Source organism: Ctenopharyngodon idella, chromosome 24, assembly GCF_019924925.1.
Source record: "Ctenopharyngodon idella isolate HZGC_01 chromosome 24, HZGC01, whole genome shotgun sequence".
NCBI lineage: Eukaryota > Metazoa > Chordata > Actinopteri > Cypriniformes > Xenocyprididae > Ctenopharyngodon > Ctenopharyngodon idella.
Window position 1 is genome coordinate 7,432,535 of NC_067243.1, and position 106,512 is coordinate 7,539,046.

Sequence of the window (106,512 nt, forward strand, 5' to 3'; positions counted from 1 at the left end):
ACATGGACTGTTTTAAATATGTCTTTAGTAGCTTTCTGGGCATTGAAAGTGTTAATTATCTTGCCGTCAATGCAGGCCTCACTGAGCCATCGGATTTTATCAAAAATATCTTAATTTGTGTTGCGAAGATGAACGAAGGTCTTAAGGGTGTGGAACGACATGAGGTTGAGTAATTAACAATTGACAGAATTTTAATTTTTGGGTGAACTATCACTTTAAGTTAGTGTAGCTACTTATATCAGTTCAGTTTTATTCATCCCTTCAGCCACACATCACATTAACACACATATACTACTCCATTACATTTTAAGACAATGCCATTATAAGAATAAGATTAATATATATGTGTGTATATATATAATAAAAGTAGTGTCAGTAAAGAACATGTTTGAGAATAAATACGAGACATTTTTATGAAAACATTTTAAAAATCGAGGAAAATATCGCCTAAACAGAATAGTTTAATTGTATGTCATTTCCAATCAAACGGTCAAATTAATTTTTGTCAAATAATGAAAAAAAGGATAGGCTGCGTTAACCACATATTCTTTAAAAAATAAGCTATTTGCGTTTAACTTTACGCGCTTATCTTGATAGCTATATATTGTCGGAATGCATACATGCATTATAATTACTTTTTAATTTCTTAAGTTTCATTAATTCTCGTAAAACACTAATTTTATTCAGGTGGTGCAATGTGAGCGGGCGGAGAAAACGCTAAATATTCAGAAGAATAGCGAAAGGCAGCGGGGTACAACCAATCAGAGCCATCTCTATGGCTCTGCAACCAATTACATGTGAATGTGTGCAGGTCTAGCCAATCACAGCCGAACAGAGGCGGGTCTAACAACAAAGCCAAAGGGGGTAGCGGATTTTGACCAATAGGAGCGGAGCATGTGGATTTACACTGCCGAGGCGCAGGACTTTAAATCTGACGAGATTAAATCACGGCCAGATCAGAAGGTTTATGATTTATAACGACGTGTGGTGTAATTCACACTGACTTTTCTTGTTCTTAGGGATTTTCCACATCCATTTGGCTATTATCAACGATGTCTACCTGTCTACCGTCCGCCATCGCCGGGGAAAGACTGGCCTCAAGGAAAGCGGTCCCTTTCCAGAGGAGCACAGAGATTCTCCCTCTCCTGAAGCTCACGGGAACATGCAGAAATCTGTTCGGACCTGTGGATCACGACGAGCTGAGGCGAGAGTTGACATCCAAGCTTCGCGAAATATCTCAACGAGATCAGCTGAGATGGAACTTCGATTTCAGTGAAGGACAGCCGCTGAATGGGGATTTAAAGTGGGAGGAAAGTCCAGCTGAGGACTGTCCGGAATTTTACAGAGAGAAGACTGCCGTGTCAAAGAGACCATTTGTGGACTTCCCCACGACAGAAAGAATTGTCCAAGTTGCCCCAAAATGTGGGAGCCGTACAATGAAAGATTTGAACCAAAAGAACAAGACAGCCATGTGTAACCGAAGAAAATTATCTCGCAAAACAGTCGCGCGCACCCAGACGAAGAGACTCACAGACCTGCGCATTACAGGTAAACAATACGCGACCGTTACTACAATGTCATTAATACAATGTCAACACATTTTAAAAACGATGTCAATACATTTTAAAAACAAAGTGTTCACGTTTTTAATCGTATGAATTTGTTTTCTTGTAGACTTTTATGGGAAGCGAAAGAAAACGGACAGCGTCCATAAGGAAAGCAGAAACATCCTCTGAAGGAAAAAACGCAGCGCGTCCGTGAGTCACGGTGGCGGGAAAAGGCCGGAAGTAATGACGTATCAGAGACTGACTCAAGTTATTACTTGATAATGTGATTCTGAAATCTTATTTATGTACTGATGTATGTGCCTTTAGTGCGGTTTATTAATAGGAGCAGTACAGGTTGTTTACAGTGTACAACTGATAAGTAACTTTAAATTAAAGTCAGGACAAGTAAGCCTATTTATTGTTGACTAATATATACCGGTATGTATATATTTTGTAATGGCTTAAGTTATTTATTTATTTTTATTCACTTTTACATTTTTGTGGTTGAAAATGTATCTTTTCATCTTGATCCTGAGCCATATTTGTCACTATTGTAAATATGTTGTTTTAATAAATGTGTTTATATAAACGTATGTTGCGTCCCATCCAGTTTATTGTGTTCTTTCCAGCATGTTAAAGTTGTAATGGATCAAATAACAGGCTACAGTTATCTAAACCTTTAGAAAAAGCAAATACATTCAATACACTTTTGAATCAGGTCTTTACAGTAGGAACATAACGAGGATTACAGTATTATTTGGGTCATTTTTATTATGTACCATTTGAGCTTTGTAATTAAAAAATTAATGATATTCTCTGGTTAAGCTCAGGGACGGATACTTAACACAATAGTAAGAAAATTAAATGGAAATAGAGCCAAAGACAGTCATTGCTCAGTTTATACCTTAAATAATAGTCCTAATTTGAAAATTTTGATATATTGATTTCTGTAATTTTACATAATATGATCGCTTAGCTTATGTATGTGTGAGTTTTTCACCACTAAAATTACATTTAAAATTTTCACCTCTTCCCCAAAGATGATGTCATTTATAAACCGACTTTTGTTATTTTTTTTATAAGACTAAAACGATGGAAAGTGAAATTGAGGTCACAGATTATCAATTAAAACAATGTTTAAAATCAAAATTGACGTTTATATATAAAAAAAAAATCTAAACATTTCTATTATAAAATTAAAAAAATTATTTTAAAAATAAAAAACAATCGAAATTGGAATATTAATCGGATTCATTAATAATACATTGCCTATTTTTCATGTTACAATTCGGCAAAAAAAAAAAAAAAAAAAGGGGCAACATCGTTTCAAACTAAACGGGTAGCACACGCCTCACGATTTAAGGTATCATTAACGCCTGCATCCCGTCAACATTTAGCCTAATACTAGGAGGATTAAGGGTTTGTTCAATTTGCCTTTGCAAGCACAACTGATAGAAAGAAAGAAAGAAAGCGCAGTGGGGGAGGGGAGGGGACGGGGGTTGGACGTTTTCAAGACCACATAGGCAGAACAAAAGCGGGTCGAAAACGAGCGGGAGAGATGAAGGAGAGCGATAGAGATGAAAAGAAAGGATGAGAGTGTGCCGTCTCTCTTTGACCTGCAAATTAGGCCGAATTAAAGCTCTGTGACCCGCGCGCTCCTCCCACAACTCAGCTAATTCCTCTCAGCGCGCGCGACTCCCCGCGAAAACACCTGCTGGAACGCGCGCATAGGAATGGCGCGTGTCTGCATACAAAAACAAGAGCCTCGCCGGTGATCTGCTTATTATTCATGCGTGTTTAACATCTGTATGACTAGAGCTCATATTCACTGTCAGACAGCAAACAGCTGCGTTCAAACTGCTCCTCTTCACAGTCTATTATTACTTGTTGCCTACAAATCTCGGCTGTTTTCAAAGTTTCTGATTGTATTTGCTTGACTTCAAATTTCAAAGCTTTCTTCAAATTGACAAAGTACTTAAACTACAAAAGACTTACCTGTATAAACAAGATAAAAGAACCAACATATATGACTTGAATGGAACAGGAAGGACCATCTGAGTCCAATTACTTTTAACTGATGTGGTTTTCTATAGGCACATAATGAATCAGGATTGGGGGGGCCAAATGTATACCAGACTGAGATGAAACCATTGAAAAGTCCACATCAATCATGCACTGTTATGAATATGGGGGTGGGGGAAATGCACATCAATCAAACGTCATTGTATTTTAACAAAATTAAATACAATTTACCAAAAATAAAAAAAAATGTAAGTAAAATTTAGCCTAAACTAAACTAATATTTAGCAGGGGTTACTTTGAAAAAGTTGGTGTGTAGCTACTGATAAACCTATATTTGCCATAAATTGAAGAAATATATATATTGTGTTTTCTTAGAATAACTTGTTGAATGTTTTTTCATAAAGAATGCAGTCAATACTACAATATTTGTAAAAATTGAGAAAATTGAATGAAATTATTCATTTGTTTTCTTGGGCAGTGCAAACAATGCATTCTGGGTAATATTATTAGTTGTTTTTTTTCGAGAAAGTAACCTATAGGCTACTTACTCGAAAATGACAAATATTACCCAGAATGCATTGCTTTTACAGTATATAGGCTTGTTCGAGATGCATCGGCACTGCGCAGACCGATCGGCGAATGACATCAAAATACCGCGAGAGCGATTCAAAAGCATAAGGAATCGTTTGCTCTCTAAATGCTCTTGCGGTACTTTGATGTCATACGCCGATCGGTCTGCGCAGCGCCGATGCATCTCGAACAAGCCTTATTACTTCGGTATATTACAATGCATTCTGTGTATTACAATGCATTCTGGGTAATATTATTTGTCGTTTTCGAGAAAGTATAGGCATCTTTTCTTAAAACAACAAATATTACCCAGAATGCATTTTACTTTGTAAATTTGTTTTTTTTTTTTAGTTATTTTTTAGAGTGGGTGTCACAATTTTAGGAATTGTTACATTTCATGTAACAAAAAAATGCAGTAACAGGGTTGCATATAGGCTAAAAATTTGGGAGTAATTAAAAAAGTATTTAATGATTAAAATATTGTTACAATGAATTTAATATTAGTTCAACAGATTGTCAAAAGAAAGCATATTTACATGTAGTTAATAATTCAAAACAGATTTTTACTGCAATATACTGAATATTAATTCTACAGATTATTTCAAAATTTTGACATCGATATGATAAAGTTGAGAAAGTCCGACTTCTATACATGAGACTGGCCAAAATCAACATTTAAAATGGGATACGGATGCTTGATACTTTAACTTTTCATCTTATATGTTAATTTTATGTTACATAATAGTTTTACATGAATTGTGTATTAAAATATTAAAAACTAAAAACTCATAGAACACTAAAATGTATGATATTCGTGAAAAGTCCCATAAACCATAACTGGATCATTGTGAAATTACAGGGCAGATGTCGTCCCTCATGAGTGCTGAGGTCTCCAGTCTTTCTCACCCACTCCACAGCTGCGTCTCCATGGACACCAGCTGGCCAACCACATCCAGCAGGGGGAGGGGTCAGCCGAGGGTGCAGATCACCAGCTGACACACTCGTTCAAGCACGTCAAATCGAGCGGATCTGTGTGTCAGAATGTTGACACACGTGATCAAACAGCATTTATGAATTAGTAACTGACCAGCTGACTGAATGATCTTTCTTGGGAAAACTCTTGTCCGTGTAATTAACGATTTGCTCTTGGGTGAGTTGTGGAGTTAAATAAAGGTGAACAGACATTCAAACAACATTATGCATAAGTAGTTACTGTTTAAATGTGAAAAATGTGTCTAAAAAAACTCAATCAAACATAATTATAGATTATCTATAATCATTTATCATCACACAAAAAACAAAAAAACAGTAGTTTTGCTATATTAAAGACTATAGATATAGAAAGATGGTTAACTCCTATTAGTTATGAATAGTTTCAGTTATTATGGGAGAAACTGCAACGCGCAATATGGCGGAATAAGTCCCGCCTTCTAAGTAAAAGAGCCAATCGCTGATTGATAAAGTCATTGCGTCACTGCAGCTGCCGTTAGAAGCTCCGGTTCCCATAGAAACCTGAAAGTCTAGCATAGGACTGCACATGCGCATTGTCTCGTCTAGCTTGAAAGCCTGAAATAAGCTTTTTAACGCTATTTGAGCACAAGAAACAACATTTATGGGACAGTTCATGTCAGATTTTGTTGCTGATTTGAAATATGTTATTTAATTGTGAGTTCGCCAAGCAGTTTTTGAGATTTCAGGATTCCCCCATTCAAATAGATATAGCCTACTTGGTCTTGGATGGCCGCCGAGTGAACAGACTTTCCTTGAAAGGGACTTTGGCTTTATCGCAGGAGACCTCATGTAATTTACCATACAGCGCCATCTGCAGGTGCTTATAGAAGGCGCTACCACATGGTCCTTTGCGATGTAGCCTACCATGGTGTTTATATTGTAAATTAAGTGGAGATTTATCAGCAAATTTGGTTAGCCACTAGAAGGCGACACCGAAACAGATGTAGGCTAACACACATTTATTGACAGTTTTATCGTTCAATCCAAAGACTTTATTAGTAGGTATAGGCCTATGTGTGTGTACAGTACTATGGTATTACATAACTTTTTAAAGAGATATGTACCTAGTAACAGAAACATTTTTTTAGATCTGTAGGCCTACTACTAACTGATAACAAATATATCAAGTCCGCGGTCTTACCCGTTATTAAAACTGGGTGGGAGCTGAAAGCCACCCAGAAACAACCGAGCTTCATTATAGAGCCTCAAACCAGGCGGAAGGGCAAGATTATGCCTCAGTCCTCTCAGATCAGCTGCATATAGACGTCTGCTCCAGCGGGTAATTTCAGTTTGTGGGTGTTTATGTGTGTGATCCTCCCTAATGTGGTTGTGCTCAAACCACGGGAGCTAAAAAACCCTCCTGCGTCCCTTTGAAAGCAGATGAATCTTACTGAAACTCTAATGAACAAAAAATAGTCAGCAAGAAAACAGAAGCTGTAACTCAATTCAAGAAAATCTGTTTCAGAACAGTACACGGGCATCCCACATGAGGTTATCACTGCTGTGGCTTCGAGCAAGACAACTAACCCCAGGTTTCAGGGCGATTGTCCCTGTAATAAGTGCACTGGAAATAGCCTCGGATAAATGTGTCTAAAATGACTGCTTATGTACTGCTAAATGACTACTCACAATCAAATCATTCGTTTCTGGATTTGGACATATTAGCATGCATGTTTTAAAAATATTGAAATGCTACAACAAATTTTTAATTTTACACACGAAAAGGTATTTATTAATATATAATTAATGAAATATATTGGGGGTTTTTTTTTACAAACCTACCTAACCCTACCCCCCTCCCAAAAAAAAAAAAAAAAAAAAAAAAAATATATATATATATATATATATATATATAGCTATATATTTTCTTTACGTTACTTAAATATTTATTTTCAAAACAGTTCAAGACCACATTTTCCCCCAAATGATCATTATTATTTATATTTCAATTATCCTGAATTACAATTAAATGCAGTAGGCTATAACAAATGCTACAATTGTTTATATTTTTACATGTACAAAATCAAATATTTAAAACTGTGAGCGTGTGTGTGTACACCATGGTATTCCCTACGTTATGGTAAACCAAATGTCCCCACAAGGATAGTAATTTTTGATGAGAAAGATGAGAAATAGGCAGAAGGTCTACATGAGGGTGTGTGTTAACTGCTCTTTAATCGAGTCCCTGCACATCTGTGTCCACTCTGTATACTGACTGAAATAGAAGGGGAGTGAAGGTTGGCAAACAGCTCTGTCATTTAAATGATAAAAATACCAGTAGAGCTGGGAGGGGTCACCGCTGTAAGCACAGGCGGCACGGCCGAACATTACAGAGACGCATGAGAACTAAACCACAGCACCTCTTCAGTCTCCCTGAAACACAAGCTCCCAGAAAGCACAGAACTCCTGTTCATAACCAATTAACTTCCCTGATGAAAAGAAAATTAGCTTAAACCAGCCTAACATGATCTCCATACACAGGCCAAGCTGGTCTAAACTGAAAAGTGGCCAAAAGCCAGCAAAAAGAAAAGCCTGACCAGACTGGAAGACCAGCAAATTAGCTTAGTGGGATAAAAAATTGAGGGGGAGGGGTCAACAGAGAAATCAAGGTTAGTAATAAAATAAATATTTAGTCGTTTATGATTATCTTTTTACATAATTACACAGATTTTGCACTATTTATGGCTGTCACCAAGCTCATCATAGTTTTACTACTAAACACGATCAAATATCACTAAATGTGCAGTTTTACCAACGCCAGACGAAAGTTCGCGGGCGAAATCCAGTCATTGGTCACGTGAATTCGCGCTACTTTGTACGAAAGTGACTTCTAGGTGAGCTGTGATTAATACATCGCTACACTGTTGACAATATACCTTTTTTGCCGTCGAAATTTCGCTGAAATATCGCTAATGTGACAGCTCCTTAATGTGATTCACATTTACCGTTGCTATAGGCGAAATTTCCCGGGCGAAATCCAGTCATTGGTCACGTGAATTCGCTAGGCTGCTTTGTTTGAAAGCGACTTCTTTGCGTTATATATCACTATTGACTTTTATTGCCGTCGAATTTTCGCTGAAATATCGCTAATGTAATTACTTAATCCCATTGTTGACAGAAATCTGTTCAAGGAGACGCATGTGGAAAAATATTGAGGACATTAAATATTTTATTAAATACAGAGAGCCAATTTACTTCATAAAATAGAGTTGTTGGGTAGATAGATATACAGTACATTGACATTAATTATGAAAAAAAAACAAATCTAAATAATAATAAATTCATCATCACACAGCCAAAGAAAATAACATGCTGATAAAGTGGAGAGAGGGTGAACTGTCCAGAAGGTTTGCAGGAGCGTTTGGTGGTGGGATTGCTTGAGTCGCTCTGTCTACCTGCTGAAGAGCTTCATGAAACTCTGAAATCCATCTTCACCGAAGAAATCAAACGTTCCCTCTGAGCTGCCCAGATGAACCAGAAGCAGGACCAGCAGACCCAACAGCAGCAGAGGAACCAAGAGATTCCAGCCCGATGCCAGAATGTTGTACCACTTCGCCTTGTCTGAGCATTCCTGTGCTGCACGCATGTCGCCCAAGGTCTTCTGATCTCGAGCCTGAAACCACAAACACACAAAGAATGAAAATTAGAGTTTTGAATAGTTGTTTTAGCACATGAACTATAAAAATCAAGGTTCTTCTATGGTTCCTTACCTTTTCTGCACTCTAAAAAATATAGATTCTTCACACTAAGAACACCTTTTGGAACCTTTATTTTTAAGAGTGTGCATCTCATCTCTGTAGGTTTCTTAAATCGCTTTATGGCTCTTTGAAGATTAAAAGGTTCTTGATTATTGGTCCTTCAGATAGGTGTTTTGGTTATAGGCTATTTAAAGCACCAGTAGATCATCTTTTTCTAAACTAGAGGTTCTTCTATGGCATTGGGCTGTAAAACCACTTTTGGTTCTATTTTGAACCTTGCTGGTCCATCATGAATATTTCTGAAGAAGTTAAAGCCACACAAAAGACATTTGGTGTTGGAGCTCACCTTGATGGAGTAGATCAGAGCCATGAATCCCAGGCAGCAGAAGTTGACGTAAAGAGTGTTACAGAGCGACCAGATCAGGTAGTCGTTTGGTGGCTTCTTGCCCGCGTGGCTCATGTTGACCACCGTGGAGCCACCAGCCTTACGGCCGGACTTACAGTTAGTAAGCGGAGTGCAGTCGTTCACGTAGCTGTATGTGGCGTTATCCATCCTCGGAGGTCAGGGGTCAAAACTCCTGGAAAAATCTGAAGAGGAATTACTGAGGAGAAAGATCAGGACACTACTTATACAGCACTGCAGATGGGTGGAGTCAGAGAGAGAGAGAGATCATTCATTATGTGGTTGCTGCTGGAGAGATCAGGGCAGGGTGCTGCTTCTATACATGGACCCATTTCGAAAAAATCTCTAGGTTTGTCGAAAAAACGCACAATTATGACTATTTTAAATTTTTTAAATTTTATTTAAATTTTATATTATATAAAAATAAAACTAATTTTTAATTAAATACACTTCTTTTGACTAGGTTAAAAAAAAATGTACTTATGAGATTTCTGAATCATTCTTGGGGTAGGGGCTTTTCACCCATTTCATTAGAAAGGAGCCTAGAAAGGGGTTTTGGGGGGATAGAAATGGGGATGGGATGCAAGCCGTACTCAAACCTGCATCCCCATCGGAGCACCAAAGAGATATATATATATATATATATATTCAAGTGATGTTTATTTTTGTCACCAGTGTCCTGTTACAAACTATCAGGATCTGGGGATCCTGTGTAAGAAAATGGCGCCTCCTACTGGAAAGAGCAAAGAATTTAAAGGAGAAGTTCACTCAAAAAGGGAAAGTCGTTTACTTAGAAAATAATACAGGTGTTTTTTCCTTCAGAGGAATTGTTTTTACAAATTTACAAAACTCCAAATCAAAAATTAAGACATTAGAATATGAATCATGCAATATTTTGAGTCATCCAAAGCCATACAGACAATATTTCTCTGGGATGAAATGTATACACTTATACATACATAAAATTTTGGAAGAATAAAACTTAAAAAGGTATGACAAAGATGAAGATTTTCAGTCAATTTCCTAGAAATTCAGGCTTTGGAAAAGCAAAAAGAGAAAACACAACCAGGATTTCAAATGAACCCACAACTCAGTGACAGAGATCAAATATTCTCATTTATTAATTACAAAATGACAAAAGGCATTACATTCTTGTTAACACAACTGAATTATATTCAGTTAAGGCAAAAGGGACGGAAAGAGTTGAGAATTTCTCCTATTCAGCTTTAAACTGCATCAGTAGCCAAGATAAAGATCTAAAGCATCACACAGTATTTCTATTTAAAACATTTGTGTTAATTCTTAGATTATTTTTTGCCTATTCTACATTTCACACACAATCAAAATGTAGAAATATTCTGAAACAGGCCAATTTAGTTTGGATTAGCTCAAACATGCGTATGCATCAAAGGCCCTTATTTGGTTTAAATGGCATTAATCATGATTAAGGAATCAATGTTGCATTTGCAAATACCAATGGTGTTGTGAATTGGCAACGTTAGATATGATGTTTGTATGTCTACAGCACACAAGGAATGAGTTAAGCATCATGACTCTAATATCACACTCTATAAGAGAATGAATGTGTGTGTGTGTGTGTGTGTGTGTGTGTGTGTGTGTGTGTGTGTGTGTGTGTGTGCGCGCGCAGAGGGGCGGCACTTTTAAATCACATCTTAGAGGCTGCAGCCACAGCAGACGGTCCACCGCGATTATAAACATGAATAGTGTTCTGGAGAGACAAAGACAGAAAATAATGATATAAACACCAGTGTTATTTAAATATTGAGATACTATTATAGTTTGTTTTTTGACATTTCAACATTTTGAATATTTTTATTTTGATATTATTTGTTTTCAATTTAATATTAGTTACATTTTTAGTAATTTTGTTTTTGTCTCTTTTTTTTTTTTTTACATGTCTATATAGTTTATTAATTTTTCAGTTTTCTTTACAATTGTTTTAGTACATAAAGCTAGTGTTTTATATTTTATTTTATTTCAGTTAACGTTTTATTTCAAGTGACTTTTTAAAATGGTTTAGTTTTAGTTACACACCCTGATACACGCTAAAATAACATACATGAATGTGTGCGAGACTGATCCAATGATTTCTACCTTTTTCCCTTCAGCGTTGTGTTTATCCAGGAGAGCCTGAACACGAGTCCCATAATCACGGTGAACGGCCATCAGGTTTTGCACCTGCAAAAAAAAAAAAAACATCTGAATTATCTGAAATCATGTTTTTTTCCAGGCGTGTTCCTCAATAGTTTGCATGAGATTAACATGACCAAAAAAATCTTACATGACCGAAAATGAAAGATCATACCATGCGTTTCTGGATAAACAGTTGAGCTCCTTTCAGATGGCCGGCCATGTTCTGACAGAGACGCTCTCGCTCGGCTTCGTTCAGCACCTCGGTGAAGAACGTGCGCACCTGTGGATTGGATCAGAGCGGGAAATATTATAACTCACCATACGTGTGAGTATCCGTACACAGATGCATATGATCGCTAACGAACCTGGGTCACATTGTCATCGTCTGAACTGTTGTATCGGCCCACGTCAGGAGACACTTGACACTTTGACTCGAGGAAGCACGGCTGGGTATCAGGAGCACTGAAGCTGTTGGGGAAGTAGTTAGGAGCTCCCCCTACAGGACAGGAAGGAACTGCTTAACATTTCAAACATGTGCCACAACAAGATGTTTATTAAAAAAAACTTAAGGTAAATAGAAGCCCATTTCCGCCACATAAGAGGAAAAAATTATGACTCTGGTAAGTCAAAATTATGACATACCTAGTTATAATTACAGAGGTGTAAAAAGTACCTAAAATCCATACTTGAGTAAAAGTAAAGTAGTGTTTTTGACAAGTTTGGATGAGTAAAAGCAAAACACACAAGATATAGTACCTTCAATGCCCTGTAGATGGTGATATTGCTACTTTATAGCAGAAACAAACTGCTGCAGAAAAAGTTTTGTGCCATGTAAATGTAATGTGTAACGGCATTACTCATCACAAATGTATTGGAGTAAAAAGTATATTTACTTATTCAAAAATGTAGTCAAGTTAAGAGTAAAAGTTGCTAATATCTTTAATACTCAGTAAAACTACAAAGTAGCCAAAAAAGATACTTAAGTACAGTAACTAATTGCATTTAGTCAAATACTTTTACACCACTTCATAATTTTGAGATTAATGAGAAATTAAGTCATAATTATGAGATAAAAAGTCAAAATAATGACATTGAAAGTCGAAATTGACTTAAGTCAGAATTATAAGTCATAATTTCAACTATTCTTCTCATAATAATGACTTACTATGTCATAATTTTGACTTATCAGACCATGATTTTGTCTTATGTGGCGGAAATGGGCTTCCATATATGTAAACATTTGGGTCACACATCCTGATCTGGCATTCCAGACAGATGTTGCGTTATTAATCTGAGACTAATACCATCTCTTACCACATCCCAAAGGCGGTATGTGACATGACGTTTCATTCTGCTGTGTTTGGAGTGCGTGTCACTCACCCTGGTTATCGTACATGCACATGGGGCCGTCTCTCTGGTAGTTTGCCACACGGGTGCGGTAGGGGCAGTTGACGGGCAACTGGAGATAATTAGCTCCAAGCCGATGCCGATGTGTGTCTGGGTAAGAGAAAAGACGTCCCTGTGGCGAAAGAATTGAGTAATTACAGCATTTAGTCATTCTAGTAATTCTTGTAACTAGTGATTAGTCATTGACGCTTTAATCCAAAGTGATTTACAGGATGCTTATTACAAGTAACCAAAGCTTAAGTCCCTTGCTCAAGGACAAAATAATGAACAAGCATCTTTTTGTGCATCTTAAGCCTGTGCAAACAAACATATGAAAATATGTGTGTCTAGTTATGTTGCTTAATAGGATTTGTGACATAGTAGTAAAAACGTACCTGCAGCATCTTGTCCGGGCTGGCCTCAATGCCGGGCGGCATGTTACTGGGATCGAATGCCAGCTGTTCAACCTCAGCGAAATAGTTCACGGGGTTTCGGTTCAACACAAGGCGTCCCACAGGAATCAGAGGGAATTCCTTATGGGACCAGACCTGCGAGATAGAGCCAGTCATCAGGATGGACACACTTACTCATTTGTTACTACAACTATGTTTAATCGAAACTATAAAACAACACAAATGGAAGTAATTGCTTCTTGAGCAATTTGAGCTACAGTAGCTCGTCTGTTGGATCGGACCACACGGACCAGCCTTCGCTCCCCACGTGCATCAATGAGTCTTGGCCGCCCATGACCCTGTCGCCGGTTCACCGCTGTTCCTTCCTTGGAGCACTTTTGATAGATACTGACCACTGCAGACCGGGAACACCCCACAAGAGCTGCAGTTTTGGAGATGCTCTGACCCAGTCGTCTAGCCATCACAATTTGGCCCTTGTCAAACTCACTCAAATCCTTACGCTTGCCCATTTTTCCTGCTTCTAACACATCAACTTTGAGGACAAAATGTTCACTTGCTGCCTAATTTATCCCACCCACTAACAGGTGTTGTGATGAAGAGATAAACAGTGTTATTCACTTCACCTGTCAGTGGTCATCATGTTATGCCTGATCAGTGTATATATATATATATATATATATATATTTCAGTATATGCTTAAAATGTATATACAACATTAAACTGACAATTTTGTTTATTTTTTCTACAACAGAAGTACCAGAGGTACATATCAGTCTAAATAGGAGGGCTTTGAATAAAGGTTGAGACCCACTGGTGTAGTGTGAGGGTACCTTAGTCAAATCAAACGGATTCCACTTCCAGTTCTCCGCCTGCTCAAAGGTCATGACTTGGATGTAGAAGGTCCAGGATGGGAAGTTGCCGTTGGAGATGGCATTGTAGAGATCTCTGATGGAGTAATCTGGGTCGGTGGATGCAAGACGATCCGCCTCTTCAACGGTCAAATTCTTAATGCCCTGATCAGTCTGAAACACAAAAACAAGTGACAGGGTTTCCTAACTAGGTGACATCATAACATTAAGTGATAAATTACATCTCTTAAATTACGCTCATTGTCAGAGTCGTAAACACGACGGCGTTCTTCTTTCACAAGGTGTTTGGCGTCAACACTTTGTTTCTAGGTAGATGTTAAAGCCAGCGGTCTGTGGGCGGGGTGTCTGAGGCTGAGATTAATGGGGCCCTATGTGTTACATTCATTCTCGAGGTGTAACAAACATGTTGAATGCATTTCCAGACCTATTATTGGTATGTAGGGTTGTCAAAAGTACTGACTTCGGTACCAAATTTTTAAAATGTGACGATACCAGCATTTGAAAGCAGGCGTCTATCATCGGATCCCTAATATATCTGCTGATAGACTCCTGCTTTCAAACGCTCCCGTGTGTATCTGTGCAAGCGCACAGTGAAGAGTGTCAAATATGTATATTTACAACATGTTTTTGAAGCTTTGATCATTGTAGCCAATCACAGACATATCTGTTGAGCACGTGAACACAATGGCCAATCAGAGGTGTTTAAGAATCCACTCAATAGCGCTCAAAATGCTAGGGGGAAATGCTGGTATCGCCATATTTTTTAAAATTTCAGTACAGACTTGATACCGAAGTCTGTACTTTTGACAACACTAATGGTATGAAATTAATATTGTGATAAATATCGATATCAAATTATATGGAAAAAAATATTGTGATAATATTTTTGCCCATTATTGCCTAGCCCTAATTAAAAATCTAATGTGTCCATAATGGCTATATTGGCCATACTGACTTACAAACAGTAAGTACCTTGTAGTGGAACTTGCAGTACACCGGCTCTCCCTGAGCGTTGACCAGTTTGAAAGTGTGCGATCCGTATCCGTTCATATGACGGTGGCCATCCGGAATTCCCCGATCGCTGAACAGGAAAGACACCTGCACATACACGTAAATCAAAGTGAGCGAGGCTTTCTGCATTAACGTGAGAACACAAAAGTGATCAGGTGTACCTGGTGCAACGATTCAGGACGCAAACTCCAGAAATCCCAAACCATATCCGGATCCTTCAGGTGAGTCTGCGGATTCCGCTTCTGAGAGTGGATGAAGGACGGAAACTGCAAACACAATTAACACACATTTTCAGTAAATATTGGGACAAGGCACTTAATGGATTCATGTGGATTGAGTCTCTCACCAGAAGTGCATCCCTGATAAAGAAGATTGGGGTGTTGTTTCCAGTAAGATCCCAGTTGCCCTCATCGGTGTAGAACTTCACCGCAAATCCTCGAGGATCTCGTACGGTATCCGCCGACCCAGACTCACCAGCTACATACAAACAAATACACATTTATTAAGGTGCAAAGGTGGTATATTTTACTTATAGTAAGCAAGCGAGTGAGAGTTTGCCCTATGTTTCTATCACACCGTTTCTACATGTGCTCTTTACCCTCTTACAAAACCAATTGGCTCCGTTTCAGAGACCTTCTGTTACGACATAGTTTCCTGGTATTTCTAATCCCAAAATAACAATCGATACATACAGAGTCCAGACTCAACAAGAACCATTATAATATCCCTACAGAAACATACCCACAGTTGAAAAGCGAACAGCGATGGGTGTCGTCTTTCCAACATGCTCGAACACTTTGGCTTTACAATAGCGTGTAATGTCATGGGTCACTTCGAAGTAGCCAAACGCTCCTGCGAAGAGACAGAGAAAAGATTTAAGTCTATACTATATTTCCAATCACATACAAGCTCTAAAGCGTCCTGATATTGTCTATCCAATCAGAGCACAGCTCTTATAAGCCAAACAAATTTCAGCACAGTCATGGTTTTCAGCCTCTTATACTACGGTTCAAAAGTTTGGGGTCAGCAAGTATGTATACACACTCACCTGCTCCTTTAGCATGCACAACTCTCTCTGGTATCCGCTCTCGGTCAAAGTGGGCCATTTCATCAGTAAACACCACATCCTGGACCAGAAGTGGCCCACGCGGACCCGCCGTCAATAGGTTTAACTTGTCCCCAACCGGGACTCCGGCTCCAGTGGTCAGGACATCTGGCCGCTGAGAAAAAAAAAAAAAAAAAATGAGATAGAATAGTCTGGTCAAATTAAAATAACATCTAAACAAACCAAATTATTGTATTCATTAAACACAAATAATATGTATTTTATGATTAGTCAACCCTTTCAAACCAATATTAGTCATTTTAATTTAAATATTAAGCTATTATATTCATATTGCATGAATACATAATATTACAACATGATTCAGCATTTTATATTTAAATTGAATTTAAACAAATTTGAGGTGTCTGAGGTGTGTCACTTTAAGTAAACGAGTTCTATATAAAACTAAACTGGCAAAAAATATATATATATTATTTTATCGGCATTTGGCCTGAAAATGGTGCTTAAATAACCATAACCGTTATCTACTTATCTGGTTAAAGTTTAACTATCGAATTGGTAATTGAGGTTATCTATCGTGTCCTCGATAAATAAATAAAGGGAAGGGGCCTATATCGCTTCCACAACATAACAGGCATTATCAAATGTGATTCGCTGAGCGAGGTGTCAGTCATGATATTGACCAATCGCGTTAGAGAGGAGTGGGATGGGGCGGGGGCTTGACTGTCTTCCGTTTAATGTCGTTGACACACTTCAACTACGAAAACAGTTCACCTGAAATTATATAATAAACCTTATCTCTTTTGTGCATTTTCACACGCAAACCATTACAAATTCAAAACAATCCACCATGCAAAAATTAAAACCGTAGGGGATGTTATTTTCAAGCAGCAACTGGCTAGTGTTTTATGCAATTATATATAAAAATATTAGACAGTATCTACTGCATTCATGCGTGACAACTGATGCGTGTCATAAATACGTTGTTTTGCACATTAAAACCCGAAGATATAATCAAATCCTTTCGTGTTTGTGCACTGCAGCCCTGCGACCTTTGGCACAATTTCCCACAGCGCAATATACCATTAAAAGAAACGCTGAAAATCAATTTAAATACACAAATCCAATCTCATTTTTAGCATAATATAGTATTCAATAAATAAATTCTGCAGCAGACCTGAGAGCCACGACCCTCCTTCCACAGTTTCATCTGATCCGTCGCCTTTTCTCTGTCTGCCATTATTCAGTTCTTGAATGATACAAAACGCGAAACAAAACTTTTGTGGATCCAAATCACTGAACTCGGGGTCTGTCTAAAGAGTTGTTATTTATTAAGGCTGGTACTGCTCTGCTCTTTGTACTTGAACTTGGACCCTTATGTGATCTTCATTTGTCTCCACCCAACTGATATCTATTGGCCACAGAAACGTAGCACCTAAATGGGCGGGGCTATTTGGCCCGAAAGTTATGTCTTGTGGGCCAAGCACGATGGGTATACATAATAATTTTATTTTTTAACTCTCCGGTGTGTATTTTAGTTTAATGTTTGTTAATGTTAATATTCAGATGTAAAATATTCCTCAGACCGCAGCTGAAGCAACGCAGACGAAGTGGTCACGGGAAATACGTTACTTTTCTCAGCGCTGAGCAGGATGGACCAATCACAATTGTTGAGAATGTCATCGTTATCTCTTTAGCAGATTTCAGAAGATATGGCACCGTCAAAATAATCAGAAAGTGCGGGAATAAAGTGACATTAAATTAAAAAAAAACTGCAGGTGAATAGGGTAAAACTTTTAACTAATAGATCACTATACTTTCCCCATTTCTAATCACAGTACATTAAGACAATTGTTTTGTATTACACGTTTTCTGTAATGGTGTTTAAATAAGTGAATAGATAAATAAATGTGCACTCATTTCCAGAATAGAAATCTGAACATTGGACATGTTCAAAATTCTTGATTCGTTTTGTTGACATACTAAAGTTTTTACAGAGTGGACTTTGAATGTCTCTTTTTATCAGTCCATAGATCAGAAAATACTGTTAACAGCCAGAAAATCACTATGTTTTTAGGAATAAAATGTATAAATTAGGTGAATATAGATAGGAATAAAACTGTAAAGGTGTAAGACTTGAAATATATCATAGGGTCAATGACGTGACTGGTCATTTTTTTTGTCCAAAGGCCTTAATAATAATAAAAAACACAGATATGACATCCAAAGTATGTAAGGTAGTACAACTAGATCTCTTTTATTGAATTCAAAAGGTTTTAATTATATTTTGCTACATATAAAGGTATTTTAAAGTGTCAAAAGGTCATTTGGTTTAACCGTCCAAAGGCCAATACATCCATTTCATTTGTGATTAAGATATCTTAAAATGCAATAAATGTATATATTTTTTATTCTGGCATGATTTTATAACATCATATATCAACATAGTGCAAAATGGTGTTAAAATTATGTGTAGAAGTCGTTGCTTTGTTATGAGAAAGAGTGTCCGGAAAAATGAATTTCACTGATGTCATTTGGAGTAACCAATATAAAGGGGCCATTTTGGATCAAAGTCATGCGGTCAGTATCATGTGACAGGATGTGACATCATTCAGACACCTGCAAAGGACCACATGGTCGTGAAGTAAATTAACTAACTCTCTCTTAACTATATGAAAAATTCATGTTTTCACTTGCTCATATGTATGTCCGGTAACATCAGGTCATTCGGTACAACCGCTATATTGTCCTTTTGCTAGCTAGCTAGATATCAGTCTGTTAGCATTGTTTGAAAATATCGTCATCCAGTATAACCAAAAGTGTCATTCGGTAAAACCGAAATTTTGGTTAAACCAAATGACTTTTTTGGTGAATTTTGTCCATCTTGTAAAAAATGACGAAAGCAGTGTTAATTGATTATAAAAACCACATAATCTCATCGTTAACACTTAATAAAACTTCAAAATTAATTATATCTCCATTATATATATTTTTTTACACTTTTGAAAACCTTATTCGTCAATGACCCAAGTGCTGCTGAAGTGGAGATTTCTGGCTTCGCCGCAGGAAAAAAATAATTTTGAAAAACAGCCTTTAAAGATATGTATTTATGTGTATTTGTGATGTTTTCTTTCCACTAGTCTGAATGAAAAAAAGTTATAGAAGCAAAATAGCCCCAAATTTACAAATAAAATACATAATATAAATATACTTCTCTCACATCTCACAAGACATGACTTCATATGAAACAAACCACATAAAGCCTTTTTATTTAAACAATTCATTTGATTGCAGTATGTTCTACATTACATGTGCATGCATCATAAAGTTGTTTTATCATTCTTTAAATCTAAAGTTCACCAACATCAGATGTACACTGCAAATGAGAATATTGCTTCTATTAGGGTGAATTTGGCACAGAATGAAGTTTAATGGTGACAAGCTTAAAATATTGTTAGTAGTAAAAATGAATCACGGCATTTGCAGCACTTCATCAAATCAAATGACTTCACTGCAAGAAGCTCAAATCTGTTATTCATTCTACAAAACATTTCAGGTGTTTACGATGTAGGATGTGATTTACAGATTTTGGTGTGAAGATTTTACATTCTGTCATCAAAAGTTTTAATTATTGCGGCAGTTAAAACACTTATGAGAAAACTCAGAGAACGTGAAAGGAAATATATATTAGTTTATACATTTCCAGTTCGATATGAATATGTATTTTACGCAGTGTTGGGGTGATGCATTACAAAGTACAAAACTACAAAGTACATGTTCCTGTGATGAAATAACATAAGGGATTACTCTTTATTTTTCAGTAATCCCGTAACAGTTACTGTTTTGTAGTTATTTGCGCTACATATATGATATTAATGTACTAAGGCTAATTTAACAACGATATTTAAGGTCCAACAACAAATATACTACTGATCAAAAAAGCACTTTCTTTCATTTTGACATGCTAACCAAGTGTGAGGATGGCAGAAAAGCGTGGCTTTTTTTTACATTGTACTGTTATACGCATTAGTGTTATAAATTCAAACTTACGCCCTGACAAAAAACATACCTCAACTGCACTGAACAGCACAAGCAAACTGTTGAAGAACTTAACAACTTGGCTACATGAAACTAATCTGTTAAAGTTTGGATTTTAGAAGTTAATGACTGAATTAATTCATTAATTAATGTGTAATGTTATTACTGAACTAGAAAAGTACAGTAATGACATAAGTAACTAGAAAAGTAATCACAATGCAATACAAAACATAAGAGGTAATTATTAAAATACTTTTTTTTTTAGCAACTTCCCCAACACTGATTTTGATTTTAAGTACTTGCACGCCCTCTAGTGGTAGAATATATTAGCCAAAATAAATAATTAGTTTGGTACTTTCATTAAATTTGGTTAACACAAATATCTTAAAATAAGCTGGACAACTAAATTTTCAAAAAGACAAAATAAGGAAAAAAATAGAGCACCTCAATGCTGCGTCTATGATACGTGATGTGGCTCAGTGGCGCCACTATTAGGCTAATAAGTGTCACTGCACTTGCCTGAGAAAAGGGACAGACAGTCCCAAGGTTGTTATGCCTTAAATGTGTTATTTTACAATGTTTAAGCAGAAAAATAAGCCCATTCAAACTCCCAATAATAAATATTTATGGCCAAACAAATAATTTCTAATTCCTTTTTTATGCTGTACTTTTGAGTACAACAGAATGTGGCTACTGCAATTTCCACCCAAAGGCTGCAGCATAAGACTAGCCACCCTGTTATCATATGTAGAAATGAAGTTAACCTGGATAAGAAAACCTGGATTTCAAAGACCCTTACAGATGAGACATCCTGAGCCACCGATTTCTCTCTCTTTCTCTCTTTAAAGATCCATCCACTCTCGGGACAGCTGTGACACAAAGATTTTCTCTTCATATTCAAACGTCTTTACTGTTAGGACAGTTAAACAGTAGGCACCATGCAGACAGGAGTCAGAGGTCAGGGGTCAGGACACGAGGACTTAGGTCCTCCGGAGCGGGTGCCACATTGAAACTGGTTTCCGCAAAGTGGCCAGCATCTGGTTCCAGTGAGTTATTCCCATTCCACTGGCCTCTGGTCCGATGATCACATGACCCACGTTTTCACCACGGCCGTCCTCTGTGCTCTCAGCGACAGTCACTCTCAGAGAGAGATCCTGAAACATACAATCGACCTTACAAACTGAAGATAAATATAATGATAGAATAATATAATAGAAGGATAGACAATATAACCTATAAACAGATAGACAGTCAGACAGATAGATAGAACAATATAACCTACACATAGACAGATAGATAGATAAATAGATAGATAGACAAACAGGTAGACAAACAGATAGACAGACAGATAGACAGACAGACAGATAGATAGATAAACAGATAGATAAATAAACAGACAGATAGATAGATAGATAGATAGATAGACAGATAGACAGACATACAGACAGATATATATATATAAACAGATAGACAGACAGACAGACAGACAGATAGATAGATAGATAGATAGATAAACAGATAGATAAATAGATAGATAGACAGACAGATAGATAGATAGATAGATAGACAGACAGACAGACAGATAGACTGATAGATAGACAGACATACAGACAGACAGATATATAAACAGATAGACAGACAGACAGACAGACAGATAGACAGACAGATAGATAGATAGATAGATAGATAGATAGACATACAGACAGACAGATGGATAGATAGATAGACACACAGATAGATAGATAGACACACAGATAGATAGATAGATAGATAGATAGATAGATAGATAGATATACAGACACACAGATAGATAGATAGATAGATAGATAGATCAGTGTTGTCACCTGCAGGACGATGGCTGGCACTGAGAAGATCATAGCCTCATTGAAGATGGGGTTGTTATCATCCCTTTTTATGGACGTCTTTTTTTTACTGATCTTCCTGCCATCCTGGAGCAGGTACACCTTAACAAACGGATCTGTTCACATGGAAAGAGACAACATTCACACAGTATAATTTACCACAGTAGGGGATATTCCTGCATTCTGCTCCTGGAACGATATTCCTATCAACTAGTCGTTGTTGTAGCCAGTAATCAGAAATCAGTTGACACAAACGTTGCTCAGCTTCACACCTGCTGTGGTCTTTCCATTAGTCCAGACCAGGTTCTTGGCTTTGGCGATGACCACGGTGAGACGCTCTGCAGTCGGCAAATAACTGAGAGACAACAGGATCTCGCCGACAGCATCCACAGCCTGAGGAGAAAAAGTGAATCAGCTTTTTGAAGTACTTCTATGAACTGAACCCCCTGAACAAAATAACTCATTCTTTCCATTTCTACATATAGGAGGACGTTTATTGACTTTCATTTTTTCCAGTTCAGAGGCAGAATGACGCATCCAGACCAGGTGTGATGTACCTTGTTGATGTCCTGCAGGTAGAGCCAGGCGTTAAACGGCCGGAACGGCAGGTCCAGATCCGACAGTTTAAGTTCTGCCACTCCAGCACTGATGTTCCGTTCGTCTGAATCGACAGCAAAGGTGGAGAATCTCAGACTGTTCTCCTCCAGATTTACTGAATCCAAAGGAACGGAAAACCGCTCGTCAAACACCACGGTGAAGGCGTTTCTCTGGATCTGCAGAAGAGAATGACAGACAGAGATGTTTCAGAGTCATTGATGATATTAATCAAAGTTAGTGTTGATATGATAATTTCATGATGATTTTACACCCTTTTAATGATCAAAAGAATTAAACTGGATGTTTCTGTAAACTTGAAGACTTCTATATTTAAATGAGCTCTGTTCTGATTGGCTGATCTCTTGGCATATGAAACAGTGTTGTTATTGTTAACTAAAACTAAAACAAAACCATTAAAATAATTTTTGTTCACTGAAATAAAGCTGAAATAAAAATAAAAATAATCTATCTATCTATCTATCTATCTATCTATCTATCTGTCTGTCTATCTATGTATCTATCTATCTATCTATGTCTGTCTGTCTGTCTATCTATCTATGTCTGTCTGTCTGTCTATTTGTCTATCTATCTATCTGTCTATCTATCTATCTATCTATGTCTGTCTGTCTGTCTGTCTATCTATCTGTCTGTCTGTCTGTCTATCTATCTATCTATGTCTGTCTGTCTATTTGTCTATCTATCTATCTATGTCTGTCTGTCTGTCTGTCTATTTGTCTATCTATCTATCTGTCTATCTATCTATCTATCTATGTCTGTCTGTCTGTCTGTCTATTTGTCTATCTATCTATCTGTCTGTCTGTCTATCTATCTGTCTGTCTGTCTGTCTATTTGTCTATCTATCTATCTGTCTATCTATCTATATCTGTCTGTCTGTCTGTCTATCTATCTATCTATCTATCTGTCTGTCTGTCTGTCTATCTATCTATGTCTGTCTGTCTGTCTATCTATCTATCTGTCTGTCTGTCTGTCTATCAATCTATCTATCTATCTATCTATCTATCTGTCTGTCTGTCTATCAATCTATCTATCTATGTCTCTGTCTGTCTGTCTGTCTATCAATCTATCTATCTATCTCTGTCTGTCTGTCTGTCTGTCTGTTTGTCTATCTATCTATCTGTCTGTCTGTCTGTCTGTCTATCTATCTATCTATCTATCTGTCTGTCTGTCTGTCTGTCTGTCTATCTGTCTGTCTATCTATTTTAAAAATGAAAACTAAACTTAAACTGTTTTAATCTTAAACTAATATTAAATTACAACTGACACTAATATTATTGCTGAACACTGAATATTCTTTAATATATTATCGTATTCTTGGTTTTGACATCAATATAAGAGAATTTCTACTGTAAATTCATCTATAAAACTGTTTAATATCTAAGGCGCAAGAAAAATCTATATTTTTCATGAAAACACAGGTGTCTTATGATTTATAATACCTGTGTGGCTCCCAGGCTGATCTGCTGAGGGACCAGGGTGACGGTGATGTAACATCCAGGGAAGTTCTCCTCCTCCTTCTCCAGCAGGTCTTTACCCTGGTGCAGTGAGACGAGCAGAAGCGAAGCTCGAGTGTCCAGCTCCAGCGTGACCTCCAGCTGTCCCACCGTAAAGTCATGCCCGAAGGTTTGAGCGACGGAAGAGATGGAACACAGCGATTCAGAGGACATGGAACGATTCAGCGTGCCTCCGGTCTGATCCAGCTCTCGGCTCATCAGCTCCAGCGTTCCAAGATCCCGAAGACCATCTGGAGTGTCCAACAGCTGGAGACTCGGCTTTCGGCTCGCAGAGGATGCCCTCCGCTGGTTGGAAGCTGCGACACGCTGCACGAAAAACAGTAAGCATCATATTATAAAGACAATATTTTGTAAATTTAAATTTGTAATATTTTATAAATTATTATTATAATACTTTTTTATAATAAATCTTCCTTTCTCAAATTTCCTGCAGACCCCTTGTAGACCCCAGTTTGAAAACCCCTGCTTACCTTCTGTCTGATCTCAGAGTGGGAGGAGCCATATTTCTCCTGCAGGTAGCGGTAGTGGAAGTTTGGGTACGGAGAGGGAGTCGGGAAGGAGCCGGATTTATATAACTTCCACAGATTCACTATAACCACAGCAAACAGAACCAGGAACCCAAACACATACAAACACACTTCCCAGCCAGGCGGGTTCAGCACCACTGACACACAAACACACACAAAACACAATCAGAAACTCACTTAGGCGGACTCATGAAATCAAGAGGCGTATGAATGATGACTGCTCACCGCTCAGATGATATTCAGAAATATCCTGACCCTGTACAGACATAGTGCCACCTAAAACACACAGCAAACACATTCTTAAACACGGCATTTATACATTTACCATGGTACAGTTAACAGAGTTATTGTTACTACAAACCATAATAACCCTTACAAATAATGTACTATGGTAAAGTGATGGATTTCAATGGTCAGACAATGGTACTATGGTATTTTTGAATTATAACCATATTCATGGTACACAATACCAAAGCCAAAAAAACATGGTATCAACATGGCCCATGTCTAAATAACATTACTATGGTACATATCCAAATATACTATGGTATTAACATAGCACATATCTAATAAAAATTATGGTATTACAACTATGGTATTACCATGATGCATGTAAACAAATGTCCAGAAAAACACGGTATTACTGTGGTAATTGCCCCCCAAAACATGTAATTACTATGATGCATGGTTTTAACATATCTGATAAAAAACATGGTAGTACCATGGTATATGTCAAAAACATGGCTTCATCATTGTACCTATCCAAGAAATCATGGTTTTACTGTGGTAAATGCCCCCAAAAACATGGTATTACCATGATGCATGTAAACAAATGTCTAGAAAAACATGGTATTACTGTGGTAAATGCCCCCCAAAACATGGTATTACTATGATGCATGTAAACAATTGTCCAGAAAAACATGGTATTAACATTGGCCATGTCTAAAGAACATTAAAATGCCACATAATTACTATGGTACATATCCAAAAATACTATGGTTTTAACATATCCACATATCCAATAAAAACATGGTAGTACCATGGTATATGTCAAAAACATGGCTTCATCATCGTACCTATCCAAGTAATCATGGTATTACTGTGGTAAATGCCCCCCAAAAACATGGTATTACCATGATGCATTAAACAAATGTCTAGAAAAACATGGTATTAATGTGGTAAATGCTCAAAAAACCCATGGTATTACTTTGATGCATGTAAACATATGTCCAGAAAAACATGGTATTACTATGGCAAATACCCCCAAAAACATGGTATTACCATGGTACATGTACAAATTTTATTATTATTATTTATAAATTTAATACATAACTAAATATATTAGTATTATGTGTATTACTGTGGTACTTTTTGCAAGTGGCATAATAATACGCTTTCAGAATCGTTCTCTCATTTTAATTTAATTTTTGATGACAGTGGTGGTTAATCGCAAGTTACCACAGTTTGCAATTACTATGGTATTTTTGACAGAAGCTATGGATGTTACTGTGGTAAATTGTTAAAAGGGTACTGAAGCATCAGCGATCCAATCTTTCAAACCTGGGAAAGACACCTCAAGCATGAAAAAAAGTCAAGTTAGGTCTAAAAAGAGAGAAAGTGAGAGGCGTATATGCTGTGAGTCACGCCGAGACTTGTGGGTAATGAGATGAAGGGAGCAGCGGGAGCTGAGGAACACTCCTGAAGAAGATTATGACAACGGGCCAATTAAAGTATCTGAGACCCGAGCGCTCATGCTCTCAACCGCAGGGTTATGACTGCTGGGATTCAGGGTTTCACATGTCTAGTGCGAAGTGGAATATCTAATGAATATGTGTTGAAGTCGCACTGTCAGGAATGTCAGCAGCTCTATGTAAGTGTGTGTGTTTGTGTAACAGCCCACGCTCAGTCTGTGATGACTACAGGAGCACAGATGGACACACACACACTCTCTTGGTACAGTGATACTGTCTGGATGCTGAAGCCAGTATCCCAAAATAATTTCCCAAATGGCACATTCACTTGAGCTGTAAACCTTCATCCTGATAAACAATGAATCATGGAGCAGAAATCCCAAGCTTGCTTTCTTCAGTTCAGTTTTGGCTTCTGTCTTGTTAGGTTGTGTAGAAAAGTGATGATCGCTTCTCTTGCCTTTTATGAGGACGCCATTAGTGAAATAAGATTGAAGTGGTTGCGTAGAGACTAAAGTCTTTATCTTACAGACCTAAAGGTCTAGGTTTAAAGGGATAGTTCAGCTGATAATTTACTCACCCTCATGCAGTGTTATTTTAGTATTATTTACATATTTATTAAAATCCTCAGTTAGCTTTTATTTTTATATTGACCTATCATGATGTAATAAGAACAAATCGAGAAAAATGTAATAGTAACCTAAGCTTTAACAAATCAGATAACCAAAAAAGTTGATATGGAGAAAAAAAGCACATTAAATTATCCAGGTTTAATCCTATTTTAGGATATTAAATTATATCGTAACCAATCACGTCAACGTGCCGGCAGGCTTTAACATATCATCAACTATGACCGTTTTGAAGCAAGAGAGTTGTGTAACATTAGCAACACATTATTAGCTGTTTGATAACGTGGTCAAGCAAAAGGGTAATTATATTAATTACAGTTATGTGTCTGACGTTTTAAAAAAGCGATACCATTGTGCAGCGTTTACCTCAGTAAGTTGACAGAGTGGATCTCTGAGCTTGTGTGAGTGAGTGGAGGCGGGGCTAATTAGCATATTCATAGATCCGCTGTATACTAAATGAGGAAAGGGTGTAGAGTTACATTCAAGCTATTTTAAAGACCCCCTGTGGTGAAAATCAAGTTTTTAATGTTGTTTATATGTCTATGTGGTATTTTTAATACAAACCATATGCAAATTCATATGTCAACACTATTGCTGAGTATTTTCTCCTTAAAACTGCAGTGAAAAAAGATAGTCTCAAACCTGCGGTTTGAAATCGCTGGTGTCCGTGACGTCACAAACTACCTCATAACCAATCACGTCAACGTGCCGGCGGGGTTTAGCATATCGTTAACAGCAAACAAGCAGGGGAGTCTCAAGAGAAGCCAGGTTATCCCGGTATATTTTTCTGTTGATATGAAAAATCGTGAAGATTTAGCAATATGGCGGGTGTATGATGTATATTACGATGTTATGATGAACTATATGCCTTTCTCCACTGACGTTCTGAGTTGTTCAAAGTGTTTGTAAGGATACTGATTGTTAGAAGTCAGCTGACTGACTCGCGACTGTCTGACTGGTTTGTGTAACATTAGCAACACATTATTAGCTGTTTGATAACATAGTCAAGTTAAAGGCTAATCATATTAATTAGTTATGTGTCCGACATTGTAAAAAGCGATACCATTGTGCAGCGTTTACCTCAGCAAGTTGACCGAGTGGATCTCTGAGCTCGCGCGAGTGAGTGGAGGCGGAGCTAATTAGCATTAAATCGATTCGCGTATACTAAATGAGAAAATAGTTACATTCAAGCTATTTTAAGGCATTAAGAAATTTTCCACAGGAAAAAAAACGTGATCAAAGATGAGTTTTAAAGGATAAAATTTGCCATTAATTGTTTTATGAACAAAGAGGACATTCTGCATAAATTCTGTCTCCTTTTGCGGACTATGGAATATCAGAGAAAATAATGACAGAATTTTGGGTGATAATCCCTTTAAAGATCTGTATCTTTCATAAAACCCCTAAACTCAAAGTTAATATTCTGGAAAGAGCATCTAAACTGATTCTAAAAAGCCTTGAAAACAAATTGATTTTCTTCTGAAAGCCACGACTGAAATTCCAGGAGGCCCAAACAACCATCCGCGGCCGCGTGACAGCGAAACTAAATCACGAGAGCTAATCAAGATGCTTTAAACGATCCTGTGGCACTAATCATTCAGATATGATTGTTTTCCAGCGGACAGCGCTGCATTCAGAGCGGATGAAATAGTGTCCGTGATCAGAAGCGTGCTGCGGACGGATGGAGGGGCTCGAGTCTGCACTGTCAGCTACTCTCGTGCAGGACTGAAGGAAGCGAACGCTAATAAATCAACCGTGCTTTTAATCTCCAGAATGACTCATTATAATAACACTTTCACTGAAACACGAGAAGCTGCCTGCAGGATGAACCTCTCTGGAGAAAGACCCACAGCTGAACCACAGACTCACACGTTACAACTCTACCAGAACAACTGACACAATATGAACAACGACAAACCAGACACGTAACTGAAGGCTAAAGACGTACAACAGGGCACAAAACACCTCAGACACACAAAAGACAAATAATAGACACAAAAGTGTACAAAAACACTCACAAAAGACATTTAAACACAGCACATTCAGCACAAAACAAACACACGCCGGTGTTTTCATTTCGCAGCTGTTGTACAGGGGCTGCAGTGTATTTTATTTGGCCCTTGGGTGTTAAATTAATGCTCCCATCAGAGGAGGGTCCATCATGATCACCATAACAACCACCCGAGCCGCGGGCACGCGCACTGCATCAGCACGTGAACGGTGCCGAACTTCGAGTTCCACATCGAAGCGAAACAACAGGCAGACATGACAATAATTCAGCACAACTGCAGCACGTGTGTCTGAAATACATATAGCACACTAATAAATGAATGCATGAGATATGCATATATACTGAAAATATTACAGGATAACTCGTGCAGCATATGCACGTGAAACATGTGTGTTCTTACCTTCAGCAGTGTCTGTTTCTCCCTCTCCTGCTCGCACACACTTTCATCCATCAATTTACGCGCATTACAGCATCAGATGCACGTGCAGGATTCGATCACATCTGACGCGCGCGCGTTTAGATCAGATCTGAACTGAAGTGTGTCTGGGTTTTCCTCTGCGCATGATGAAGATCTGAATGCAGGAGTCCCACCCCTGCAATGCAACTTCAGCACCAACACACACGCACGCGCACGAATAGAGATGAAGGGGGCTAGTTGTCACACTGAAAATTTCTCAGGGACGATTTAGGCACGCTAGAGTTTTGGCTGCAAAGAGAGCTATTGAACATTTCCACCGTTATTACCCAAGAAAAAGATACAGCTCATTGAACAAGCGTCAGCGGCGCTACACGGGGTAAGTTGTCACAATGGAACCTGCCATTAAACAATTATACTTAAACAGCAAAGCAAACTAAAACAGCAAATGTGTCATAATACAAAAACATTATTTTGGCAGTCAAATATTGCAATTTATAAGTACAATATTTATATAAACAATACATTTGTCCTTAGGACAGCTCTCCTTTAGCATTCTACCTTCATTTTATATGACAGTAGTATTTTATTTTGTTGGACAAAATTAGCAAAAATTTATATCGCGAGTTCGGACAGAACGATAGATAGATCTGGTAATATCATAGTACTTGATTATTAACACATTCGTGTGCTATGGTATTTTAATTTGTGCTCTAATATAGGCCTACTCCATAGTATTTGAGTATCTCACACGCCCCCCAGTGGCCATAAATAAGAACAACATCAACAAGGTGCAGAAAACAGTAAAAAGATTACGATAACTAACAAGATAACAAGTACCAGTTTGCAGCATCAAGCACCACGACGGAGATGGACTGTTTTTCTAACGGCTGACACCGGAAGTCTTGCGATAAAAAAAAAAAAAGCCCCCTCTTATGTTAAAAAATAAGGTGGTAGCGGGCAAAGTCCCTTTCAAGGAAAGTATGTTCACTCGGCGGCCATATTTGCAACGCCTTAGACCAAATCCTATTTGAATGGGGGAATCCTGAAATCTCAGAACTCAATTAAATTACACATTTAAACAAAATCTGACACGAACTGTCCCATAAATGTTGTTTCATATGCTCGAATAGCGTTAAAAAAAGCTTATTTTTCAGGCTAGACGAGCCAATGCGCATGCGCAGTCCTAAGGTTTAGCGGAGCTTCTAACGGCCGCTGCAGTGACGCAATGACTTTATCAATCAGCGATTGGCTCTTTTACTTAGAAGGCGGGACGTATTCCGCCATATTGCGCGTTGCAGTTTATCATAACTAATATGAGTGAACCGTCTTTCTATCTCTCTACATGGCTCTGCTCTATAGTTTTTGTAGCGGGTCAGAAGTTGTCTGATTGGGCCACTACAGTAAGTCAAAATAATAAGTTCCTATTATATTTTTTTAATTGTGTATCTTTAGTTCGATGGCTATTTAAGTTACTGTTCAGGTATAAATTATGAATAACACAGACTTCCAAAATATGAAGTGTCCCCATCAAAAACATTTATTTACAGGATGCCAACCACTACAGTTAACAGTAATTTCAGAGGAGTAATGCCAAGTAACTTAGTGTTGCTGTGCAATTACAGAAAATGAAGTCTAAAATCGTGATTTTAGTGTATAAAAGATAAAATCCATCTCAGAGCCCTAAAATCAGTGTTAACAGAGTTTTTATAAAAACTGCAGAAGTCAAACTCAAAGACAGAAAATCATTTGTTTGAAACTCAAAAGGAAAGTTAAATAAAGGGAAAAAACAAGTCAAGAGAAAAATTGTAAAAAAGCAGAGATAAAATATTTACAATTCTGCAACGAAGTCACAATGATTTACATTCAATACTCCATAAAAGCTTTTTTGTCTTCATATAAGCCCATCAGTTCAGTCGAGCTGCTTCCATCCACCTGCGTTCAGTGCGTGATGGTTGAGTTCAGAACTCCAGTCTTGACATTGGATTTAGAATTTGAGAGCTCCCGCTGTTGGCAAAAAACACAAATCATTATTTTCTTATTTAATTCAAGTGCCCTCATAATCTTTAATCAATATAACTTCCCCTCCCTCTTGCAGCGACATCCTTTTCTTTGATGATACGTTTACTGTCATGAGGGCGGGGCAACCTGTCACTCACATGAGATCCACCAATAGCAAACCACAACCATTCAATCTATTCCTAATGGACAAATCAAGTACAATCCTACTTTTTGTTTGCTTGAGAAACTGTTTCACTCAGATATACGTCACAATACAGGGAAGAAAAGACTTGCATATTTCGTTTCATGCCAGCTCTAAGAGTTAAAGGAATAGTGATTGTTGTTAAATAATTCAACATTCTTCCCAGCAAACCTGTAAATCCAGGAAACCATGAACAGAAAATACTCATTTCAAATCTTTAAAGACCCAATTAAATGATTTTGACAACATTCAGGTTGCCATTTCCTTTTTAACCTGTTAACTGTCACCCACCTTGTCCTTTTTGAGCATAGATTTGAAATTAAATGGTTGTAATTCATGCATTTTTAAAGAAGACACTCAACAGATTAATCGCAAAAGTGAAAGCACTTCTGAAAGTGTAAACAAAAAAGGTAATACATTTAAGTTTATTGTAAAGCACTAAACATTTTTTCATTTTATACAAAACATACATTTTACAAAACAATTGACTAAAATTGCTAGAAAATAAAAGGCACAAGTCTAACCAAGTTCTGTTCCAAATTTGAAGTAAATATCACAAAAATTGGACATTTGGCGCACTTTTTATTTAGCGCATATTTTAGTAATCATCATAAATTAGTTATCATTAGAAAGCTTACAAACTCAAAATTCATCCTGTGCAAACCGTTTTGAAATTGGACATTGTTACACTATGGAAACGATACACTAATTTCTTTTAGCAGGCTCCTCCCCTAGTGGGCGGTGTCAGGTTTCATATTACAAATATTATTTTAACTACTTTATATTTAAAACTTTTTCAAATCTTGACAAAACACATATCATCGGAAAGGTCTGAGTATCAAGGTTCCATATTTGGTGACTGTTTTGTGATAGAAGTGATATTTGGATAGAAATGTATCAATTTGTACATCAAAAAAAATTTAAAAGGAATATGGGTGACACCCGGTGGATATTTTTGGTACAACGCCTAAACAAAATCTCATGGGAACTTTAATTTTTGTGATATCAACTTCAAATTTAGAACACAACTTGTTTAGATATATGGCTTTGATTTGATAGCAATTTTAGAGTAAAAAATATTTGATAAAATAAATACAAACTTCCATAACTTTTTCATACTTTTATTTTTTATTCACTTCAGGAATAATCTGCTGAGTGTCTTCTTTAAAACAAGACAAACCTTATGTCTATATATCAAAGCATTCTTGAATTACAACCATTTAGGTTTGGACAGTGCATTTTCATGTCTATGCTCAAAAAGGGCAGTGACAGTTAAGGGGTACGGGGGTGACAATTAAAGTACGGTTTTCATGGTAACGCAATGTCCAATTTCAAGCTTGAATGATAGCTAATTTATGATGATTACTAAAATATGTGATAGGGAAAGTCCCTGGCTCGCCAAGTCACCGGCTACCAGGTCACTGACAGTTAACAGGCAAAACCACATAAATGCCACAAAACTTCAAATTTCATGGGGTCTTTAAAAACATCTGATTGGATTTCAGTTGTGCTTCTGTCATTCTCCAAGTGCTCACTTCACTGTTAGAAGCTGAAAGTGCACACAGACCCTCCTCTGTTAGTCGGGTTAGGCGAGAAGAGTGTGTGTTAGTGTGATGGACAGTGAACATTCTTAGACATACAGACCTGGACGCTGAAGTGGATTCAGAATCCTTCTATAACAGAAGGCAGAATAAGCACACGGGGGTCACTCGATTACATCTGCTGCCTGTGTGTCTAGACTGCTAAAGGCAAGATAATGAACTTACTGCAAACTCTGAGTAGGAGGAGGCCACGGACGTGATGGAGTAGTTTCTGTGAGGGCTGGCGGTCATTGTGCGCAAAGCTCCGCTCAGATGAGAAATATTCTCCTTATTCCTCTCCAGACCACGAGGGGTTCGGCCACGAGCAGGTGTTCGCGCACCCAACTAGTGGAGAAGCAATTTATATTATTATTGACGATAATAAAAATGAATGTATAATATAATAGTGTGAAACATCCAGTGTTTAAAACAGCATAACTCACCTTGCTAGAGGAAAGGGGCGGTCTCATAGAAGGGGAGGAGCATATGGAACGGAGTGTCGTGTTGGGGGTGGAGCTACACATGCTGGAGGTGGAGATTAGCTAAAAAGAAAAAGAAAAAAACCACATAAACACATAAATAGTGTGTGCTTTTTTTTAAAAAGCAAACAAAACAAAACAAATGAAATCAAACAATCAATAAGCCCAACAGATTTTTGGCAAATTATAAATTTACATTTTTTGATAACTATAAAAGCATTTAAATGTAACATTTGATAAACTTAATCGGTCGACAATTGGTACACATATTCCATCAGTACCTTGCGTGTTTTGCTAGGTGTTGGGGTTCCAGCGATTCTCCTCTTGGTTGGGGTTCTGATGACGGTGCCGTACAGCAGATCTTCCTCCGTCTGCTTCAATTTCTTCATTTGCTGCAAAGTACAAACATCATGTCAGAATTATCAAGAACTTCAGAGTAATATTAGATCAAATTAACAATGTCAGGAGGAGTAATTTCAAGAAGAAACCGTTCATACCCGTTCCTGTTTTTCTCTCTCTTTCTCCATACGGTGTTGATCCCACTGGTCTTCCACATACTGCAGGAACGGCTGTCCGTTCACACGGAACTCCTTACAGTGCGCCGCTTCCCACTGGTCAATCTGAGCCTTCAGACTCTTCTCCAGCTGACCAATCAAACAAAACAAAGACATATTAGCATACCAGCCATTCCAGTCAATCAGAGTTTGCTTAAAGAGCAGCTCAAACCTTCGGCAAACTCTTCTGCAGGTCGACTCTCTGTTTCTCCTCCTTCAGCAGGTTTCCTCCTCTGTTGTTAAAGCGAGACGGGTCTGTGGCTTTTTTCTGGAGAAAGAAGAGCAATCATAATTAGATTTAATTTCAGAAAGCTCTTTACTAGGTTTAGGAATCTTGTCAGATAATTTCCCATGATTCCTCACCTCCAGCTCCTGATAGAGAGTCCAGTTGCTGCTCCAGGTGGAAACGGCGTCATACAGCTCACCGTGTTCTGTAAAATCCTGCTTTAATCGTTCCAACTCCAGCTCATGTTCAAACAACACCTCCTCGTCCAGATCGTCTAACAGCACAAAACAACAAAATCAATCGTCAACCAATCTCTGTGTACCTAACACATTACATAGTATTGCTCAATCCCAATTAACATAAAATCTTTACTACCCAGAATAAAGGGTTGGTTCACCCAAAAATGAAATTTCTGTCATCATTTACTCACCCTCATGTCATTCCAATCCCATAAGACCTTCGTTCATCTTCAGAACACAAATTAAGATATTTTTGATAAAATCTGAGGGTTTCTGAACCACAACATAGGCAGCAAAGTCACTTTTCAAGGCCCAGAAAGGTAGTAAAGACATCGTTACAATAGTCGATGTGACTACAGTGGTCCAACCTTAATGTTATGAAGCAACGAGAATATATTTTTGTGCACAAAAACAAAAATAACGACTACACTGTTGACGAGGTAAACACAGTGCAACGTTTCTGTTTACATCAGAACGTGGGCTCAATACTAGCCGATGCTGTTCACGTGAGCAGCACAATGCATGCGTGTGATTCTGACGCAGGAGCCGGCCAATAATGAGTCGGTGTTCTGATGTAGAACCCGGAAGCGCTGCACTGTGTTTGCAACATAAACGGCATATGAGACTGACAGGGAAGAGAAAAAATTGTTGAATAAAGTCATTATTTTTGTTTTGTTTATGCGCACAAAAATGATTCTCGACGTTCATAACATTAAGGTTGAACCGCTGTAGTCACCTGGATTATTTTAACGATGTCTTTAGTACCTTTATGGACCTCAAAAGGTGTAATGACGTTGCTGCCTACAGTTGTGCTAAAAATTATTCATACCCTTAGTAAATATGACCAAAGAAGGCTGTGAAAATAAATCTGCATCGTTAATCATTTTGATCTTTTATTTTAAAAATCTACAAAAATCCAACCTTTCATTGGAGAATAATAATTTTAAATGGGGGGAAAATCTCATTATGAAATAAATGTTTTTCTCTAATACACATTGCTCACAATTAATCATACCTTTTTATTCAATACTTTTTGCAACGTCCTTTTAGATAACAGCTTCAGGTCAGGGGACTGGGATGGCCATGGCAGAAGCTTGGTTTTGTGCTCAGTGACCCATTTTTGTGTTGATTTTGATGTTTGTTTTGGATCATTGTCCTGTTGGAAGATCCAACCATGGCCCATTATAAGAGTTCTAGCAGGGACAGTCAGGTTTTGATTTTTTATCTTTTGGTATTTGATAGAATCCATTATTCCATGTATCTGATCAAGATGTCCAGGACCTCCGGCAGAAAAATAGGCCCACAACATTAAAGATACAGCCGTATATTGCATTGTACACATGGGGTACTTTTTACCCCTGTGTGCACCAAACCCATCTTAAGTGTTTGCTGCCAAAAAGCTCTTTTTTTTGTTTCATCTGACCATAGAACATTTGAAAAGTAACTGGCACTACTGGAACTTCAAACGGGATGGGTTCTATGGTCAGATGAAACAAAAAATTTGCTTTTTTTGGCAGCAAACACTTAAGATGGGTTTGGTGCACACAGGGGTAAAAAGTACACCATGTGTACAATGCAATATACGGCTGTATCTTTAATGTTGTGGGCCTATTTTTCTGCCGGAGGTCCTGGACATCTTGATCAGATACATGGAATAATGGATTCTATCAAATACCAACAGATAAAAAAAAAATCAAAACCTGACTGTCCCTGTTATAAATCCAATAATGGGCTGTGGTTGGATCTTCCAACAGGACAATGATCCAAAACAAACACCAAAATCAACACAAAAATGGGTCACTGAGCACAAAACCAAGCTTCTGCCATGGCTATCCCAGTCCCCTGACCTGAACCCTAAAGAAAATGAGTGGAGTGAACTGAAGAGAAGAAGCACCGACATGGAGCTGGGAATCTGAAGGATCTGGAGAGATTCTGTATGAAGGAATGGTCTCTGATCTCTTGTCAGGTGTTCTCCAAACTCATCAGGCATTATAGGAGAAGACTCAGAGCTGTTATCTTGGCAAAACGAGGTTGCAAAAAGTATTGAATAAAAGGGTATGATTAATTGTGAACAATGTGTATTAGAGAAAAACATTTATTTCATAATGAGATTTTCCCCCCCATTTAAAATTATTATTCTCCAATGAAAGGTTGGATTTTTGTAGATTTTTACAATAAAAGATCAAAATGATTAACGATGCAGATTTATTTTCACAGCCTTCTTTGGTCATATTTACTAAGGGTATGAATAATTTTTAGCACAACTGTATGTGGTTCAAAACCCTCGGATTTCATCAAAAATATCTTAATTTGTGTTCTGAAGATGAACGAAGGTCTTACAGGTGTGGAACGACATGAGGGTGAGTATAATGACAGAATTGCATTTTTGGGTGAACTAACCCTTTAAAGTCGGCATGAAATGGACGTTGCAATTGTCCTTTATTCTTTATTGTGACGTATATCTGAGTGAAACAGGGTTTTTTTTTTTTTTTTTTGAAAAAAAAAAAAAACAATGTAGGACAGGGCTTGATTTTGTCCATTTGAAATTGATTAGATGGTTGTGGTTTGCTATTGGTCGATCTCATGTGAGTGACAGGTTGCCCCGCCCTCACACCAGTAAACACATCAGAGAAGTTGCTGTGAGAGGGAGGGGAAGTTATTTTGATTAAAGATTACGAGGGCACATGAATTAAAAAGTATTCCATTAAAAATAAGAATCGTCAATTTTGATTTTTAATGGTGACTTAAGATTAGGTTGGTCTCAAATTTAAACTATTTGTTTTTGAAGTATACACCCATGTTTTTGGGCTGATATTATCCACAAAGCCTTTTGCTACATCACTGTATGCATGAGTGTAATGTGGCATCAACATAAAATTGTAATAATTCCCTCAACTACATTCTCAAGTATGTACTTTCCCACCAGCATCACAGCAGGTACTTTTTGTACTCTGAAGTATGCAAATTGGGATTCAGCCAAGTTCTTGAAAATGAGCCATTAGCATACCACTGTGATAAGGAACGAAGGCTTGTCTCTGCTCCGGGCTGTAGTAACATTTCTCCCAAAACTTGACGATCTCTGATCGGATTGTATGAATAACACGCTCAATGTTTTTCTTCTTCAGCTCCTCCAATCGCTGAAGCTCTGCCTGCAGCTGTGACACAGTGAGAAAGAGTGTTTTATAATTTCAGCAGAAGCTCAAGACGAAACAACATGACCTACTTTGGTGACAGATGCGAGTGTACTTACTGCGTTCAATCTGCTCTTTGTGCTAGTGCGGGTGTTTTGCATCAGACTCTCTCTTTCTTCCACAGGAATCTGCAACATCTCCCACAATTCCTCAATACGGCTACGGATGGACACACACAGCGCTTCACTTTCAGCTTTACGGCTCTCCAGCTGAAATACAACACACACAAACACACACACCATTAACCAGTGACATTTCACCTACTGAAACTGAAAACCAAACATTGGCATAATAAGGTTCCCTTTATTTTAAGGTGTCCTTGTATTTATACATTTAAGTACAGTGTAAAATTAATTAACAACGTGTAATTACAGTAGGGTTAGGATTAGGGTTCGGGGTTAGTTGCATGTAATTATGCATAATTTACTGTTATTACTATAGTAAGTACATGTAACATTATAAATGTCTTTGCGGTTACTTTTACAATTTAATGCGTCCTTGCTGAATAAAAATGCAAATAAATAATTATTAATAGGAACAGCTGAATGAATTGTGTGAAGACGAGTGTGCGTACCTGCCGCAGTAACACTTTAAGTGAGCTGATGTTTTCCAAAGAGAGGCAGAAAGCGTCTTCATCCTCACACACAGCGTCTTTCTCAAAGGTTGTGTCAGGATGCTGCTCCAAATCCTCCATCAACACTGTGACCTGACGCTTCATTTCCACAAACTCGGCATGACGACGCTCCTGTAAACACACACAAGCACACTTCCTGTAACCATTCTGGATACATTTTCACATTCAGAGAGGCAAACTAACACATTATTCATTTATGAATGTAGGATACACTAGTGGACAAAAGTTTGGAATAAATAAGATTTTTGAAAATGTAACAATCCTTGTGATGCTAATCTGAATTTTCAGCATCATTACTCCAGTTTTCAGTGTCACATGATCCTTCAGAAATCATTCTAATATGATGATTTGGTCCTCATTTGTCGTCAATTATTATTAAATCATATCATTAGATAATTTATTATAGCTTGTCAAATTTGCCCACACGTCGTTTTTGTGTGTGTCCTTTTAAATGCAAATGAGCTGCTGCTCCCGCCCACTTTCCAGAAGAGGGCGGAGCTTTAACAGCTCACACTTCGGTTGCTCAACAACAACAAAACTGGAGAATCTCACGCAGCAAAAATAAGGATTGTCAGTAACGGTGTTCAGCCTTACATTGTTCCAACCGGAGTCGACACTGATGGAGAGACTCAGGAAGAAGTTACAACTTTTAGAATGAAACTGGACGTTTCTGAATGGTTAGTGGATAAATTTATGTAGTTGCTGTGGAGTTGATTCAACTCATCAACTAGCATGTGCCGTCATGTTAATCTTTTGTTCAAATCAAGCGTTGAATTGACCCTCGTTTGTGAAGCAGTCCGGCGTAAAATGACGTCATGTCAACAAAATTCTACTACAGCAACTCTTCCCCTTCTCTAAAGCAGCCCAACATGGCCTCACCCCTTTTGATGTGTGTTCCTGGGGGGCAGGGTTTATGTACATTTTTGGGTCAGGTGATGCCACTAACCCGGGAAAAAAAATCATGGGATAATTTTCATTTTTGGGTGAAGTAACCTTTCAATATAGTGTATTACATACTACTTCACATACTAAAAAACAATCAAACAAAAAGACAGTTTAAAGTGCTACTCAGCTTTGTGAGTCTATTTTACCTTCTCCTGGTTGCGGGCGTTGATATGTTCCCTGTAGTTCTGCAGCTGCTGTTGTGACGGCACTCGTTCGGGGTGGATAGGGAAGAGGTCATCACACAGGACATCACACAGATCTTGATCCTGCTGAATCAGACACTTCAGCTCGCTCTGACGCCCACTCTTCTCCTTCAGCATCATCTTGACCTGCGTACGGAGATCCTTCTCCAACTGAAGCATCGTAAGACCGTCTTCCTCCTGCCAAACACACACAATCTCCAATCTGATTGGCCGGCTTTACAGAACGTCTGGGAGTTCGATGGCACAGGTTTGCACCCAAGACTTCATGCAGATAAACAAAACACTCACCTGACACTCCTGCACCTGAAGTTCATCACACAGGCTGGCCACCTCTTTTCTGCATGCTTCAATACTGCTCATCAAGCGTTTCTTCAACCCCTCCTCCTCTGCGATCATCATGTCCAGCAGGTTCTGAAATCACAATGAAGATTTCACATTGAATCGGTGTCGCCACTCTCCAGTCGATGAGAGCCGCACATGACCTGAACTGACCTTGATGTGCATGTGAACGGCGTCCGTGCGCTGCAGCCTCTGGTCCTCTGGGATCCCGATCTCCTCCCAGATGTCCTTCAGCTCACCAAGAGCATTGTTCAGATATGAGACAGACTCCGCAGCGTGGATCTCACTGAAATTACATTCAGATTTACATTAATACATCCTGGTATCTTAGATGCCATTTAAAGGGTCAGATGTCAAATTAAATACCATAAAAACAGTCTGAGTGTTATTCTTATGGATGAATAAATGATCAAATCAACAGCATTATTCTACTATTATACTTATTAGATGTGTCCATTTCTATTGGAAAAGGGTTTGTTCACAAATAATTTTTATTAGTAAAAGATCACTAAAAATGTGCAGCATTAATGATGGCTGTCTGTATTATTGAATAATATTTTTTCCTAATAAGAGCAGAATAATAATTTGTATCAATAATTGAGCTTTAAGAATGTGCAGCATTATTGATTGCTGTCTGTGTTATTGAATAATAAAATCATTATATTCCAATAATAGCATAATTATTGATTATCATTGCTATTACAAGAAAAAGGCTTCACAGTGTTTATAAATTAGCAGAATAATATTTATTAATAAATTATCATTAAGAATTACTGAATTACTGAACAATAAAATCCTATATTTTCCAAAAATATCAGAATTATTATCATTGCTATTGATGAAAATGTGAAAAAAATGTGTAGCATTATTGATTGCTGTCTAAATTAAACAATAAAATCATTATATTTTCCAATAACATCAGAATTACTGATTATCATTGCTATTGATGGAAAAGGGCTTCACAATGTTTATAAATATAAGCAGACGAATCATTTTTATTAATAAATTATCATTAAAATGTGTATCATTATTGATTGCTGTCTAAATTATTGAATAATAAAATCATTACATTTTCCCAAAAATATCAGAATTATTGATTATCATTGCTATTGGTGGAAAAGGGCTTCACAATGTTTATAAATTAGCAGAATCAATTTTATTAAATTAAATATGCAGCAATATTGATTGGTGTCTGAATTACTGAACAATAAAATCATTATATTTTCCAATAATATCAGAATTACAGAATTATCATCATTGCTATTGATGAAAAAAGGGCTTCACCATGTTTATAAATATAAGCAGAAGAATTATTTTTTTTATCAATAAATGATCATTAAAAATGTGTAGAATTATTGATTGCTGTCTAAATTACTGAATAATCATTATACTTTACAATAGCAGAATTATTAGCATCGCTATTACTGAAAAAGGGCGTCGCGATGTTTATATTTGTATTAATAAGTTGTACAGCATAATTTAATAATAAAATCATTATATTTTCCAATAACAGCAGAATTATTATCATTGCTAATACTGAAAAGGACGTTTAGAGTATTTTCATAACGTGCTAATGCTAAATCCATCTGTAATTTTAAATTAAACTAAAATCACTCAAACAAATCACGAAAATATAGATATTTTTGACCGAATTATTACTTTCAGTAAAACGTTAGTATCGGAAACTAAAGCTAAAACACAATACATTGTTATACTAATCTACAAATAAACACATAGTTTCAAACTCTCCCTCTTACCTCTTCCTCATCCTGTCCTTCGCCACAGATCTCCGATGAGATTTACACAATCGATAAATGATATTTTGACACTTCTAAACTTTGTTTTACGCTTTACTTCACGATCTATCCGACGCTGGGCTTGAACCGCTGACTAAAAAATTCAAACGCCGCACCGATACGCCTCTGGTCTCTGATTGGCCGAGACCAAGCTAGACAACTACATCATGCTCGCTGATAGGCTGACGGACGTCATATGGAATATTCCAGCACACTGATTGGCTGACAGTTCAAGCCAGCTGACTGACCGGTTAAACCAGAAGTGAATGACGCTGATGATTTCGGAACCTTTAATCAGCAGAACTGAATGTAATCAAACCGTGATTATTGATTAATAAGTGATGATAACTTTTATGAGAACATTTTTATTAAATTCTAAACATGTAGAATACAATACAAACTAATTTATTGATGCAGAATAAATGACACAATATAGTGTTTAATTAAAGTCATTCAAACTGTCCCGGCTCTTTTCAAAAGATGTAACTTTTTTACTAAGCGATTAATCTTCATCATGATGGTTCTCATCATCTAGGTGATTAATCTGTTTTTCCAGATCTACAGTTAATCACGTGACATCAACATAATAAACAATAATACAATGAAATCAAAGCATCAAACAGCACCTCTTCTCCATGAAAGAGTTAAGTATTAAAGCTGCAAAGAATTTATTCATTCAGAAAGATTTGTAAGTATTTATACATTAATTTATGGAGCTGAAGATAGAGATTCATTAATTCATTAATGCATTTGAAGACTGATTCATTTGCTCATGTAGCTGATGATTCATTTATACTTTCATTAATGGAGTTGAGGAGTCATTCGAATTTGTTCATTCCATCATTCATGCTGAAGCTCAGGATTATTTCATTCACGGAGGAGGCGATTTGTTCACATCTTGTGGTTTCTCAGCCGCTCCGGGTCATAAGCTCCTCCAGGGCTCTCTCTTTATGGTTCTCGTGCACCAGTAAAACTTCTTTAATGGTGCTCTGCTGGAAACCCATCTCACAGAACTGAGCCAGCAGAAACAGGAACTCTGAAGCCTGAGAGAAAAACAAAAAGTTAATACAGTTACTTACTATATATCAGGTTGATATATTTGATGTGCTAAATGCTGAACTGGTCGAGTGTTTAAAGCGCTAAATGCTAATTTGAAGGATGTTTTGTGCACTGGATGCCGATTGGTTGAGTGTTTGGAGCGCTAAATACTGGATTGAGGGGTGTTTTGACTGCTGGATGGCAATTTGTTGAGTGTTTGGCGTGCTAAATGCTGATTTGAGGGATATTTTGTGCACTGGATTCTGATAGGTTGAGTGTTTGGAGCACTAAATACTGGGCTGCGTTCAGCCCCGACAAAACATTGCAAAACGTTTTTTAAACGGAAACGGTGGTGCGTTGAACACCCCGTTCTGATGACGCAAGAGTTGCAACTATGGCAGCTGAGAAGGCCATTCTTTGTGCTTTTTTTTTTTTGAAGAATTTTCGGAGCCTGATGAAATCGGTATAAATACGTGTTTAATACTGCAAAATACGCTCGATGTTACAGTCACTGCCCTTGTGTAGACCGAGCTGCAGCGGACACATTTGTAAACAACTTTACTTTGACGCATTGTGCGAGCTGTCTCTATATACATGTTGCTGCTGATTGGGCTGACATTTTTGACACACCCAACAAACAAGTGAAAACGCATCTCAAACCCCGTTGCACACCATTTCCAGGAAACATGCACCGGTTTGAGCTTGAACGTGCCCTAGGTTTAAGGGTGTTTCATGTGCTGGATGCCAATTGGTTGAGTGTTTAGAGCGCTATATGCTGATTCAATGGGTGTTCTGTGCGCTGGATGCTGATTGGTGAGGTGTCTTTTCCAGGTCTCACTTTGCTCTCACAGTTCTGGAACATCTCCAAAGCTTCTTCCACCTGAGTCTTCTCGTAACCCAGCCGACAGAGACGATCACATGAAGTCAGGTAACTCAAAATCTGAAGGAAATCAATAAAGAATGAGAGACAGAATGTGTTTTTTATATTGTGTGCCTTTGCGTGCAGTGCGTGTTACCTGATCAAGGCTCTTGGGTCCTGTCCTCTGCAGTGCTAGTATGGCAGTGCGCAGTGTGTATCCTTGTTGTGTAACGGCTTCAAGAAGATCCCTTTCTTCTTGACTCAAAGCACACAGCAGGTCTGCTGGAGCGTCCTGCAGCCCTGCGGACGTCCGCGGGCGCACACCCTAAAACGCACCAGTAACAACAAATCAGTTTAACAGTAATCTTTAAAAAGATTTATGGATCGACAGTGTGTGTATATTACATTTGAGGCGGGTTTCTGAGGCCTGGCTGAGGGTAGCGGTCCTGCGGACGAGGGTCTCGGCTGTAGGAGGGTGTGTGAGTTCCGCCGCCCGCTGTTTCTCATTACGACAGGCTTCCTGCGGGGGGCTCTGGAGCTGTGAGGACTGCCCTGCGGCGTCTGGCTGAGGGCAGGGGGGACAGGCTTCCGTATGTCTTTTAGAGAGGAGGCGGAGCTCGGTCGGGCCTTGTGGAGTGGAGGGGCGCAGGAAGGGGCGGGGCGAGGGGTGGAGCCTCGCTGGCTCTGACGAACAGAACATCGCAGGCACTGCGAGCCGGAGCTCTGCGGTCTTTCTCTGCAATGAGCATCATCCTCCTCAGTAGACGAGCTCTCGTCATCTGAGCCGCCCTCGCAGTCTGTGTCGGCGATTAGGAACTGGACTGCCCGCAGTGGGCGGGGCCTATGCGAGTCAGCAGCGCTGAGGCTTAAGCTGCGGGGACGTGGGCCCAGTTCCCAAAATTCTGCGCTTCTGATGCGCACCATACGGCTCTGCTGTGGGCTGCTGAACATCAGCCAAAATGGTGGGCAAGTAGGGGACACACTCGGGGGCGCTTTTTTGGCCTTCCTTTTCTTCCGCTGCTGTTCTCCCAATACAGCCATGATCCGTTTCTCCAGAGTGAATGAATACTGCCGAACAGGACAACATGTGAGCATTAAGAAAAATAAGCTCCTACAGATTGTAAAGGCCCTTTCACACCAAGAATGATAACAATAACAAAAAGATATAGTCCTAAAAATCATTCTAATTACAAAAGAATAGACCCTTTTCACATTTCTGGGTTTCTCAGAAGCGGAAGTCATCATAGTTGGGTAAACTTTTATAGCGGTGAATACTGCGCTAAATATATTTTTTTTGTTTTTCCATTTGCACAAATAGCAAAATTAAACTCCACAATAGTGTTTTCATAACTTCCAAAAAGAGGGGGGGAAAAAGGGAGCGATTGATAACGGCAGTCAGAAGAGAGAAAGATGTTATTTTTACCGTCACTTCCATAGCCGCTGTATTAGAAACGCCCTCACATCAGCATTAACTAATTTTTTGTAATTTGATGCAACGGTAATAATTCTAAGTATAGAATTAAAAATGTACATAAATTTTTTTTTTAAGTGAAAATTTATTTTTTTTTTGCAGGATTTACGATATTGATGACCGTTATTTTAACGGTCCTCAGTCATCAGTCCACACCACAGCTAGACCTTATGTAGCCCCGCCCCTTTTCAGCGCTGCGCTCGTTGTCTTTTGACTTCCGGCTTGTATTTCCACAGCGATCTTATGTATTTATGAAAGAACTGCTCATTTTAAAATCTTCCCGGTCTACTGATATTTGTTAAGACATCTGCTTTAAACATAACAATGCTCATGATAACTTTTATTAACTCTACATTAAGTAAATCCACTTCACCAGCTAATTATTCTTCAACAGCGATGCCACAGAAATATACAGAGCTACCGCAAAAACGGAAGTTCAAAGACAATATTCTAAAGATGGCGGCGCGCTTGTTTCTCTGGTAAATAAGGTCTATAATGACATAGAGAAACGATATCGTTGGCTAACCATGCCCTAACCCCCAGCTGTTCAACGATAAAACACTGTCAGCCAATCAGAATCCGTTCTAATTTAAGGGTTCGCGCTTTAATCGCCGAAATCCACCACTGTTTGACAAGTCAAACCCCCTTTTCAAGGATACTTTAAAGAAAATGGATATATGGAAAACAATCTTTAATACCCTCGGAATAAATGGTGAGAAGTATTAACGATGAGATCATTATGTCAGGCTAGGAAACAGTGTAACATAAATTTACCTCAGGTATCCAGCGCTAGTTTCGACAACACTGTCTTGCTGCCTTTGAAGCTGCAGTGAAAAAGACTAGGCGTTGTTTTTATTCCACTATATTGACTTCGACAGCTAAATTCACTGTTAGATTAGATCGAATACACTATCTGTTCACTCGAAACATAGCATGCTGAGGACATCTGCTGGTTAAGGCCGTGTAAATGCAACAAGAACATCAAAAACGTTACACACTTTGAAACCGCAGCGCGTGAGCTTACAATGAACAGACCGTTATCGTTCGTTGGCGTGGACGCAAATGTATCTTTATAGTTATCGTTCTTGGTATGAACGGGCCTTAAATCATTAGTTATGAGTTTACTGTTGCATTCTTACCTTTGTATCACGCAATATTTGAGCACAGTCTGGGATCTTTATTTCAGGAGCTGCGACCGGCTCTTTCTGACCCAACTGTATCTCCACAGAGTCCAGGGCGACTTTAAACGGAACCTCATCCAGACTACACATTCTGCTGACATGCACAAACAGTTTATATTTATGCAAATCAGTATCTCAGTGTAGTTCATTTATTTCTGCTACTCAATATTTCTGTCAATTTCCATGAATATGATACACTTGGTGTCCGACTTTGGAAATAACATTAAGCATGAAAAAGCGCTAGCTTTGAACACATTAATGTATCCAACATTGCAGCTTTTGGTCCATGCTGCCTCAAACCTTCATGAAAGAACAATTAAAAACATACAATGTCATAATACTACCGATATTCGGTAAGTTACTGTAAAAAAGTAATTAATTTACTAATTACATTTTCAACAGTTTAGTTAGATTAATTACTCTCTCTCTAAAACGTATTGCATTATTTAATACTAAATATTTTATAAATCCTATATCAACATCGTCCAGTTGAACAATACAAGGATAGACATGAAACTCCTCTTTTAATTTTTAAATAAACAATAAAAAATGCATAAATTATTCTTGGACTGACCAAAGTAGCTATTTAAAGAGAGAAGGTTACATTCAAAGCATTAAAATTTGATGTTAAATGTCTATATAGAATTGTTATAGACTATATTTAATGCGATAAAAAAGAGTAATCCCTTACTTTACTTTTTTCAAGGGAAAATTACAGTAATTAATTACTTAGTAATGCATTACACCCAACACTGAATACTATATGATACTCACTTCACTTCATTGTAGTAAAAACTTTTAAAATAGTAACTAAAAAACCTGAATATTTATAATTTTATTTCAATTTATATTTATAATAAAATAATTTAAATTGTTGCTATGAAATACTACTACTACTGTAATTTTAATAAAAAAAAAACTTTTAATTAACTAACTTAAATGACAAAAACATTTAACTTTTATAATACTTAGAATAAAATAATTTAAGATTTTGCTATGTAATAATAATAAAATATATAATTTAACCATAATTATTATATATAATTATTTAACAATCATAATTTGTCCAATGCAACCAAGTATAACTGTAAATTGGTTTATCTGTATATTAGTATTGATTACAGGACATTAAATGAAAGTGTCTTACCTGTAGTGTGTGTGAGTTGAAGGATGTGTGTATCGTATGTTCCTCGGTTGCAGAGTGCACTAATCAGGTTCACGTGTGCATAATAACAGAAGCACGATGTCCCCTGGTGAATCAACACAGGCTTACACATACAAACAGAATCAGGCTTACACCCTGACTCACACAATAATCCTTTCATATCCTGTCGGAACAAACGCACATCATCATCATGTTCCTTTCCATTTCTCACATGACAGTAAGGTGCTAAAGATACTAAGAGGTTTTAAACTCCTAGAACACTCTGATAGATACCATGAACCGTGATGCTGTTTATGTAATAGGCCTATGTTATCAGCTGTGTGCAGATTCTCAATGCTTTATTGTTATCGAGTGTCTGTTTACTCGCCGTGAATCTGAAAAAGGCATCAGGAGATTATACACACTTTATGAGCTTGAAGTGTTGGGCCATATTACATAAACAGGGATGGTTTATGTGGTTTATGGCGCCCTCTACTGGCCCTAAACTAAAACAGCAGGATTATTTTGTTTTGTGACCTAAAGTGTGACGGTCACTCACAGTTACCATTGAGTTAAAACAATTACATTAAAACAAAAAAAGTTTTATGTTTATTAAAGTTAATAAATTTAATAAAGTACTATAAAACGTATTTAATATTAAAATGATGGTTCTGACCAAGAAATTGCAACATTTTGCATAATTTTTTCTGCCTTTTGTTTTTTCTTAAAAAAAGCTTGCATTTACAAAAGACATCTAGCCTAATACTTTAGAAATGAAACTTCTACACTATAAGAATTTCTTTTAATTTTTCATGACATTTTTAGCATTTTATTAATTGCCATTTCTTCTCCTGGCCTACACATCACATTTAGGAAATTCATTTCCAGGTTTTCTAGGACCTTGTGACATGCTAATGTCCTTTTATCATAAAAGATTTAATCCCGTAACATTTTTTTTTACTCAGGTCAAATAGGCCTATATTAGCTATTTAAAGGTACATTATAATAATTACCCAGCAAACATGTCGTGTCCCACTCCCTGGCCACAAATAGTTGCGGTAGGACGGCATAAATCGGTAAAAAATATGTAACAGAATATTTCCTAAAACTGCATTCAGATACGTTTGTACATGTCGGGGTTGTGTGCATAATGTTTACCTGGACTTTTAGTGATGTGTAGTTCATTAAGATACCGTCAAAGACGTCCGTTCAAATTTCACTTTGAAACTATTTTTCAACCGTAACCGGACATGTCGGAGGGACGTCTTCTCAACGGTCATTAAACGTCCAAATATTTGCTGGGTAACTACATTTAAATAATTCAATATATCATCAATCCTTACTTCAAAACTTAGCCTGATTCACTGTAGTAAGCATATTATAGCCCAGTGTTTATATTTTATAGCGGGATGGTTTTGGCGGGAAATTGGGTAGGCCTACTTCACTCACCCGTGCGAGTCTCGTAATATCCGTAAATGGAGAAAAGGTGCCCTGGATAGTTTGACTCCTGTATGGTTTGAAGTACCTGTCTATTAATGGGTATAGCTAGAGTGACATCTTCAGTATGTTTGAGATCCTTTCCTAAACTGGTTTTATATCTTAAGCCTAGAGTGAATGTTTTATGAGCAGCAGGATAACCATGCACAACCGAAGCAATTCACGCAGTTTAGTTTTTTAACCCCTAGAGTTACATAGGCCTACAACATCACTGAACCTATATACATTAATTTACACCAACAAAACTATTTTTATGGGTTAAATCATGTAGAAATAGTTCTAATGTAGGCTAACCATACAGTGTAGCATTAATAATGAATACAAGAAAGCAGTCTTTCTATAAAAACACACAAGTCTCGTTTAAAAACATATTCATAGTTTTATTATGAGCAGTTAACTCAGTAATGTAGAGCTAAATACCATGAGATATGCAGTTGTAGGTAAAAAGCAGTTCTGTGAAATCATCACTGGGAATAAGCATTTGTAAATAACAGTAAATACATGATTTCAGTGAAATGAAGTGAATGAAACTGATAAAATGGTGGTGGATGAGCAAAAACACACGCTCGCGCACACTCTCCCGGTTACAGACATATGCTGATACTTTCACGCTCTCAAGTTCTTTCTGTGACACAGAATTGTGCCCGTAATGCTAAAATGAATTTAAACTACACTCAAAATTATTATATACAAATATAAATCAATACAACATATTGCTACGGTGTGACCCGCAAACATTCAGCGCGACACACCGAAATCTCTTTCTAACACACACACACACACACACACAATATTCCTGTTTCTCTCTAATGGAACTGATGGAACTATAACTGCTGCTTTGGAAATGGAAGATGGGAGCAAACCAATGTTCCCGCCCTAGTTTGTGATTGACAGAGACTCTATCCAATGACCTCACACGAACCGTTTCTCATGCGCTATCAATCATTAAATCCCTTTCTGGCAATCCCTTTCTTTCATCTAAACATGTAAATGAAATAAAAATAGAAACAGGGAACCGTGACAATATCTGCATCCCAATTTGCATACCATCCATGCTATAAATATTACCCACAATTCCCTTGTACTACAGAAGAGGGCTTGTAACAGATCTTCATCTTTTTTTGTAATAGTGAAAAATGATAAAAACCAAAGGCCAAAGTTGCCACAGCAGTTTTAAATACATGTGAAAGTAATAATAAATTTAGCTAGATGTTAACGCGTCCATACTGCGTTATTTCATAATTGCAATACTAGCATACTACATACTCAAAGTATATACTTTCCCATAACTGCTGAAGTACATACCTGTAGTACACAGTAGAAGTAAGCAAACTGGGATGCAGCCTGTGTGTGTGTAACACACTTCACTCTAATGTCGTCTCTACATTGCCATTGCCTGAAACACACACACGCCTCAAAATAACACTACAACAAGGACAAAATGCTGAAGAATGTGCCGTCCCTGGTTCAAATTAATGATTCACACACACAATCAAATATCCTCACATATGCCTCGCTGGGGGTCTGATCCCAGAGCTCGAATTCTCATCAATTATGTGCCGAACAGGAACAGGAAGATAAAGAATAACTGCATGCTGAGAATATCAAGTGCGATAAATATATCTAAAATACTGTAACAAATGTTAACACTTACTTTTAATGATTGCGCATATATCCGCGTAGCGATATTCGGTTCGTAATTCTGTAAGGTCAGGGTTAGATTAATCCTGATATGTCCCAAAAGCAGTTCAGAGCCTTTTCTGCAAGTGTGAACGCTACGATCAGAATCTGGAGTGACTCTAGTTTGATTAGAGCAAGTTTGGTGCCAATCCCTGTGATTGGAAATGCTCCTAAGTACTTTTGAGAGCCAAAGTACTGCTAAAGAACCAAACTGCATTTGTTTTAGGTACATAAGGACACTTTCTTTATGAGGGCGAGTATTAATATCTGCTCTTTGAATATGTAAAATGCAAAAATATGTTTTGTTCTGTGTGGTTCAGAGTGTTTAGTCTTTGGTAAACTTTACAGTGCTCTTGTTGTGGTAGAAAAATATCCAATCTGTACTCTCGAACTAATCTGTATGATATATCAGGATCTGATAAAAACATATTCGATTGAAATGACTGAATAAAGATGATGTTTTTGCCTCTTTCCATGAATCTATCTCTCTCTCTCTCTCTCTATATATATATATATACAAACATACACAGATACATAGTAAGGCATGTTAGACTAAAATTCATTCATTCAGTGACCTAATGGAGGACCCTTCGGCTACGTTCACACTCAGATCTGATTTTTTTTGTATAGCTGTTCACATTGTTATGTCAGATTTCCAGTGTGAACAGATCACGGTTCTGAACTGACCTGCATGTGCAAAAGAACGATAAAAACGGGGTTTCCAGGTTTTTACCAGAAAATCCACTGAATTGCTTCTCAAAACTAGTCCAAAACTAGCCCAATCGCGTTTTGTGGGGTATCCCGATAGAAATCAGGTTCCGGAGGTTAAATATCGCGGTCGCTTCAACCCACAGAGTTGCAAAACAACCCGCGGCAACAGTAAGAAAGTAACCCAATTCTGCGGGAAAATCGTGGACTTGGCAACACACACCGCGCACTGTCATACGGAAGTAAACACGGAGGGCATTAAAGTAAGCGATTACGCATTTATTTATAGTGTGATCTGCCGCGGAAGCCAGCGAAATTATGCGCAGGCAATATGACAAACAAAGACAGTGATGTGACAAAAGAGCAGAGTTTTCAAACTTTTATGATACGAGCCCTCATGTTTTGCTTGTATTTAAGCGCTGTCTCTGTATTACTTACGACTTCTGACACATCATTCCCCTCCTACTGACTGTCTTGATAATGTTGGGTATGTAAAATCTTTGAATAGACTCTCATGAGCGCAGAATCGTGACGAATGTTGATCTCGAGTGACGTAAAAATCGCACGAATTCCAATATGACTGTTCACACTGCGGTCGCATTACAAAACATTGACCTGTATCGGATTTAGTACCACATATGGCACAAATCAGAATTGAAAAGATCATATTCCATGTGGTTTGTACTGTTCACACTGTCATGGGGAAAACAGATATGAGTCACATGTGGGCCACATTTACCTGCAGTGTGAACGTAGCCTTATTTTAGGGGCTCCTTACACAAACTCCAATATGTGATGATTACATAATAGTTATCCAATAGTTTCATGAGTTAGTGGAATCATAAATCATGATGCAGCTGATGTTGGATCAGTGGTTTCCTGCTGATATACAGCAGAATTAAAAGCATAACTAAACACACTGGCAGAAAACCCACAACACGCTCACACATACACACACGTCATGCAGTTTCACTTTGTTTATAAAAGCAGCTCTATAAATGTGCCATTATCTGTGGAGTTAAATATGACTTCACTTTGTCACTTTTCATCCTGTAAACGGTTTGATCGAACTCTCTGCATGGTATTAGAAGTAAAGCAAACCCAAACACATTCACTAACAAGAGTCAACTGATACGGTTTCCTCGAATAAGATTACACGTCTGTACAGCGCACATGTGTAAAGCCTCACTGCTGTGATCAGATAAGCACGCCCTGTGGCTGCTGCAGGATCTTGATCACTCTGCTGAGAGATTCGGTGGTGGCAAAGGCCAGATACTGACAGCACAACCAGTCCTCCAGACTCACGCCACAGCCTGAATCCAAAGAACGCTCGGCGAACTTGATCATCATAAGCGTTCGCTTCAGGTCCAGCCAGTTCTGCAGGACGGTGTGGCGCTGGACTGTCCCGGCAGCAGGGTTTAGCGAATTAAAGAGATCCTCCCGTGGGCCCCACAGCAAACACTGCAAACACGCCCGTGCGTCCGCCATCTGGATGCGCTCAGAAGGATTGGGGTTGAGAAGCAATGTGGCGAGCTGCTGAAGGCCGTTAGAGTAGAGAGAGCGCAGCGGCAGCTGAGGCAAGTCAGAGCTGCAGTATTCCCTCTCCTTTAGCGCCGGACTTTCCTCGAACGGATTGGGTCGATGCAGCATCTCGTAGATCAGTATGCCGGTCTGGAATTCATCGCACTTGCGGTACTGAGTGGCAGTGAGGAGCTCAGGTGCCAGACGGGACTGATCTCGGAGCGAAGCGGGTTCCAGCACCACGTTCTTGAGTTTAGCCTGAGAGAAGTTGCTGATGATGAGGCGGGCAGGGCAAGCGGAAGCCGTGGCGGAGGAAGGTCCGGATGCGGCGTTGTTGTTCGGTTCCAGCAGCTCCAGGTTCCAAGGGTTCCCGGGCTGACAGTGCACCAGGAGGAGGTTCTCGAGCCGTAGGTCGCAGTGCGTGACATGATAGGGTTTCATGTGCTCCAGTCCCGAACACAACTGCAGCAGCAGCAGACACACCTGCCGTTCATACAGCTCAGGGTTTCGTGCGTGCCGCTCCACACCCTCGCGTACGAAATCCGCCACCGTCTGGAACGGCACCTCACGAGTGATCACCACAACACGGCTGCAGAGTTTCCCGCCCGGTCCTGCCGCATCTCTCTCGTCCTCTTTTTCTTTTCCCTCTTCTCCTTCTTGTGTACCACCTCGCTCACCTTCTCTATCCTCCTCTTGCTCCCAAGGCAGCAGGCGGGCCGGAACATCTGCCAGGAAGTGCCCACAGTCCTGCTGGATGTTGAAGTGCACAGCGATACTCTGCCGAACTGCCAGGCTGTGAAAAAACTGCTGCTGAGTCTCCTTCACCACACCCCGACAGATCTGAGATCAGACAGAAAGAGAAAATTAAAGGATTAGTTCACTTCAGAATTAACATCTCCTGATAATTTACTCACCTCCATGTCATCCAAGATGTCCTTCTTTCTTCAGTCGAAAAGATTCCAGGATTTTTCTCCATATAGTGGACTTAAACAGTTACCAATGGGTTGAAGGTCCAAATGTCAGTTTCAGTGCAGCTTCAAAGGGCTCTACACGATCCCAGATGAGGGATAAGAGTCTTATCTAGAGAAACGACCGGCCATTTTCAAGAAAAAAAAAGAAAATGTATATACTTTTTAACCACAAATGCTCATCTTGCACCAGCTCTGTGATGTGCCACGCATTACATAATCATGTTGGAAAGGTCACGGGTGATGTAGGCGGAAGTACCGCGGTAGGGCGAGAAACATCGTCGTTTTACCTTTTTTGTAAAGGCTGTTTGACTTTGTCTTTGCACGTTCACTTTGTGAACACTGGGTCAGTACTTCTACCTATGTCACATGTGACCTTTCCAACATGATAATGTAATGTGTGTTGCATCGCAGAGCAGTGCAGGATGAGCATTTGTGGTTAAAAAGTATATAAATTTTTATCTTTTTTTAGAAAACAACTGATCATTTTGCTAGATAAGACCTTTATTCCTCGTCTGGGATCATGTAGAGCCCTTTGAAGCTGCACTGAAACTGCAATTTGGACCTTCAACCCGTTGAACCCCAGTGAAGTCCACTATATTTAGAAAAATCCTGGAATGTTGTCCTCAAAAACCTTCATTTCTTTTCGACTGAAGAAAGAAAGACATGAACATCTTGGATGACATTGGGGTGAGTAAATTATCAGGAAATTTTAATTCTGAAGTGAACTCTTTAAAAGATTATGCTAATCAGCTCATCCCATTTACCGGACATGCCACAGTAATTATGTGTAAGACTAAGTTTTCACCTTGACAGCATAGTTCACCAGAGGTTCTCTGGCGAAAGACGCTGTGTAGTACACGGCATCTCCAGCCTCGCAGCAGGGTTTTCCCGCAGTCAGCCGGAAGTGAGACCAGCTGTCCGTCCCGAAGCGCAGATGATCTTTTTGTCCAGCCATGAATCGATCTTCACATCTTGTTGCCAACTTACGAAGGGTGTCCGTGTGCAGGCCTCGGATCCTCCCGACAACTTCCTCCCAGCTCTCCATGCCTCTATATGGCACCTGCTTCTGGCCTTTAGCGGGTCTCCCAGCCCCTCGTGTTCGGGCCGTCAGACTCTCTGTACTGCGGTAGCCTCGGCGGTCACATCCCTGCATGGAGCTGCTGTTGGAAAGGCAAGACAGGCTCCGCCCACCCACGGGACGCTCCAGGGAGTCTCCGGATTCGTCGGGATGTCGTGCCTCCGAGCTTAGAGAGGAGCTCTGACTGGCCGTGTCCCATGTAGACTCGAGATCATAGAGTGGATTGGCGACACTCAGACTGGTCCCGCCTGGTTTGGCCTCTCCTTTGGGTCGCGGGACAGCGAGTTCTCTACCTAGAGCGGAGGATGGCTCTGTTTGAGCACGTGGGACTGACTTTTTGGGCAGGGGAGGAGGGGTGGATTTACTCGTGGGTTCGGTGACCTCTGGGTCAGAAGTTAAAGTGTCATCAGATGATTTAGGGTGTCTAGGATGTTTCAAAGGGATCATGTTGGCCCTGGATTGACCTGTAGAGTGAGAGATGAGGAATCTTAGTTTCATGAACTTTTGAAAGGAATATCAAAAGAAAATGTGATCATTCTTCTAAACAACAACGCTTATTTGAAATGCCTGTTAACTGGTGCATTATTGGATTTCCTTTAAAAGCTAGTAACATTGTCTAACCTTGATCCTGTCATTACATGTTCCCTTTTACCATATCTCCATCTGCAGGAAGAACAGTCTTAAAGCATTTCACGCACACTCCATCCGCAGGGACGTGGGATATGAGTTAGGAATTATTTAACAGCGTGAAACCTCATCTAACATTCCTCACTAATCTGCTTTAATCTCCCAATAATCAGACTGGGGCTTCCTCTGAGGCCCTTTCACCAGGACAGGGAATTTTGTAGGTCACGTCTATAAAACGATCAAAGAGTCAGTGGTACAAAATTAGAGACAGCACTTTAGCCCCTTGGAGACCCGTTCTGTTATGCAGTTCAGAGGTTCATAAGCCTTAGTCATCAGCTCAGCAACGCTATATTGTGAGATATCAGAGGTCACTGGTGACAACTTGCTTCGAGTCGGATGGTGTCTTGCCCCCTATGAACACTTTTCGTTTTAAAACGCATAACTTTTGCTACGGTTACGCCTGTCATTTACACTACTTCGAAAACGCTGCAGAGTCCGTTTTAGAAAATGCCGGGGTTGCATTTCAGTATAAACTGAGACTTTTGAAAATGATGGCGTGGCTGCCTACGCTCGCTCTGCATATCCTTGATGACCGTGTAAACAATAACATGGAGACTGAACTGCCTACATGCATAAGAGGCAAATGTTTACACTTGTACGTGCATGCCCAGTGTGCATGAACGGTCATGTGATATGAATTTTCGGTCGTGTAGCATAGACGAAGATCGTTTCTGAAACACTGTGGAAACACCAGTGTAGATGAGGATCGTTTTAATTTTAAAATGCCATTTTAAGACGAAAACGCACTAGTGTAAACAGGGCCTAACACTTGGGATTAAGCTCTTTAGTGTTCCACTAACCTGCTGCGCAGCAGTAATCACACACGACTCCAGACAATGCCTTCAATATGCTTTAATCGCGGCCGTGAGGATCTCAGACCAATTTCATAGTAAATCCCCCGACAAAGAGGGTACGACAGTTTTTATAAAAAAGGAACATGGTAAAGGTGACACGATTCATTACATCATTTTCCTCTACATATGTATAATTCTTTGTTACTAGGTTTGGCTATAATGAGAGACACAACACACCCTTTGAATCATGCTTTTGAATTATCGTCATCGTTATTGAACACCCAAAGCAATCAAAGCAATATATAAGCAAACTTTTGTACCGAATGCAATAGGTCTTCTGAATAAGGGGTAGGAAATGTGAATATTTTTAGCTTTTGAAGTGGATGTTGTGTATTGTTATATGTATAGTGATTGTATGGCAAGGCCAAAGACCAATTTTTAGCCAAGGCTGAACAATAAAGTAGTAAACTAACTGACTAAGAAGGTAGGGGCAAATCTGGATATCTCGATCATGAGGTTGGACATACATATCAAAACTGGACACCTGTCTAGTTTTATTTCTCCTTTTGTTATTTTCAGACACGAGTGTTAGAGACATTCAGTATCAAAACATATATAAATGTTATCCCTGTAAGGAAAGAAATGTTAGTTATGATTAATTATAATTAAAGTTAAAATTAAAATTTCTCCCACAAACTGAATCCCTGGTTTCCACACAGTGACTACTGCCAGCTTGCGAGAATATTACTGCATCTTCTCATCTAACGTCTCCATTAAACCTCACATGATTACATGGACAACCAGTAGTTTGTGTGCAAAAAAAAGTATTTTTTTGAGGTTATTTTCAGGGTATTATGTTTTTAATTGTTGTAATGTTGTAATTCTCCTGCTTGCTTTTAAATCTTTGCATGGCTTGGCTCCCCCTTATCTCTGTAATATGCTCGTCCCCTACACTCCGACTCGCTCACTACGTTCCTCCGACTCTGGCCTTCTCGCTGTCCCTCGGCATCGCCTCTCTTCACTGGGGGGCAGATCATTCAGTATTATCGCACCCAAACTCTGGAATTCTCTCCCCCGCTCACTCTGTTGTGTTAATAATATCTCTAAATTTAAATCATTATTTAAAACTCACTTGTTTTCTGAATGTTATACCTCTGATTTGATGAATTGATTGTTCTGCATAATTACTAATAGTTCTCTGAATGTTATGTTATGTCTCTTAAGTCCTGTGTATTTTATTGTACTTGACTCTATTCTTCTGTATGCTTCCTTGTCCATTATTGTTTTTCATCATTATCTACTTGTATTATCTCTTCCTTGATAATTGTACATTGTAAAGCGTCCTTGAGCCCTGGAAAGGCGCTATATAAATAAAACTTATTATTATTATTATTATTAATGGGCAATATTAGAAGAAGGTAATTTAAGGATTTATCTTTTTCAATTCTAACAGTATATTACATCTTTATGTCAGGTTACAAACATTAATATTTTCTGTACATTATAACATTTTAATGTCTGAAGCATTTTAAATTCTAGATCTTCTAGGAGCATTATTGCAAACACTAGGAAAAACAACAGTATTGAAATACATTCATATCAGTTGTCAGCCATAACATAAATATAATTATAGAATTTCTGTCATGCTTGAGTCAAGTTTGAGACCAATGAAAACTGAAATGAGTTTTAAAATCTATTTCAAAATTATAAATAAACATGCGTTTAAACATTTTAAAACAAAGAAAAGTAAATACATAAAATAAGAAATATTTAAGATTTTGCACTATTTCTAGGACATATTATTGTAATTTACATTTCCTGCTAGCCAAACTACATATTCATGCAAATAAAACTAAGCGCCTTAAGAAAAAGAGCAAAGAAAAACAGAGAAAGAGACCGAGCCATACCTCCTTTCACTGCACAAACTTCAGAGAAACTCGATCAGCAAAATGATTTCAAATTGAGAGATTGAGAAGTGATCTTATTTATGGGTCTAGAAATGCTCTTGCACACGCTGCTGCCATGACAACCTAAATATATCAACGTGAGCCGGCCAAATCAGGTCAGAACCTCCCGCCGCTGGCCCAAATAAATGGACAGAGCACACAAAGTGACCCATCAAATGTGTGTGCGTTTGACTTACCCAGGTTGGTGTACGTGGCCCTGCAGCTGCTGGACGCAGGAGAGTGTGAGACGGTGTGAGCGATTCCCTCTTCCTCTCGCTCTGCCTGGCTGCCGCTGTTTGAGGTGGGCGACACTGGGGGCGGACAGGAGGCAGGCGGCTCACGCAGGGGCGACAGCTCCAGCTTAGCAGGAAGAGAGGTGGCTGATGAGGTCTCAGTATCCTGAACTGGAAGCTGACTGCATGAAAGAGAGACAAACAAGAAGATTTCTAACCTAAACAGCAAGGATTTAGAAATTGAGGATGCGGGTTATTTTACAAAGCTAATTTCGGAACTACCTCTTTTTTTTTTTTTTAAAGGGATAGTTCACTCATAAATTAAAATTCTGTCATTATTTACTCAGCATTATTTAGTTACAAACCCATACGACTATAAATAATGTTTATTTCTCACTCAAATCTATCATATGGCTACATAAGACTTTGTACAAGTTGTATGGACCACTTTTATGACACTTTTATGGTGCTCTTGCACCTTTTTTAAGCTTGAAAAATAAGTCAGACAGTTTACTTACTGAAAAAATAAAGTCATACAGGTTTGGAAAAGCATGAGAGTGAGTAAATAATGAGATGAATAATGATTAAATGGTTAGTTCATCCAAAAATGAAATTTCTGTCATTAATTACATGTCATTCTAAACCTGTAAGACGTTCATTTATCTTCGAAACACAAATAAAGATATTATAAGATAAACTGCCCTGCGTTTACAAAGTAAACAACAAAAAAAAAAGTCGTTATTTTTGTTTTGTTTTTGCGCACAAAAAGTATACTCACTTCATAACATTAAGGTTGAACCACTGTAGTCATGTGGACTATTTTAATGATGCCTTTAGTACCTTTCTGGACCTCAAAAGGTGCAATGATGTTGCTGCCTATGTGTGGTTCAGAAACCCTCGGATTTCATCAAAAATATCTTTATTTGTGTTCAGGTCAATGACATGATGGGTCATTTTTTTTGTCTAAAGGCTTTAATAATAATAAAAAACAAAGATATGACATCCAAAGTATGTAAGGTAGTACAACTAGATCTCTTTTATTGAATCCAAAAGGTTTTAATTATATTTTGCTACATATAAAGGTATTTTAAAGATTTTGAAGTGTCAAAAGGTCATTCGGTTTAACCTTCCAAAGGCCAATACAGCCATTTCATTTGTGATTAAAATATCTTAAAATGTAATAAATGTATATATTTTTTATTCTGGCATGATTTTATAACATCATATATCAACATAGTGCAAAATGGTATTAAAATTATGCGTAGAAGTCGTTGCTTTGTTATGAAAAAGAATGTCCGGAAAAATGAATTTCATTTATGTCATTCGGAGTAACCAATATAAAGGGACCATTTTGGATCAAGTCATGCGGTCAGTATCATGTGACAGGATGTGACATCATTCAGACACCTGCAAAGGACCAAATGGTCGTGAAGTAAAGTAACTAACTCTCTTTTAACTATTTGAAAAATTCATGTTTTCACTTGATCATACGCATGTCCCAAACATCAGGTCATTCGGTACAACCGCTGTAAAACATGGAAAATGTTGAAATATTTAAAAAAACTTGTACTAAATAATAAATATTTGATTGTGCTTTTGCTAGCTAGCAAGATATCAGCCTGTTAGCATTGTTTGAAAATATCGTCATTCGGTAAAACCGAAATTTTGGTTAAACCGAATGACTTTTTTGGTGACAAATTTTGTCCATCTTGTAAAAAAAAAAAAATGACAAAAGCAGTGTTAATTGATTATAAAAAAACAAAAAACAAAACAAAAACACACAATCTCATTGTTAACACTTAACAAAACTTCAAAATTAATTATATCTCCATTATGTATTTTTACACTTTTGAAAACCTTATTTGTCAATGACCCTTTCTGAAAATGAACGAGGTGGGTTTGGAATGACATGAGGGTGAGTAATTATTGACAGAAATTTCATTTTTGGGTGAATTAACCCTGTAAGAATGAATAATTGTGTGAGAGTGCTTTAGTTCAAGATTTTTTTTATTTAGCATGGTGGCATCCATCTATACTGGACTAATCAAACACAAAATACAACTGTCCTTTGCTTAGATTCCAAACTATCCCTCCTGTATACCAGTGCCAAACTTACTCTCCTAAATAACCGGTCCAGGAACGCTAAATGGGAGGAATCTTCTGCTGGCAGAGCATGTCTGGACATATAAAAACATTCTGTTCCATTAAGGTACGACACCCTCAAAAATCTATTATACGAAAGGTGTTCTCTCAAAAAATGAAGATAAGATTCCTAATGCTTCTATTGAAACACCAGTGCAAAAATGTACTGTAAACACACAAGAGAAGATATCACCACAAAAAAAGTGATGTTTTTTTTTTTTTTTTTTCAAGTGATAGTGTATCTGTGTGTCTCAGTGAGAAAGAACCTGAATCAACGTGTCTGAACTATCTCTTTCTCTTACTGAGGCAGATAACGCTCTGCAAACACTCACTTACACACACACACGCACACAAACAGCAGCTGAAACAAACACCCAGCTAAAAGCTTCAGTAAAGTGTTGGTCTGTTTAAAGGAATTTGAGGAAGTAATGCTTACCCACTATATTGGCTCACACAATCACCCATTTGATAAGGTCAGAGACAATAAAAGTTAAAATCAGAAACAGGAATTCCTTGCTTTCAAATACTTAATAGACAAAACTCTCTTGGATTCTGTTTTTCTTATTCCTCCTCCCTCTGCTGTAACATTCGGTATGAATATTTCCTCTACATGATTAACCCTTAACAGACATCCACCTGTGGTTGTTCATCAGCTCACAACTGTGACAAATCAGGATCAAAGTCCTTCGCTTCCGCAGATCACACACACACACACAGGTATGACTAAAATAACAGGAAGCGTTAGGAAATCACATACTATTAATATGGCGAAAAATAATAATTAAATACGACCTGAAGACAGAATGATTAGAAATCAAACCTTACCATTAAGCTACAATTCCAATTAATTGCAAAAAATGATCAATATGTATTTTAAGTTCTTAGAAGTCAAGTTAAACTTTTCTCTTTCCTTCTGTTTTTAGTTACCTTAGCAAGGTAGCCTGCTAAGCTAACATACCCTGATTACTACACATAATCAAAAGTTTTGTGTAGCATTTGTGATCTCAGTGTTTGATGTTAAACCCAAATCCTAATTTCTTGCCATTTTAAAAATGTTTAAATACTATAACCCAAAACATATTTATTTAAAGCTGCAGTCTGTAAGTTTTGCCTCTTTGTTGCCATCTCTGTTTGAAACCTGCAATTGCAGTTATTTGCGGAATTATCATTTTACGTAGGTTGTGCATCGGCACGGCTCCTCAGCGCAGATGAATCTAATGTGTCGAGGAGAAGGCTGTCAGTCACCGCACCGGTGGATACTGTACTTCGGAATTACCGATACTACATCTTGAAAGTACGACCAAAATAATAAGTTTCACCGGAAAATGTCATCTGAACAAGTAAGTAACATATCAGCCACTTTTGTTCTGACCAACTGAGAAAAAAGAGCCTTCAAATGATCCGCCACCTGCAGCGTCTGGGACTCCTCCTTTATGTATACAGACGTGACATAATGACGCAAAAGCAAACTCGTATTTCCCGCGGAAACCTACCAGTACCACTCAAATTAAAAACATTATTACAAGCTTACCGTTGTGAATCAGGTTAAGGTAAGGAACTAGTTTTGAACACTGGCTGGTTATGTACTTGCTCAATAACTGATTTTGAATAATTTTTAACCAAAAAAAGTTACAGACTGCAAATCTAAACATTGTTTTATCATAAATGCTATTGTCTCATTTAAATCTTTACAAGTACTGAATTTAAGAAAATATGCTATGTATTTTCAGTTTTGACATACTCACAGTATACTCCACTTTTCTACCAGGCATTACAAAAAGCTACCCCTAGGGGCACACATTTATCATTAGGGTGTCTCAAAAACTTTTCTGCTTTTTTATCTGGGATGAATATGAAGGTCATGCAAGGAAACATACTAAGACAGTGGTTCCCAAACCTGTCCTGGAGGACCCCCAGCCCTGCACATTTTGTATGTACTAAGACATACAGCAAGATAAGGACACAGAAAAGACCATAGCATATGTTTCTATATTAAAAAGCTAAGAGAGAGAGAGAGGGGGATTGACAGTGAAAAGATAGCTTACTTCATGACTTTGCTAATGAGAATGCTGGCTCTGCTTTTGGGTGGAGTAGACAGACTGGAAGCTGCACCTTCTGCTGTGATACCCTCTTTGTGCTCCTCAACTCGAAGCTCCCCCTCCTCTCCACCAGTGACGCTCTCTGATTTGTAGGTGAATATGATCGTGGGTTTTTGGTGAGGGTCATCTGTCTTGGACTCTGAAAACCAGTGCTGTCTCTGTAAAGGTGGAGGAGGCAGTACAGTGATGACAGTCCCATCCAATCCCAACAACTTCCCTTTTTCCTTCTCTCGCTCCATTTTCTCTTTCTGTTCATCCTCATCTTTCCGCCGGCGGAAGAAACTCTTGAAGGATATCCAACGCTTGGGCTTGTTTCCGTCAGTCGAACGCCTGCCCTCTGCACCCGGACTGGTCTCTCCATCACTAGGTTTGGCCCCAGCTGGTCTGGTCCAGTTGCTGAAGTGCCTTTGGAGCAGGTTGGTTGAGTGGTAAGGAGAGGAGCTAGACCGGGCTGGGGGAAATGGGGCACTAGGTTCAGATTTGGGGCTTGTGGGCGGTACAGCAGCAGACGCACTCTGAGATTTGGGAAGGAGTTTATGTGGTGTGTCTTTGTGAGGTTCCGCAGAACAGTGGAGTGATTTAGGTCGGGTAAGTGTATCTCTGGAAGCATCCGGTGGCAGCGAGTAAAGCTCCTCAGCACTGTAGGTCTTACTCTGGCCAGCAGGGGAGTCTGGAGGAGAAGGTGGCGGCTGAATGGAGGCCACAATCTGAGACAGAACAGCACTTGCTTTCTCTCTTTGACCTGTACTTCCACTTAGTGTGACCTGGCAGTCTCTACTGCCCTCTGGCTGTTGCTCACTGCTGGGGTTACGAATATGATCCAGGCTGCTGTGGGCCAAAACACCAGGTTTAGGGCTTAAGCTACCTGCAGGAAGGACTGAGACACCTGTTGTAGTCCTGGATTTACCGTCGTTTACAGTCTGCCCAGATACTGTTGTGGTCCTCAGTTCCCCAGTAACAGTTACATCTGTTGTGTGCTTCAATTGAGGAGGTGTTTGCTCAGATGGAGAGGGCTGGGAACTTTCAGAAGATCCAATCTCTTCATATGTGTGGCTGGCCACTCGCTCTCCGGCCCCAGGCTTGGAATGCGGCAGCTCACCATTGAGCCCCAGAAAACTCTTGTAAACAGCCAGGTTATCATAAGCACTGGGATTAATCACTATGGGAACCTTTACCGCTTTTTTTGAGCTGCGTGCATATGCAGGCTCGTCACGGATGATGATGGGAAATGGGGGCATGCCGGCATTGTTGTAGCTGTTGAACTTGATCTCAGATAAGTTGGGCGATTTAGTCGGGACTGTACGGGCAGAGCCGAAGCCTGTAGTTGGAGACGTGGGAGCTGATTTGTGATTGATGAGCCTTGGAGCGGCACCGCCGCATGTAAAATCAACTTTAGGGATCTTCTGTCGAGGGCTGGTGCAAGATGTCCACACTTCTTGGTAACGGATACTGCCGGGTTTTGTGCGGAAACAGCTGGGGGCTGCAGAGGCAGAACCTGTAGGAGACTGAGGCATCAGTGGAGATAATGAAATGGAGGGAGATGCCACAGGTGAGACAGGAGATCTAGGGGACTGAGGGGAGGTGGGTGAGACAGGACAGGGGTCAGCAGAGGGGCAGAGCGCAACGTTGTGCCCACTTGACTTTGGAGTGCTTTCACTCGAGTGACTGTGATCATCTTTTGTGGCCATAGAGGCAGACACATCCACCACCGTATAAGGCTTACAGATAGGAGCCTTCTCAAGATTAACTACTCGATAAGGCTTGGCCTGCTCCTCAGTTGGGCTGAAGCTGATTGTGATTGGCTGGCCTGGAAGAGCTTGTGGGAGAGACCCACCCTCTCTCTGACTGTCATCTTGTTCTTCCAGTCGGATGGCTAGAACAGCTTTATGAGTTTCACTGGATTTAGGCGAACTCAGTCCTCTGGCTAAAGGTTCTTTACTAGGTGTTAAAGGAAGACCATTTCTCTGGTCACCAGTGCCCCTACTGCTGCCAGCGCAGGATTCTTCAGGCAGAGAAGCCAAGGACTCGGGTGAGGTGGTGGACTCAGAAGTGGACAGAAAGCCACTACCCTGGTGGTCAGAGGCATATGACAGAAGAGCAGGTGCTCCATTTGTGTCAACAGATGGGTATCCATTGAGAATCTCATCATAGCTGTCATCATAATCCACTGCACAGAACCGTTGCAGCGAACGGTTACGTAGAGGCACTGTATTCCACTTCTTCCCTAAAGCGAAGGGAACCGGGGATAGCGTGGCTGCACGGAAATTGGCAAAACGAGGTTGACCCCGCATTCGTATCCCCATTGCTAGCAACTCCTCGTCACTTTCATCCCAACTGTCATGCTCTCCATCATCATCATCCTCATCACCACTCTCATCCTCCTCATCATCACCGTCACTGGAAAATTCTGGATAACAAAAACGCCCTCCCTCAGAGCTGATAACCTCTGCACTGTCACTGAGGGAAACACGTTTCATTGCTCCTCTACCACCACTCCCAGCATGGAGACAGCTTGACGGTGGAAGGCCCCTCTCTAATGAGCGCCGGTATGAACTACATATCCGGCCAAAGAAGTAATCTCTACTTGAGCTTGGAGAAGATCCCAGACCAGCAATTTCTTTCAGCACGTCCGTCAGTCCATTGTTGTTGCTGCTAGTTGGCTGTGGGGAGATTGCACCATATGCCTCTGTCTGCCCGACCAAATCCTCTCCTTGATTGTTGTTTGTTCCTGCAGGTCTCTGGCTATTCAGGCTGTTGTGGTTCCACACAGTGAAAGGTGAGCTCTTAGTGACCTGCGCTCCCTCTGCAAGCCTTGGCACATTTCCCTCAGAGTCTAGACCTGGTGGAGAGCATGGCAGCATCATGGTTGGCTTTACTGCAATAGTAGGTTTCTTGGCAACAGGTGGGCGGACCTGCCCTGTACGGGATGAGGAAATGCTCCTCTGGCTGTTTGTAAGTTTGGCATTGACATTCGTCTTGCTCTCATTGGCTTGCTCTGGAGGCCGGTGTAGGCTCTTAGGCTTAAAGCAATTTTTGCACTCCCCTGGTTTCCATACATGTTCAGTGAAGGTGTTGCATGCAGACATGACTGCAGGGCAGTGCTGCAGCATCAGTGGACAGGAAAGCCCTCCATCACACACACAAACTGCAGGCTGAACTTCACACCCACACACAGTTTACAAACTGTGCTGTCAGTACCTGCAAAGAAAGAATAACAGAGTCAGTCAGTGTTATTTTGATACCAAATATAATCACTGTTTTCTTCTCACATGTAGGCTTGCTGAATGAGGCACTCATTACTCTTTCCAGCAGGGGTCAGAGTTTTACTCTTAGCATGATTTTCTAGTGTCTCTCTTTTACACACATACACAAACACAGGCTGCCAGACTCTCACAGCTTTATTTTTGGATCACAACGCAGCGCTGAGCAGTTTCAGGTAAACATCATGCCTTGTGACATACTGACACCACATACACAGACACAGTCAAACTTGAAAACCTATACTTTAACTATAACCCAAAACAAACCCTGCCCCCACCATTTACAGACACATTTGTTGCATGTTTAGATTAAGACATTACTTTATTTGTGAAATTTTTTTTACAAGTGAGGGACATTTTACCAAGTCAGCTTAAAGAGGTTTTACTATATTTATGAGGATTTTCTCCTCAGACATCAAGACCTCAAAAGTAATGAAACAATTACACCTGTTGTCTTGTGTCCTATTTCTCCCAACATCTGAAACACTTCAATTCTCTAAACCCCTTACACCGTGTCCTAACCAAACGCGACACGATAAGATTCTAGAAACAGATGCGACGCAACTACGAGACGTGACAAAATCAACCAAAAACCACAGCCAATCAGAATATACTACACAATTTAAACATTTAAAGTACATCCTGAGTGACTGAAACAATCTTTGTCATAATACACTTGTTTGTTCACATTGAGTTGACAGTTTGAACGTTCTTGTGCCCATTTATTTATTTTCACGATCTGAGGTGAATTATTCATGGTTACTTTCAGTACGGCAACAAAGCTGAGGACACAAAATGATATTCAAACGGACATTAGACGCTTTTAACAATAAATAAAGCACATAAACTTGAGATTATCACTGCTATACTTTGTGTTGTTGTTCTTGTGTTGTTAACTAGTTAGGACAAAAACTGATTAACATGGATTAACTTTTCTCCCGCGTGTCGCGGCATCGTTAGGACACGACATATTACAGCAATCGTATCAAACTCAGCTGGGAGAAAAATCCAGCAGAGTGTTAGTTTTTAGGCACTATTCACCTTATTTTTAAAGTAAGAGTGGGTGAGGCCATTTGTAAGTTGAATGTGCAAGGCTTCCGCTTCCAGTTATTTTATCTGAACAAAAACAGTCCGCTATGCTGCTTTATATTCCAACCTGGTATTTATACTATTATTTTAATTTATCATCATAATCATAAACACTTTTAGCACATATAGTTTTACCGTTTACTGCACTTTGTTATTCTTCTAGTTATTTACCTCTAGCGGCTAATGAATCAGAATCATTTATAGAAAATTGCTTACTACCATGTTGCAAAATAAGGTGGATTGGTAGCGTTAGGGTAGTGGCTCTGTTTTTTATGTGTGTTATATGTGATACAGTCAGGAACATAGGCTAAATGAGAAAGATGAGTGCTGGCAAGGTTTTACAAACTCTTAATTTGTGACCTGATGCTCAGCACTTGTTCAGTGCAAAGAGGGTCACAGTAGTCAGATCTTCAGGGTTAAAAAAACCAAAAACTGCAGAAAAACACGAATCAACAGACAAAATTTATCTAACAAAGGATCTACTGTTCGCTTTTTCAAATTCCTGATATAAATCAAAGGCAGAACTAGGCTACTCGCTGCACAATACTGAATAGGAGCTTTATGATTATGCTTTTATAATAGGCCTACATTTGAAAACAATTAAACAAAGTGCCCATCAATTACTTCACATGTAATTGTGTCCGTACCTGCCTTCCAGACGAAAAACAGAGAATTAGCATTGATTAATCATACTAAACAGATTTACTGTTTGGAAAATGTGGGTTTGGACTTGCTACAGCTAAAAAGCTATAAGATCTATAAAACCTCATTAGCTTTAAATCTATTAAAACATAATAAATATCTCTTTACAGACCAGCTAATTGCATATAATCTAAATCAGGATTTAGGAACACAGAGAAACCCACTCTAATCTCTCTCTCTTTCACACACACACATACACATTTACTAACCCAGCTGTATGTTTCTCTTATTTCTTTGACCGCTGCAATACCGAGGGTTAACCGAGCTCCTTCCTATTGTCATGTCTGTATGAGTGAGTGAGTGAGTGTGTGTGTCTAGGGGCAGATATATTTTTGTGCTCTCTGCTAAATCCATCTGCAGACTGAGAACAACATTCCATTGCACAACATCTGAGATTAATGAGAGACAGACAGACACAGAGAGAGACAGGAAGCAAGAGAGGGAGAGCGTTCTCAGGAGGATGCAGCAGCTCGTGCGTTAATGAAGCTCTTTATGGCTTTCAGACAGATGGAGAAACATCTCTCCACCCTTCATTTCCCTCCTCAGAGTTCATGTCACTTCTCCTATCTTCCTCCACTGTTCTTTTTTCAGGATTTGTTGACTCAAGTCTGCACTCATAGCTTTATTAAACAATACTTAAAATATAAAAATATAAAATAAGTTTGTCACAAATACATAAAAACCAAACTTAGATGCTTTGTAATTGTCTCAGTCAGATTTGGCTCCATAATACTGGTAGGATGGGATATATTTTCTGAACTGTTACTGTACCCAGGAAGTTAGCAGAAACGATCTAAGCTAAAAGAACTAGTCTTTGTCCGAAGAGGGCTGGACGATGTGTGCACAGTCACACCAGATGTCCTTAGCACAGAATGGCAAACAGGCAGATGTGATGTTTTTTAGAGATGTGTTTTTGGATAGTGCTAGGAAATATGGCACCGCTGTCTAGCTGAGGAACATGCTGCCACATTCGCAAAAAAAAAAAAAAAGACAAAATCAGAGTGGTTTATTCATGAAATGCTCCTCCTGACAGCAGACAGAGGCAGGAACCAGGCACAATTTTGAGAAGAACCTTAAGGCTCCTGCTTCTGAAGGCCAGAGCTTGAGAATCTTTGAAAGTAGACCAGCAGTCAGTGCTGTTTCAGATATGAAACATTGTTGGTTCAAATGCCAGAATGGTTGATTGATAAACCTCCATGACTGAGCCCTCCAGTAAAGGAACACAACACCAAGCTAATACAGGGGACTAGATCTGCATGAATAAAATATGACACATTTGAACAAATATATGACAAAATAGTAATGAGTCTCTCTTTCTCAGTACAATTTCAGTTCTCTGGCTCCTTCACTGAGTCTCTCTCATGTTTCACATACCTGAGTGATGACATCACTCCAACCACTCGGATCTAAACTCCACCCTCACACTCTCTCTAGAGCCGCCAGTGTGTGTGGTGCTCAGTGACTGAGATGTGCGGGGTGTTCAGTGTGTAGGTAATGATCCGATTGATCTAGAGGAGCTACACCAGATAGAGTTACAGCAGAGAACATATAGAGTTACAGATGTAAAGTTATAGCAGACTGAACAGATAAAAAATGACAGCAGAGAGAACAGATATAGAGTTACAGCAGTAACTAGAGCAGGTATATATGGGTGGAGAAGACTGAGCAGTTATATAGCAATAGAAGCTAGAGCAAATGTAGAGTTAGAGCAGAGAGAGAAGGTATAGCAGTTTATGTATGTATAGAATTAAGAGTGGCTAAAGCAGGTATAGTTATAGAAAATAGAGCAGATATAGATTCAGCAATTAAAGATGATTTGGGGCTAAAAAGCAGGTATGGGGTTATAGAATAAGCAGGTATAGAGTATCAGAAACTAAAGCAAATATAGAGTTACAGTAGCTAGAGCAGATACAGGCAATGAAGCAAATTGAGCAAATACAGATTTACAGCAGCTCGAGCGGTTATTGAGTTATAGCAGTAACTAGAAGGTATACAGTAACAGAAGCTAGAGAAAATGTACAGTTTCAGCAGACAGAGAAGGGATACAGTTACATCAGATTTTGTATGTAAAGAATTACAGCAGCTTTATCGCAATTATGAGTTATAAAGTCAGAATTGCGAGATTCGTAATTGCGAGTTATAAAGTCAGAATTGCGAGATTCGTAATTGCGAGTTATAAAGTCAGAATTGCGAGATTCGTAATTGCGAGTTATAGTCAGAATTGCGAGATTCGTAATTGTGAGTTATAAAGTCAGAATTGCGAGATATAAACTCGCAATTGCGAGTTAGTCAGAATTGCGAGATATAAAATCGTAATTGCGAGTCATAAAGTCAGAATTGCGAGATTCGTAATTGCGAGTTATAGTCAGAATTGCGAGATTGGTAATTGTGAGTTATAAAGTCAGAATTGCGAGATATAAACTCACAATTGTGATAAAGTCAGAATTGTGAGATATAAAATCGCAATTGCGAGTTATAAAGTCAGAATTGCGAGATATAGTTGTAATTGTGAGTTATAAAGTAAGAATTGCGAGATATAAACTCGCAATTGTGATAGTCACAATTGTGTTATAAAGTCAGAATTGTGAGATATAAAGTCGCAATTGCGAGTTATAGTCAGAATTGCAAGATGTAAAGTCAGAATTGCAAGATATAAACTCACAATTGTGTTATAAAGTCAGAATTGCGTATTATAAAGTTGCAATTGTGTGTTATAAACACGTCTTTGTCCTCAGAATTGGACTTCATAACACGGAATTGCGACTTTATATTACAATTCTAAGAAAAAAAAAAAGTCAGAATTGTGAGATAAAATTCTCAATTAAAATTCGCAATTCTCTTTCAAATGGTTTTATTCCTTGGAGGAAACAAACTTCCCTAAGAAACACCATAAACTGTGCTAGGGAAAAAAAGCTGTTATAAAATCTGTGTATTATTGTGCCTTTGACAAAAATACATATTCATAGGCACTACACACATAGCCAATTACATCAACAGATCTAGAAAGAGAACCAAACAACTAATTATTTTTGATCCACAACCAACGGAACTGTGTTGTTTGTGAACAGCAGGATGAACGTTCTCTGTACTAGTATAAAGCTGATTGGAAACGACTCAACACCACTGGCAGGTCTTGTTGGGTTACCATGACAACCTAAAAGCTCATGCACACAGACCTGAAATGCAGGTTCCAAAATTACTCTTCTTCACAACTTAGAGGAAAAACATTTCTCAGTGCTAAGAGCGCTTACCACAGCACCTTTAAGATCATTAAAATCATTTGACCCAAACCCCTGAGCCTGAGATCCGATACGCATCTGCCCACATTCCAATAAACCTTTGACCCAGAGATGCTCCAAACCTCAGAACCAGCCTGACCCGGTGGATCAAGTAGATTTTACAGCTTCCTGAACACAGCTGGCACCTGTCTAAAATAATCTGCACCTGATAAAAGATTCATCTTCATCACTGTCCGCTATAAAGGCCGAACAGCACCCATGGGCTTTTAAACAACAAATGCATGAATGAGCAACAAAGAAACAGTCGGGGAGAGAGTACTTATAACACAATCTCCTAAACAAATTAGCTTGGGAAACCCGAGTCTTTGGAAAGCTAAGAGGAAAAGACATTAGGATCCATTATGACATTAGAAGCTCTTTACTCGGCTTGGAGTCTCTCTGCCTGCATTTAAATAATGTTTAAATGAATCCTCTAGTACGGGATGTTACTCAGTGACCAATGGGATCTTCAGGGTGATGTTCTTGGACAACAGAAACCATTATCTATCAGTGTAATGTAAAGTGCCATGTGGAGTCTTTACGTTCCTTCAATCTGAACTGATGGCTGCTGGTGGATGGCTCCCTGTTGTCTGATTGAATCGGTGCAGAGATGAGTGCACGCATATAGTGCCTCACTGAGAGAAATGCATCATGGTATCTAAAGGTTTCATGCAGTGCATGTGCATTTCAAATTTCTCCTGGGGTTTAAAGTTCAAGACAGTGAAACTTTTCTGAAATATCCTGCCTGATGTACAATCTGGGTATAAAAATGTGACTTTAACCCTTATGCGCTGCTCGTTTTGATTTATAAATCGTGCGCTCGATTTACTATTTTGTTCCCTTGATTTATAAACTGTGCGCTCGATTTACTCTTTCGTTCCCTCGAATTATAAATCGCGTGCTCAATTTACTGATTCGTTCCCTCAATTTATAAACCGTGCGCTCGATTTACTATTTCGTTCCCTCGAATTATAAATCGCGCACTCAATTTACTGATTCGTTACCTCAATTTATAAATCGTGCGCTCGATTTACTATTTCGTTCCCTCGAATTATAAATCGCGCGCTCGATTTACTGATTCGTTCCCTCGAATTATAAATCGTGCGCTCGATTTACTGATTCGTTCCCTCGATTTACTGATTCGTTCCCTCGATTTATAAATCGTGTACGATTTGCTGATTCATTCCCTCGATTTATAAATTGTGTGCACGATTTGCTGATTCGTTCCCTCGATTTATTAATCGTGCGTGCAATTTACTATTTTGTTCCCTTGATTTATAAATCATGTGCATGATTTACTGATTTGTTCCCTCGATTTGCTAAATCGTGCGCATGATTTTCTATTTCGTTCCCTTAATTTATAAATTGTGCGCATGATTTACTGATTTGTTCCCCCAATTTGCTAAATCGTGTACACAATTTACTAATTTGTTCCCACGATTTACTATTTCGTTCCCTTAATTTATAAATCGTGTGCATGATTTACTGATTTGTTCCCCCAATTTGCTAAATCGTGTACACGATTTACTATTTCGTTCCCTCGATTTACAAATCCTGCACACGATTTACTGATTCACGGCAGGCACAAATGCACGTATCCGATTCATATCAGATTTATTTCCACATATGAATCAGGCCTGAAACCGATCAGAGAATATCGGAATCCATGCGCTTTTTTCCTGCTTACGCGTTCGTATCCGATCTGTGGGGAAATCGGAAATTGGGTCACTTGAACCATGCAGTGTAAATGCGGCCCAAGTCTGCTTATGTCTGTCTTTTCTCTGAAAATGGTATTGATGACTTATACCGCACTGCACAGATTTTTGTCCAATCAAATTCGCTCTGGAATGAGTATGTCTCTCTCACTAAAACCACCTGCAACTGACTACCAAGTTAAAAAAAAAAAGTAATGTAAATGTAAATGTGTGGAGTTAAACACATTATAGATTAAACTCTTATTTCAAAAGAGCAAGAAATATCCTGTTTATATCCTGTCTCCTTAAACGATTTATTGATCACCTTTGTCCTGTAAGATTGTGTAATATAAGCAACTGCCAAGTCAATTTTCTTGTAATCTGACCTAACAACGCTTGAACGCACACCTCACTGTTTTTCCCGAACACAAATAAGAGGGGTAATCAGCCTGAATCCCGAAGGAAACAAAAGCATGTTTAACAGAATGGTCTGAGAAAAATACGCTCAGTCCGACTGTAACCATTGTGCGCGTGTGTGTCATCAAAGGGATGACAGATTCCCTCAGTGAGCTGAATACAGGATCAAAGCTTTACTCTAATCACACAGTGAATAATAATGAGAAACTGATCTGCAGCACGCACACACACACACACGTACGCGCTGGCTTCCCCCGGCAGTGTGCATGCAGCTTCCATATGGGAGAGTTACATAACCGACTCATCTTCACTACACAATAGATTCATCTTATTCTTTTATTCCTTCTATCGCTCCAGTCTCTCCCTCTCTCAGCAGGTGACGATTCCGCATATGTTCGACAAACCCATGGCTGAAATAATTCAGTTGAGGTTCACTGAAGAGCTAAACATTTTTAATGCAACTAGGACAGAAAATTCATGAATATGGCACACAGATAATACGAGCACAAACACAAACAGCTGCTCCAAATCACTGAGACGAGCAACAATACGGGTCTGTTCCAAAAACTAGTGATTTGGAACTCTCTTTATAGGCAGCAACTCTATATGGCACACTACAGGTCTTGATATACTCACGGCAAAGTTCTTTGCTTAGGGGTAAAAAGAAGTTCGAAATACCTGAGCAGTGATATACTGGAACATTCCAACGCCACCCACACTGCTGAGAGCGGTGTCTAGATGAATATGTAGATGTAAACTGCGCACTTTCCTCTCAATAACAAAATTAACAAAAATGACAGCAGTGAGAAAAAAAAAAAAAAACAGTTAAGAAAGCGTGAGATCATATGTGGATATGTTTGCAAGAGCGCTGCAATTCAGCAATCAAATCAAGTACAGTCACGTCATGTTTATTTATTCAGCACTCAAATAGATTGCTTTAGCAAGCCGCATCAGATCTACAGTATCCACCTAATTTTGAAATGTGGAACTATTTTCTGTGATTGTGAATAACAAGAAGTAAATCAGTGCATAAAAAAAGGTAAAATGATTTGCGCTGCAAACCAGTGTGTTTGTAATTATGACAATACATTGGAATGAAATATCAGTTTGCGATATCAAGCAGCATGAGTTGTTTTGTACAGCTAAAAATAACTGGAAGCGACTGACACCAAAGCCAGACACATTAAAATTACAAATGGCCACGTCCGCTCTTACATTAAAAAAATTAAATTAAACATGAAAAAACAGTGTTGGTGTCATTTTCAATTAGAATATCAACTTCAATTTCTACTATAAAGCAGCTCTTCAGTGTATTCATGTCTTCACTTGTGTCTGACCTTGACAGACTCAATGATTTGAAGGTGTTTTACCAACTGGAGTGAACTTTTCTGTAAAGTTTGCTTTGGAAAAGCTGTTTCGGACACCCGAAACAAACAATCTTCGTTTTGGCCTGATTTTGTGCGATGCTTGTCATTAAAAAAAAAAAAAGAAAAAAAAAAAAGCACACAAATAGGTAAAAAAAAAAAAAATGTTGAAATGGAATTAAAAATTGAACATTTTTCTTTTTATCAGTATTTTTTTAATTAAATACATTTTAAGTATACATTTCTCCCATTTTGTCCACCATCTTTGGCTCGTCGCAATGCATTTTGGGTTTAACTTTGCAAAGGATTCATGTAAAAAAAACAACAACAAAAAAACAGACAGAGTGCAAAAGAATAGAATTGAATGCAGGGGTTTGTATTGCGATTGTAAACCTTTTTTTAAACCTGACACACCGTCTAAAAACAATACTCGTGGTGGGGTACAAAAAAAAAAAAAGATGGTATGATGCAACAGTTCTCCATATGAATGCGTATGGCTGTAGTGGTGGTAAACAACCAGTCAAATGCACTAATTGACTAGTCGGTTGTAGTGTTGTCAAAAATATCGATACTTCAACATGCATCGATACTGAAATATCTGAAACGGTTCCAATACTCCTTTTTTCTGCAGTATCGATACATTGATACCAGCTGCACGTTCTCACTCTCTCTTCTCTCCAATGGCGAATTGAGACACACCCGCCTCCTCTCACTCACTCGTCTCATAGGCTCCAGTTGAATAGTGCTTGTATTGTGTATAATTTTAGTCAGGTTTCAGGCTCACACCAAAAAGCACACTTACCACTGATCTATATAAGTCGTCCCCTTGGAATTATGAGGTTCTATCTGACATTTTTGTCAAAATTGAGTTATTCACATATTCATATTCTGTGACAACTTATTTACATTATGTGATGTTTCTTTTTTTAAGTTGTGTACATTTTGGTACTTTTTTTTTAGAAAACAAAAAGGTTCTATCTACAAAGTCGCACTCTAACTTGGTTCTATAAGGTTCTATCCAATCAGCACTTCGAATGCACACACGAGGACCAATCAGCATCAGCATTCTTTGTCACGTTGCCGCGGAAGAGAGCCCAGTAAACGCTAAATCGGTGAAGAGAAGACCAAATAATTTCACACAACACGATGTTTATTAGAAACATCATGATCGACTATTTTATTTATGATCTTGTCAATGACAGCAGCCCAAATTCTAAGTCTTTTTGTGTGTTTTGCTGTAGCTATCTGTTGCTGAGGAGTTATTTTCAGTTAGACACCACGTTAACGTTAGCCGACAGCGCTATTAAGAGGATAGGTTCGAGTTTTGTAGTCTATTTGCTTTATTCCAGTCACGCCATTGTCATATGAGGGAAAGTTATGTATTAGGTTATGTTTTAACCTTGATCCATCCTGTGTACTTGAATTGAGCTGTATAGCTATAAAGCTCTGCCCTATGGCATACTGGATTAAAGTGTATACTAGATTAAGTGAGATCAAATGTTAAATTTTACATTGTTGGTAAAAACTGAGTTGTTGCATAGTTTAAATAATTTAAATATTTTAAATGTGAAATATTTTTAATTATATATAGTCAGTGAAACATTTTTCAATGTTTATTAAACTTTGCTAAACACCTTTGTCTGTTTTCTTGCAGTTTTTTAGTCTTAAAATGTCTTGAATTTTACAATATTAAGCCTTAAAGGTCAAATAGATAATAATTTAATTGATGGGGTCTTAATTACAACAATAAACGTTCAGCCATACTGATGTCTAGAGAGAAAGCCATTTTACATGTCCCACTTTCTGTGGAATAAAGTCCTGCTCAGATGTATTACAGTAGCTGCTTTCTATCTAAACAAAAGGAAACTTAAAAGTTAAATTGTTCCTGCAATGTGTTAAATTGCCCATCATATTCCTATACCTAAATTTAACATCTGCACTGGACAAAATATTTAGCACTGCCTTTTATGCTTAACTTGAACAAGAAAAAAATATTCATTTAAAATATGAAATAAATGTCATAAAAGCCATTAAATTTAACTTTCTCATGCATGTCAACACATTGTTACAACACTAATTTTGTGTTTTAAAACATATTTTAAGTAAACTGTTTGTGTTTCTTGAAAATTATTGCTTCAATTAATTTTTTGGCAGATAGAACCTTATAATTCCGAGCGAAAAGTGTTTTTTTAGAATTAGAAGGTTCTATCTGCGTTTGACCCGTTCCAAAAATCCCCATTTACAAATTTGAGAGGATTTTGATATATTGTACAGTTAGAATACTTTTAGGGTCCCTGTCACTTTCATGATTGAAAGAAACTTGTTCCCCATATAGCTTTTGGTATATGAAATGCAAAAACTTTGAAGCTCATTATCTCAAAACCGCTCAGAATCCAGATAGAACCTTAGGGGACGAAGTGGCGCGCACATAAAGCCGCATCTCAAACAGCTCGCGAGTACCAAATTAACTTCTTTTTTGTCACTTATTGAGCTTAAATGGTCAAATACAAAATTAAATCAAAACTTAAAGCCATGTTTATTTGTCTATTTATTCTATTGTATTTATTTGTGCTATCGTTTGCAATTTGTTTATTTGTTCTTATTATATTACTGTTTACTTGTCTTTTTTTTTTTTGTAAATGTAGTTCAACGACTCAAATTAAGCCTCCCTGTGCTGCGTGTAAGGTATTACAACAAAAGTTATCAAAAACAAATTACAAATTATCTGTTTGGTGGTATATATGGCAGTTTTCCCAGTGGTATCGGAAATGGCATCGAATGTCAATATTTTTCAAGGTATCTTCGATATTTTTCAAGTTGGAAATTCCAATATCGTGAGCAGTCAAACATTGTGAAAAATAAGCATGCATTCCATCGAAGAAAATAGGTTGTATGGATCTGCAAAGACAGGACAGTGAGTAAATTATGAATTTTTAAATGTATTTTTTTTAATTTGGGTGAACTATCCCATCTTCTTATGCAATGCATGACTCTTCATGTTATTCTGAAGGAAAAATCAAAATGTAATAAGTTTCATTGCTTCTGAAAAGACCTTTCCTTTCTGCTGATGTAACCAACTCTGCAGAGGCACAGAAAAATATTGTCATCTAATAATATTATAGCCTGCTTTGTCTTGCTTCCTACCAAGGTTTCTTTCTCAAACCGCTTATATCTTCCTTGCCTCTGTGATATTGACTTGCTCGTCGGGGATTGCATGCACTATTCTTCGTAAAGCTGCTTTGAAACGATTTGCATTAAAAATGAAAAGCACTATACAAACAAATTTGAATTTAACCGAATTGCTTTTCGTGATCAAATCCTGATGCATTTGATCAAGTCCCACCCTTCATTATTTCCCACTAACTATTCAGTCCGACTCGGAAATGAGTCACATTATGGATGTCGCCGTTTCTGTTATGAAAATATTAAGAATAAGAGAGTGATTTTCCAGTAGGAGAGGGAGAGGCTGATATAGGCATAATTTCCAGCATCCTCTTGCACAGCTGCAATAACAGGCCACCCTGAGCAGGGCAGGACAGAGCAGGACTGGGTAAGTCGGATGACACAAAAAGCCTTCAGGATTACACCGGGCCCCTGGGGGCCACCATGGCCTGTGATCTTCCTGCACACATTAAGCCGGTCAAAGCAGCTGTCCTGAGGAAATACTGTGAGAATTCAAACACACACACAGAGGCTTTGAACTCAGCCTGTATGTTTCATCAAGTAATCAATACCTGAACCACAACAGACCCTAAACTCTAGTCTCACGTAGTCAGACCGTTTACTGTCGGCACTGATTCAGCTTATTCCAGCCAAGATGTGCCCTCTTAATCAGGAAGTTAATGGGCTAGTAGCCAAAAAGCCTGTTCACCCCAAAATAACTATAACTATATTGGCGTTCATGCTAATGGCCGATAACTTTTAATGATTATTTTGATAATCAATTAGTTGGCCGATCATTTATTGGATTAATCTGATTAAAAAGCCTTTCTTTTTTTCTTATTTTATTGACAAAACACACTATCCAACATCTTGCCAATGCTGTCCTTCAAACAAACGTGCCCAATCCCTTTTACAGTTACCACTCTCATAAAATACTTGAATTACATGTTAACTTTTAAACCTAAATTTAACATCCAACAACAGATATGTCAGCAAAATGAATATTTTTTCGCTGAATATTATTCCCTAATGCGTCCCGACTCCCATCTGTTTGAAGTTTAACGCAGACTGTCAGGACGAACATCCATGCAAAATGGAAATACTTGTGTGAATTTGTAACACTTACAGATAAGGATATAACCGTAAAATGAAAGTTTTGCGCTGAGGAAACATACAGTATCACACATTAAACAGCACACGCATTTGTCGAAGCGCCTGACAGGGCAAGCTATGTTAAACATTGTGCTAATGCATTAGCTTGGAGCTAAAAAGCAAGAATTCTCATGTTTTGGGCAGCCTGGATCACGTCACAGCAGCTCGCTCTGTTTCCTCCACTGTTTTTAGATGCATTTTGTCCATTGAAATGTTATTCAGTGCTGTAATTTGATGCCAACTGGCGGACGTTTTCCTTGCACGGTGGGCAGACGCGATTAATCGATAATGACATTGGTTGTCGTTGATTTTCATTATCGATTATTATCGATTTTATCGAATAGTTGTTGCAGCCCTAGTGATAATTTTCTGTTTGTTATAAGCGCACACTGTAGTTTTGTCGCCTACCACTTTAAATGCTTGAGCTCTTTAAAGCAAGATGGATTCTGATTCGCTTTTAATGTTTTTAATTGTTCATTAGCTGGAAAAAATCATTCTGAAAGTAATTCCAATGATATTGTTCCCCTTTGTCGTTATTTGTTGTGGCGTGGACGTCATTACTTTCATAGAATTACAGCAATTATGGGCCTTAAAACTACTAAGATTTTAGATTTTTTTTGGAATGCACTGATATTGAAAGTCTGAGCAAAACAATCAGTGATAATCAATAACCAATAAACAGGTGATTTAATTAAAATTCGTCTAAATAAATTAAAAAGAAAATACTAAAAACTAAAAAGGTGATAGTGAATAACAGGGCTTAACATTAACTTTTTTGCTCACCAGCCACTGTGGCTAGTGGTTTTCCAAAGTTACTAGCCACTCAGCATTTTCACTGGCCACAATTTTGACATTGATACCATGGGGAAAAACTCCCATATAGATATTTTTAATATTACCTCATAATTTGGCAGCAGGTTTATTAGGCTGCTGTCACTTTAAGACCTGACGCACTGATCCATTATTCTGTTACACATGTGTTTTCTTTCTCAACTGTTTATGTTCACTTAAAACATAACTGACTGTGATTATGTGAACACTCTTCAAATTATGCGCAATACTCCCAATCCCACGCCGAAATTAAAGCCCTGTAACACCAACAATATTCATCTGGAGCAAATGAAACGAGTGAGTGAGGGAAGGCGGGTTTGTGTGTCAACTCGCTGTCGGAGAGATGAGAGAGAGCGCAGCTGGTATCGTGTATCTATTCTGTGGAAAATTAGTATTGGAAGCATTTCAGATATTTCAGTATCGATATGTATCATATAAATATAAACTATAAATAAAAAATGTATATATTATACATAAAATTCAACCCACCAAAGTTGCTAGTAGGAGTGACTGCATTACACGCCACTGCTGAAATACACCCGCATTGGGTGGGTGTTAATGTCAAACCCTGGTAAATAAATTTAAAAAAAAATGGCCTATATATTAAAAAATAATATGTATAAAAATAAAGTGAATTCAGGCATCACAACATTATAATATACAGTATGAAAAATGGATGTCAATTTTGAGATCTGCTGGAGATTATATTTAACAACATTATTAAATTATTAGTGTTTTTAAAGATTAACTTTAAGTCAGCATTAGATGATGACAAATAAGGTAAATGAGCATAAAAACCTTTTTTTTTTTTTAACATAACATTTTATCAACAGGTTCATCTGAAATTGATCATATCAAAATACCAAATAAGCAAATGCCATATTGGTGCAGCGTTATAGTTGTGTGATTTTTCTGTGGTTTCCCTGGACGACCAATAACGTCAACCCCCTCGAACCAACACAAACTGCTCTAATCCGAACCGAAAACTTCCCCTCCTCCTTTCAAAGCCAGACCTGACAAAGAGATGCACACTAGAGCAGCAGAACTATAATACGAAGAAGAAACGCTGCTTCATAAATATTCAGATGTGTTAGGGACACACTGTTCTGTTTAAAGAACAACTGAAACGTGATTCACACATATACTCAGATGTTTGTGCGTCTCGCTAACCTTTGTGTGAGTGTTGATAGCATGTTCTCATGCCACGGCACATTCCAACCGTGTCTAAGACTAAACAGCAGCTACAGTGATAGAAACCAGAGGAATTCAGCGCTGTCACCCACTCAAGTGCGTGTGTGAGAGAGGTCTTTGCAAGGGCATCATTTTATTTGCAGTAATTGGATTTTGAGTGCCATTTGGCTGATTCACTTAACGCTTTTAACCATTTCTCAACCATCGATGCCGATTTAATACAGAGATCAGGCGTTTTTTGGGTTCAGTGTGCTCACAGGATGTGGCTTTGAGAAAACAGATCTCATTCCTGCATTCCTCTGTCGCCATAATGGCCTCACTATCAGCCAATCAGCATCCAGAACCAATTATGGCATTATGACCTCAAAATCTCCCTGGAGATAAACAGAAAAGCAAGACAAAGACAAGCAAGTCCATATTTTCACATGTAGGGAAGTACCTCTGCTAGACACCTAAACAACGCACGCACAATTCTATATAAGGCGTCTTCCATTGGGCTGAGTCACCGTTAGTGCTTATAAGGGAGCAGGACTAATATTTACACTAGAGAGGTCAGAGAATGTGAGTTTGTGCTACAACTGTTTATATGAGCACCAACACACACACACCCATTAGAATAATCGCTTCCTATGGGAGTAATAAGATAGGGTGGGGGTTCTGACATCACTTCCTGTTGGGTAAACGACAGGAAGTCCCTGTGGGTTAAATGAGCCTGTATAATTAACAAGCTTCAGGATACTAGCTGCTTACTGCACAGCTTTTTTAAAAAGTGCATTAGTATGCCATGGTAATCACATTACCTCAATGTTTAATTTAACGTAGAGTCGAATTAGCATCTTGGAAAACAAGTTGTTTTTCCAATTCTGCCTGACTAGAAATGGAGGATGACATTGTGGGATACAGTATCTCATGAGTGTTGTATACTGCACATTATCCAGGTAATTTATGCTTACAGAAAATAGAAACGGTAGTGTGCTATTCTGAACATAAAATGGCTGAAAACATGCAGGAACGCAAATGCTTATCCATCGGATTAGTCCTGCTGTACATACTTGATGTGTGTTCTTTAGTTAATGTAGAGGTAATAAACCTCAAGAACTCAAGAGGGCAATAAAGTTACCTTGAAATGTCTGTGCCATTAAATAAGATGTTTTTATTGATGCAATGAAATTTCACCAACCAAGAACATACAGCTGAGAGTGAGAAAGCAAAAAAATTATTATTTTCTGGGTCAGTCAAAACTGTTTTATTGACTAGCGCTAAGAAACTAGCATTTTTTTGATGAAGATTTTTACTCTTTCAGCATCTATTTCATGCACACAACTTGGAAACGCTATGCGTAACTAGATATAAATGTGATTCTGTTCAAACGGTTGCAAAAAGAAAAAACTGACCAAAGAAGAAAAGAGTTTCGCTATTTACTTGCGCAGAGCACTAGCGACTAGGGGCTGAGTGACTTCAGATTTTTTAAAAGTTGACATTTATGTGATTAAAGTCGAGTCGACATCGACTAGTCGCCAATGACGTCAATAGACAAATAAGCCTGAACCTCGACCTGAGACTTGAATGCGGGTCGCCTTGCGCACAGCTATGGCATATGACACAGTGCTGCCCACAAGGCTATTGCTCCTACACAACAGCTTGTTTATATCAGTTCTTTTGTCTTTGGGTCATTATATTTCTCACAGATTTCTGCTCATTCGCTCCCACTCCTGCTTTCAAAACGTTTTCAAATTCAAACATTTCCGTGTGCTTTCAAACGCTCCCATGCGTTGATCATTGTAGCCAATCACAGACATACCCGATGAATGCTAGAACACAATGGCCAATCAGAAGTGTTTACGAATCCGCTCAACAGTACTCAAAGTGTCACATTTTTAAAATTTCAGTACCGACTTGGTATCGAAGCCGGTACTTTTGACAACACTAATGGTCATACAGATAAGAGTAAGACATCATTCGAAACTGTAAAGTTCTTTTACGTGTTTAAACTCACAATAAAAACAAAACATTGCGCTTTTGTAAAATAAAGAAAACAAACAGGATGGCGCTTTCTGTCATCCTGGTTTCCTTTCCGTGAAGCTTGTGGAGCTTAAAATTAACCAAACCCCGCATATAGGTTAGCAAGCTCTTGCGTACCATCTGAACCGTTCTGAGTTAGCGCATAGATCGTCTGTTCTTCTCCTGCTCTTTTTCCTGTTGTGGCAGTTAGCAAACAGCATTGCATTACCGCACACACGCCCTTCTGGATTGGAGTGTGGATAGCCTGTGACTGACTGTATTTGTCGCCTGACTGTATGCACCGATCCGTGATGGTTCGGGATGAATACATGTACCTATAACGACATTTCAAAACACTTACAACACTTGAATGCTCAAGCCTAGTTTAAATGTCAAACTTATTCTAAGCAAATCAACAAATTAGTACTTACTAATGCTTACTTCAAGTGTAAATCAGTCGTCTTTGCGTGTTTATAAACAACTCTGTATTATACTAACAAAGTCTGCCTAATGGCCAAATTGGGAATAGAAAGCCTTCAAAAATACACCACAAATATGGAAAAACTAGAATGAAAGGAAAAAAAGCTGGCTCTGAGATTGTGTTTCAGCCTGAAAGCTTCATGCACAGCTCAAAACCCTTTGTTCGGTTATGTATGAGTGTGCATGTGTTAATGGGCAGGCAATTATGCAACCTTGATGGGAAACTTTAGAGTGAACGAGTGGTAGCACTAGAGCTCTAAAATATCAGCATTAACACAATTTCAGCCTACACGGCTCTCAATGCCAACCTCAAACCACCTCCACTCTTTCTTTCTTGTAGTCTGTCTCTCTTTCCTTTGGCTTCTCACATTCCCTCTGTTCTTCTGAACGCCCGTGGGCTGTATCTCTCACTCACTCATGCTTGTTTGATAACGTCTTCTCTTACTTTTATCCTAAGGTGGTTTTGTAAAGATCTAAAGTTTTTTTTTGTATTATTTCCAGCAGATAGTTTGTATGAAATCCAGTTCATTCATTTCACTTCCTGACCCTCATGCCAAGCCAACTGCAGTTCAGGGTGGCCTGAGTCTGGAAACTTATAAAAGTCTCTGCATGCAGCCTGAGACGGCAGACAAGATTTCAGCAGCTGATTTGAAGCAGAGCAGGGGTGGGGCTAATGTGCTGTGGGTGTGGCTTAGAGAGTGGGCGGAGCAGGCAAGACCTCAACACAAAAAGAACCCTCGTGAGAACCGAGCCAATTCCAGCAAATTCCTATTCAATGACAGCAAGGACGAACCATCTCCATGACAATTAGGGCAAATCAGGGCAGTCTGTCTGGAGGAAACATGTTTTTGATATCAGGATTTCCAAAGGGATCACTTAAAGAGAAGCATGCCGTCATCATGATGGAGAAGACGTCTCGGCGATGACATCATGTATGATATCACCCTCTATTATTAAGCCTAATATTCCCTCTGTGGATTAACAGATCATAAAACATGCCAGTAAATCACATTTAAGTCTTGAGGTGCTACGACAGGCAGATGGTGCGCGTTATCCGCTGAAAGACACACAAACAGATCCTGGATCAGTATGTAAAAGACTGCCGTTTGACTCAGAGTTTCAAGTCAACATCAAATGAAAAGACATCATGGAGTTCAGAAAGGGTTTTTGGAGACGATTTTTGCAGACCCTGCCAGGATTATCTGCACTTCACTCAGAGTAGCCTTGAGCTAACTGGCACCTTTTGTTGCTATGGGAACTGCTGATGCTGTTGTCATGATGTCACTATGACTGAAACTCAAAATTCTACGACACATGACCCCTTCATCACTGTGGAGATGATCATGTACTTCACTGAATCCCAATTCACATGCTTTTACATACTAAGGATGTGCATGAGTAATCAACTAGTAAAAACACCATTCAAACTGCAGAAATTGATTTTCCACGGCACCTTTGCCTGCCGCAGGCAACAAAAGTACTTTCTTACTGAATCCTTCTCCTAAATCTTGCTGTTACAAGTGAATATATTGGATGGCACCCAATTGCAATGCTGAGGAGATGCTGTGTGCTTCCAAGTGGCAATATTTAGATTTTCATTGGTATATTCGGTTCTTATTGGAGTCATGCATCTACAGTATAAAATTAACACCAATAACCAGCCAAATGTGGGTACTTTTTAAACAGCTGCAGGTATTTTTGATCATCTACCATCTTGGACTGACATTTAACAAGAAATGCAAATTGCTTAGAGGTACAGAGATGTGCATCTAAAGAATTACATATTGCAGAACAGACCAAATCAAAGCTTTCAATAAGCATGATTGTTCAAGAAGGACTCTAAAAAGAGGTATAGAAGACTTCACAGATGGCATTGACTTTGACATACCTTTTTTATTATGAATAATACACAATCTCAATCTCACATACTACACTGGAGAGATAGTATGATAAATGGGATTCAGCATTTGTCTTTCTGTGAAATACACTTTCTGTGGGGAAAAACAACAACTGTTATAGGTTTATACAATGATTTAGTCTTGCAAAAATGTAATATTAATTGTATAGTTGAAGGGTTAGTTCACCCAAAAATGAAATTTCTGTCATTAATTACTCACCCTCGTGCCGTTTTACACCCGTAAGACCTTCGTTGATCTTCGGAACACAAATTAAGATATTTTTGTTGAAATCCGATGGCTCCGTGAGGGCTGCATAGCCAGCAATGACATTTCCTCTCTCAAGATCCATTAATGTACTAAAAACATATTTAAATCAGTTCATGTGAGTACAGTGGTTCAATATTAATATTATAAAGCGACGAGAATATTTTTGGCCAAAAAAACAAAATAGCGACTTATATAGTGATGGCCGATTTCAAAACACTGCTTCATGAAGCTTCGGAGCATTATGAATCAGCGTGTTGAATCATGATTCGGATCACGTGTCAAACCACCAAGCTACTGAAATCACGTGACTTTGGCGCTCCGAACCGCTGATTCGACACGCTCCGAAGCTTCCTGAAGCAGTGTTTTGAAATCGGCCATCACTATATAAGCCGTTATTTTGTTTTTTTGGCGCACCAAAAATATTCTCGTCGTAATAAGTGACAGAATTTTCATTTTTGGGTGAACTAACCCTTTAATAAAGCCTGAACCTCATCGTCAGTCCATCGGTCGTATTTTTTAAACTCCATTGTTGATTTGAATAGCAAACAACTCTTACTGCACGCCCCGCAACAGACTTTAGAAAAAATGATGGTTGAAATAAAATGCTGCGTGGAGTCAACCAATCAAAATGTTGCATGAACTCAACCAATCAGCATGTTCAGCGCCCAAGTCCCATCCCCGAAAGTTCAGAAACTTTGAAAAAGTACTTCCTCGCGAGCAGGCACTTTCAGAGGGGGAATTATTTACCCGGAACTTGATTTAGACCCTGGTTCCTGCGGTCGAAACACACTGAGTACCACCCCAAAGTTCCTGGGAAAAGTTCCTGCGGTAGAAACACGGCTTTTGAGCGCTGTTGAGAGGATTCGTAAACACTTCTGATTGGCCTGCTTTCAAATGCTCCCGCTTTCAAATTCAAACACTCCCGTGCGTTGATCATTGAAGCCAATCACAGACATATCTGATGAGCGCGTGAACACAATGGCCAATCAGAAGTGTTTATGAATTTGCTCAACAGCACTCAAAGCATCACATTTTTAATATTTCAGTACCGACTTGGTATCGAAGTCGGTACTTTGGCAACACTATTCCAAACCTGAGTTTGAGTTTCTTTCTTCTGTTGAACACAAAAGAAGACATTTTGAAGAATGTTGGTAACCAGATAGTTGACGTTAAGCATTGACTTCCATAGTGTTTTTTTCCTACTATGGAAAACAATGGCTACCGTCAACTGTCTGATTACAAACATTTTTCAAAATATCTTCTTTTGTGTTCAACAGAATAAAGAAACTCAAACAGATTTGGAACAACTTGAGGGTGAGTAAGTGATGACAAAAAAACTATCCCTTTATGTTTTTTTTTTTTTTTTTTTGAAAGCAAGAATACGTCTTATGTAAACGCCCCCTAAAAATGCAGTCAGGTGCACACCAGCCTAATCACACTGGTCTTCCTTAAAGCGATAGTTCATCCAAAAATAAATATTCTATCATCATTTACTCACCCCCTTATGTCATTCCAAACCTGATTCGTTCATCTTCAAAACACAAATGAAGATATTTTTAATGAAACCTGAGAGATGTAAATATCAAATTAATATCTTCATTTGTGATCCAAAAATAAATCTGAGTCTTATGGGTTTAGAATGACATAAGGGTGAGTTAATGATGACAGAATTTCCATTTCTGGATGAACTGTCACTTTAATACCAATTTGTCGATTAGTTGTTCAGGCATTGTTGCCTTGTTTGCACTGACAATATGTAGTTTTGCTCATCCTTAAACTCTTGCATCATCTGTTGGTTTATGATAAAGCACTAAATAATGTTACTGTCATCTCTAAAGCGCCAGAGCTAATGTGCACAAGTGAAATACAGCCCTGTGCAATAAAGCTTCATTGAACTTGAGAGAGAGTCAAACCGCTCTGGGAGTGTTTGGGCACAGGGCTAGTAGAGGTGTATATTTAAACCTGTCTGGCTGAAACTAGAGATTATGTGTGTCTCATACCAAACACCTGAGGCAAAATGCTCCCATAGCTCTCTGTCTGTCTGTCCGACTCACGCCAGCTACATAACACAGACTTATCGCACAACAAAACAACTTTTTGTGTCATCGAGTGTGTCACACACTCACACCACCTGTTATTTTACAAATGCACTAATGCCATTTTCACACGCAACTGCACAGAGGTGAATGACCGTCAGCTTGGTATTTGTGCGTTAGTATTTTGTTTGTGTACTGCATGCATGTGTTTGGATTATATGATAGCACTGATATGTTTGAATGGTATGTCTATAATGACTCTCACACATCAGACATCTGACCAAAGCCTGGTTCATACTGACAGCGATTAAATCGCTGGAGACTGTCGAGTCACTTTGCAGTTGGTGTTTCTTCTTGACCATCAAATCCAATTGACCTTAAGACAAGACAGATGATGAACAGAATTTAGGCTTTTATTCACATATAAACATACAGAGAACTCAAATTTGGTAAACGGAAGCTCAAGCATGCTTGCTTAACATGCGAGAACCAATAAGGTTCATTCTTGCATGTCAAGCAGCACATTTGAGCTTCTGCAAGAACCAATGAGGTTTGTTCTCGTGCCTTAAGCAAGTATGGTTGAGCTTCTGTTTATTTGAGTGCTCTATGCATGTTCTCTGATCAAACATTGACTATTGAAAACATTAACAAGGGTCAATGTCAGACAATGACAACTGACATTTTTTGAGATCGAGAACACGGTTGTATTTTTTTAGATTACTGGATGATTTTTGCCAATGGAACAAACAAAACTCCATTAAACAGCCACTCTGGATACCTAGTATTCAAATTACATGTGCCATAACAGCTTTTTAACCACAGTAAAAGGAATTTGGCAAAAAAAAAAAAGAAGTTCAGTTAAGCTTGATAGACAAAATGACAGATGGCAACAAGGCTTCTCAGTGCAACAATTTGATTGGCTATTTGGCCTGTCACTCATTTATCTGTCGTAAGGTCAAGTGTCACTGTTTGAACTTCTATAGTACATCACCACTTTGTCGCTGTCAGTGTGAACGGCCCTAACGGGTTGGGTTAAAGTAGCCAGAGTTGAGAGGAAGGGATGATTTTGTCTGGTTAATCTGATCTTTGCTCAAAACCCTGTTCTCAGTCAGGTCCTGATCTGATTCAGTGTCCTCGCTCTGTGAACATAATCACATACTCACACATACGCTCCTCCCCAGGGTGCTCATCACACCTGTTTCCTAGAACTCAAATCCTTCCCTAACCAAATCACAACCCTCTGACAACTATTCACCAAAACACAAAACTCCACTGAAAGTCAGGAAGTCTTTTTTTTTTTCACTATTGTGATGTATATTCGAGTGAAACAGATTCTCGAACAAGAAAAAATTAAGCGTGACTTGATTGTGTCCATTCGGAATTGACTGGATGGTTGGGTTGTTGTCATTTGCAAGAGGGAGGGGAAGCTATTTTTATTAAATATTATGAGGGCACGTGAATTTAAAAATGATGTGCACATAATAATAACAATAACTCCTAGATTTCTTAATTTGCACTGAAACTCAAGTACAGAACCATGATAAGAGGACATTGGGCAGCCCTAATAAGCATGACCTCAGTCTTATCACTGTATAAGCACAGAAGATTTTGAGCCATCCATGATTTTATCTCAGAGATACATCTAGTGACCAATGAGACAGCCTCACTCTGACCATGTTTACAGTGGATATAGATTTGTGTGTCATCAGCATAAAAGTGATACTTGATACCCAAATTTTGTAAGAGTTGACTAAGCAGGATTAAATAAAGACTAAAAAGTAAGGGTCCTAAAATCGAGCCCTGAGGGATGCCAGTAGAAACTGACCCAATATCAGACCTGTAAATAAGACAGTGCCGGAAATACCAAAAACTGTTTCAAGGCGATTGAGTAAGAGTATGATCTACTGTGTCGAAAGCAGCACTAATGTCTAAGAGAATAAGAATAGTGGGAGATCCAGCATCAGAGACCAAAAGTAAGTTGTTAGTCACTTTAAGCAGGGTCGTTTCAGTGCTATGAAATTTTCGAAAACCAGATTGAAGCTGCTCAAAAAGATTACCAACAGAAAGATGATTATGCAACTGTAAAGCTACAACTCAAATTTTAGTTGGGAAAGGAAGATTTATAGGTTGATAGTTATTTAAATGATCCAAATCTAAGTTTCGCTTCTTGAGTACTGGGGGTAACAGCAGCAATTTTAAATGCAGCTGGGACAACACCAGTACTTAAGGATTTATTATGTTAAGCACTGCTGGGCACAAATGCTCAAAACAAGACTCAAACAAACCCATAAGAAGGGGATCAAGTATGCAAGTTTTCACATAGGCCTATAAATCATTTATAATAAATACTGCAATATTTCATAAAAAAAAAAAAAAAATAAGAATTGTACATCTTGATTTTATGGACTTTAAAACCACTGGATCGACTTTAGAAATCTCATGAAATTGATGTTTCTCCAAGCTCTGACACTACCTCACAAAACTCCTGGGGAAAAAACATGGGCCAAGCCAAAAATGGCAAAACATTTAGTGGTCCTTTAATGATCATTTTAATCACAAATCACTGGTCAGGAAATTAGCAAGAATTGCAAATAATGTAGATAAAGTAACTCAGCACAGAATAATCTTCTTACAGGAAGAGTCAGTGTTAATGGCTTCTAAGAGTTTATGAGTAGATGATTAAATGTCTCTCAGTTCGTTTGAGCTTAATGTGAGACCAAATATTCACTGTAGGGTTCAAAACTGCTATTTGGGCAGGATCATTGTCTTGTTGAAAAATAACATTTGATCATTCCTCTTTAGATAACTTTTCATTTGTGGGAAGCAAGCCATTCTGCAATACCCTCTTGTACTCCAAAGCATCGAATGACTTTTCACAGTGAAGTATCTCACCAATACCGGCAGCTAAAAAGGCTCCCCACACAATGGCACTCTTCCTCCATGCTTCAGTGTGATAGAGATGCATTTATTATTATATTTCTCAGCAGATTTTTGAAGACATCGCTCTGGAGAATCACCATGCAACTCGTGTTTCATTGTGATTCATCGCTCCACACACGGCTTCCCATATTCTCCCAAAACTTATTTCTGTCTTTGATGTTTTTCTGAGACAGCAGTGGCTTTTGAAGTAGTGCATTTGCTTAAATTTAGCTAATTTCCTAATTTCATGGTCAAGACAATTAAACACTTAGTGTTTAGCCATTTTGGGCTTGGCCTTTTTTTTCTTAAATAAAAATGAAATAAAAAACAGACTCTATCCATGGGTAAGTTTGGATCTCCCACACTATAGGCGCAATAAGCTCTTCTGTTAATTGGCCAATTCGAGCAAATATTGGGTCGATAACAATAACTAATGCTAATAACAATAAGTCATTAACTGTAACTATGGTTACCATGGTAAAGGCCAAGTGCTCAAACCCAAAACCCAAAATGAAACCCATATGATTCATGCCTCTCAAGCTCCCTTTTTACTGTCTGTGACCTCTGGATAAGACTAATGCAATTCCTGTTTATCGTCTGTCATAAGAGGTGAAAAAGCAGCCTTGTGCATGTATGGTTAATAATAACCACATATGAATTATACAGGCATAATCTGTGAGCTTAAATTGATATATACTTATTTAAAAATTAGTTGGCAAAGAATGTAAAAAAGCTAAATCATCCATAATGTAAAAATCCTGTATCACATCGACAACTGAAAACATACAGATATATGACATATACGTTTCTGAAACATATTTTCTTTATAGTTACTAAAGTGAAAGCTGATATTAAAACTGATCACACACACACACACACACACACACAACAGCATCCTGACAGAAACACTGAGGAATTCTCCAGAACCGGCGTCAGGTTTTTTCCTCATGGACTTTCCAGAGAAAATGAGACTTTATCTCCTCACATAAATAATTTAGCACGAATGACACTTTATCCTTTCCACACAATAATTACTCCTGAAGCTGTTACACACCTCAATCAGACATAAAACGCGTAATGACTCAGTTTAACCGTTTAAATACCACAGCACAAACGTTTCATGGCCCTTCTGAATTGTTCAACTCGTTAAACCGACAATAAACTGGTTGAAAAATCACAGCTGCGCGTCCTCGTCACGCGTCTCTCGCGTTTCGCGTCTAAATATGCGCCATTCGCTCGAGCTGATGCGTCTCGCGGAGCGCCGCGTGGATCTTTCTGTGAAACTCCGTACGAACTTTCTGCTCTTACCTTCAGCGAACGACAACGCTCTCCTCACGAACCCGTGTGCGCCATCGTAATCCAAATATCGCGGAACTGTTGTTAAACTGAACGTGGGCTCTGATGGATATTTTGTTGGGGAGAAATGTGTAATCACACGTCCGTGATCTGCCGCTCCGTTAACGGCTCGAGCCCTACTGAACGGGGACGCGCAGAGGGCAGGGCGCTGTGGACGCGCACTTCGTGTTGGAATGTCGGAAACGCGCTTTGCTCCCAGCCAGTTTTGTTGTGATTTTTATTTGAGACTGGAAGAACATTAATAATAATAGTGACTTAAATGAACCCGTATTTTATTTTGAGACAAACAAACTTAAGTTTCAAATCATAAGGAGAGACTTGTGGTATTATTTATGAAATCCTTTTCTTAGAAACTATATTATCACAATTGATACAGTATCTAAACATGCGATTTTCTCAGAAATGCTTAGGTAAAACATTTAATTTATTAATACAGGCCCAGCTTTCCACAAACCGTGCACATATCTATCTGTCTTGCTATAAAGTAAATTTTGCCGCGAAACATTAGCGCGCAAACTATTAACCCCGCCCACAAAGTGACATTTTCACCACTTTTCTTCTACTCAACTTTGGAAAGCTAAGGGGGCACAATTTTACAAAGCAGGGCCACACTTTTATTTTGTAAAGTAGCCTATATTGCCAACATATATGGTACATTTTTCTTGTTCTTTTTTTTTTTCTTTTTTACACATTTTCTTTTAGGTTATAGTGCAAATAAGCTCTGTGACCAACAAAAACGTATGTTTCGTGTTTTATTCATTAACATAATCTGCACAAATGAACAATAACTTTTATGAATTTTGAAGCCTAGAAGTAAACAGCTAAATGCAGGCTATAAACAAACTAGCTAACACCATGGTCACACAATTTGATTGAACATTTTCCCTGAAAGTTTGGGTTATAATAGTTTAAAAGAGTGCAATTATAAACACAATAAGGCTGTAAAAGTAGATGAATTTACCTATTCAGTGTGATCACATTTAATGTCTCAAGATAACCTCTGTAGTCCCATTTAGCAACTTGTTAGCAGCTAAAAAAAACTTGTTAGCTTTTAAAAATCATAAGGGTGTTACTGTGTATTTTATGTTGTAGAATAAAACATGAAAATATCATGAGTTTGTTAACCTTATATAACTTATTTTGGGCATTTAACCAAAAACCCATTTTAAAAAAAGTGCTAAAATGCTAACTTGTTTACAAGTTTTAGCCAACAAACATACATAGTCACTAGCACTCTATAGCATTGCACTAGATACACCTACTACAAATAGTAAAACAGTGTAAAGCATAATTGATTAAATACTTTAAGACATAGGAAAGTACAAGATGACTGTAAAACCACATGTTGTCATCTCTTTCACTTAATGACATCAGTTAATGAAGTGCACATGCTTATGAAGTCAATGACAATGTATGAGAACACCCATGTGATTCAGAAATTCTGTATTTCTGAGGCCTAGAATCCTCCTACAGAGACTGAATGAGTCTGTGAAATCTAAATAGTTTCACAACAGATCTTTTAAAATGCTATCAGCCTTAATTTGACCGTTGCAGTCTTTTGAAAAATGTATTATGGGTTGTTTTAATGTCTATGGAAAACATCAGAAAACACATTTGCAGTAATGGAAACCCAATGGAAGCATTTAAAGTATCTTTGTTTTAGAAACCTCAGTGTAATCTCATTGCATCTCTGTTGAGAACTAATGCTGCTATTCAAAACCAATCAAAAATGAAATTAAGCTTTCCATGTTTTTACTATTTTTACGGTGCTTATTTGACCATTATGGAGCTTGACAGCTGCTGGTTGCTATATCATTGTTGTAAAAAAAGGGGAGTGTGAACATTCTGCATAACATTCTTCTTTTGTGTCACATAGAAGAAAGAAAGGCATGAATTATTCCTCAAAGCCGATAGCTTTTTTTTTTCATTTGCGTCAGCTGAAACTCATGCATAAACCATCACTACAATATTAATCTAATCCATATCTGACCATAGCTCTTCATGAAATATCTCAATGCAATTTGAGACATTTTTTCCCCTCTATGATACAGCAACCATATTTAGGGCAGAATATTGAAGAATGAGAATGACAGAAGTAGACCGTCATCAGCCGCGGATATGCAGGAAAATCCTATTCCCTCATGACAGGACAAAGCTGATTCAGAGAAAGTGTTGCTGAGCTCATTGTGTGTGGGTTATTGGTTTGTGTGAGTCTATTGTCTGTGGGTTCAGGGTGGATATTCAGTATAAGAGACAGGAAATGAGCTCCACATCTCATGACTCACACACGCCACATCCTAATCCTGATGGAGCTCCTCTCCTCCTCTCTTCCTCCTTTCTCCTCTTCCCTCTCCATTCCACTCCTCTCTCCTCCTCTCCTTCTCTCTCCTCTCACCCCTCCAGTCCTTTCTCCTTTCCTCTCCTTCTCTTTCCTCTCCTCCTCTCCTCCCCTCTCCTCTCTCCCCTGCTCTCTCCTCCTCTCCACTCCTCTCCTACTCTCCTCTCCTCCTCTCATCTCCTCCTCTCTCCTCCTCTCTCATCTCCTCTCCTCCTCTCTCCTCTCCTTTCCTTCTCTCTCCTCTCCTCTCTCCTTTCCTTCTTTCTCCTCTCTCCTTTCCTTCTCTCTCCTCTCCTCTCTCCTTTCCTTCTCTCTCCTCTCTCCCCTCCACTCCCCTCCTTCTTTCTCCTCTCCTCCTCTCTCCCCTCCACTCCTTTCTCCTTTCCTCTCCTTCTCTCTCCTCTCCTCCCCTCTCCTCTCCTCTCCTCTCCACTCCTCTCCTACTCTCCTCTCATTCTCTCTCCTCTCCTCCTCTCATCTCCTCCTCTCTTCCTCTTTCCTCCTCTCTCATCTCCTGTCATCCTCTCTCCCCCCCTCCTCTCCTCCTCCTCTGCCCTCTCCTCTCGTCCTCTCCTCTCATCCTCTCCTCTCTCCCCTCCACTCCTCTCTCCTCTCCTTTCCTCCTCTCCTTCTCTCTGCTCTCCTCCTCCCCTCCCCTCTCCTCTACTCTCCTCTCCACTCCTCCTCTCTCATCTCCTCTCTTCCTCTCTACTCCCTTCCCCTCTCCTCTCCTCTTCTCCTCTCCTGCTCTCTCCTCCTCTCTCCCCTCCAATCCTCTATCCTCTCCTTCTCTCTCCTCTCCTCTCCTCCTCCCCTCTCCACTCCTCCTCTCCTCTCCTCCTCTCTCATCTCCTCTTTTCCTCTTTCCTCCCTTCCCCTCCCCTCTCCTCTCCTCTCCTCTCCTTTTCTCTCCTCCTCTCTCCCCTCCACTCCTCTCTCCTCTTCTTCTCTCTCCTCTCTCCACTCCTCCTCTCCTTCTCTTTCCTCTCCTCTCCTCTCCACTCCTCTCCTTCTCTCCTCTTCTCATCTCCTCTCTTCCTCTCTCCTCCCTTCCCCTCCCCTCTCTTCCTCTCCTCTCCTCCTCTCTTATCTCCTTTCCTCTCCTCTGCTCCTCTCCTCTCTCCACTCCTCTTCTCTTCCTCTGCCCTCTCCTCTCGTCTTTTCCTCTCCTGTCCTCCTCCCCTCTCCTCTCCTCATCTCTCTAATATGTTGTTTCTCCCATTTGGGGAAATGAAAAACATCTCTAGGGCAAAGGGAGTCTCATTTTATGATATGATAATGAGTTCTTGCATCCAGCTGGATCCCTGAACGCAAACAGCAGGACTCAGATCAGCCGTCTGTCTTTGCTTTGGGCAAAAGAGAGAGAACGAGGAACAATTCCATGCTTTAAACATGAGAGTTTAAAAGAAAAGTTCACCTAAAAATGGCAATTCTGTCATCATTTAGCTAGTCAATGTCATGTTGTTCCAAACTTGGATTACTTTCTTTCTTCTGTGGAACACAAAAACACTATATTCATGTTTTTCTTTTTCCATGCAATTTCAATGAAAGGGACTGGAGCTTTCAAGCTTTAAAAAAAAGCACCATAAAATATCATAAAAGTAGTCCTTACAAATATATTCAAAGTCTTCTGAAGTCACTTCATTTTTTCAATGATAATCAGTGAGTCAGTGAGTTGAACTTGAGAACCCGATAAGTCTGATTCACAAATGAATCATTCAATCTGGTTTTATGAATAATTGAATCACTGACACAATCCAATTCAAAAGAATGAGCCGTTCACAATCGGACATGTAAAAATGTCTTCAAAATGTCATTTGTGGTCCACATAAGAAAGTATGAGTTTTGAACACCATGAGGTCGAGTAAATGATGACAATATTCATTTTTTGAGTGAACCATCCCTTAAAAAATTCCCTCCCTTTTTACACAGTGAAGGATATAAGGTTTAAAAGGAAGTTAGGTCATCTGACCCTCCTGTGCCATGGATGCTGTACACTCCATTCCTGACGGATGACAGGAAGTCCTGCTGTCTGACAGGAAATAGACACGACAACAGAAAGGAAATTACACATGTCCCCGAGTCCCGTGCAGCTGCAGCCAATCTCCTCTCTATATAAGCGCATTTACAAGGCCTCAAATATTATTTGGACACTAAATTCACACCTACAAATCAGGGTTATTTTAGTTACCTAATACCTAAAACTAAAACTGAAACCATAAAACAGTTTCTTTACTTGAAATAAAAAAAAACATTAACTGAAATAAAATAAAATACAAAACAACAACAATAACAAAAAAAACGACGAGACACTTGGCACTCTTTTATTCATTGCGTTTTTCATATTTTAGTAATGATCATAAATTAGGTATCATTCAAAAGCTTAAAAACTCAAAATTCATCCTGAGAAAACCATTTTGAAATCGGACATTGCTTTACCATGGAAACGGTTGCTTTAATCCTTCTAGCGGGCTCCTCCCCCTAGTGGGCGGTGTCATGTTTCATATTACAAATTTTATTTTAAAAAAAAAATTCTAAACTTGACAAAACACATATTGTCGGAAAGGTCTGAGACTCAAGTTTCCATATTTGGTGACGGTTTTGTGACAGAAGTGATATTGTGACAGAAACGTATTAATTTGTCACAGGAGAATGCAACCAAAGGAATTCAATGGAATATAGGTGTCTATGTTTGAGCCTAAACAAAACCTCATAACAACTTCAGTTTTTGTGATATCAATCAATGTGGATCACAACTTGTTTGAACATATGGCTTTGATTTTATAGCAATTTTCAACTAAAAATTATTTTGTAAAATATATATTTTGTGTAAAAGAAGTTTACTTGTTTTACAGTAAACTTCTATGACATTTTTACACTTTCATCAAATGTTAATTTAGTTTAACTTGATGCACTAAAATAACTAAAACTAAAATCTGAATAAAAACGAATAAAAATAACAAAATCACACAACAAAATGACAAAAATTAAAATGAAAAATATAAAAAAACTGATTCAAAATATTAATAAGTATCTCAATGATACTAAAAACACTGCTTCAAATGTGTGAATGTCATTTCATTAATCAAATCAATAGTCCAAATAGTAACTGTAAAGCCTGAATTAAAACTGACTTTTTTCAGAAGATTTTCTCTTTTTTTACAGCCCTCTTGCAGTCTTCCATTGAATAAAAACACCAGAATCGCCATTTTTCACCCCAGACATTGGGTTTATTAATATAAAAACCTTCAATTAATTCACACCTGCTTAAGCCCAACTGGGTTACAGCTGTTCAGTACCAGCCTTCCGGAGCATTGAAGTTCAGCAAACTGTCTGTCCTGAGAACTATAACACTGCTGTCTCTAGCGCTCCATCCCAGAAGGAACAAAATCTAATTAATTAATAGCAACCATCTAGCAAATGAGCTGAAGGAGAGAGAGAGAGAGAGAATCAGACACTCATCAATGTCTTCATACATTTGCTTTATTGAATTCTTCAAATGTCAAGAACATACAGGGAATTCAGTAACTCCAGCACAAAGACACCAGCTGCAGACGAACCTGCCTCTCTTCACACGAACACAACATCGCACTTACTTCTTACATAATATGAAAGAAATTACAAGTATAAAATTCCGCTTAAAATCAAAATAACATGTATACATGCAGATGAAACCACAACCTTTCTAAAATAATGAAATGCATGAACTGCTAAATAAAAAAATAAAAATTAGCAGATAAAAACAGCATTGTAAAAAAATAAATAGGAAACAACTGAGCAATTGCTTGACACAAAAAACGTGGTCATTGCAGGATAGTAGGAGGGGCTACTGCGTGAGAGGGCGGAGCCTCACAATTACCTGCAGGTGAATCAGAGCAGTGTGTTATCGCACATGTGAATCATATTCACATAAAAACTGTGGTGAGCAGCTACCTGTCGAGGCGGTTGACCACGTCCCTGACGGTGCTGATCAGGTGCTGGTGCTCCTGTGGGCTCGACAGGATGATGCTGTGAAGCTTCTTCATGTAGGAGTCGATGGAATTGAGTGTGGGCGTCTCTCCGCTGCCTGCAGGAACATGGGAAAGTCAGTCAGGAAATGTTTCTTTCACACAATGGTAACAGCTGAAACATCCTTTGCTCAAATAAGCTTGTTTAGAAATAAAACAAAGCAAGTTAAAAAAAAATTAAATTGAAAATATATTTATTTAGTGACAGTAAAGACATTTCTATTTCAAATAAATGCTGTTTTTTTAAGCTTTCTATTCATCAAAAAATGTTTTCAACACGTTTCTTGAGCATTAAATCGCCATATTAGAATGATTTCTGAAGGATCATGTGACTGAAGACTGGAGTAATGATGAAAATGAAAGGTAATATTTATCTAAATATTTCTTGAATTTTATAGGATTTCATCGTCATGGCTCAAATTAATCATTGAACTAAATGAACTAAAATGAATCAGACTGCTTAAAGGGATAGTTCACCCAAAAATTAAAATTATCCCATGATTTATTCATCCTCAAGCCATCCTAGGTGTATATGACTATCTTCTTTCAGACAAACACAATCAGAGATATTTTTAAAAATATCCTTGCTCTTCCAAGCTTTATAACGGTAGAGAATGGGGAGCCAGCTTGTGAAGTCCAAAAATATTCATTCATCCATTATAAAAAATAATCCATACGGCTCCAGGGGGTTAATAAAGGCCTTCTGAAGCGAGGTGATGCGTTTTTCTAAGAAAAATATCCATATTTAAAACTTTATAAATTCAAATAACTAGCTTTCAGATGGATGGATGCACTTTTTTTGGCTTCAAATTCACTGCAATTATAAATCTTTGGAGAGCAAGGATATTTTTAAATATATCTCCAATTGTGTTCGTCTGAAAAAAGATGACTATCTATATACAGCTAGGATGGCTTGAGGGTGAGTAAACCATGGGATAATTTTCATTTTTGGGTGAACTAACCCTTTAAATGAACCCAGCTGGCTGGAGGTTTTTGCAGTGAACTCTGGGAGTTCAGTCGTGTGTGTGTGTGTGAGTGTCTCACCGGGCAGGGGGACAGTAGAGAAGCTGTGTGTGAGGGCCGAGCGCAGGGTGTCCAGGTGCTGCTGCAAGAGGCTGTTTCGCGTGCGTTCCTGAAGCACGTCTCCTTCCAGACGCTCCACGGCGGAGCGCATGCTCTCCACATGCTTCTGCAGAGCTGCGTTACGCTCCTCATATTCCATATTCGTCTTTCTCAGCTGCCGCATTTCAGCCTCACGCGCTATAACAAACACACACGCTCAATGAAACATGATGTACACATTAATGGTGCAGTAAGCGATTTCTCAGAAACACTGTTGAAAGTGGATCGGACGGAGCAGCACAACACACTCCGCAGTAGGGGGCGTGTCCACTCATGAGGGGAGTGGAGAGAGAGTGAGCAAGAGAGAGATTTGAAGAAAGACTGTAGAAAGACAGACATTACAAAAGAGAAAAGGTCAGAGGAATATCACTGGTTATGATCAGGCAAGAGCTTTATGACTCGTGTTAATATTAGAAAAGCTTTCCAGTGCTGGAGAGAGTGAAGAGGGAAGGCCTGAAAACAGTCACAGAGGTTGTGCTGTTTCTGCTCCATACGTGAGTAAGACTGGTTTTGCTGTTTCGCTGAAGCGAAGCACTATTTTGTATTATTTAAGGGCGGAGCAATGAAGGGAGGGGTGTGTTTATTTAGGTTGATTTCAAATACCAACAGTGTTTCTCAGAAATCGCTTACTGCACCTTTAAAGACAGACACTGAACAGCACTCTGCTCTCACCTTTACTGTGATTGAGAAACTCTTCAGTGAAGATGGGAATATCAAACACAGAGCGATCCTTTATCTCCAGATCCTTCTGAGAGACAGACAGAACATTGAGCGCTCAGACTGTCATAATAGAATCACAATAGCTGTCAAAATGATCTACATGTCCTTCACCCTTTCCAAGTTTATTAAATATTTTGGCTACATTGGTCATATTCCAGCTACCAGTAACATATTTAACACATTTTATCAAATAAGGGTTTCCACACCTTTCTATTTTCAAGTTGTTTGTAATTTTTGGATAATTTTATAGAGTTTAGCCTACTAAATATGTTATTAAAAAAAATTAGAAACATACATATATTCCTATTTTTTTATGTATATTTACATATATTTATAATATATTTTTCCTATTTTTATATATATTTCCAAAAATATTTAATAGGCTAAACTCTATAAAATTATCCAAAAATTATATAGAGTTTAGCCTATTAAATATTTTATATATATATATATAAAAAAAAAAATATATATATAATATATTCCTTTTTTTAATTTATTTATATTTATAATATATTTTTCCTATTTTATATAATATATATTTCCAAAAATATTTAATAGGCTAAACTCTATAAAATTATCCAAAAATTATATAGAGTTTAGCCTATTAAATATTTTATATATATAAAAAATATATATATATATAATATATTCCTTTTTTTTATTTATTTATATTTATAATATATTTTTCCTATTTTATATAATATATATTCCCAAAAATATTTAATAGGCTAAACTCTATAAAATTATATAGAGTTTAGCCTATTAAATATTTTATATATATATAAAAAAAATATATTCCTTTTTTTTAATTTATTTATATTTATAATATATTTTTCCTATTTTATATAATATATATTTCCAAAAATATTTAATAGGCTAAACTCTATAAAATTATCCAAAAATGATGTAGAGTTTAGCCTATTAAATATTTTATAAAAAAAAATAGGAATATATATATATTAAAAAGTAGGTATAGTTTTCCATGACTTTCCAATGACTGTTCAAGATTTGATTATTTTCTGTGGCTTTTCCAGTCATTTTGCAGTAGTTTTTGACTACTTGATCATTTCATTAAAATTCCTTTATAAAAATTGTAGCCAATTAAATATTTTAGTATTATTTTTATTATATTTTCTTTTTAATAAATAAAAAATTCCATTACTTTTCTATTCTTTTCTAAATATTGGATAAGTTTACTGTATAAAAATAGCAAATGAAATAGTAATAAAAGACTATAAAAACAGATGTTGACTAAAGAGTTTTCCTTGACTTTCCCAGGGCTGTTTGGGATTTTATTGCCATTACTTTTCCAGTCTTGTTTGATTATTGGATAATTCCATAAAAAATAATTACATAAAAACAGCATATTAAATATTTTAAAACAGATTTTGATGAAAGAGTTTTCCATGTCTGAAAACCACAGTTTTCTGTTAAATCCAGCTGTTCCATAACATGAACAATATGTGCATATTCCACGTGGGTCCTGTCATTGAGATTTTACCTCATGAAGGGATTCACCAGGTGCCTGCCGCCCAGCATCTGATGACGAGAGCAAGAGAGAGGAATTTTAGTTTGGACAAGTGACTTGTGATGCACAACATTTTGTCAGTCTCTTCATTTCTATTCTTGTTTTACCATCAACTGTGAAATCTCACTGGTCCAAAATCCTGCTCCACATAGCTTTATAGTAAACATCAAATGTGTTCCGATTGGCTGTGGCTGTCACTTCATTGCAGGAATGCCAAAAGTTAATTTTGGATTTCGTACCTCCTCTGTGTCTCTTTCCTTTTTGTTTCTCTTGCACTTTCCTGCTGAAGTGTTTATAGGCTTCAGTCTTCTGATACTGCTCCAGTTCCCTCATATAACGCTCTTTATCTCTATCCGCTTCATCCAGATACCGCTGAGACAGAACGAGACAGAGAGCGATGTTAGATGTCTCTGTAGAGGTTTTAATCTTGATTAAAGATGACCTATAATGCCCCTTTCACAAGATGTAATATAAGTCTCTGCTGTCCCCAGAATGTGTCTGTGAAGTTTCAGCTCAAAATACCCCACAGATCATTTATTATAGCTTGTCAAATTTGCCCCTATTTGAATGAGCTGCTGCTTCCGGCCCCCTTTCCAGAAGAGGGCGGAGCTTTAACAGCTCACTCTTCAGTTGCTCAACAACAACAAAGCTGGAGAATCTCACGCAGCCAAAATGAGGATTTTCAGTAACGATGTTCAGCCTTACATTGTTCAAACCGGAGTCGACACTGATGGAGAGACTCAGGAAGAAGTTACAAGTTTTTGTCTCTATGAAGCCCCTCCTTCTGAAAAGCGCAGTGTGCTCTGATTGGTCGGTTGGACAAGTGTGTTGTGATTGGTCGAACATTTCGAGCGTGTTTCGGAAATGTCACACCCGTTACCTTAACTGCGAGTTTCAACACACTACTAACTCAACCAGGCCCCGCCCCTTTTTTGCATATGCCTTGGGCGGGAATTACTTAAATAAGAAATATGTTGTGACGAGTTTGAAAGAAGAAAACTCAAGACTACAATGGAGGCGTTTCAGGGAGTTTTTCCTTTTAGAGTGAATTTGTAACTTTGCAGAGCTTTTTCATGCTCAAACAGCAACATTACACACTAAAGGAAGTTGAAAATGTAAAAAAGCTCTTTAAGGTTTACTGCACTATGTGTGTCCTCACCTGTTTCTCTTCTGGGGGCAGTTTGCTCCACTCGTTCCCGAGCATCCTGGTGATCTCTGGGAAAGGCACGTCTGGCCTTTCCGCCCTCAGCTGCTCGCGGCGCTCGTTCATGAAGCGCACATATCCTGTTAACGGGGCTTTGGGGGCGTTGCTGTCCTTCAGTGGCTTCTTCCTCCTCCTGCCTTTGGTCCAGCTGCTCCTGCGAGGTTTCTGCCAAAAACACCATTTCACATGACTCATTAACGCTGCTCGACCTGCGCAACGACAGCCCGGGGTCAGCGATCACATGATCTGCTCACCTCCTCTCCGTTACGCTGACTGCTGTTGTCTGTGTTGCCCCCTGGTGACCCGCTCTGCTCCTCCATGACCTCTGACCTTTAGTGTCACATATAGCAGTAATGTAAAAAGAGAAGATGACTGAACTCAGCATTTAAAAATAATTCAGAGCTACTGTAAAAAAACTCAAAATATCAAGTATAAAATTTTAATATATATATATATATATAAAATAGAATATATAAAATATATATATATGTGTGTGTGTGAATATATATATTTTTTTTAATTATTAATCTTATACTCACTAACAATATTCAAACATATACATATATAAAAATATTTTTAAAAATAAAATAAATATACATATATATAAAAGAACAAAATGTGTAAACATATATTATATATTAATACATTTTCAGTCTTATTACGACTAACACAAACACACACACATACATAAGATATAAAATAAAATGAATAAATTATACATATATATGATAAAAAACATTGAAACTGATATAAAAAATTATACATATATATGATAAAAAACATTGAAACTGATATATATATAATATATAAATATTTAAAAAAAAGTAAAATATAAATATAAATAAAATAATTAATATTTATAAATAATTTTCATTCTTATTACCACACACACACACACACACAAGATATAAAATGAATAATATATATATATATATATGTATATATATAATTATGTTTTTTGGGACATGGACCATGGTGTTAATCTTGGTAATAATTATTTGAAGTACTACTGTACATGGTTATAGCATTCATTTAGTACCATTACCATCTGATTACCATCATTTTACTATAGTACAGCCACGGTACTTTATATAATGTTGGTACAGAAGATGAATTTAACAGATGCATTAGAATCATGCAAAACCCGACAGACACCAATTGTCTCACCTGTCTGTTGTTCTGAAGCTGGAATCGGGTGAAAAAGTGCGTCTTTAATGTGTTTTTCGCGCGATTTTTTCAGGAATTTTAGAGAGAAAAATATTCCGAGTCAAAACAATACACGAAGCCGGCTGACGTCATCACGCGGCGACAGGAAGCAGGACGGCTCCGTCATGCGCTCTCAGCCCTGCCAGCCAGATCCCAAACTTCATCCTAATCATCATTCTCTCCGCATAAGTAAAAGCAATTTATTGCGTTAAAAGCCTCGATAAAGCGCTTTATTGTGTTATCTGATACAACGGAGCGCTGCTGGAGTGTAAACTGGTTACGAGAGATTAATGGTGTGTTGCTGCCCTCCGCTGGCCAGCGGCTGCAAGTGCAACTGCAATAATGGCGGCGCTCCTCTGTTACGTTTTCCTAAGGAAAAAGTTCTAATACACAAAAACTGAGAATAAAAATATGATTTCGAGCATCTTTTGTGTATTGAATTAATATTATTTGTTCACATATTGTCTGCACGCTGCCACTTCGGCCATGTAGCAAATGTTTATGTTTTTTAAAAACACACTTTTTTAACTTCAATAATTTTCCTTGAAATTATTTTATTAAAATTGTATTTCCTGTTTCTTTTCATATGGTGTAATGCAAAAAAAAAAAAAAAAAAAAAGAGTAATAAATCATCTTCGTTTTCCCTTATGAATGTCACATCCGACCAATCCAAAACGACTTTCCAACACTTCGCCCCGCCCACTTCGTAACTTCAAGTTTTGGCAGTTGCCGCTCTACCGATTTAAATTCTTTGCCGCACTGCCATCTACTGGCCATATGCTGCATGTTCACTGATAATATTATAAACCGTTTGCTACTGTTTTGCATTATAACTTATATATAGATAGTAAATAAGTAAATAAATAAATAAGCAGACACTTATTTGAAATCGAAAAATCGAAATCTGCAGATGATTTGCTGGAGGCAGCCCTTCTTTTTTCCAGCTTTGTATTTACCAGACGTGCTGCTCACCAAACCTGACAGTTCATTCATGCACACTCTGACTCTCTTCACAGCAGGTCTAAAGGAACATAAAGGTGTGAATTACAGTTGACTGTGTATGTGTTTTGGGGGTAAAGACAATTCATGTTTCCATAAACACTTTCCTTTATGTCAGAGAGAATTACAGACAGTCTGAAAATGTGCTGAAGGCTGTAATTAATCCAGGTGGTTTGAGGGATCAATTTCATGTCCACATGAATGATATGAGAGTGACAGACAGTGTTTCTGCTGCTGCTGCTCAGGCCTCAGGGCTCGGGAAATGTGAACACCATTTCATGAAGTTAATGAGGTGACCCTTCGCCTGGATGGGGTTGTTTTTGTTGTTTATTATTAGTTTGAAAGAATATGGCTGCGTTTATAGCCAAGCTTCTGGAACGGTTTGGGATGCAGATTTTACATTTGACAGTGAATAGTATTCTTATTAATAATATAAACTTATTAAATTAAATAAAAATTAAATAAAAATAATTACTGAAATATAATAATTGTAATAATAATAATTTTATGATTAAATTAATATGAAAATAAAATAAAAATTAAATTATTAAAATATTTAATAATAATGATGATTATTATCATTACCTTCATAAATGTATCATTAAATTAATAATAAATTAAAATGAAAATTAAATAAAAATAACACTTAAAATATTACATAATAATAATAAATATTCAAATTAAATGAAAATTAAATAAAAATAACACTTAAATATTATTAATAATAATAATAACTTAATATTCAAATGAAATGAAGATTAAATAAAATAATTAAAATATTTAATAATAATAATAATTTTATCGTTGAATTATTATTAAAATAAAATGAAAATGAAAAAAACTTTCAAATGTAATAATAATAATTTAATATTCAAATTAAATTAAACGAAAATTAAATAATTAAAATATTTAATAATAATGATGATTACTGAATGATCATTATCATCATAAATTTATCATTAAATGAATAATAAAATAAAATGAAAAATGAACTTTAAAAAAATTACTTGAAATAATAATAATAATAAATATTAAAATGAAATAAAATGAAATAAATAAAACTAACACTTAAATATTAAATAATAATAATAATAATAATAATAAATTAATACTAAAATTAAATGAAAATGAAATAAAAATGACACTTAAATATTTTAAATAAAATAAAACTAACACTTAAATATTAAATAATAATAATAATAATAATAAATTAATACTGAAATGAAATGAAAATTAAATAAAAATGACACTTAAATATTTTAAATAAAATAAAAATAACACTTAAATATTAAATAATAATAATAAATGAATACTAAAATTAAATGAAAACGAAATAAAAATGACTTAAATATTAATAATAATAATAATAACTTAATGATCATTATCATCATAAATTTATCATTA

General features: G+C 38.1%; 7 protein-coding genes across 17 annotated transcripts; all 7 read right to left on the reverse strand.

The window, feature by feature from the left end:
- Positions 1 to 8,198: 8,198 nt before the first annotated feature.
- On the reverse strand, positions 8,199 to 10,187 carry ifitm5 (interferon induced transmembrane protein 5). The gene is made up of 2 exons (XM_051884176.1): positions 9,195 to 10,187; positions 8,199 to 8,763 (listed from the first exon to the last, which is right to left on the reverse strand). The coding sequence occupies exons 1-2, from the start codon at positions 9,399 to 9,401 to the stop codon at positions 8,542 to 8,544; spliced, it is 429 nt and encodes a 142-aa protein (XP_051740136.1). The 5' UTR covers positions 9,402 to 10,187; the 3' UTR covers positions 8,199 to 8,541.
- Positions 10,188 to 10,354: 167 nt separating this feature from the next.
- On the reverse strand, positions 10,355 to 17,565 carry cat (catalase). The gene is made up of 13 exons (XM_051884175.1): positions 17,328 to 17,565; positions 16,133 to 16,304; positions 15,826 to 15,936; positions 15,431 to 15,561; positions 15,246 to 15,350; positions 15,046 to 15,171; positions 14,035 to 14,226; positions 13,187 to 13,339; positions 12,786 to 12,924; positions 11,771 to 11,901; positions 11,578 to 11,685; positions 11,367 to 11,450; positions 10,355 to 10,980 (listed from the first exon to the last, which is right to left on the reverse strand). The coding sequence occupies exons 1-13, from the start codon at positions 17,388 to 17,390 to the stop codon at positions 10,918 to 10,920; spliced, it is 1,578 nt and encodes a 525-aa protein (XP_051740135.1). The 5' UTR covers positions 17,391 to 17,565; the 3' UTR covers positions 10,355 to 10,917.
- Positions 17,566 to 19,393: 1,828 nt separating this feature from the next.
- On the reverse strand, positions 19,394 to 29,751 carry syt12 (synaptotagmin XII). Of its 2 annotated transcripts, XM_051884640.1 has the most exons (9): positions 29,435 to 29,751; positions 27,666 to 27,810; positions 24,932 to 24,982; positions 24,650 to 24,843; positions 24,105 to 24,485; positions 22,608 to 22,823; positions 22,323 to 22,443; positions 22,033 to 22,166; positions 19,394 to 21,342 (listed from the first exon to the last, which is right to left on the reverse strand). In XM_051884640.1, the coding sequence occupies exons 3-9, from the start codon at positions 24,972 to 24,974 to the stop codon at positions 21,169 to 21,171; spliced, it is 1,263 nt and encodes a 420-aa protein (XP_051740600.1). In that variant the 5' UTR covers positions 24,975 to 24,982; positions 27,666 to 27,810; positions 29,435 to 29,751; the 3' UTR covers positions 19,394 to 21,168. The 2 variants fall into 2 exon arrangements, with proteins under 2 accessions (XP_051740600.1, XP_051740599.1); XM_051884639.1 differs by lacking the exon at positions 27,666 to 27,810 and having other exon boundaries at positions 29,435 to 29,749.
- A 1,215-nt stretch (positions 29,752 to 30,966) lies between these two features.
- Positions 30,967 to 41,980, reverse strand: prc1a (protein regulator of cytokinesis 1a). 3 transcript variants are annotated; one of them, XM_051884637.1, is made up of 15 exons: positions 41,800 to 41,980; positions 40,196 to 40,328; positions 39,992 to 40,114; positions 39,647 to 39,880; positions 38,496 to 38,666; positions 37,981 to 38,130; positions 37,738 to 37,885; positions 34,629 to 34,765; positions 34,438 to 34,533; positions 34,209 to 34,355; positions 33,993 to 34,103; positions 33,676 to 33,774; positions 33,419 to 33,577; positions 33,297 to 33,322; positions 30,967 to 31,456 (listed from the first exon to the last, which is right to left on the reverse strand). In XM_051884637.1, exons 1-15 carry the CDS (start codon positions 41,808 to 41,810, stop codon positions 31,411 to 31,413), a joined length of 1,791 nt encoding a protein of 596 aa, XP_051740597.1. In that variant the 5' UTR covers positions 41,811 to 41,980; the 3' UTR covers positions 30,967 to 31,410. The 3 variants fall into 3 exon arrangements, with proteins under 3 accessions (XP_051740597.1, XP_051740596.1, XP_051740598.1); XM_051884636.1 differs by having other exon boundaries at positions 33,297 to 33,325; XM_051884638.1 differs by lacking the exon at positions 33,297 to 33,322.
- A 188-nt stretch (positions 41,981 to 42,168) lies between these two features.
- On the reverse strand, positions 42,169 to 47,906 carry ubap1la (ubiquitin associated protein 1-like a). 3 transcript variants are annotated; one of them, XM_051884642.1, is made up of 6 exons: positions 47,535 to 47,906; positions 46,346 to 46,478; positions 44,141 to 44,803; positions 43,893 to 44,060; positions 43,715 to 43,816; positions 42,169 to 42,881 (listed from the first exon to the last, which is right to left on the reverse strand). In XM_051884642.1, exons 2-6 carry the CDS (start codon positions 46,475 to 46,477, stop codon positions 42,747 to 42,749), a joined length of 1,200 nt encoding a protein of 399 aa, XP_051740602.1. In that variant the 5' UTR covers position 46,478; positions 47,535 to 47,906; the 3' UTR covers positions 42,169 to 42,746. The 3 variants fall into 3 exon arrangements, with proteins under 3 accessions (XP_051740602.1, XP_051740601.1, XP_051740603.1); XM_051884641.1 differs by having other exon boundaries at positions 46,346 to 46,481; XM_051884643.1 differs by lacking the exons at positions 46,346 to 46,478; positions 47,535 to 47,906 and adding an exon at positions 45,981 to 46,146.
- A 1,481-nt stretch (positions 47,907 to 49,387) lies between these two features.
- Positions 49,388 to 92,163, reverse strand: peak1 (pseudopodium-enriched atypical kinase 1). 4 transcript variants are annotated; one of them, XM_051885280.1, is made up of 7 exons: positions 91,937 to 92,132; positions 85,626 to 85,762; positions 85,397 to 85,499; positions 62,834 to 66,085; positions 58,611 to 58,828; positions 54,714 to 55,450; positions 49,388 to 53,777 (listed from the first exon to the last, which is right to left on the reverse strand). In XM_051885280.1, exons 4-7 carry the CDS (start codon positions 65,995 to 65,997, stop codon positions 52,614 to 52,616), a joined length of 5,283 nt encoding a protein of 1,760 aa, XP_051741240.1. In that variant the 5' UTR covers positions 65,998 to 66,085; positions 85,397 to 85,499; positions 85,626 to 85,762; positions 91,937 to 92,132; the 3' UTR covers positions 49,388 to 52,613. The 4 variants fall into 4 exon arrangements, with proteins under 4 accessions (XP_051741240.1, XP_051741241.1, XP_051741242.1 ...); XM_051885281.1 differs by lacking the exons at positions 85,397 to 85,499; positions 85,626 to 85,762 and having other exon boundaries at positions 91,937 to 92,163; XM_051885282.1 differs by lacking the exons at positions 85,397 to 85,499; positions 85,626 to 85,762; positions 91,937 to 92,132 and adding an exon at positions 68,148 to 68,202.
- Positions 92,164 to 97,787: 5,624 nt separating this feature from the next.
- Positions 97,788 to 104,407, reverse strand: hmg20a (high mobility group 20A). 3 transcript variants are annotated; one of them, XM_051885292.1, is made up of 9 exons: positions 104,071 to 104,407; positions 103,158 to 103,233; positions 102,859 to 103,068; positions 101,939 to 102,071; positions 101,673 to 101,710; positions 100,124 to 100,196; positions 99,374 to 99,589; positions 98,256 to 98,388; positions 97,788 to 98,181 (listed from the first exon to the last, which is right to left on the reverse strand). In XM_051885292.1, the coding sequence occupies exons 2-9, from the start codon at positions 103,221 to 103,223 to the stop codon at positions 98,178 to 98,180; spliced, it is 873 nt and encodes a 290-aa protein (XP_051741252.1). In that variant the 5' UTR covers positions 103,224 to 103,233; positions 104,071 to 104,407; the 3' UTR covers positions 97,788 to 98,177. The 3 variants fall into 3 exon arrangements, with proteins under 3 accessions (XP_051741252.1, XP_051741251.1, XP_051741250.1); XM_051885291.1 differs by having other exon boundaries at positions 100,124 to 100,199; positions 104,071 to 104,402; XM_051885290.1 differs by having other exon boundaries at positions 97,788 to 98,388; positions 100,124 to 100,199; positions 104,071 to 104,404.
- Between the last annotated feature and the right edge of the window lie 2,105 nt (positions 104,408 to 106,512).

Excerpts from the sequence above, each read along its gene's own strand:
- ifitm5 (XM_051884176.1), bottom strand. The coding sequence starts at position 9,401 with ATGGATAACGCCACATACAGCTACGTGAACGACTGCACTCCGCTTACT. Across the intron at positions 8,764-9,194 it reads CTCTGATCTACTCCATCAAG|GCTCGAGATCAGAAGACCTT; the intron begins GTGAGCTCCAAC and ends TTGTGGTTTCAG.
- cat (XM_051884175.1), bottom strand. The coding sequence starts at position 17,390 with ATGGCAGACAGAGAAAAGGCGACGGATCAGATGAAACTGTGGAAGGAG. Across the intron at positions 16,305-17,327 it reads AGGAGGGTCGTGGCTCTCAG|CGGCCAGATGTCCTGACCAC; the intron begins GTCTGCTGCAGA and ends TTTTTTTCTCAG. Across the intron at positions 12,925-13,186 it reads GCCCGGACAAGATGCTGCAG|GGACGTCTTTTCTCTTACCC; the intron begins GTACGTTTTTAC and ends CTTTCGCCACAG.
- syt12 (XM_051884640.1), bottom strand. The coding sequence starts at position 24,974 with ATGTCTGTACAGGGTCAGGATATTTCTGAATATCATCTGAGCG. Across the intron at positions 24,486-24,649 it reads ACTCTGAGATCAGACAGAAG|CGTGTCGCAGCTTCCAACCA; the intron begins GTAAGCAGGGGT and ends TTTTTCGTGCAG. Across the intron at positions 22,167-22,322 it reads TAATGGAAAGACCACAGCAG|ATCCGTTTGTTAAGGTGTAC; the intron begins GTGTGAAGCTGA and ends CCATGTGAACAG.
- prc1a (XM_051884636.1), bottom strand. Across the intron at positions 33,326-33,418 it reads CCTCCTACTCAGAGTTTGCA|AAGGATTCTGAATCCACTTC; the intron begins GTAAGTTCATTA and ends CTTCTGTTATAG. Across the intron at positions 31,457-33,296 it reads GAATCCACTTCAGCGTCCAG|CGGGAGCTCTCAAATTCTAA; the intron begins GTCTGTATGTCT and ends TTTTGCCAACAG.
- ubap1la (XM_051884642.1), bottom strand. The coding sequence starts at position 46,477 with ATGTGTAGTCTGGATGAGGTTCCGTTTAAAGTCGCCCTGGACTCTGTG. Across the intron at positions 44,804-46,345 it reads AAATATTGCGTGATACAAAG|TATTCATTCACTCTGGAGAA; the intron begins GTAAGAATGCAA and ends CCTGTTCGGCAG. Across the intron at positions 43,817-43,892 it reads GACCCAAGAGCCTTGATCAG|ATTTTGAGTTACCTGACTTC; the intron begins GTAACACGCACT and ends GATTTCCTTCAG.
- peak1 (XM_051885281.1), bottom strand. The coding sequence starts at position 65,997 with ATGCTGCAGCACTGCCCTGCAGTCATGTCTGCATGCAACACCTTCACT. Across the intron at positions 58,829-62,833 it reads CTCATTAGCAAAGTCATGAA|TCAGCTTCCAGTTCAGGATA; the intron begins GTAAGCTATCTT and ends TCTTTCATGCAG. Across the intron at positions 55,451-58,610 it reads GGCCACGTACACCAACCTGG|GTCAATCCAGGGCCAACATG; the intron begins GTAAGTCAAACG and ends CTCACTCTACAG.
- hmg20a (XM_051885290.1), bottom strand. The coding sequence starts at position 103,223 with ATGGAGGAGCAGAGCGGGTCACCAGGGGGCAACACAGACAACAGCAGT. Across the intron at positions 103,069-103,157 it reads GTCAGCGTAACGGAGAGGAG|AAACCTCGCAGGAGCAGCTG; the intron begins GTGAGCAGATCA and ends TGTTTTTGGCAG. Across the intron at positions 102,072-102,858 it reads TGCCCCCAGAAGAGAAACAG|CGGTATCTGGATGAAGCGGA; the intron begins GTGAGGACACAC and ends GTTCTGTCTCAG.